This window comes from Hakea prostrata, unplaced genomic scaffold (genome assembly GCF_041222555.1).
Source record: "Hakea prostrata isolate BN-2017 unplaced genomic scaffold, UWA_Hpros_2 contig_12, whole genome shotgun sequence".
NCBI classification, from domain to species: Eukaryota; Viridiplantae; Streptophyta; class Magnoliopsida; order Proteales; family Proteaceae; genus Hakea; species Hakea prostrata.
In genome coordinates this window covers 466,486-610,664 of record NW_028291131.1, presented here as the reverse complement: position 1 = coordinate 610,664, position 144,179 = coordinate 466,486, and the positions used below count along the sequence as shown (strand labels likewise).

The following is a 144,179-nucleotide window of genomic DNA, read 5'->3' as shown; positions in this document are numbered from 1 at the left end:
GAATTACCTTCGAATCATCTTTGGAAGTGCATTAGGTACCATCAACTAAGCTCCCCTCCTCAAGGTGCAGTTTCTCACCAAACACTGACAATGCATCCAAGTATGGAGCACCATCAACAAAATCCATGGGTTTCGGGTCAAACACCATGTCTTCTACAGAGAGGACCCACAGAGACATCTTCCTTCACTTCATGACATTGGATCTACCCTAAGGAAAGGTCTGACATGACTTCCTTAAGGCTTTCAAAGATAGTAACACTAAAATCAAGGTCTAACATGAAACAAGTCCTTCTTCACTCAAAACAGATAGGGTGCCCTAGCTAGGTTTGGGCTGGATTTCACACTCTGGCAGTTGGAAAATTGAGCCAATATACTCATAATCCAAGTAAAGAGCACTGACTTGGAATTGAAAGGTTACTTTGGTATCTTAAGGATATGGGCTTCACTATAGTGGAAATTGCTCTGTTTTGGATGGACACTGTGATGCTAATTGGATCTCAGATTCAAGAAAACACTCGTTACAAGTGGATATGTGTTTATGCTAGGTGGAGGAGCAATCCCATAGAAGTCAATCAAACAATCATGTGAAACATCTTCCACAATGGAAACAAAATTCATAGCTTTTGAAAAGGCTAGAAGTGAAGCTAAATGGCTTAGAAACATGATTGCAGATATACCTCTATGGCCCAAACCAATGCCACCTATATCGCTTCATTGTGACAGTAAAGCAGCTATAAGAAGGGCCAAGAATCTGGTATATGATGGGAAAAGAAGACACCTACGTCTTCAACATAATCTTGTAAAGCAATATATTGATGAAGGAACAATTGCAATTGATTACGTGAAATCAGAGAAGAATTTAGCTGATATATTCACTAAAGTTATGCCTACAAGAGCTTTTAATTAAGCATCTATGGGAATGGGATTAAGACCTGTGACATAGGTCATGTGATGGATACCCAACCTATGTGAAGAGGTTAAATCCTAAATTAAGTTCAAAGGGTAAGTAATGAGCACATTTATGTGTGAAATCTTAGGGCATAAAGCATGCATTTTACACACTTAGAGTGAAGCTACCTTGGGTTTTATGTTGTTTTTGTAGATTTTAGGACTTTTCATATTTAAGCAAATATTTTGAGTTTTGGGTATGAATCATGCAAATTTTACACGTCAAGAGATCCATTCAAATTCTCAAATGCAAAAATGGGCCTGATCTAGAGCATGATGGGCTAGAGATGTGATTATGAGCCAACTCCGAAATATTTAAGAGATAAATAAGGCAAATTTGATCTACAGCTGAGATTATAAATTATCAGTCAAATCTACAGAGATATTATTGAGAGAGTCAAAATGGAGAAAGAGTCATACCTCAATATCATATTTCTTATTTGTGATTTGATTAAAGAAAGGAAAAGAGGAAAAAGAATTATATTCAAATAAGGAAGAAGGAAAAATCACGTTTTTGAATGTCTCTATTCAATTTTAATCAAGCCCTTCATCGAATGGTCATCTGACGTCCGATCGAGCTGCTTTTTTGAGGAGAGCTTCATGACTTCTTGATCCTCAAATCCAACGGTGGAATTGTGCATTTGATCTCTCTAAGTTGATTGAATGTTTAGGTTTAATTTTTCTATGTAATGCAATTCAAGTTTCAAGTTTCAAGTTCAAGTTTCAAGCTTTAAGATTCATTTTTCTCTGGGTCTAGCAATTGCATATTTAGATCAAGATCATTCTAGATCTAGATCTGGTTGTTAGGGTTGGTTGAGATTCGAATCGTTTGTTCAATTCGCAAGTAAGTAACCTTCTTCAATAATCTTCTCTCATCCCTCCATTCCCGCTTCTATCTACCCCTCCATATTCTTAATTTAGGATTTACTTTCAGCATTTATTTATTGTTCTCCCTTCCCCTGGGTCCTTGATCAGAGATGCCTACAGTCATGCCTCTCTTTGATTAAGGTTTCCTTTTCCATTTATTACTCTGTTATTTACTTTATGTTATTTACTTTTTGCAATTTACTTTCTGCATTTATTTATTGTTCTCCCTTCCCCTGGGTCCTTGATCAGAAATGCCTACAGTCATGCCTCCCTTTGGTTAAGGTTTCCCTTTCCTTTTATTGCTTTAATTATTTCTTTCTGCAATTTCTTTTTCTTTAATATCCACTCCCCCGATCGGTGAACTGTAAGCTACGGCAAAGGGTCCACGATCAAAGTCATTATAATTATACTCCCCTTCCCTAGATCCAGAGCTGACACTTGGATCACTTCCCTTTTATTTTTATTTATTTATTATTCGCATTTTTTTCTGCCTTTATTAATTATGCGTTGATTATGTTTGCTTTAATTTTCGTTTAAATTCAATAGCATTAGATGTATTGATTAGGACCGTTTGTTTAGTTTAATTAAGTAATTAACAAATTTTAATCCTTGCATTCTCGCATTATCATCAAAGAAGTTAATTCTAAAGTGGCATATCTCCTTGAGATCGACCCGTTAGCTACACAATACCGTGCGCTTGCGGTTACTTTTAATTTCACAAACAGTAAGCAACAAAATCACTAAATGACCTGTTTGTACTACTATACTCATTCTGAATAAATGTAGTAAAGTAGTACCACCATATCATTAATAGGGTGAGTGACTTACTCTTAATCAAGCATAGCTCATGAAATGTGTGGGGGTGTTAGATGTGGTGCACACTTATTGCTGACCTAAACAGATATAAAGGGTAACATTGCCTTCTGTTTGAAATCACACACAAGCAAATTTCCTTAAAGATCTGTGAGACCAAATTTAAAGACAAGGTCGATAAAATGTCTACTTTTATTTACAAAGGCCTTGTCAAGAAGATCAACCAGTTGGATATGAATGGTGGAGTAGCCAGCTACACGAAAGAGGATAGGTTCAAGAAGTCAAACTTCACCGGTACTCTGTAGCGTGCTTCATCAAGTTTAGTGTAGATTCATATCTGAAAGACATCTACAACGATGTGTCCTACTATGTCTAATGTGTTCATTGCTACTTGGGTCATTATTCTTTGTATTTGAAGTTTTAACCATTGTGGGGGATTGTTGAAAAAATGTTTAAATCGTATGTTCATTATTTTAATTCAAATATATATATTTATGTGGTTTTATCTTATGATTTCTATTAGTCCCACATTAGGTAGAAAGGAGCTAGTTATTGAGTTTATATATAGTAAGGACCTATATAATATATCTTTGGGGTTAAGGATCGCACTCAAGGTGCAAACCCATGTGTGACGTGAACCAAGCCAAAACCCTAGTGAAACCCAACCATGGTTATATAGAAATATATTAATTAATATTATTATTTCAATATGACTTGGGATGTGGGTCGTGGGCCCTTGATCTGAAAACTCCATTTTGTCATGGGTCCTAATTCAAAAAGCCCATTGCTGGGTGAAAGAGTGGAGATGCCATTGAAGAGGCACTTTCCCTTAAGGAGGTCAGCTGAATAGGTACCTTCCGTGGGTTTGAGCTGAATAGGTACCCTCACAAAGGGAGGTTGTCACATCGCCCCAGCCGGTGCCCTATCTGAAATATCCAGAGGTGTGATCCACAGCCCGAAGATCAAGTTTAGGGAGATCATATACCCACATAGCAAAATAATATAATCAAGAGCAAGAACAAATCATTGTATTAAAGTAAATTAAGAAACTATCAAGCATGGGTCTTAGAAGGGTCAGAAAAGAATATCAGAGTGAGGAATAAAACAAAATCAGAGTATATAGTATAGTGGAAATAAATTCTATAGTCAACGTGAAAGGTAGATTGAATTTATAACGTATTACAACTGAAAGAGAGTTAAAGAGGTCTATAAACTAAACATAATGAGTATCTATATCCATCAAACAATGTGTAGACTCAAATGAGTTCGACTCTAGCATGGGACACTCTAGCTCCAAGATCCGGCTAATCCTAGTCAACGCCATCATGAGTATACTTCACTATAATATTTGTAATCTCCAGTATTGAAAACCATACGAATCACATGCCGTGGCCTCGTAGTTTGGGATCTCGCAGTCATCAGTACCTACAACACAATCTAAAGAAAACATGTTCCCCGAAGGGTGAGCTCAAAAGAACTCAGCAAGTAGTTCGAACACAATTAGCAATTATACTAGTCACAATCTCAAGAGCAAGAACAAGGCATGAATGCAAATGATACGAAATAGTATGCAAGTATGCTTCTACTCTATATATGTTGGTCTCTATTGGCAAACACGCATTGGGATAAATTACAATGCTCATCTGGGTAGTCTCAGTCACTCCTCCCTCAACAATCTCTATCTCTTGGGTTCTCCATGGTAATTGGGTCAGGGCATCCCTCTCGAACTTTTCATGGTTGGGGTTTAGGTCATCACTCTCTCACTCCACCATTGGTCTGAGTATTGGCGCGTGTCAGGGTTAAACCTAGCCCAATGCAAGTCATCTATGAAGTCACATCTACTTAAGAGTCAGATGCTTCCATTCCTTGCCTCTCGCAATCCTTTCCAATATCCTTCCCCCTAGAGTCATTGTCTACCTCTCAGCTACATAGGCTCTTAACCCTATTGGTCAACCACATATAATAAATGGGAAGCTCTCGTGTCCCCTCATGCCTCTCGCATTCTTGGACATCCACGAGCCCAAGCTTATTGTGTGCGACCCTACCGATGAATGGCCCCCACAATGTGATTTGCATCCTCTCACGGGTTGGCCGCCATCTTGAGCACCCACAAATCCCCATTGCTGACACAGTCACTCGGCCTCAATACCCCTTCCGATAGGGTCAGATATGACAGGGTTTCCTAGCCAAACACTTATAGACCAAACCTAGGTATGTTAACTAGTAGTTACGAAAAGCACCAAGGGGCACCATAGGAATGCATCCCATACCACCTCCAGTGGTGTCCATTGACAAAAATGCCAAAAGGGCATTCCCCAATCCAAAACCACACTTAGGCAATCACATCACATCATGATTCCATAAATATCATAACAAAGTCCAACTCACAATCCCATCAATTCACATTCATAATAAATATGTAAATCACATCATGGATATCATACTACAGTTAACAGTAATGATTAAGTCTTAAACAGTAGTTAAATCATTCATACAAGTTCTATTAAAACAATGAATGTAATTATGTCAATTGTGCGTGAATGTACTCACCTTATATTCAATTCCTTATCCCCGAAGAAAGAGGTCAGAGGGTAAATCCAAAATCACCAAAGTTACTCTAAACAAACAAGTATAGAACATAAGGATCAAACCCTAATGATCGAGACGAAACAAAGGCAAAACAAGGCAAGGTTTCTGTCACAGACTCCATTGGTCGCTTGGGCGACCAAGGCAGGTGACCAAGCCTACTGTGTATGGACAACAAACTCCAATTTTAGTCGAAAACTCATCATTCGAGTTCAGAACACTCCGAAATTAATAGAAAAAATTCTAAAATAGTATTAAAAAACTATCTAGCATGATCTAAGAATCTAACATGATCATTGGAATAGAAATCTATCGGATCACATAATAGGCTTAATCAGAAATCGATCTATAGATTTCATGGATAGACTATGATGAATGGGGATTCATTCTAAAGATAAGAAAATAGTAGATAATGGTCAAAAATTCACTTAAGAATTGATCTAGCATAGGTTAGGAGTCAAACAACACAAGTAGAATTAAGATCATGAAGGTTATACTAGGTTTAATACCGAAATCACACCGTGTTGTCCACGGGAAGAATAGAGTGAATGGAAATTCACTCTAAGACTTCGAGGATTAGAGATTAGGTCATTAAAGTGGTATATGACCTTCCTCACAATTACAACAATGGGTTAGAACAGTAGAGAGTGTAGATCTGGAGAGAATAGATGTGAATACTAACAATGTAGAAGAAGATTCAATGGAGGAATCTCTCACGGATGCTTAGAATCAACCTTGGCCTTGAGGAAGACACTATGATGTTCTTCTCATGTTCTCCAATAGCTAAGAGGCAAAGTGGTACACATTAGATCAAAGTTTGAATATATAGGGCTCCAAAAACCTAATTTTTCCAAAAGTGACCAAGCAATGCCAAGAGGTAAAAATTAGATTTTTGGTATCCAAAGCCTCAAGCTTCACCTGGGTCCTTCACAAACTTAAGAAAGGGTCTTACCTAACTTTATAGGACCTTCCAAGGGTATCATCATTGTATTAATGGTTCATTCATCATTCAAGTCACATATTCTTCCAAGATTAGATGAGGTTTCCAAAAATGGGATCTTCACTAATGATTTTCAGATTAGGATTTTGCGGAATTTCACAGAGGTGACCTTACCCTTTCACCCACATCCTTTGGGGCTCTATATAAACCCATTTTCGAGCTCAAATTTAATATGTAAATTTTCCCTCCTCTCTCTAGTTTTCTTCCTGTAAGTAGTGATAACAACCTGAGTACACCTAAAGTAATCCTTCTAGGGTATAGCCTTAAAGATTTAGGTTGACTGATCTTGGGGGTGAAGACACATTTGGTACCCGTATTACACAAATCAACGTGTCTAAATACCTTAAAGAAAGTACCTTTGGTACGCTTCAGCTCTAACAAAGTATCGTAATTACAACAACCTTCCAAGTGTTCGTGCAGATTCTTCTACAAGTTTTTCAACACTCTGTGTTATCATTTGTGCTAGTATATCCCATGTGGTGTTTTTTCTATGTGAATTGCTTTGTGTTTGTAGGATGGGTTCCCAAGCTTCATCCAGTTCTACTTGTAGCTACTTTTCCCGTCCTTCCATGTCCAGTATTGCTGGCTCGTCATCTAGAGGCGGTCGTGCTTCTCATTGATCATGTAATAAGAGTAGATTTGATATGTCGATGGCTTCAAGGTCCTCAGTTGTTGCTATTGGCAAGCAAGACAGTTAAATTTCCTTTCTCAAGGTGGAAGGCAGAGAAATTGATGTATGGATACAAAATTTCCATGTTTGACCCATCCAAGCTTTGCTCCAAGCTATCTGTGTCACATCCACCTAGCCGGTACCCTACTTGGCATACTCGAGTGTGTGATCCACAGCCCCGGAGATCAAGTATCGAGGCAATCAACCTCCCACATAAACAATAACATAATCATGAACATAAATAATCAATGTACAAAGTATAATCCAAAAGATCCAAATAAGGAAGAATAAATCATATATCATCAGAGTATGAAAGACAATCAAAATGTCTAAATCAATAAGTAAAGTGAGGCGGAATCCTACTCTACAACCAGCGGAAAGTAGATCGCAAGTCAAAAGAAAGATTACATCTAGTTCTAAGATAAGAAAGAAAGATATAACAAACTAAACTAAAGTCTATTCTATCTTATAAAGAACGTCTTCATAAACACAGACTTCATCAATGACGCTCAGATGTTCCCACTCTACAATAGGGCTAATCCTGGTAACAAGCAAAACCACTTGAGGAATCCTCAATGTAATCTTTATGGTTGCCAGCACCTTGCGTGAAGTACACCTCTTCAGTTTGCGCTTCCTCATATTGACCTTTGTAGTCATCAATACCTGTAGAGTAATCTAACAAAAGATATTGTACAAAAAGGAGTGAGTTTCAATGAAACTCAGTAAGGCAGTTAATCCATAACAACATAAATAGCAGGATTTCAAAGCAAAGTAAAATGCTTATATGATATGAAACACATGATGCAATATGATTCTAACTCTATGTATGTTGGTCTCTATTGGCAATCATGCTTTAAGTCATAGCAACGTACTTCTTTAGGAAGGTCTCATCACACAACGCCTTTTGGTAGTGGGTCCAGCATCCCTCGGGACATTCCATGGTTGGGGGTTAAGTCACCACTCTCTCACATCACCATTGGTCTAAGTACTGGCGCATGTCAGGGTCAAAGCCTAGCCAAATGCAAGTCTCCTACTTAGTTACATCAAGTCAGATCCAGATACGTCCATTCCTCGCCCCTGGCGATCCTTTCCGGCATCCTTCACACTAGAGTCCTCATAATCCCTAACTACGGACTCATCAACCCTGTTGGTTATCCACATATGGTAAACGGGAAGCTCTCACGTCCCCTCACGGGTTGGTTACCGGTCTTGAGCGCCCCTGAGCCCAAGTCTATCCATATGCAACCCTACCAACAAATGGCCCCTACAATGTGATTCCTGTCCTCTCATGGGTTGGTTACCGGTCTTGAGCGCCCATGAATCCCCATTGCTACCACGGGTCGTTCGGTCTCAATACCCCTCCGATTAGGGTCTGACATAACAAGACATCCTAGCCAAACACTACTAGACAACCCTAAATATGTCATCCAACAGTTTAGGAAGGTGTCCAAAGGGCATCTCCAGAAACATCCCATAATATTCCCGTAGTTGTCCAAGGACAGAAGTGTCAAAAGGACACCTCTCCTTTCCAAACCATACTTAATCCTTCACAAACATAAATCCATGACATCACATATATGGTAACTTCTTATATGGAAGGAAATCAATAATAACATCCAACTTGCATATATTTGGTAAGTAAATCATACATGAATCAATTTAGTATAAACAAGTAATGCTACTGTAATCAAGATAGTGCATCAGTAGTATATCATTGTAAAAAATCTAATTAAGGAAATAAACCAAAGATTTAAATATAGAAACTAGAACATGCAATCTATGTAGTTAAGGAAATAACCATCCTTACCTTATATAACTCACAAAGGATCTTAGGGAATCAAGTAAGACCTTGACTAAACTTGGAAAGAAAGTCCTAAACAAGTGTATATAACATATTAGGAAAGATACTTAAAAGGAAAGATATCAAAACATCCAAAACAAACCAAATATGAGGTTGTTGTACTCATTGGTCGATTGAATTGGTCTACTGCCTCAATCGACCAATGAGTCGACCAACAGAGACAGTGGCCTTCAAAAATCAGAGTTTTTAGAATATAAAACCGAATTTGGTGGTTCAAAAGGGTACTAAACAAGGGGGAAACTACAATGGCAGTATACTAGTATATAGAGGACTTCAAAACACTAATCATAACAAGTCTTCAAGTTACAAATTAGGAAACAAAAAGTTACCATAATTAGATCAATCATGGTTCTTGAAGAATTCATAGTAAAAATCATGGACAAGAACAATAGGATGATGGATCGCTAATTGTGATAAAGAAATCATGAAAAGCATGCATAGATCTTCAAGAAAAATAGATCTAAGACTGAAGAACATCAATCTAAATAAGGAAAGTGAATGAATACATGTTTTCCTTCAAAAGCGAGTGATGATCTTGATGAAGATCATCCACCAAGCTTTAGATCCTTAGGAAAAGAGAGGGAAAGAGTATAGTGATGGTTGCAACAGAGATACAAGATCACTACTACTGTCCTCAATCAGAAAAGGAAAGAAAAGTAATGAAGAATCAAAGATGAAACATAGAAGAGGATGATCACATACCTTTTTGTGTAAAAGCACGAGATTTGACAAAGATCCGTCAAGAAAATCACCAAGGATGCAAGGGAGATGACTTGCAGAGGGCTCTGGTACGTTCCAAAGAGTTTGGAGGCAGAAAATACGAAGTAGACTCGAGATTGGAGTTAAATAGAGCAAGCAAAGACCTAATCAGCAAAATCAGATCTCATTGGTCGATTGATTGGTCGATTGCCCCGGTCGACCAATGAGTCGACCAATCAGGACAGCAAGTCCAAACAGGGAAATGAAGGCTCAGATCAAATCCAAACATAAAGGGGTTTTGCACATACATTAAGTGACTTACCTAGTAGGTAGAAATGCCTTCGAACCAAGCCAGAGAGTACTCCAAGTCTATCAACTAATTCCATCTTCATCAAGGTGCAGTTTCCATAAATGGAACAATGTCATCAACTCTCATGGATTCTAAGCCAGCCACCAAATCTTCCATTGAAATGGCCCATAATTGACTTCTTGCTTTACTTCGGGTTGTCGAACCTACAAACAACAAGGTTTCCGAGTCAAGGTTAGGGCTGGGTTTCACAATCTGCCTTGTGGGAGACAGTAGGAGCTACTCGATAACTTGATTTGACAAAGGCTCCTTCCAAGCAGAAATTTTATCTAATGATCACTGCAACAAAGTTTTGTCCATGTCTTCATGGTGGGCGGACTATTTTCTTGTCCACTTGATGTTGGAACCTATGAATGTGGGGTTTTACCCTTGAGATGATGTTCCTCCTCTCCCCTTTGGGTTCAAGTTCATAACTTACTTTATGATTGTGCACAGTCCATTTGACACATTTTTATTTCTTACGAATGGATTGCGAATATGAGCGACAAGATCTTTGGGATTGAGAACTAAATTTCCCTCTAAAACTTTCATGCTTTATCTCTGCAATTCCTTCATATCAGATTTCTCTCTAGATAGACCTTCCCTTCATTGGCATTGCTCTATTTTTATCATGACATGCTACTTTGTGTGGTGTGTGATGATGTGTTGTTTAATAGAAATCCTCCTAATCCTTGTAGGGTTTTATCTAATGTATCCAAAGGGATCAGCGATATGGGCCTCAAACCACCTGAGTCATTGGAGCTAGATCCTAGGCCCATAAGGCTTGTCCCTCTTCAACAATGTATTTGTGCTTCCATTTGTGATTTGACTGCTATTCCTTACCCTATTGTGATGTGTGTAGGCGCTTTCTTAATCCTAAGTTGACAAGAAATGGTTGGATATTTGACCTTTTCTTGGAAGACATTTTTTAGGTTATTAATATGGGAAGGAAAGGAAATGACAATTCTTGTAGAGGCTGTGATTTCCTGCATACGTTTTGGTTTAGCCCATGTGCAACTTACCTATTGCCAGATCCAAGAGATTTGGTGCAATAAGCAGATTTTCTCAGTCTTATACCTAAACCCTAGAACAAAGCTTGGCCTTTTGACCTAACCTATTTTTGTGTGGATATATATTGAATAGATGTGACAATATTAAGTTTTCAAGCTTTCTCGAACTCCTTTCTGTTAAAATGATTTTGAAATTTGGCTCTCAAAGCCTCGTATGGAAGAGCTAGAATTTCTTGGAAAAAAGTTTACATAACTGCTCTTTGTATGTGTGACTAGAGGTTACATAATTTCTCTTTCATTTTATTTAAAAAAAAAAAAAAAGAGTTGGTTGAGCTTTCAAAGATCCATGCTTCATAGTATGAGGGTAGGAGTTTGAATTTCCTTGGGATCAGGAATAAAACTTCATTGTATTTAAATAGATATAAAGTTACCTCCTGAAAATGTAGTCAATGTACACATAAACTAACCCAAACAAACCTCAATTCTAAAAAGAAAAAAACATTGAGAAACAATTACAGTGGCACCTCAACATGTAAAAAAATAAAAACATGTTCGCATACTTGTATAACTTAAAATAAAATATTGTTGGGGTAATTATATTACAAATTCTTCAAACATACAAAAATGAAATTGCAATACAATTGAGAGATGAAGATCATTAGTAGATCCGAAGAGCTTGAAGTTGCAACCAAATGAACCACCGATCGATGAGGTTGAGTCACGCCTTGATGCTGCCTTTAAGGTAATTGATGCACCCTACTACCAAGGGTTCTTCGCACCACCACCTCCAAGATAAAGCAACCTCCAACTAGAAGATGAGGTAGTTCTTCTAGTCCCTTCAAGGAGCCCAAAGCTAGAGCACAACACTTAGACAACTCAAGAAAGAAATGAACTTTGTAAAACAAACAATGTGAGTGAGGAGTGTCTCAATTGCACACCACAATTGCACACCACATGCAAGGAAATGTTGGGTTTATATAGGCCCAAACCTCACCTTACACCCCATAGGATTCTTAAGGCAATGAATTGGATTTAATCCATTCAATAACCTCAACCCCACTCATGGTAATGGCCATGAATGGTCATGAAGTTGAAATGAGAATTGATGGTCAAGAGTTAGAATTGAAGTAAATTCCACCCTTCAAGTAACCCCACCACACCACCATGATCAAGACCATTAAGACCCATGACCAATGTCATGAAGAGCCTCATAACCAAGGTCATGAAGGGCCTTCTTTACTCATGGTGCCTCATTACCACCCTTACCTCAAGGGTCCCACACACTACCAAAACAATTAAATTAAATAAATGCAAAATACTAATTTTGAAACTTAATATAGATTTTTAATAAAAAACCTAACAAATATAAAAATCCCATCCCATCTACACTTCATGGTTTTCATTTTTTCGGTTAAAACACCTACTTTTCCTTTCATGCTCTATGTTTTCTTATATTTATTTCCTTCCAATCACAAGATAAACAAACTTATTCTTCCACTGGTAGACAATTTTTCTTTTTTTTTTTTGGGTGTGGAATTGAGGTTTGCTAGGGGTGTGCAACTGAGATTCACTTAGGCCAGCTTATGGGCTTCTTGACTACATCCTCAAGGTGTAGCTGTTACATGTAATTTAGATATAAGGCCCCCAAGTCCTGAGAGGATTCAAACTCTTGAATCTTGACCTCCTACTTACAGGAGGTGAGTTTTACCAACTGAGCAACACCTCGAGGTTAGTAGATTATGTTTTGTTAACTCACTATTACATGATCCATCATTCTCAACCACTAAATGGAGCAACCATAGTGTGTATATCTATGGGTGGCCCTTAGACATACTTATTCTATGTTTAAGCATAAGAATTGTTGCTTAATGAGTTATGTCACACCCCACCCTATTGGATCCGTTCATACCCGAATGCCTACAAGATCAAGGTTCACGGCCAAATCCATGACACAACACTATATAGCATAATCAAAGAGCAAAGAAAGATTAAAGTGACAAGCATTAATCAAGTATTAAAACTGTTATCACAATTATCCATAATTTTAAGATTAAACCAATATCCCCAAGTTAGTCAAATCACATATCAGAGTTTAAGAAAGGATTGGTTAACAGCGGAAGTCTACTTTCTCGAGAGGCTCAAAAGATTAAGTAGTGCCATCATCTATCAATTGGATGAGAAAGATGTAACACAAAGATACAAGGGCGACTAATATGTCATAAGATATCTCCAATATCTCAAAATTGTTGGACTCTATAGGCACAATCAGAATAGGCACATGACTTGCAATGTAGTTTCTTGTCCTCTGTCGTGAGTCCCTCGTAGGACTCAAATGACTGCAAACTCTCTAGGAAAATGGGGTCCTCATAACCTGTAGTGAGATCTAAAAAGAACATACACAAAAAAGGAATGATTTCAACAAAACTCAATGAGGTTAACATAACCATATATCATGCATTCGTTACACATTTCCATAAACAATCGGTGTATAACACATATATAATGAGATGAGTGAGTGAATATGTATGTAATATGCTCCTAACTCTAATAATGGGGTCTCTATGGTAGACACGCATTAAGCTATACACCAAATTCCTTTGGATGGTCTCAGTCACTCTCCCTCACAACACTCAAGCACGTCTTTGGGTTCTCCGTTATAGTTGGGTTAAGTCACATCAACCAAGGCTAGGGATTAGGTCACCTCTCTCTCACATCACCATTGATCTGAGAACTGACATGTGTCAGGGATAACCCTAGGCTAGATGCAAAGTCATAAAGTCTCATACTACATGTGGTCCGGATATCTCCCATCATGCCTAGTGCCCTTTTGTTTTGGTATCTTTCTCCACATAGGAATGGTATCAATAGGAAGCACCTGTTGGATGTCATTCCTTAACCCTATGCCCATCCACATATGTTGGTGTGGATGCCCCTCATGTCTCTTCACGACACTGAATCTCATCTTTTGGACGTCCATGAGCCCAACCCTAATATATGCAACACTATCATCTCATGATGACAATGAGCCTGCTTGATGCACACAGGACCCAACCACTACCATCACGGGTCACCCGGCTTCATACCCCTGCCAAAAGGATAGTAGTACTCGAGGGTTCACTAGCCAACACCTTTAAACAGTTATTGATCGTGTTCCTAGGTCTAAGTGAAGATAAGGTCACTAAAGTAATGGACGAACCCACAACCTAGTCGATATACAAATATAGGTGGATATTGTCCTACCATTCAATCCATAAATACACATAATTTCTATATCATAACTCATGTAATTGGAATAAGAGATAAACATAATACCACATTACCTTCCATTCGCGCAAAGTCACATGCAATTCATAACAAACATAAGATATCAATGTAAATGAGGATTTAAACAACATTAATAAATACACAAGATATGGCAATGTGCTTTCCTCACTTGTTAAAAGATAATAACAATCTCTAAAGTCCAATGAAATTCACAAAAAGAGAGTGCAAGTGATCGAAAATAACCTTAAAAACATGAAAAATCAAATGAACGACAATCGCAGATTGACCGGGGATCAAAGGGGGAAAAACAAGCAATCGGACCAGGGGGCGGTTGATTGGGCCTCCCTGAGCTGGTCGACCGCCCCTGGTGAACTGCCTATCTTTGGGTTGTGACAAAGTTTGGTCGATTTTGACTCCATATCAAAATTAACTCGAAATGGGGCTTTGGGGTATTCAATCTAACAACATTAGGGTCCCCAAAACACCTTTCAAACATCCCAATTGATTCCCAAATGAAAACCCCCTATTTGGGCTCTCCATGTCTGCACGCAGGCGTCTCAAAGAGGTCCAAAACAATTTCAAATGCAAAGGATTGCATGAACTAATGTTCAATGGGGTTGGGAGACATTAATGGAGGTAGAAAGAACATTCAATGCTACCCAACATTGACAACTACCACAACATTGCAAGAATTCCAACATAAATACATCAAAAGAGAGGTTGCAAAGAGGGTTTTTAGAGTCCTCTTACCTTATCGTGCAATTCCCTTTGTATCTCGCACTTCGGCACCACCAAATAAGTGAAGAAACTTCAAAATCCCAAGTTCTTCCTCCCTCCCACATTCTCATCTCCCTCTAGCATAACCAATGTGTTTATGAGGTTGGAGAATCATAAAATAGGTTTTAAACCCATAATCCCAAATATGCCCTAAAACTAGGCAGGGGTGGCCGATCCAGGCTATCAACAGCCTCCGACCAACCAACCCTATTTCTCCTTCGTGTGAAGGCCAATTTTGACGAGCTTCGGAGGGTAGAAAGGTCTTTTCAAGCTTGATGAATGGTATAGTTTACCTCAAAATTTGAGTTCTCTAGCTTCGATTTTTGGGCATGCCAAAACCTCCTTTTTATGCCTTCTAGATTGACTTTCTTTCTCCTCTTAAACTCCATTAGAGTGAGGGTTTAGAGTCTTGACACCAATAGGTTAATGGGTTATTCTAGGGGATTTCACAAGTTAAGAATCTTTTGTTGAGCAAGATATACTAGATTTGCAAATGATGTATATACTCTCTAGAATTTATTTTATTACAAACATCCTTGTGCTTAATATCATTACTTTATCTAGAAAAAGATACATTTACCCTTGTTGAATCCATGGTACCAATGTCAGCGATATATCGCTATGTCGAAGTTAAGGGTGTCAATTGCGTACCTAAACCGTCTAATAGTACCGAACTATGCCTTCTAAAACCGCACCTGTATCGCACCGTACAAAATTTGGTACGGTATGTACCGAAACCAAATTTCTTGGTTACGGTTCCAGTTTCAAGTACTCGTACCGTTGGTATGTACCAAAACCGAACCGAATTGTTACCGTACCAAAGAGATATAGATGTAATTTTACAATTAAAACACTTTACTTTTAACCTATCTCTAATTCCCTATTTCAGTTTTTCATTTCATCCACTCATCTTCTCAAATTTACTTGCTTTGTCTCTAGTAATTAGATTTACTTACTTTTGTCTTTGTTAATATTAGATTCTATCGGGTTTTCGGTAAAATTGGTACCGCATGATTTCACACCCTTAGTCGGAGTTCCCCCCCTCCCCCCCCCCCCCCCCCCCCACATTTGCCAAATGTCGGTGATATCGGCGAGTGATCCATTTTTTTTTTTTTTTTTTTTTTTTTTTTTTTTTTTTTTTTTTTTTTTTTTTTTTTTTTTTTTTTATTATTATGGCACAAGACTACTACTACTATTATTCCATTATTATTATTATTATTATTATTATTATTATATCACTATTATTATTATTATTATTATTATCCTATTATTATTTTATCAATATTATTATTATTATTATTATTATTATTATTATTATTATTATTTTGTCAAACAAATTTTTCGACGATTTTTTGTCTTTTATATACGAAATTAGGGTGAAAGGTTAGGTTGATTGACCAAAACACATAAAGTAAGGTAAGGTTGATTGAAAATTTGAAATGCATAATTAGAAACCATAAAATTGATTGAAATTATAATTGGAAACAAACATGTATTGAAACTATAATAAGGTTGAATTTGTCCGGGTGAATTTGGGACCATGACATCCCAAATCTAGCTAGTGGTTGACATTGTTGCACCATATTGTTAAAGGGGCTCACTTCTGAAGCAGTGACGGGTAAACCACCAGTTTTCTCTCGCCAATGAAGGAAAGAATTAAAACCCAAGGGTTAGAAGATCGTGTGCTACTTAAGGCAACCAATTGATCCCAAACAATATGATGCAAGGATCTATCCGGATCTCCGTAAATGCAGCTTAAATGGAATGGTAAAACACCATAAATGGTAAGAGACACATCAAGATGCAATCAGTTAAAATAGAAGATTGTAGAGTGATATCATTCCTCCAAACACATCAACTGAATCAATCCCAATAACAACATCCATATGAAAACGACAAAGTAGATGTTGAAGCTTTCTCACAATACATTTTGTCTCCATTAGAAATATACAGTCCAAATGCTCAGAGCGTGAGAGATTTAGTAGTAATCCAGTCTCCCAATACCTTGACAATTTCAGCTTAGCATTTTCATTGTTGCCCGTGGGGCTATAAACTAGCGCTCATGGGTGAAAATTTAGAAGAAGAAGGACTTGCCATGTCAAAAGCATCTTGCAGACTGTCAGCCTCTAGCCTTGGACATATATTATTCTCAATAACAAGACAAATCCCGAGTAAGAGCCAAGGATTTACAATTTGCTTGGATGCACGGCTGCTAGTTGAGAGGAGCAAGATGGTGAGAACCATCTGGAACAAACATCGTATCCTTTGGATTGAGCATAGGTCGCACTTACGATTGTGTTGCTTGAGAACCAGGAAACACATAGCCATGTGATACGGGAAAATCATAATTGAACCGGGTTCATCCTCGATTCAATCCTTGACTCCGGTCTAGAGCAACCCGACCATGTTGGGTTCAAACGAGCCGAATTAAACGATAGCGTGATAAGGAAGGAACCTTGCACATCTAGAAGGAAAACACAAATCCGTGAAACTCGGGATAGATAACCCATCAAGAAGCGGTTGTTACCACCCGTAGAAGTGGGCAATCATGCAGAACATGGTAACTGCGAGGCACTAAGGGCAAGAGATCATGTGAATAAGGGAATTCACCCACTACTCCGCTAAGGAAGCTTAACTATAAAGATCTGACGGCTACCAAGAAAAGGCTCGAACAAATCTAACAGTCTGGATTGGAAGGTAAAAAACTATATAAATCTTAACCTACGTACAAAGAAGGTAACTGAATCGTATTTCCAATAATCATATTCAAATTAAAGCTTTGCAACTTGCCAGAGCTATGTGATCAGTTCATTAACTGACTTAGCCTTCGGAGGTGGCCTCCCGATCCCCAAGGTCGGGCCACGTCTAATGTTGTTTTGCAGGTCATTCATCAGTGATCTAAGGGCTGAGCAGATTTTGGACGCATCACCAATGTAGAGAGATGGGAAGGGTACGTGTGGAAGGCTGAAGGTGTGAGTTGTGTCATCACAAATGATTTGGAGTAGCAGGTGTCAGGGAGGAACAATGGGTGATACCTGACGTGTCTAATATAGGATGAGTTCTACCATGCAGTGGTTGTCTAACTGATGGTTGTTGATTAACCGTCAGAGGGTTAGTACTGGTCTTATCAGCCATATCAGCAGCACCTATAACGACTTTTGCCCTTGCTGGAGTTTTTGAAGAAGAACCTGCTGTTGCCGGATTGAGTGGAATATTCACAACAGATTCCAACATTTGTGGAGTAGGAATATGTGCACCGGAGATTGGAGAGAGAGAGTTGAGGTCTGGGAGACAACCTTAGCTCGTCCACAGTAGGCTTAGTGTTGCTTATAACGCTGACAATGAGAATAATATCGCATTCATGGAGTAGACTACCATAATAGTAACAATAAGGAGGCATGCGTTCATAGGAAACACAAACAACAAATTGCACACCTAACTTTCGTTGGATCGCAATAGACCCTTGGAGAGGCTGCTTTATATCCAAAGATATACGACAACGATAAAAGACAGACTGAGCACCATTAGGACCTCCAGTGAGTTGTTGAATTTCAGAAACCACTCCTAACATGCGCACCAAGGGAATTACTACTGACTCTTTACAACACGCCAGAGGGATATGATGAAAGTGAAGCCACATCTGAATACTATTAGAAGCATACTTCTCCATTGGGGGTTCCTTTTTTCAGAAGAGAATCGCAGTCCCATTTACACACCAAGGACCAGTAGAGAGAATATGATCCAAATTTATGGGGTGAGAGAAATGAAAACTAAATTGATCACTCTTAATAGGTTCAACAGAAGTTGGATGTTTGGTATTCCAAGCACAAAATAGGGCAGTAGTCACTCCTTGCTTACGATATGGGCGGATTACCAACACTTTACCAACAAGAACGAAATTAAACTCTGCCTGCATTTCTTCCTAATCTGATCATCCAAAACCAATGTAGCCATAGTTGGTAAGTCAATCAGAGAAGAATATTCATAATTTGTTGGGGGAATCACCCATGACAGAAATATTTGATGCAAATGGTGATGGAGGGAGATCAGAAATAGAAATGGAAGGATGATCATGAATAACAATTCTTGTTGAGGGGTCATTGGGAGGAAAATAGAACGAGCACAAAAAGAATGAGTGGAAACTAATTAGTAGGGGTGCAAGTTTGGCCCTGGCGGCCCTGACCCGCCATAAGCCCGCCCCTGAGCCCGAATAGGGCTTGGGCTAAAGATTTTGGCCCTAAGGGCGGGTTAGGGCCAAAATATTCTGGCCCTGAACTAGGGCCAAGGGCGGGCCTGGGATTACTCTCTGGCTCGCCCAGCCCATCCCGGCCCATCCCTGATTTTTGGCCCTGACCCAAGCCTTGATTTTGGCCCTAATCCTGGCCCTGATTTTGGCCCTGATCCTAGCCCTGATCTTGGCCCTGATTCTGGCTCTGATCTTGGGCCTGATCTTGGCCCTAATCCTGGCCCTGATTCTGGCCCTAATCTTGGCCTTGATCCTGGCCCTAATTTTGGCCCTGATTTTGGCCCTGATCCTGGCCTTGATCTTGGCCCTGATCCTGACCCTGATCCTGGCCCTGATTTGAGTCTAAAGACTCTGGACCCTCCACCCACATGGAGAGGAATTAATTGTAATACATATGGGTGGATACTTGACACGTGTCAAATTTTAGAAACATGATCATGTTTTGTAGAAAATTAATAAAAATAAATTATAACCTCATTACCAATGTAATATGCATCTATTTGATTTTGGCCCTGATCCTGACCCTAATTTTGGCTCTAATCTTAATATTAATTTGATGATGATCATGTACTACAGTACTAGATTTTTACCCTGATCTTCATACTAACATAACATTGATATGAGTCTTGATTTTGACATTTAGTCACTTTGATCATATTAGACTATAAATTCACTTTTTATATTATTTTTAAGGTAATTTTTATTTTTCCAACAAAGTCATTTTTAGTTCAAAAAATATTGATTTTTTTTTTTTTTTTTGACTAAGGCAAGATAATATAATAAAAACTATTACATAGAGAATTAATATCTAACAAATCTATACCCCAACTTCTCATCATGAATACTAACATCTTTCTTTTGCCTCTACTGTGATATTTCAAAAAAAATTTATTAAAGACATATAGCTATGTTTGTAACTAAAGCATCATTTGCTTTAACTATGAAAAAAATACTCTTTTTTTTTTTTTTTTTGTTGAATACTAAATTATCGTTGATTTACTTGTTAACAAGGTTTTGAATATGAATTTTTTTGTATTGAATAAATATATCAATTTATTGAACAGTTGTGAATGAAAACCTACCTACCTACGGCTTAAGTTCTTGACTTTGAAGACAAATTTTTCATTTTATCAGATCCCTTTTGGATTCTGAATCTCTGATGTTTCTAAGTTTATAAAAAGAGTTTGTGTGACATTCTCTATAATTGACTTGACTTTCAAATATGCCTAAATTTAATTACAATTCTTCTCTCTACTTATTCTATTTCATGAATAATTTAACTCTTTGCTGTTGGAGAAAAACCAAAGGAAAAAATAGAATAAGAGAGAGAGAGAGAGAGAGAGAGAGAGAGAGAGAGAGAGACTTGGGGGAAAGACAAATTGGAAATTTGGAATGAAGTTTGACCATTGTCTTAGAAGTTAGAAATTGAGAATTGAGATAAATCTTTTTCTTTTTCCCTTCGAGCTTACATATAATAACCATAATTTTCATCGAATAGCAAATTAGAAAACCCTAGAAATTTGGATTTCTCTATTTCTCTAAAATCTAAATGGGTATAAATAGTTAAATACATATTGAATATAAGTTTTGGATTATTTGTTGACATCTTTACTATTTTATTTTCCAAAAGAGTTTGGAATTTAAGAATTTAATTACTTTAATATGTATTTCAATATAAAATCCAAAAAAAAAAAAGATCAATTATCTCAAGCAAAAAAATTATTTAAAAAAATAAAATAAATAATTTAATTAAATAATAATCTGTCTGAAGAGTATTACCATATCCACATCGACACATCCTATTAGTAATCAAACGGATTTGGATACCCATAAACAGATGCCAACGAATATTCGAAAGCGGATTTCGGTTATTCGTTTTGTCATTTACACACTGAGCAACATTCTATATTTTTATTAATAAAATTTATGCAAATAAATATGAGTTATTTGTAATCAAAATTTTAATTCATTTAAATTATAATTTTTTTAGAATCAAACTTGTAAATAAATGGGGATACATTTTAAAGACCACAAGTCTTTTGTCTTTTGAAAAATATTATGTTGGTAGGGCCTAAAAGGGGTAATCCCGATACAAATTGTGATTGTCATTGAAACCGTTTTGAATCAAACCTATATTAGTAAGGCCGTTTTAATAATTAATGATAATAACTGATGCGTCCAAAATCTGCTCAGCCCTTGGATCTCTAAGTAGTGTCCTGCAAAACAAAAGCGTCAGATGTGGCCCGACCGCTGGGGTCGGGAGTCCACCTCCAAAGGCTAAGTCAGTTGATGAACTTAATCACAAACGGCTCTACTAGAAGCACAGAGCTAATGAATGAAGAAACGGGAAAGGTGATCTAGATAGCAGGACGCTGATAGTTGAGGTCTATCAGTATGTATCTGAACCTGAGTCTCAGATAGTATTCTCCTTGATCAATTGATCCGTCCCTCACCTTGTATAGTAGTGAGGTTTATATAGAGTGTACCTTCGAATCTCCTTCGTTGGATGCACTCGAGCCTTCTTCGGGTAGTCGTTGGATCTTATCAATAAGATCCGTTGAGCGATAGACTTCTACTAGTTTGGGCTAGTAGAGGACTCCTGAGATAACCGTTAGGTTATGCGATAGTTATCCCTTTGATGATGATTATCCGCAGCCGTCGGTTGAGTCTGCGTCATCGGGGTGACTACCTTAATCCATAAGTAAGATTAGGGCACGCTTGCGCGAATAATCTTTCTTCTTCGCAAGCCATCTTCTGGATCCGGTTCACTCGGGAGATTTCGGTTTTCTCCGTCTCGACCGGGGTCGAGGGTCGGACCAGGTATGAACCCGTTCTGATCATAAACTCTCCATATCACGAGCCCCCCAGACTAAGCGTTCAGTCGATCCCGAGGGCTTGGTTTTTAACTGGGTTCGTCGTCAAGTGATGATCTCTGCGTGCTTCATTAAATGTCATATCACATTTAATGCGGTGGTCACTTTTCCTCGAGCGTTGTGAGTGTAAGGCCACATGTCTCCGTTGCAGTTGATCTGTCGTGGCTCACGTCATCCAAGCGACGGTTTCCGAACGCCTATTTCGGATTCGTGAGTTCAAACTTTCAAAATGTCTTTGAATCTTGATCGTCCATTTTGCATCAATCTCGATCGTTCAGATTCCCGAACACTCGTGCGGGAGTTTTAAAAGCGGTTCGTTGTCTTCGTAGGTTTCATTCTTCCCGTCTGGAATTTGAACCTTTGTCGTCTGCCTTCGCCTTCCCCGCTCTCAAGCTTTCGTCTCACCTGAATCGGTAAGTTTATGGTCTTTTCTTTTTGTAGTTTACTTGAAACAAGTAATGGCGGACGATAGGGCTTCTTTAGTACCCCATGTTGGTGATAGCGTGATGCTTTTGCTTCTCCTGCCCCGAACGTCGGATAGTGATAACAAAACCCTAACCGTCCTCTGGCGGAGTTCGCTGAAGTTTCTCAAAAAGGTTTTGAAAGAAAAACCGAAACTTCTCCCGTCCTTGTCGAGTCCGGATCTTCCAAAATCGTTGATTCCTCTAGGCAACCTCAAACCTCGGGTCCAATAGTGGGCCTGCTCTTTCCCTCCATTTATAATGGAGAAACTCTTTTTCCGCTATCCAAGATTTTGACCTTCCTTCCTCATATCAGGTTAGGGCTCCCCACCCCGATGAGAGGGTTGATTCATCCCTTTCGGTGAATTTTCTCTGTACATAGATACACTGGAAAGCGGGTCGCTTTCCTTTTTAACTTTATTTTCGTTTGAATCAACATTTTAAATGCTCCTCCCCAATACCCCTCATCGTTGGTTTGTGTTTTGAGCTTGGCATCACGCCATCTCTTTCTTTTTGTACATTTTCATGTTCTTTCTATCTCCCATCCTCCGATTTTTCTTTCCAAACGCAATAGGGCTGAACTTGATTGGAGGGCAGCATCCTCGCCAAAGGAACTTGCCCTTCTAACCACAAAAGATGGCGCCAACGATATTTTTTCTGGAGCGCCTCCATCAGATCTTAACTTCCCGACCACTGAGGAGGTTTACTTCTTCGTCCAAGTAACCGGGCCTTCCTTATCCAAAGAAGACAGGCGGCCATCTTGAAGATCAAATCCATTCCGTGGTATCAAGAGATACATGGATATGAAATGGAGTATAACTCCATCCTTAAGATCGGGCTTGGCTCATTGTGAGCTTCTAACCATCATCCTTTGATTTGTAGTGAAATGTCTTGAATTCTGATTCTTGTCCTTCTTCTTTGCTGCCTCCCAACGAACCTTGAAAGCCTACTAAAGGCCGCTAAAGCCGTTGTGACACCGAACAACGATCGCCGGGTCTTGACTCAGATAAGAGGCTTCTCTTCCCTCTATCTTATTATTCGGGAAGAAACCAAGGTGAGAGGCACCCTTTGAGGGCCCATTGATGCTCCTCAAAAAACCAAGCGTGAAGTCTTCCTTCCAATGCCCTCACATCCACATGAGCCTTTTGCCATCTTTGATGACACCTCCTTGTGAGTCAATCTACAAGTAACCTCTTGCTTATTTATGTTTTCATAATTTCTTATGACTTCATAATTTCTTATGACTTCTTCGATATCTTCTGTCTTAAATGTTGTGTTGAGCTTTTATCAACACATGGAAGCTTGACCTGTTTCACCCTCCTTTCAAACTTAAGAATTGGAAGCCAACAATAGACCCCGCAGAGTGCGCAAAAAGTGACCTCCCTAGGAAGCTTGAAGCTTCAGAATTCTGTTCATACCCACTTTTTGTACCGCCTTGATTAAGAGTAGGGATCTCAAGAACATCTGGTTAATCCCTACAACTCACATATCAAACTTCGAAGGGTGCATCCAATACGACCTACCTTTCTATTGCTATTTCTACAACATTCAGGCTACCATCCACTTGGAGCAATCCTTAACGATCCCGACACCGCTCCTTTTCGTGGTATGCACCAGGTCTTAAAGTTGGTATGATCTCCCGCCGGCCCGGAAGTAGATGATCCTTTCCATGACCCTCAATATAGGCATATCTAGATGACGCCCACTTCGAGGGAAATCACAAAGTCTCGTTGTTCTAGAGGATTCAGCCATGTATTCTTAGGAAGGCTCTTCTCGATCTTGAGAAATATCACCTCTTAAGAAAAGCTTGTTTTCTTTTGTAAAGATGTACCTCATTTTAATGAATAGACATTTCTTTACTCATGTTGGTCTCAAAATTTCCCATCTCTGAAGTATTGCCTTGAATATCAAAGTATTAATGATAAAACTTATCACTTAACTCTTCATTCCTCGCTGAATAACGATCTTGTAGAAATATTGTGAAGATGCGTTATCTTCCACTACTTCATTTATTCAAAGTCCACTTCCTTCCGTTCAAACCTTCCTTGTGTACCATTCTCTTTCAATGAATCGAAATACCTCATTATTTTAATGGCACTTAGGTTTCTCACCGTCTGCTTCCACATGTTCCGTGGCATCCTTCATCGATCTTGTTACTTTTGAAGCTCATTTCATCTCTTGTCCTAGCCTTCAACCGTTATACCCAGGCTATTTAAGCCTTCTGTACTCTCCATCTATCCCGACTTCAGATAGATTTGCTAAAGTGCCAAAACAACCTTTCGTCCTTCCTCCTCCTATTCCTCTACTTCCCCTATCCATATCAACATGTTTTAGATTTCTCATCTCTTCCTCTTCCCTCTCTTTTTTTCTCTTTAGAAAACTATTTCCTTTTCTTCCTTTTTTTTTTATAGTGGCTCAGATCAACCACTTTCGCAAATCTCAAAATAGCTTCCGGGGTATTGTTCCTTGAATCCTCCAAGCGTAACCCTATCTTCAAGCGATTCCCTGCTCTCCTTTGCCGTGACCGTCTCTTTCCAAGATCTTGATACCCATGGTCCCCAATCCCGTGCTTTCCCAAGAGACTCCATCACACCCATAATGTGCCCCACTCCTCCTATTTCTAACTCTGTTTGTTTCATCCTCTCCTCTTGTACTTTCACTAATGACGTGATGCGCTCTCCTTCTCTTGATGTAGCTCATCCTTCTATCCTTCGTTGTTCAACTTTATGGTGTCCCTCATGACTTCAGAGCTCTTTCCAAACTTCATGAGTCTTCGAGTCCGTATGTATCTTTCTTCATTTTCCTTTGATTTTGAAAATTACCTCCCCCAACTGTTGTTTCGTCTTCTACTTCCACACTGCCTACTCGGTTTTTCGCCAATCTGCATTGATTCTATCAGCGTGAAGATTCATGATTGTCCTCGTTTGGATGATGCGAAGATCCCTCCTTCGCGATCAAACATTACCCAGGAAGCCTTCTTAACCTTCAACCGATGTTTCCTGCTTCTTTACACCCTTGTTGATATGTTGATGCTTACAACTCTTTCGTTATCTACTGAAAGATCCTCATTTTGATACACTCCCACGCTTTCCATCCTTTTTACCAACGTTTCTCCTCCCTGGACCAGATAAGATTATCTCTTGATTTGCATTCTAGTTCCCTTTTTCTCAGAGTCTTCTGTCTTTTGGACCTCTTCGCATTTTTTTCTTTGATATTTTTTAATCCCATTTCTTTTTTTTCTTGACTCCTCTAATGGTTCTCTATTTTTTCTAGCATCATCTTGTATAACTTACTCCATGACCTCTTCTTTGATCGGTTGTCTCCCTTGTAATTGTTTTGATCGCTCGGATCTTCAAGAAATAAGAAATTACTTTATCTTGAACTTGCTAGCACTTGAATCTCTTATTAGGTCTTGTTGTCCAAACAATCCTACACTTAGGATTTCGGAAATACAATAAGTAAAGGAACTCACTTTTTCCTTATACTTTTTAGAAATACAATAAGTCCGAGAAGGAACTCACTCGGGTTTTAAACCGATGCCTTATACTTAAGGATAATTCAAAAATTCAATAAGTCTCGAAGGAACTTACTCGGGTATTAAACCGACGCCTTGCAAAAGGAACTCACTCGGATTTTCATCCGATGCCCCGACTTAAGAAAGTTCGAAAGATTTTCCATAAGTGTTGAAGTGTTGAAGGACCCACACGAATTTTCATCCGATGCCTTATAGTTGGATCTTGTTCTTGAATGTGGTGTATGATGCCCCCCAATCAAAAGATAGTTTGTTGAAAACCAAAAATTGCATTGATTGAGTTGAAGCTAGGGTGTTTCTCAACACCAAATCTCCGGCTAAGTACCGACGATTCTTCACTCGAGTATTATAATAAGACGCTATCCTTCTTTGATAATGTTGATTTCGTGCTAATGCCTTTGCCCGAACTTCATCCAACAAATCAAGACTATCAAGCAGTCCTTGTTCATTTGCTTTTTCCTCGAACTCACGATCCCTTAACGTCCCTGCCATTATCTCCACTGGTGCCAATGCTTCGGATCCATATGCCAACCTGAATGGAGTTTCTCCTGTAGGTGTTCGAACCGTAGTTCTATAAGCCCACAGTACATTATATAGTTCTTCAACCCAAGAAGCTTTGTCAGCTTCGAGTCTTCTCTTTATTCCTTCCAGTAGCGTTCGGTTAGTAACCTCTACCTGGCCATTGCTTTGGGGGTATGCCACTGAGGACATACGATGCTTGATGATATATGTTCCACAGAATTGCTCAAATTGTGGACGGTCGAACTGAGTACCATGGTCGGTGACAATTATCTTTGGAATCCCAAAGCGATATATGATTGATTCAAGCACAAATTTCTCCACTTTTTCTCGATGATTGTCGCCGATTGCACGCTTCTACCCATTTTGTGAAGTAATCAATTGCTACTATCGGATATTCTCGTCCGCCCGATGCCTTGGTGAATTTGCCCATGATATCAATTCCCCACATTGCAAAGGGAATGGGATTTAGAATTGAAGTCATTATCTCCGCCGGCGCTTCGATCTTGTAGCATGAATTTGACTTACTACATCGACGAACGTAGTCCATAGCAGCTTCTTGGATCTTAGGCCAATATAACCCCAATCTTAGAATTTTGTGGGCGGGCTCTTGCCACCCATGTGAGCGCCACAAATTCCTTTATGAACCTCAGCTAAAGCTGAGTTTGCTCCTCGGGCCTATACATCTCATAAGGTGTCCAACATAAGATCTTTTATATAGTCTCCCATTCGAATGACAAATCTAGCTGATCGATCTTGATCAACCTTGCTTCTCTGGATCCTCGGTAATTTGTCATCCCTTAGATACTCGATTATTGGATCCATCCACACGTTCGCTTCAATATAAGAAATTTCTTTCTCATGATAACTTGGAAAAGTTACCTCTTCAATATAGACCGAAGGGTCTAGATTCTTTTCCTTGCATTGGCTGTTGGGATAGCTCATCTGCCACTGAATTTTCATTCCTCGAAATCTGAGATATCTTCAAATTCCGAAATTGGTTCCATGCCCCACTATCTCCCGATATTTTTGCAAGCGTGGTTCTTTAATGCCATACTCCCCGGACTTGGTTGACTATAGTGAGAGTCACTATAAATAGTAACATCTGTAATAGCTAATGCCTTTGACAACCGAAGTCCCGCTATTAGGGCCTCGTACTCTCTTCTTATTACTCGCATCAAATGCGAATCTCAAAGCATATCGAATAATGAATCTCCGACTTTTTAATAGAATTCCACCTCTCCATCTTTATTACTCGAACCATCGACATATACCTCCCAAGTGGTTGATATAATGGGATCTTCAATGGTGGGTTCCATTGGTCGTGTTTCTACTACAATCGCTAATGCTTGAGCCTTGATTTCCTGCTTAAAGCTCACTTGGAACTCACTTAGCTCAACCACCAGATACCATCCTTGCAAATCATTTGTTAAAAACTTTACTAAGAGGAAAAGTTGTAAATACCTCAATTGGATGAGCCTGAAAATATGGCCTTAGCTTCTGCGGCCATCATGAGAGCCGCCCTTCTCAATCTCGAATATCTCGTCTCCGCATCCACAACACGTCTTACATGTAAATCCCCTGTTTCTTATCTTTCTCCACAAGCCCACCCAGGGATTCGCTAGATATAGCTGTAATATTTCCCCTTCTCCCCTTTTTCTGCATCTTTTAATTCCTCAAAAGTTTCCACTCTTCACCACTTTGCTTCCTTCCCTTTCTCCTTAGCCATTTTTCTCCTTGGAGATAAATCGTTTAAGCCAACTCTCCCTGTCAAACATTGTACATCCCGACTTTTGGAGCCTCCATATCAATCGCTGTATTTTCTTTCCTCAATTCCCCTCTGATCCTGACCAAGAATTTACCCAGAAACTCCTTTTTCTTCACTTCATTTGATTTTCTCTCAACCTCCATCTTGTTTCTTTTGTAGCTTTTCACCCTTCTCAACTTCTTCACTTCTTTCCTATCACTTTTGAAATCTTGTTCCCCTCTATTTCTCCTTCTTCCCGCCCTTGTATAATAGTTTCACGATCAGTCATAAGCCATTTTCTATCTTCCCATTCATAAGGATCGTTATACCCGGTGGCATCCATGAACTTAAGTTTCATACCCGTGCATCTATCAGTCATCAGCTAACATCTTTTGGCCTTTTTTAATCCGTTCTCACTCCTCCACTTCCCATTCCTTTTTCACCATCACCACGTTCTTCACTCTTTTCTTGAAACCTTTTTAGTTTTTAAACTTCATTCCTTCATACTTTTCTAAAAATTTCTTCTTTTCTATATCAGGTTTCCCTTAGGGTCTATCCGAGTTTTCTCCTGCCATCGATCCCTGTCCTCCCCCATACATCTTTTTCTTGAGAAATAACTTCAACTCATCTTTAAACTCTTTCACTTTACCCAACATAAGTAATCTTTTGCATCCTTCCCTTTTCTCCTTCTCCCATTTTCATCTCCTCTTCGATCATCTCGAACTTCTATAGGCTAACCTTCTTACCCTCTTGCTTTTAAATAGGCATAAAAGTCTTTGGACTTGCCTTCCATATCTATTTTATCTTCTGTTTTTCAATACCCTATCTTAGATAAAGATGGTAGAATCATATTATAGGTTGGTGTTCTCAACCACCTTGTTTGCTTTTTCTTTAGGAAAACTTCCAATGGAAAGATCCAACTACATCCTTCTCTGCCCAAGCCTTGGTGTTTGATGAAGGTTTCATCAAATCTTGATCCACCTTCATTTTTGATACCCTGTTCCCCCTCATCATACTCTTGTACTTCCCTGCACTCTACCTTGATGACTATAGCACACATGGGTAACAACATCTCTTATCTTTTTGTTAGGTGATAGAATCTTCACCATTCCTTCTTCCTTCTCTCTCACTTTGTTTGGTTTTTAAACTCCGAATGATTCCCCCCAAGTGGTAGATCTGCCTGCCTTCATCACCTCCTTTTTTTGACTCTCCTTATCTCACTCTCTTTTAGGCCCTCTTTTTCCGATATCACTCTATATCTTTCTGTTATGACCATCTTTCCTACTTTTGTCTTTCTTTTGGTGCCACTTCTATTTTTCTTTTGAGATTTCTTCGGAGCTTCTGGTGTCATCTCGTTGATCTTCCAACCATCACGAACTTCTTCTTTCCTTCTTTGCTTATTTCCTATCTAATCTCCATGACCCCACTCTCCACCAAGATAAGTGGGGTGTCACCCCCAACCGTTCCCCTCCTGCCCCCCCCTTTCCCCCGGGCCCCCCCCGCCCCCCCGCCCCCCCCCCCCCCCCCCCCCCCCCCCTCCCTCCCCCCCCTTTTCCCTCCTCTTCCCCCCCCCCCCCCCCCCCCCCTTCCTCCCTCCTTCCCCCCTCCCCCTCTCTCCTTCCCCTCCCCCCCCCCCCCCCCCCCCCCCCCCCCCCCCCCCCTCCCCCCCCCCCCACCCCCCCCCCCCGCGCCTTCTTCTTTTCGACCCCCCCCCCCCCCCTCCTCCACTTTTCCCCACCAGGGGCCGGGCGCCCCCCACCCCCCCCCTCGTTTCCATGTGTTGATAAAAGCTCAACACACATTCCCGGGAAGATAGAAGATATCATAAGAAGTCATAAGAAATTATGAAGTCATAAGAAATTATGAAAACATAAATAAGCAAGAAGACCGTTACCTTGTAGATTGACTCACAAGGGAGGTGTCATCCAGGGCTTCAAACTCTTGGCGATCGGAAGGAGCAAGACCGAGAGAGCTCCACTCGCAGCTTTCTCAGGATCCCGAGTGACCCCGTCGGTCATCTTCGGGGTCCACTGGGGAAGGAAGACTTCCTCACCATCCGTCGAAGCTTTGGATTTTTGTTGGAGGGAGCATCAATTGTGTCATGCCTCCTCTTGGTTCGGACGGAGGAGGAGACGGTAGCCCTCTCCACCATTGGTTTCTTCCCTTTACCCGAAGCATCGGCTACAGCCCGATATTCCCGATACCCCCGTAAGAGGGGTCGGGAGAGGGAAGAGAAGCCTCTTGATCTGCAGTCAAGACCCCGGGCGATCGTTGTTCGGCTGTCACAACGCTTTAGCGGCCTTTACCCGCAGGCTTTCGGGGTTCGTTCGGTGGCCCGCAAAGAAGAAGGACAAGAATCGAATTCAAGACATTTCACTTCACCAAATCAAAGGATGATGGTTAGAAGCTCAAATGAGCCAAGCCCAAGATCGAAGGATGGAGTTATACTCCATTTCATATCCTTGTATCTCTTGATACCACGGAATGGATTTGATCTTCAAGATGGCCGCCTCGCCTTCTTTGGATAAGGGAAGGCCCCGGTTACTTTCGGACGAAGAAGTAAACCTCCTCCGGTGGTCGGGAAGTTAAGATCGATGGAGGCGCTCGACGAAAAAATATCGTTCGCGCCATCTTTTGTGGTTAGAAGGGCAAGTTCCTTTGGCGAGGATGCGCCCTCCAATCAAGTTCAGCCCTATTGCGTTTGGAAAGAAAAACCCATCCGGGAGGATGGGAGATAGAAAGAACATGAAAATGTACAAAAAGAGAAAAGATGGCGTGATGCCAAGCTCAAAACACAAACCCAAGAAGCCGACGATGAGCGCCGCTATTGGGGAGGAGCATTCCGGGACAAATGTTCCAGTGATTCAAAACTGCGGAAAATAAAGGATTAAAAAAGGGAAAGCGAACCCCGCTTCCCGGTGTATCTATGTACAGAGAAAATTCACCCGAAAGGGATGAATCAACCCTCTCATCGGGGTGAGGAGCCCTAACCCGATATGAGGAAGGAAGGTCAAAATCTTGGACAGCGGAAAGAAGAGTTTCTCCATTATAAATGGAGGGAACGAGCCAGGCCCACTATTGGACCCGGAGGTTTGAGGTTGCCTAGAGGAATCAACGATCTTGGAAGATCCGGACTCGACAAGGCAGGAGAAGTTTCGGTTTTCTTTCAAAACCTTTTTGAGAAACTTCAGCGAACTCCCCGCGAGGATGGTTAGGGTTTTGTTATCACTATCCGACTGTTCGGGGCGGAGAAGCAAAAGCATCACCGCTATCACCAACATGGGGTACTAAAGAAGCCCTATCGTCCGCCATTACTCGCTTCAGGAACTACAAAAAGAAAAGACCAAGAAACTTCCGATTCAGTGAGACGAAAGCTTGAGAGCAGGAAGGCGCGAAGCAAACGACAAAGGTTCAAATTCCCGACAAGAAGAATGAAACCTACGAAGACAACGAACCGCTTTAAAACTCCCGCACGAGTATTCGGGAATCGACGATCGAGATTGATGCAAAATTGACGATCAAGATTCAAAGACGTTTTGAAAGTTTGAACTCACGAATCCGAAATAGGCGTTCGGAAACCGTCGCTGGATGACGTGAGCACGACGATCAACGCAACGGAGACATGTGGCCTTACACTCACACGCCGAGGAAAAGTGACCACCGCATTAAATGTGATATGACATTTAATGAAGCACGCAGAGATCATCACTTGGCGCGAACCCGCTTAAAACCAAGCCCTCGGGATCGCCGAACGCTTGGTCCGGGGGCTCGTGATATGGAGAGTTTATGATCAGCCGGGTTCATACCTGGTCCGACCCTCGACCCCGGTCGAGACGGAGAAACCAATCGCTCCCGAGCGACCGGATCCGAAGATGGCTTGCGAAGAAGAAAGTTATTCTGCTCGCGTGCCCTAATCTTACTTATGGATTAGGTAGTCACCCCGATGACAAGAGACTCAAACCGCGGCTGCGATAATCATCATCAAAGGGATAACTATCGCATAACCTAACGGTTATCTCAGAGTCCTCTACTAGCCCAAACTAGTAGAAGTCTATCGCTCAACGGATCTTATTGATAAGATCCAACGACTACCCGAAGAAGGCTCGAGTGCATCCAACGAAGGAGATTCGAGGTACACTCTATATAAACCTCACTACTATACAAGGTGAGGGACGGATCAATTGATCAAGGAGAATACTATCTCGAGACTCAGGTTCGATACATCCGATAGACCTCAACTATCGCCGTCCCGCTATCTAGATCACCTTTCCGTTTCTTCATTCATTAGCCGCTTCTGCGAGCCGTTTGTGATTAAGTTCATCAACCGACTTAGCCTTCGGAGGTGGACTCCCGACCCAGCCGGTCGGGCCACATCCGCGCTTTTGTTTGCAGACACTACGTAGATCCAAGGGCCGGCGATTTTGGACGCATCATTTGGCGCCGAGGTTGAAAACCACTTTGTGCCGCTCCGGTTAGAGATGATCCAAAACCCGCATAAAATTTCATCGAATTACCTAAAACGCCATGGTCTGTTGGTAATAGCCAATGTGGCCGTTGGATCTCCGAGCCATCGAATGTTGAGAAGGTGGCACGGTTTGGGGAAACCGATATCCCGCGTTGGCTCCAAAGGAGTCTTCCGAATGACCGGTAAATATCCTCGCTATTCTTCCCTTAGCCAATTGCCCTAACTTCTCATTGATGTTGGCCAATTCTTGACCAATCTGGTCGGTGATCTTCACAATACGATCCGACCTCGATTAAACGATCATCACGTACTACTCGATCATCACGACAGCCGCCTTCACGACGTTTCTCTCGTCACGACGCTCGATCATCACGAACTATTCTTCGACGGTGTGAGTGAGTTCTTACCCGAGATCCAACCTTGTATTTGAATCGTTGTACTCTCTTGCGGTCTATCGAACCGATCGCCGCCTTGTTGATCATCAATCCTCCAAGTCCTCGATCTCCTTCACGAAAATTCTGATCAACATTCCGGTCTTCACCATTCTTTGGTCACGTGCAATGCCGCTCCCAATCGTGTTGATCGGGCTCTGTGGTAAAACCACCCGTCCGGTGAGCAAGCGAGTGCTTGGCTCACCTCCAAGAGTTGAATCTTTACCTGATCCAATTGATCTTGGATTGTATCGGGGAGGATTACGTCCTCCCTGGCCCTTATCCACTTCGATAGGATTTGGCTTCCGGGAATATCCGGATTATTCACCCCGGTGTCCCAACACCGGATTGCGTTGTGCGCTGCTGCGCTGCTGATCTAGTCACCATGGCTTTTTCAAGTCTTTCCCACGACGGCGCCCAAATGATGCGTCCAAAATCGCTCGCCCTTGGATCTCCACGTAGTGTCTGCAAAACAAAGCGCGGATGTGGCCCGACCCCGGGTCGGGTCCACCTCCAGGCTAAGTCGGTTGATGAACTTAATCACAACGCTCGCTAGAAGCCGGCTAATGAATGAAGAAACGAAAAGGTGATCTAGATAGCGCGCCGATAGTTGAGGTCTACGATGTATCGAACCGGTCTCGATAGTATTCTCCTTGATCAATTGATCCGTCCCTCACCTTGTATAGTAGTGAGGTTTATATGAGTGTACCTTCGAATCTCCTTCGTTGGATGCACTCGGCCTTCTTCGTAGCGTGGATCTTATCAATAAGACCGTTGGCGATGCTTCTACTAGTTTGGGCTAGTAGAGGACTCCGAGATAACCGTTAGGTTATGCATAGTTATCCCTTTGATGATGATTATCCGCGCCGTCGGTTGAGTCTCGCACGGGTGATTACCTTAATCCATAAGTAAGATTAGGGCACGCTTGCGCGGGAAATCTTTCTTCTTCAGCAAGCCATCTTCGGATCCGGTTCGCCGGCTCGTTTTCTCCGTCTCGCCGCGGGGTCGGACCAGTATGAACCCGGTCTGATCATAAACTCTCCATATCAATAACTAATAGTAATTGTGAGAAAAAAATGTTCGCTTTGGATAGAATTTCAAATCGACTTATCTCCCCTAACCTTTTTATTTAGGGTATAAAAGTGGATCCGTAGAAAACATTTGAAAATTAGTTTCGGTAGATAGAATCAACTAATTTTATCGGATATAATAAAAAAAAAATGGTACTTTTGATTCAAAGATTGTTGCTGTATCATTTGCACCATCAAACTTGCCTTTCGAGTACGAGCGCATGGGTTAGTGGTTATCAAGTATAACATCTACCGAAAAACCTCAAAAAGAGTCTTTCTAGCAGCAAAAAAATATATTTAACCCTCTTAGATCACTAGTTAGTACTTAGTATTTACATTATTTTTTCGTCCTATTTTTTTAATATTTTTGTTATTATATTTGAATTTTAAATGAGCCATGCACTATATTAAATTATTAGAAGATTTCTAAGGAAAAGAAGTTGATTTTAGCTAAGGAAAAAGTGAGAAAAAAAAGCCTCCCTATTTTAACATATGATCTTACCAAAGTATGATTTAGCCTCCCCTAGAATTTAATACGGTTTATGGTTTTGGCTGTAAGAGCCTAATATACTTAAAAAAGTGAATTATATATGAACAAATAGCCTGGGCGGTTAACCATTTATTCCCCACCTTAATTTATTAAAGAAATGATTAAGTTTTATGTTGTCCATTTTAAGAAATCATTATAATAATGTAGTTTAGAAAATTATCAATTGTTCCTCAAGGCTAGCTTTATTAACTCAAAGTATGATTGAAAAAAGATGATTTTTTATTTCTATAGTTCTGATCATATGATTCATTACCATCTCAAGTCATTATTTGAACTGAATGTTCTTTTTAAAATATTCAAATTTTAAAAAGACTAAAACTTTCTCTTACCTGCATTTAAGGAGGGAAAGACATAAAAAAATATTTAAAATATAGTCACCTATCAAAGTCAAATCAGATTGGAGGAGACCAAGACATAGAAAATTGGAATAAACACATAAGAAGTAAGAACTAAGGAAGTGTGTTTAACAAGTAACTAGTAAGGGTGACTTAGAACTGAGACAACGTCCTTACTCCTTACCAAACAAGATTTAAAAAAACCAAAAAAACTAAAAAGAAGCTCAAAAGTCACCAGCCCACTGCCCACCATCTTCTTCACCCGTATGGTGTATGCAAGTTCTATTTTTCAATTTTCATTTCTTCTGTTCTCCTTCTCAAACTCTAAACTCTCAACTCTCATCTCTCAACTCAAGTCTAAAATCCTCTTCAAAGGTTTGAAGCTTTCATTAATTCAAGATTTCAAGGCCTGCAGTTCAAGGTGTGTTCCCATTCACTGAATTTTTTTTCCCTTTTGTACGCTGTGTTTTTCATTTTTTTGATGGTGTACAATAGAAGCATACAAGGGACTAAAGTAACTGTTCTGCAAATACTAGTAAAATCTCTTCATTGAGCGACAACTATTAATACCTTATATTAAGTTTTTATGAAGTTCAGGTGGCGGGTGAGGCATGTTTCAGCTGTCATTGTGTCTAGCCTTTCAAAAAAGTTAAAGTTATTAGCAAAAGTAATCTTGTACTTCTGATTAATCTAAAGGATTCTCTTGATTGTTGAAATCATTCTTTCTATCCATCCTCTTATTCGACTATCTTGTTTCTTCTTCTCAAGCAACCTTCTGAAAATCTCTTGTGACCTACTGTCTCTCTCAGATGACTGAGAAGACATACAATAGTTCCACCAGCATCAACAATGTTGTTGAATGCATCACCTCTGACAGTCCTGCTATCTTATTAGCTTTGTTATCAATTTGGACAGGAAATCTAAATATGGTTGTCGTGCCAATTGCAAGGGGAAATTTGCAGCAACTCTGGATGCCTTGTGTATAATCAGTCGAGGATTACTTTGTCAGAAGAAATGCTCACACCTTAACTAGTGCACATCATTCATACTTCTTCAAAGAAATATAAATACAGGGAAAGCTTCTTAAGTTAATCGGGTTAACCAAGTTTGGCCAATGATTTAACTTTTCTACTAATGACTTCTGAACCATGCTTTGGTCAATTGGCTTATAGAAACTAGAATAACCCGGTTCAAAAGCTTGAATCATTTAGCAAAACACTTTAGGAGAATTAACAATTTTTTCTTAGTATGTATTTTTATGCAAATGTAAGATGTATTCTTATACAAATGAATTTTATATTTGCAAATATTAAAAATGCAAGGAAATACCAACTCAAGTGCAGGAAATAAGCCAAGCGGTTCTACCCATGAAAATGTTGCTTCAAGTGAAGTATCTTTTAGTACTAAAATAGTGGGATCAAGTAGTGTTTGGAATCATTTTACCAAAATTGTACCTCCTAGTGGTTCAAAAATCACAAAATGCAAATGCAACTATTGCAACGGAGAATTTTCATGTCTTAGTTCAAGTGGGACTAATGGATTAAAAAGAAATTTAGAAAGATGTTACAAATATCCTACTAGTCAAAAAGATAAGAAGCAAAAGTTGTTACATTTTTCAATGGAGGAGAGTGATGGTAAGAACGTTGCTAATTTGTCAAGTTGGAAATTTGACCAAGAAGTTTGTAGAAATGAGCTTGCCACTATGGTCATTATGGATGAGCTACCTTTTACATTTGTTGAACAGGAAGGTTTTAGAAGATTCCTTAAGGCATTACAACCTAGGTTTAATCTTTTGTCACGTACCACTATGACAAAAGATTGTTTTGAATTATACTTGGAAGAAAAAAGAAATTGAAGGACGTGTTCAAGAAAAATGGTTATCGGGTGTGTGTTACTACATATATGTGGACTTCAATCCAAAACCTTAGTTACATGTACGTAACAGCACATTATATTGATTTGGATTGGAATTTACAAAAAAGGATTATTAATTTTTCCATTGTCCCATCACCACACATCGGTGAAATGATTAGTAATGTTCTTGAGTCATGCTTATTGGATTGGGGTTTAGAGAAATTGTGTACCATTACTGTAAATAATGCATCTAACAATGATGTGGCTGTTCGAAATTTGCAAGGTCCTAACAATTCAAACTATGTTGTGAACAAGAAAAAATTCAATGTAAAAAGACTTTGTGTCTTGATGTTGCCACTCGTTGGAATTCTACATATCTCATGTTAAGAACAGTTTTAGAATTCCAAAAAGCTTTTGAATGCTTAGAAGATAGGAACTTGAGCTTTGCAATGGATTGTAAGGATATGGTCCCGAATGAACAGGATTGGGAAAAGGCAAAAATATTATATAATTTTAAGTGTTTCACAATGCCACAACAAGATTATCAAGATCACTTTAGGGCCTGTTTGGTTACGCGAATCCAGAGATTTCAAATCTCTGGATTCACAAATGGGAGATTTTTACCTGTTTGGTTGTGTGAATCTCTAGATTCATGAAATCTAGAGATTCACATTTTTACACTAAAAACGTGAATCTATAGATTTATGGGTATGAGGTGAAATCTAGAGATTTCACTCATACTATCAAAGCGCTAAAGATTTGAACCATAATTCAATAAATATTTTTTTGGGATAAATCTAGAAATTTCATTCCAAAAATTCAAACTAACCAGTTAATTTTACGAACCATGACTCTAGAGATTTGAAGTCCGTAGATTTGAAATTTCTAAAATTTTGAAATCTACAGACTCAAGTAACCAAACAAGCCCTTACATCACTTCAAATTCTTATTTTTCTGAAGTCTATGGAATTTAATCACTTTTGATAGAATGGTCAAGAAGTGAAGATCCTATATGTCATGATATGGCATTAGTAATGATGGACAATTAAGAAGTATTGGGATAGTGCAGAAAAGTTAATATGTTTTTTATTCTTGCTATGGTTCTTGATCCCCGTTTCAAATTAGCATTTGTGGAGGCTTGCTATTTGGAAAGGTATTCTCGATGTGATGTGGAAATGAAGATTGGAGAAATTAAGAATGTCATGAATCAGCTTTATAACTTCTACCAATCATTTGAATTACCTCTTAATGCAATTGAAGCTGCTTTAACTTCTAAATCTAGTGGTCTTCCAAAGAATTCTACAATGGATATTCAACACAGGATTCTTCAGAAAATGAAAAATAGGGTGAATTTGCAAGTGGGAAATGAGTTGGATCATTATTTATTGGAGACTATTGTAGATACTGGGGATAATGGAGATAATTTTGACATCTTGAACTGGTGGAAGATTAATAGTTCAAGATCTCTCATTCTTAGTAAAATGGTTTGAGACATTTAACCAATTCCTGTTAGCACTGTAGCTTCAAAATCAGCTTTTAGCACTGTCTAATTCTAGACCAATTCCGTAGCTCATTAACACCACGGCTTGTAGAAGCTTTGGTGTGCACACAAGATTGGTTACGGCAAACACCATTATCTTGCAATATTGAAGAAAACCTAGATGATCTTGAGAAGATTATATCAGGTAATGAATTTTTTTTATTTATTGAATTACTCTACTTATATGTACTATGCATTATAAATTGAATTACTTACTTATTAACATTTTTACATTGTTAATATCTTTAGAATTCAATGAAGACAATGTAGCTGCAAGTTTGAACTGAAGCATGATATTGCATAGTTTGCTATTTTTCATTGAAGGTAAGGATTATAGTAAGGATGCAATAAATTTTTTCTTCATTTTAATAGTAACACCAATATTTTTTAATGATTTCTTTTATTTATCGTTGACTAAAAATTTAAAACTTTGTGTAGGATTTTCAATTTTCATCACCAAAGCAATTGGAAACTTTCAGAGCTCAACATAGACTTTCAATTGGAGACTTTCAATGCAATTGGAGACTTTCAACTTTCAAGTTTACTTGTGATACTTTTATGTTTTTTTTTTTTTTTTTTTTTTTTTTATTTTATGAATTTACAATCTTGGGTTCATTTCTGTTAATTTCTTTGGGGTGGGAGGGGTGTTGTATGGCCCGGGGATAATAGTATTTGGACCTAATGATAGAATTTTGATTCAAGTGCAAATGAATACTTTTAGTAATGCCTCAAGCTTTGATTGAACGCATAACTGTGTCTTAACGGATGTTGTATCCAGTATCATGCTATATGCTCTGTTTAACTCAACATTTGCTTAGCAGGTATTTAGAATTTAATTTGTTGTTGTGTTGCTCTATCCCCAGTGATATGGAGAAAATATGATCGAACCGGGTTCATACTTGGTTTGATCCTCGACTCCGGTCGAGACAGAAGGAATCGACTCGCTCCCGAGCGAACCGGCTCTGTAAGATGGCTTGCTGAGGAAGAAAACTTATTCAGCTACAAGCACGCCCTAATCCAACTTATGGATTAGGTTAACTACCCTAATGATGGCAGACTCAAATTGACGGCTGCGGCTAATCATTATCAAAGGGATAATCATCGCATTACCTAAAGGTTATCTCAGAGTCCTCTACTAGTCCAAACTAGTAGAAGTCTATCGCTCAACGGATCTAATTGTTAAGATCCAACGACTACCCGAAGAAGGCTCAAGTGCATCCAACAAAGGAGATTCAAAGGTACACTCTATATAAACCTCACTGCCATACGAGGTGAGGGACTCAGATTCAAATACACACTGATAGACGTAAACTATCAGAGGCTTACAATCTAGATCACCTTTCCCAGTTCTTCATTCCTTAGCTCTGTGCTTCTAGCAGAGCCGTTTGTGATTAAGTTCATCAACTGACTTAGCCTTCGGAGGTGGACTCCCGAGCCCCGCGGTCGGGCCACATCTGACGTTTTCGTTTTGCAGGTCATCACGAGGAGATCTAAGGGCTGAGCAGATTTTGGACGCATCATTTGGCGCCATCTGTGGGAATGACTTGTAAAGCCATGGTGACTAGATCGGCAGCAGCCGCTGCACAGCGCGATTCCAGTGTTCAGATTCCTGGAGTGAACAATCCAGACGTTCCCCAGGGAAGCCAACATCCTATTGAAGTAGATGGTGGTCAGGGAGGACACAATCCTCCAGATACATTCCAAGATCAATTGAATCAGGTGAAGATTCAACTCTTGGAGGTGAGCCAAGCACTCCGCGTACTCACCAGACGAGTGGTTTTACCACAAGAACCTGATCATCGTGATTTAGGGAGGCATGCGCTACCACGTGATCAAAGATTGGCTAGGAGAATTGACGATCAACCTAGGCGAGACGATCGGTTAGACAGACCGCAGGAAAGTACAACCGATTCAAATACAAGGTTGGATACAGGGGTGAGAACTCACTCACCAACTGTCAGAAGGACCGTTCGTGATGATCGAGCAGTTCGCGATGAGCGGAATGTTCGTGATGGACGGGCCGTTCGTAATGATCGAATAGCTCGTGAAGATCGTGTTAATCGAGGTCGTGATCATATTGCTGAAGATCACCCAATCCAAATTGGTCAGGAGCTGGCCAACATCAATCAGAAGTTAGGGCAGTTGGCTAAGGGAAGGATAACTGAGGATATTTACTCAGTCATTCGGAAGACCCCCTTTGCTGAGCCAATTGCGGGATATTAGTTTCCCAATAACTTCCGTTTGCCTACATTCTCTACATTCGATGGCTCCGGATATCCAACGGCCCACATTGGCTATTATCAACAGACCATGGCAGTTTCAGGTAATCCTGATGAAATTTTATGCAGGGTTTTTGGTTCATCTTTAACCGGAGCGGCACAAAAGTGGTTTTCGAACCTCCCATCTGGAAGGATCGTAAACTTCGATGAGTTAGCGCGCAAATTCATAGGGCGATTCCAGAGTGGAATACAGGTTAAGAAAACGGAAGAAACCTTGTTCACTGTTAGACAAGGAAAAAGCGAATCGATCAGAGTTCTCCCGGTAAAAGTGAATATACTCCATTGAATGCTCCTCGAGCTGATATTCTAAATATCATCAAAAGGAAAAATATTTTGAAGTGGCCACCTAAAATTCTTTTGAAACCTGTAAAGCAGCAGGATCGAGAAAAGTATTGTCAATTCCACAAGGACTATGGTCATTATACAAATGACTGTCGTCATCTGAAAGCAGATATTGAGAGATTAATATCTCAGGGACACTTGTCCAATTTTGTTAGCAGAAGAAGAGAGGAGCCACGTGAGCCATGCGTGGCTGCCCCTAAAAGGGATCGTTCGGTTAGTTCAGAACGATCAAGGGAGGCTCCGAAATCTAAGAAGGGCAAGGAGGTGATTGAAGCTACTCGGTCACCGATCCTTACCATTTTCGGAGGACCAGAGCACGAATCACTCCGAAGTTTGAAAACAAAATCCAAATTTGTCGGAACCGGAGAGACGCAGAAGCGAAAGAAGCCGAATGGTGAAGATTCTATCACCTTTGGCGAGGAGGATGAAAGAGGCGTTTGTTTACCTCATGATGATGCCATAGTCGTCAAGGTAGAGATTGCACGCCGGGAAGTGCATAGAGTTTTGGTTGATACAGGGTCTGCAGCTGACCTAATTTCTTATGAAGTGTATCAAAAGCTGAAGGTGGATGAGGACTTGATGGAGCCTTCATCCATGCATCTATATGGTTTTGCAGGATCATCTGCGGTGGCGGAAGGATTTGTCCAACTGGACTTATCTATTGGAAGTTTTCCTAAGGAAACAACCGTCCGAATCAATTTTTTGGTGGTTCGGGAACTGCCAGCTTATAATGTTATCCTCGGGCGACCATCTTTATCCAAGATAGGTGCTATTGTTTCGACAAAACACCTGAAGATAAAATTCCCGACTGACATGGGAATCGGTCAAGTTTCCTCTAACCAGAGGATCTCTCGGGAATGTTACGTTGCCTATTTAAAAGACAAGGAGGGCCCGAGGAAGGTGACTGCCCTACCTATAGAAGTTTGAGACGATTGGGAAGAAGCAAAAATCCAAAGGCCCGAACCAGTGGAGAAGCTGGAGCAAATCCAACTGTGTACCGAGGATAAGAAGAAGATTACTTATATCGGGTCTGAACAGCTGGAGGAATTCAAAGATGAGTTGAAGTTATTTCTTCAACAGAATAATGACATATTTGCATGGTCTGCTGAAGACATTTCAGGAATCGATCGGGCTGTCGCAGAGCATAAACTCTGGATAGATCCGAAGGTGAAACCAGTGATACAAAAAAGGAGAAATTTCTCCATTGAAAAGTATGAGGCCATTCGAGGAGAAGTTGAAAAACTGAAGAATTCTGGTTTCATAGAACCAATTGAATGCCCAACTTGGTTAGCTAACGTGGTAATGGTAAAAAAGACGAATGGGAAGTGGAGGATGTGTACAGACTACACAGATCTCAACAAGGCTTGCCCTAAAGATTGCTATCCGTTGCCTCGGATTGACCTCTTGATAGATGCGACTGCAGGATATGAAACTCTAAGTTTCATGGATGCCTACTCAGGATATAATCAAATCCTTATGAATAAGGAAGATGAGAAGTCCACGGCTTTCATGACTGATCGTGAAAGCTACTATTATAAAGTCATGCCATTTGGCCTGAAGAAAGCAGGAGCTACATATCAGAGGGCCGTCAACAAGATTTTCAAAGACTTGATAGGGAAGAATGTCAAAGCTTATGTGGACGACATGCTTGTGAAGAGCTTTACAAAAGCAAATCATATTGCAGATTTGACTGAGGTATTCTCAGTGCTGCGAAAATATCAAATGAAGCTGAATCCAGAAAAGTGCGCCTTTGGAGTTTCTTCAGGCAAATTTTTGGGCTTCATGGTGTCACAGAGAGGTATTGAGGCTAATCCTGCCAAAATACAGGCTCTGGTTGACATGGAGACTCCCAAAACTGTTCGTGATGTGCAGTGTTTAACAGGGAGAGTTGCCGCTTTGAATCGTTTCATCTCCAAGTCTGGAGAAAAGTGTTTGCCATTCTTCAAGGCACTCAAAGATTTGAGGGGTAGCAAGGAAGCAAAATGGACCGAAGAATGCCAGAAAGCTTTCGAGGAATCAAAAGAAGCACTCGGACAACCGCCGATCTTGTCCCGACCAGAGAAGGGGGAAATATTACAGCTATATCTAGCGACGTCCCTTTCAGCGGTCAGTGCAGTACTTGTTCGTGAAAAAGATAAAAAACAGTGGCCGATTTACTATGTGAGCCACGTATTGCTAGATGCGGAGACACGAGATATTCGCAGATTGAGAAGCAGGCTTTGGCTCTCATGATGGCCGCCAGGAAGCTAAGGCCATACTTCCAGGCTCATCCAATTGAGGTATTTACAACTTTTCCTCTCAGTAAAGTTCTTAATAAACTTGATTTGTCTGGAAGGATGGTGGCCTGGTCGGTTGAACTCAGCGAGTTCCAAGTGAGCTTTAAGCCCAGAACCACAATCAAAGCTCAGGCACTAGCCGATTTTGTAGTAGAAACTACTGCACCAGTGGAGTCCACCATTGAAGATCCCATTATACCAACCACTTGGGAGGTATATGTGGATGGTTCGAGTAATAAAGATGGAGCAGGAGCTGGAATTCTACTAAATAGTCCAGCAGGATTTATTATTCGCTATGCTTTGAGATTTGCATTCGAAGCAAGTAATAATGAAGCAGAATATGAGGCTCTGATAGCTGGACTTCGGTTGTCAAAGGCATTGTTTATCACAGATGTTACTATTTATAGTGACTCTCAACTTATAGTCAACCAAGTCCAGGGGGAGTATGGTATTAAAGAACCACGCTTGCAGAAATATCAAGAGATAGTGCAGGCATTTCAAAACCAATTTTGGAATTTGAAGATATCTCAGAATGGGAGAGTATACAAAAGATCTTATTCTGGACCCCTTATGAGATGTATAGGTCCCGAAGGAGCAAAATCAGCCTTGGCTGAGGTTCATAAAGGAATTTGTGGAGCTCACATGGGTGCACGAGCCCTAGCCCACAAAATTCTAAGACTTGGGTTATATTGGCCTAAGATCCAAGAGGCTGCCATGGAGTATGTTCGTCGATGTGGCAACTGTTAAATTCATGCTACAGTATCGAAGCGCCCAGCGGAAACCATGACTTCAATTCTAGATCCCATTCCCTTTGCGATGTGGGGAATTGATATCATGGGCAAATTCACCAAAGCGTCAGACGGATAGGAATATCTGATAGTAGCAATTGATTACTTCACGAAATGGGTTGAAGCTAGCGCCCTGGCAACAATTACTGAGAAAAAAGTGGAGAAATTCTTGCTTGAGTCAATCATATATCGCTTTGGGATTCCAAAGATTATTGTCACTGACCATGGTACTCAGTTCGACTGTCCGCAATTTGAGCAATTTTACGGAACATATATGATCGAGCATCATATGTCCTCAGTGGCATACCCCCAGAGCAATGGACAAGTAGAGGTTACTAACCGAACGCTACTGGAGGGGATAAAGAGAAGACTCGAAGCTGACAAGGCTTCATGGGTTGAAGAACTTCATAATGTACTGTGGGCCTATAGAACTACGGTTCGAACACCCACAGGAGAAACTCCATTCAGGTTAGCATACGGGTCGAAGCATTGGCACCGGTGGAGATAATGGCGGGGACAATACGGGATCGAGACTTCGAGGAAAAAGCGAACGAGCAAGGACTGCTTGATAGTCTTGATCTATTGGACGAAGTTCGGGCAAAGGCAATAGCACGAACTAAACATTATCAAAGAAGGATAGCGTCTCATTATAATACTCGAGTAAAGAATCGTCGGTACTTAGCCGGAGATTTGGTGTTGAGAAACACCTTAGCTTCCGACCCACGTCACCAAAGAAAATTGGACCCTTCCTGGGAAGGACCTTATATGGTTGTAAAACCGGTCGGTTCAGGAGCTTACAAGCTGAAGAACATCAACACCTAGAAAGAGTTGGATCATTCGTGGAATGCCAGGCATCTCAAAAAATTTTTATCCTTGATGATGATTTCAATTTTGTTCGTGATGTAAACATTTTCAACTCAATCAATGCAATTATTGGCTTTCAACAAATTATCTTTTGATTGGGGGGCATCATACACCACATTCAAGAACAAGATCCAACTATAAGGCATCGGATGAAAATCCGTGTGGGTCCTTCAACACTTATGGAATTTTTTTGGAATTTCTTAAGTCAAGGCATCGGATGAAAATCCGAGTGAGTTCCTTCCGCAAGGTGTCGGTTTGAAACCCAAGTAAGTTCCTTCAAGACTTATTGAATTTTCGAATTATCCTTAAGTAAAGGCATCGGTTTATAACCCGAGTGAGTTCCTTCTCAGACTTATTGTATTTCTCCGGAAATCCTTAAGTAAAGGCATCGGTTTAAAACCCGAGTGAGTTCCTTCTCAGACTTATTGTATTTCTCCGGAAATCCTTAAGTAAAGGCATCGGTTTAAAACCCGAGTGAGTTCCTTCTTAGACTTATTGTATTTCTCCGGAAATCCTTAAGTAAAGGCATCGGTTTAAAACCCGAGTGAGTTCCTTCTCAGACTTATTGTATTTCTCCGGAAATCTTTAAGTAGAGGCATTGTTCCAAACAACTAAAACCTAATGCAACAGCGATTCAAATGACTAGCAAAGTTCAAGATGAAGTTAACTTCTTATTTCTTCAAAAGACCAAAAGAGGCCAATTTCAACATCAAACATGAGATTACAAGAGCTGGATACAATCTTCGGTCAAAAAAGAAAGTCATCATTGGTGATCATTAAGAAGTCATACAAGATCGGCACAACTTTGCTAGAACAAACACATGAGTCAATCATTGGAATGGATTCAAGGAAAAGAAGAGAAGAAATGAGGATTACAAAAAAAAAAAATTCAGTATGTATAAAATCCTTCGCAATTTCATATTCTTTGTCCAGCTTGTCCAGGAGAAGTAGGGTCCTCAACCAAACTTGCATTCAAGGCGAGCTCATCATAATTGAATCCTTCCAAGGGAGAATAAACAGGAGAATCTTCCAGATAATGCATAATATCTGGATCGGAAGGCGGAGGATCAATCTTATTTTTGGTCCAGTCAGGAGGAGAAAGGCCCAGGTTGGTAAATACTTCAGGATGGCAAACAGCACTGTAGGGAGTCGTATCAAAATGAGGATCCTTCCTTAATATTGATTCCCATACTTCGTTCTCACCATCCCGGTACGCTTGCAAGTTATAAGCATTCAGCATATCAACAAAGGGCTTACTGTGTAAATGCTTGAAGACGCAGGCTCTGCGAACATCAGTTGGAAGGGATTCGGGCAAAGGAACGACAGCTTGCCTTTGAGGTAACGCTTCAGATCCTTTGGCTCCTGACTTTCCAACTCCTCGCTCTAGTTGCTGGACCTTCTCCCTGGCATAATCCAAGTCTGACCGAAGACAATCGATCACTGAATTCTTTTCTCCTAAAACCTCCCAAGCTAGTTTCCTAAGGCGAGCAATCTCAGCATCTTTAGCTTCAGAGATTTCCCGAAGCCTGGAAACTTCATTGTTCAACCTATTAAGCCTAGAGACTGCTTCCACTTGGTTGTGGAAGTTACCAGTAAGACTCCTGCAAACAACTTCCGAGTTAAAAGGAGCAGAAGAGTTATATTCAGAATCAAAAGATAATGAAGAAAGACTTACATCATCATTGATTTCATAAAGACCTCATCTGGAAGTTTGGAAAGAATTGCGCTCTCAGAAGTCATTCGAGCAGCAGTGCACCATTCCAATGCTCTATCAAACTCGTTTAACACTAATTCGGGCGAAGGATGAGAAGGATGGGCTACATTAAGAGAAGGATGAGCTGCATCACTTGTCACCCGACGGCGCTTCCTGGTGGCAAAATCCTCCAACTCCAAAGGAGAGAAGGAGGATGCCAAACAAGCACTAGAATTGGAAATAGGAGCAGCACCTGCTAGGACCACACCTTCATCAGACACCAACATAGTTGCCTCAGATGCACGAAGAATCTCCTTCGGGGGTGCATGAACGGTCTCTACAGCAGGGGCGTCAACAGCGCCATCAACAGCGGAGTGATCAAGATCTTCCTAGGAAGAACGAGCGATCACTTCAGGCAGAAGAGGCGTAGGGGCGGCATCAATAGAAACTGTGAGAATCTGACTTGAAGATTCACCAATAGCATTAGCCTTACGCTTGGAGGATTCACTAGCTGAAACCCCCTCACTGGCCCCAACCACCGCCGACGGAACGATTTTCTTACAAGATTTCTCTCTGATAAAGTTCGGATCGATTCTGGGAGCCACTGTATACACAGAAAAAGCCGTATTAGTACAAAAGCCCAACAACAACAGCAACAAGGGAAAACCCTAGTTCTCTGTAAAATATGCAAACCCGATTAACTAAACCCCAAGTACTACTACTATGCAGTTCACTCAGGGGGAAAGGGGAAAGAGATGAGTAATCAAAAAACTCACTTGTCCAGAAGTTGATGTAGTTATTGTTGGAGTACGAGGAATAAGGAAGCAAGCAGGAGGACGGAATGTTGCTTTGGCAAATCTAACTTGCAGATGGCAGGATAGATGGAGAGTACCCACGAAGGCTTTAAATAGCCTCAGGTATTAAGAAGACGGTTGAGAGCTAAAGACAACCAATGGCCCAGATCGAAATGACGCTTCGAAATCCGCAACAAGCAAGATCAACAGTCAGAGGGAGGCCACATGGAAACATGTGGAGGCGAGCACCCGATGCAGGGATACCTCCAATCGTCGCACCGCCATTGTGATAATGGATGTATTACCAATTCATTGGAAATAGTGAATGGTATACTAAGGCAAGGAAACGTTTGGACTTAGCGGATACCAGAAGGGAAACGTGTGGACAGTGCAGTAAATGAAGGAGTGGGAAAGGTTAATGCATCTTTCCAAAACATATCTTCATAATATCTTTACAAGATTATTATTCGTCAAAGAATGTGAAGTTAAGTGATAAGTTTTATCATTTATATTTAAGACAAGATTTCGATAGGAGACGAGGAAATAGTAAGGCCAACATGAAAAAGAAGTGTCTATTCATTAGCAAGGAGGTCAATCTTTACAAAAAAAAAAAAAAAGATAACTCCCTAAGCCTCTTCTTCATTGTTGCCCGAGGAGCCCTGGGCAGGGGGACTTTTCTCAGGATCTTGAGAAGAGCCTTCCTCAAGATTGACATTCTCAGAGCCCTCTTCAGCAGCAGCTTGTGACTTTTCCTCTGGAAGTGCCGACTCGTCAACCAGATATGCCTCATATTGTGGGTCAGCTGGAAAAGGATCATCTTCTTCCTGAGCCCAGTCTAGGAGATCCATGCCTAATTTCCCGAAGACCTCTTTATGGCACACCTCACGAAAGGGAGCAGTATCCCAGGAAGGGATTGATGCAAGAATTCGCTCCCAAACGTCATTCTGCCCCAAGCAATAAGCTTGAATGTTGTATGCACCCAGCAATTGGGAGAAAGGTACGCTGTTCAGGTACTTCCGAACACAATCCTTCCAAAGCTCTGGCTTGATGTGCTCGGGCTTGCTAGGAATCGCCAACTTCAAGTATTCTTCGTTCTCTATACATTTAATTTCAAGTCTGTCACCAAACAACGTGGCAGCTTCTTTTTGCTTCTTGGCCTCGCGCTCGGCAGCAACAGCACGAGCCTTTGAAGAATTAAGGGCCTCCTTGAGGGAGTTCACTTCTTCCTCGTGCTTTCTTTGCAGCTCCTCGGCAGCTGCGGTAAGCCGGTCTATCTCAGAATTGGCTTTGGCCAAGTTCTCTTCACAGGTTTGCAGCAAGGAGTTGTTGCGACCAACATGGCTCAATGCTTCCATGTGTTGATAGAAGCTCAACACAGCATTCCTGGGAAGGCAGAAATTATCAGAAGAAGTCATAAGAAATTATGAAAAAATAAGTAAGCAAGAAAACCGATACCTTGTGGATTGACTAACAAGGGCAACGTCATCCAGGGTTTCAAATTCCTAGCGATCAGAAGGAATAAGAGTGAGGGAGCTCCACTCTGCAACTTTCTCAGGATCCTGTGTCACCCTGTCGGTCAACTTCAGGGTCCATTGGGGGGTGAAGACCTCCTCACAATCCACAGAATTTTTGGATTTTTTATGGGAGGAAGCATCAATTGTATCATGCCTCGTTTTGGTTCGGACGAAGGAGGAGACATTAGTCCTATCCACCATCGGCTTCTTCCCTTTACCTGAAACATCAGCCATGGACCTGATATTCCTGATACCCCTGTAAGAGGGGTCGGGAGAGGGAATAGAAGCCTCTTGATCAACAGTCAAGCCTCTAGGCGATCGTTGCTCGGCTGTCACAACGGCCCTAGCGGCCTTCACTCGCAGGTTCTCAAGGTTCATTCTTGGAGGCACTGCAAAGAAGAGCAAGAGTCAGAATTAAAGACATATCACTTCAATAAAATTAAAGGATGATGGTTAGAAGCTCACAATGAGCCAAGCCCCAGTACTGAAGAATGGAGTTATACTCCACCTCAAGTCCATGTATCTCTTGATACCATTGAATGGATTTGATCTTCCTGATGGCCGCCTCGTCTTCTTTGGATAAGGGAAGGCCTCGGTTATTCTCAGAAGAAGTACACCGCCTCCAGACGGTCGGGAAGTTAAAATCTAATGGAGGCGCTCGACAAAAAAAGTATCGTTCGCGCCATTTTTTGTGGTTAGAAGGGCAAGTTCCTTTGACAAGGATGTTGCCCCTCCAATCAAGTTCAGCTTTATTGCGTTTGGACAGAAAAACCCAGCCGGGAGGATGGGAGATAGAAAGAGCATGAAAATGCACAAAGAGAGAAAGAGATGGCGTAATGCCAAGTTCAAAACACAAACCCAAGAAGCCGACGATGAGACGCCAGCTATTGGGAAGGAGCATTCCAGGACAAATGTCCCAATGATTCAGAACGGTTGAGAACAAAGGATTAAAAAAGGGAAAGCGAACCCCGCTTTCCAGTGCATCTATATACAGAGAAAACTCACCCGAAAGGGTTGAATCAACCCTCTCATCAGGATGGGGAGCCCTAACCTGATAAGAGGAAGGAAAATCAAAATCTTGGATTGCTGAAAGAAGGGTTTCCTCCTTGAAAACGGAGGGAACAGAGCCAGGTCCGCCATCAGACCTGGAAGTTTGAGGCTGCCTAGAAGATTCGACAGTTACCCTATAAGTCTTGGAAGATCCAGACTCAGGAAGGACGGAAGAAGTTTCGGTTTTTCTCTCTAAACTTTTTTGAGAAACTTCAGCAAACTCGCGCCAGAGAACAGTTAGGGTTTTGTTATCACTATCCGACTGTTCGGAAGGAGGGGAAGCAAAAGCTTTATTACCACTACTATTACTAACACTGGGTACCAGAGAAACCCTATCTTCCGCCATTACTTGTTTCAATAAGGTACAAAAAGAAAAGACCAGTAAACTTACTAATTCAGTGAGGCAAAAGCTTGAGAGCAAGAAGGCGCGAAGCAGACGACAAAGGTTCAAATTCCAAACAAGAAGAATGAAACCTACGAAGACAACGAACCGCTTTTAAAGCACCCGCACGAGTGTTCAAGAATCTGAACGATCGAGATTGATTCAAAATCGACGATCAAGATTAGAAGCCATTTTGAAAGTTTGAACTCACGAATCCTAAACAGGCGTTCGGAAACCGTCAGCTTGGGTTACGTGAGCCACGACAGATCGACTGCAAGGAGACACGTGGCATTACCCTCACAACGCTCGAGGAAAAGTGACCACCGCATTAAATGTGATATGACATTTAATGGAACACGCAGAGACTATTGTCTAACGAAGAACCCAGTTAAAAACCAAGCCCTCAGGATCGACCGAACGCTTGGTCTGGGGGGCTCATGATATGGAGAAAATATGATCGAACCGGGTTCATACTTGGTTTGATCCTCGACTCCGGTCGAGACAGAAGGAATCGACTCGCTCCCGAGCGAACCGGCTTCGTAAGATGGCTTGCTGAGGAAGAAAACTTATTCAGCTACAAGCACGCCCTAATCCAACTTATGGATTAGGTTAACTACCCTAATGATGGCAGACTCAAATTGACGGCTGCGGCTAATCATTATCGAAGGGATAATCATCGCATTACCTAAAGGTTATCTCAGGAGTCCTCTACTAGTCCAAACTAGTAGAAGTCTATCGCTCAACGGATCTAACTGTTAAAATCCAACGACTACCCGAAGAAGGCTCAAGTGCATCCAACGAAGGAGATTCGAAGGTACACTCTATATAAACCTCACTGCCATACGAGGTGAGGGTCTTAGATTCAAATATACACTGATAGACATAAACTAGCAGAGGCTTACGATCTAGATCACCTTTCCCAGTTCTTCATTCCTTAGCTCTGTGCTTCTAGCAGAGCCGTTTGTGATTAAGTTCATCAATTGACTTAGCCTTAGGAGGTGGACTCCCGACCCCCGCGGTCGGGCCACATCTGACGTTTTCGTTTTGCAGGTCATCACGAGGAGATCTAAGGGCTGAGCAGATTTTGGACGCATCAGTGGGCATATGCAAAGCAAAGCTACAAAGTAACTTAGGTTTCTGGTGTTTGCTCCACCATGTCATTCAAGCCAACCGTAGTGGAGTAAAGTAGAGTTCACTACTCAAAAGAAAAAAGAGAGATAAATACAAGTGTCATCAATGCTTTGGTAAAATTGTTTGGTCAAAAATACTTCAAAACCTTAATCCTTGGTCCCCTTACTTTATGAGTGGTTTTGCTTAAAGGAGAGGTGTACTTGAAAGATATAAGGTGAGTCTTTGATTGAGATATATGCTTTGTCTCAAGAATCAATATGGGGTAATAAAGTTCAAGTGTGGGGGATCTTAAATCAATAATGAGAAAAATTGTCATAGCTATTGATCCTATATGAGTACTTACCAATTGTTAGAGTTGGAATTTGCAATGTTTTATTTTGAGCTAAAATTGGAATTTTGGATGTACATTCACTGCAAACATCCACGAGACAAAACTTGTTCTCTAGGGGTAACCTAGTGGTTTAAAGGCCTGTTGCACATGCTAAGTGTAACCGTGATTCCTACGAAAGTGAATTAGAATTTATTTTGTTGCACTAGTTTCTTACCTGCATTTGTATTTTTCTTTAATTTTTGCTTGAGGACAAGCTTATCTAAGTGTGGGGGAATCTGATGAGCACATTTATGTGTGAAATCTTAGGGCATAAATCATGCATTTTATATACTTAGAGTGGAGTTACCTTGGGTTTTATGTTGTTTTTGCAGATTTTAGGAATTTTCAAGATTAAAGGAAATATTTGGAGTTTGGGCCTGAATTATGCAATTTTACACGTCAAGAAGTCCATTCAAATTCTCAAATGCGAAAATGGACCTGATTTGGAGCATGATGGGCTAGAGATGTGTGATTATGGTCCAACTTCCACCCATTGAAGAGATAAAGAAGGCAAATTTGATCTACGGCTGAGATTATAAATTATCAAACAAATCTACAAAGATATTATTGAAAGAGTCCAAATGGAGAAAAGAGTCCTTACATACTTCAATATCTTATTTCCTATCTGGGATTTAATTAAAGAAAGAAAAAGAGGAAAAAGAATTATATTTAGAGAAGGAAGAGGCAAAAATCCCGTTTTTGAATGTCTCTGTCTAGTTTCGATCAAGCCATTCATCAAACGGTCATCCGATGTCCGATCGTGCTGATTTTTGGAGGAGAGCTTCATGACTACTTAAACCTCAAATCCAATGGCGGAATTATGCATATGATCTCTCTAAGTTAGCGCGATTAGTACGTCAAAACCCTAATTGGCTAAGTGATCATGTCGCTAACCAATCAAAAATAAAATCCTATACTAATCTAGCAAGCAGAAAGTACGAGGTCGAACTATGGGAAACTGAAAGGCTAAGTCACTAAGATTGAATTCAACAAAACTAAATTTAAACTAAATATACTAATTAATGCAAAAACGTTAACTATGAATATGTGAAAATCTTTGGGATTTCGAATCCCCAATGCTTTTCCCTAACCGATATAACTCTACACTTCAAAGTAAATTAGGGATGGTATTCCTAGATATGCCCTATTTTCGCAAAACTATCGTCCTTCGTGGAAGCTTGGCATGCTTAGTTCGCTGAGCTATAAAACATCTTTGGCCAAACTCAAACACAATCAACTAGAAGAGATAGAACAATCAAATTAATGAAATAAACATGGTTCATCTACATCCCAAAGAAAAGGAACTAGCTACTCATTATCACAAAGTTCATAAGAAAAATAAAGATAAAACATACGGGGAGAGAGAGAGAGAGATGTGGTCTTCTTCTTCAGCAATGAGAGAGATGAGGGCCGCATTCGCCGTCTTCTTTTCTGTGGTTGGCTTCTCTTTTATGTCTCCCGCACACAATGAATCCCCTCTCTTTACCCATCGATTTACCTTTATTCTTTTGGAATTTGGAGAAACTCAAAACTTGAAAGTTGTAGATATTTTCAATATCGTTTCATAGCATCTTGAATCATCGAAATCCAAGCTCATACGAGAGAGATATGCCCAAAATACTGAAGGTAGGTCTGTTTACCCGATTTTCAGATTTATTACCAATTTTGTTCCTTAGACCTCCACCTATTTCCAATTTGGCTAAGATCTCACTTTTCATGATCTCTTGAGCAGCAAGATTGAATGCCATGATTTAAAATCCACCAATATCTAATATATTTGCCAACCTTACTCCATATTATCTTTAATATCCAAAATCTCCTTATTCCTGAAAAATACACAAAAATACTCAATTAGCTCTCTTTAATTAAATAAGTATGGGGAATTAAATCAAATAAATAATGGTAAATGCATGCTTATCAAATACCCCCACACTTGAGTGTTTGCTAGTCCTCAAGCAAAACAAAAAAAATAAAACTAATACAGAAAATAAAGAAAGAAAAACCTAACTCACTTTCATAGGAATCACGGTTGCACTTAGCATGTGCAACAAGCCTTTAAACCCCTAGGTTACCCTAGTGGACGAGTTGTGTCTCGTGAGTGTTTGCAGAGAATATACACACAAAATTCTTAAGTGCTCTTCTAATTATTCTGGCAGTAGTAAGAGTAGAAAGATAGATTCCAAGACAAAGACACTCCACTAAAGATTAAAGGGAATATAGGCACCCCCACACTTAAGCTCTTTACGCCCTCTCTTGAGTCTAGCTCTAGGCAAACAATTCAATCGAGAAGTCTCTTCTTATCTTCAGTCTACCAGTTCACCCTCAGATAAGACTAAACTATGTACCAAATAATACCAAGAACTCAAGATCTAAGCAATATTGACCTTCTTAGACATTTCACCTTTATAAGCACATTAATTCACTTCTTTCTTTAATGGTCACAGTTCTAGTCCGTGCAATGTCTTGCCTCTTAAGCTTTCTAGATGGCCTATGTAACGAGTGTTGGGTCAGCAGCTCTCAAGCCAAATGGCCTTAAGGGACTAGGTGTAGAATACCCCTCGAACTTACTTACTCAAGCCAACTAGGCTACAGGCCAAGACTGGACCAAAGACACCCCAACTGTTTGACACGAGGCACGATGTTGGTGACACCAAGACCCGGTTACTAAGAAGGAGGTCTAACCTTTAAACTTCAGCATTTTTTTTTCTTTTTTCACATTATAATTCAATTTACTTCACATTTAAATAGTCTCAAATCGGTCTCAACTTGTCACCATAAGCACAAGGCAATACAAGATAACTAGATGGTCAAACCTTTTGGACTACCTGGAATTCCTATTTTCCGATTCAACCTCGGTCTCAAAATGTAAAACCCATTACTATTATCTCAAGAGGGTGTTCATTACATCATATGGGATTTCTAAAACACTTAAACTCTCATTTTGTATCTAAGCAAAGAATTAAAACATTTATCTTACCAAAGCCGAAAAAAAAATTGGGCACTTTTTATCTTTGTGACAATGCTCTACCAACTATCAACAAGTCTTACTCGAGTTGACACCCCCCCCCCCCAACACTTAAATTATGCAATGACCTCAGTGCATGCAAAAAAAAAAAAAAAGAAGCAAATAGAGGAAAGAGTGTACCCGATGTTTGAACTCATGATAGAGCACGCAACAGTAAAACCTAACAACAAACAAAGAAAATAAAGGAAAAAGAACAAGAAATAATATCTAAACATATGGGTTGCCTCCCATAAAGCGCTAAGTTTAGAGTCTTCAGCCAGACTCAATAAGAAGCAGCCAATGGAGGTGGAAGCTCAAATCTAAATGTGAATGGTGAATGCTCTAAAGAAGTGGAAGAGTCCAACGATGTGTTGACTTCCTCAATATTTAGGTTAGATTCCCCAAATGGCAAGTAATGTTGTAGGGGATCATCAATAAGCATGTTTGGAATATAATCAACCACTACCTCATCAATAAAGTGAATTGCAAAGCACTCTTCATCTCTATTTGGGCTTAAAGATACATTCTTTATAGAATCTGGAATTGAGGACTCAAGAGCTTCAAGGAAGGGGCTTTGGGAGTGTAAGATTTAGGAGTAGGACCCTCTACAATCGGAATGTGCAACCTATTACAAGGAATTTGATGGGGAATACTCACAGGTGATGTTTCTTTACTAGGCTTGTGTGCATCATTGTCAGTCTCATGGGTCAAATCAACCTCTTCTCGACTCTCAAGATCAATGGGCAATGGCTTAGGAGTAGGCAAAGGTGCATAATATTCCTTCCCACTGCATGTCACAACAGAGATTGCTTGGACTTGTTCTTTCCTAAACCCAATTTGATGATTAGGGTTACCTATTGGTTGACTAGGTAACTGGCCAACTTCCCTCCTACTGATGGCATCAACTAGTTGACCAAGTTGGGTTTCCAATTTGTTAATGGATTGAGAATGAGAATGTAACAATTGAGTGTTTTGCTCTAGTCCACTAAGCGCCTTTAGTACCTTATCCTCAAATGATGAATTATGTGAGGGTTGTGGAGATGATGGTTGCTTATTCCTATAGGCATTTTGTTGCATATCAAATGGAGGTGGCCTATAAGGTATTTGATTAGAGGGATTGGGCATTGAGTTTCGCCATGAAAAATTGGGGTGGTTTTGACATCCTGGTTTGTAGGTATTGGAATATGGATCATTACCCAATTTAGAGACTCCTTGGGCCAAATGTGCATGCTCCTTAACAAACTCAGGGTATTGTGTAGCCAAATAGCACTCACTGACATGATGGGATATGCTAGAACATAAAGCACATGCTTCAATCTGATTAGGTGGAGAGGAACTTGTAGGAAGTGGAGATGGGGTTTGTTGTCCTAATGACAAGAGATAATCTAATTTCTTAGATAGCAAGTCAACCTTAGCACTCATCTCAACGGTAAGATTGATCTCATAGAGACCGCTCCTCTTTGGTTGCCCAATGGATGGAATCTCAGTCCTAGCTGCTGAAGCATGGCGTTGGGAGTTTTCACTAAGGGTCTCAAAAAGTTCCCATGCCTCATTCTCATTCTTGTGCATGAAAGTCCCACCACAAGAAGAATCAACCATTTGCCTATGTCGGTCTCTAAGGCCATCATAAAAGCATTGAACCAATTGCCATTTAGGAATAGTATGGTGGGGGCACTTTCTAGGTAATTCTTTTAGTCTTTCCCAAGCCTCATGAAATTGTTCTCCTTCTTGTTGGGAGAAACTCGTTATGGCTCTTCTAATGCTATTGTTATGGCCAATGGGGAAGAACTTTTTAAGGAACTCTTGTTGCATTTCTACCCAAGTGGAAATTTTAACATTGTCCAAAAAATGAAGCCAATGCTTAGCTTTATCTTTAAGGGAGAATGGAAAAAGAAGTAACCTTAAAGCATCAACTGAGAGGTTTTGAATTTTAACTGTGGATGACACCTCTAAAAACTCATCTAAGTGCTTATAAGGCTCTTCATTGGCAAGTCCATAAAAAGATAGTAGCATTTGAATCACACTAGATTTGATCCCATATTGAGCCGCCTCTATGTTAGGCAACTTAATACAAGAAACCGGAGTATATATCGTAGGAATGAAATGCTCGCTCAAGGGCCTCATTGGAGGCTCATAGTTTGTCATGGTTCTTTGCCTTCTAAGGTTGGCCAAAGTCTCATCTAACTCTAAGTCAAGTGGAGTCAACTCAGGGTTTAGGGACCGATGACCATGCATACACACAGAAGAATAAAAAAAAAGAATAAGTTAAATAAGTAAAATTAAAAGACAATAACTATAGCAAAAGGGAGAGTTTAGGACATACCTGAAGCGCAATCCACTTGATCTTTCGAACAAAAGTTACACATGTGGGATCTGAGGGATGGGGATTTTTAAAAATTAACCTAAACAACCCAATCTAATGCAAATATTACAATTGAAAAGTCCTAAATACAATTATATCTAAGAAATAAAAGATAACAACCTAAACTAATTATCGAATCGCTACTCTTGCAGTTACCGAAGAAAAACAATAAACACTGAAATCTCAACAGCATGAACAACATGTTAATGCTAGATATATACACGTTGAAGGAAAAGGTGAACACGTTGAAGCAAGAAAAGCAAATTCATGACACGGGGAGAAATTGATGACACAAAGGGAGAAATTGATGACACAAAGGAGAACTCTTTTATTCTCCGAAAACTTCAACTCCCCGAATACAAGATACGAGAGCTCCTTATATAGTGAAGGAAACTCAAGATGAAATTAAAATTACAACGAAACTAAAATGAAATGTAAATGCAGGGATTTTTTTTTTTTTAAGTAAAAACCCAAAATACAATGCTAATGACACGTAGTACTAATTTGAGCTATAATAGTCACTGTCATCTGGAGGCTGGCTGTCAGGAAATTCGTGATAGAGATCCACTTGGTAATCTGCCCAAACCTGCTGAAGATTGCTAATATCAAGGTCATGGAGTTGGCTATTTAAAGCCCATGCATCTTCAGTAGTACCAATCAATTGGCGAGGAATAGTGGCTATGTCAATATGGTTCGCTTCACACATATCCAATTGAAATTGATGCCATTCATCAAACAGAACATCACGCCTTGAATTAAGGTCATAAGGATTGACAGTATAGATGGAAAAAGTAGGAGAATAAACGAAGAGATGAGAATTGTCAGAAGGTTGGGGATCAACAAACTGAGGGTGAAGATGGTCTAGTTCACGATGGAAAAGGATGATGGCCTCATTATCTTGGTTAGAACTGTAGTCGGAAAAGAACGCATACCAATGATGTAGGGACTGAAATTCACTGAGAAATGAGGCTACAGAGTTTTTGGGATATGGGTGATTAAGATAATGATATATATAGATTGAGGCTGCGTAACAATCAAAGGAGAGAGCTATCTTATAGGGAACTAAAAGGTTTTTGAAGAATACAGTGAATTCTTTAGGGAAATACCAAGTTTGTACTATGTGAAAAAGGGTAAGGTATGGGTAGGATGGGTGGCAACGGAACCATGAAGCCTGCATACCATATCTATGTATAAGTACTGAAAGGGTGTTTTTGTAGATAGATATACAACGGGCTATGATTGTTCTGATAGAAACATCTTGGTATATGGATGGAGGAAGATTGTTAAGATGTGGTTGGAGGTTATCATTATCATTAGGGTTGTTGGGAGGAGGGTTGATGGGAAAACAGAGAGGAAGGATGGCTTGTGACGGAGGTAAGGGGTGAAGAGGCCTGGAAAGGAAGTCTGCCAATACATTATGTTTGCCCTTGATATGTTTGACTGTGAAGGACCATCTGCTAAACCATTGTGCCCACCTGAGAAGCTGAGGATCAGGGAGTGTCTTGGGCTTCAATTGGATCATCTTTGGGAAGGACGACATATCCATTTCAATCTGAAAGTGATAGCCAACGAGATGAAATTGGAATTTTTCAATGCCACGTTTGACTGCCAGAATTTCTTTGAAGGTACTATGATAGCTTTGTTCTGCTGGAGTGAACGTGCCGCTTTTGTAACCGCAAACCTTTCTTACACCTTTAAGATCTTCAAGAAGAACTGCGGACCAGTATTGAGAACTAGCATCTGTTTGGAGAATGCGAATACCTGAGGAGGGGATCTGGAGGGGAGGAAGAGTTTGTGCAATCTGTTTCAACTGTTGAATTGCTTGAGTATGCTGAGATGTCCAGGTGGGAGCATTTTTCTTCAACTGTTAATACAAGATCGCAGATAAGTTGCCTTTTTTAGGGATGAATTCATGCATGTAGTTGACAATGCCAAGGAACTGTTGTAGCTGTTTTCCAGAAAGTTGGTCTGGAAAGTTCAGAAGAGATTGACCAATGTGGGGCTGCAGCGCATAGGATCCATTTTGAATAGTGACACCCAAAAAATCAACGACTGATGTTGCTAGAGTGCACTTTGTAGGAGAAAGCATAACACCAGCTGTTTGAGTAAGATCGAGGAACTATTTGAGGAGCTGTTCATGTTCTGCTCCTGTAGCCGAAAAATAGGAGAATATCATCAATGTAAATCAATGCTTGAGATTCAATGGGAGCATATATTTTCATCATTGCTTTCTGAAACAGAGAAGGAGCCGTCTTGAGTCCGAAAGGCATGACTGTCCACTGTAGATGGTGGCCTGGAATGCAGAAAGCTGTCTTGTGACGGTCTTCAGGGGAAATACCTAACTGCCAAAAACCTGCCTTGAGATCAAACTTGCTGAAAATTGTTGTTGAAGAAAGCTGAGCAAGAAGGGTTGGTCTTTGGGGTAAAGGAAACTTATCATCTGCCAAGAAAGCATTTAAGGGCTGATAATTGATCACCAAACGAAGTTTTTTCCTTATATGTTCTGTTCTTTTGTTGACATAGAAAGCTTCACATGCCCACTGTGAAGTGGTTGGTTCAATGAGATTTTGTGACAAAAGTTCAGAAATTTCGGCCCTTGCTAGTGCCAAATGCTCTGGATTCATACCAGAGTGACTAGCCTTTGTAGGATTGACATCCTCATTTCGCTTGAAGGGAAGTTTAATGAAAAACTCAGGATTGTGCCAAAGGGGATGAGGACACTTTTGTAGAAATTCAGTATGAGAAGAGGCACAACAGTGGAGGAGAAACTGTTGTTTTAGGGTGTCAATCTGGTTGACCATGAAGAGACGGGGAATTGAGGTCCAGGGTAGAGTTTGTTGCTTATAAGTTAGACCTTGAGAAGACCATTTCACAGAAGAAAGGGTACTAAGGAGATCAAAACCTATTAGGAGATCTTTCCCTGGAAGTGTGGACCCGAGAACTCTATGGTGAAGGGTAAGGGTTGGGAAGAGCCGGATTGAGATGGGATTTTTAGAGATCAAGTCTATGGTGAAAGATTCACCATTTGCTGCTAACAAAGGTTGATGGTAAGGTTTCCATGAGGGAGAGGGAAGAAGGGTAGGATTCATGATGGTAAATGCTGCTCCAGTATCGAAAAAGGCAATGACCATTTTGGGACGGGACCATGGTTCAGAAATTGAAACTTGGGCTAAAGGCATGGTGATTTGGTGAGAAGGTAGTTGAAGAGGTTTGGTTGGATGTAACACTGGGATTAAAGAAAGGGGAGGGACAGGGATGAGCTGAGCTTGGTAGGCTGGACAGGATTCTATATCATCAAGATCATCATCACTGGTGGGAGTGATCTCTTCATTATCTGGAAGATCAAGCATGAACAAAGTATCATCACCTGCTTCGTCACACAGACTGTAAAGAGATTCTATGTCTGCATCGGGGTCATCTGGAAAAGTCTCTGAAGAAAATTGTTGAATCATATGAAGAAGGTTTGCTTACTTTTGCCGAAGATCTTTCCGTGGACAAGACTTTGCAAAGTGACCTGTTTGTCCACAGACAAAACACTTATCAGATTTTTTGCTTCGGAATTTTTTTCTTCTTAAAAATTTCCAAGGACGCCGAGACTATTTTGGAGACCGTCTGGGAGGTGTAGAAGATGATTTATTCCACCGAGCTGGTTGTCTAGTTTTTTGGACTGCCCGAAATCTCTGAGTAGGTAATCTGGACTTAGAAGCACAGGTGCAACCCGAATCCTTACACTTGATTTGCAGGTGTGAGTTATCACATGAGGAACCAAGCTTGTGCTGCGTTTTATCCCACTCTTTAAAGAACTTCTGTTGTCGACAGAGTCTGTCTAAAGAGCTTAAGATTGCTTGGTAGAGCTGTCCAACTGTACACTGATCAATAGTAAGACCTGTGACAGAAAGTTCTTTAACTGCATCCGTTCCAAGTGGAGAAGGAAAAGAGTTGACAAAAACTTGTTTAAGGTTTCTGTCATCAATGCCGCCAATAGTAAAGAACTTGGAGAGCATCCGCTTATAATGTGTTTGTAGATCCCGGCGATCTAGAGAACAACATTTCATCTGCAAAAAGTCTTCGCGGGCTTTTATGGTTTTATCTTGGTCATTTCCCAAAAATAGAGAAGAGAACTGGGAGATGAACTGGGGAAGAGATAACTGAGTTATCTGGAGTTGTCTATATTCACAAAAATTCAAATACCAAACTCTGAGGGTACCAAGAGTCCTTGTGAGAAATTTGATGATCACCACCTGATCAGAAGATCCTTCATGTAATCTTTCAGTCGTGAGCCAAGCATGAAATTCTTGGAATTTATCGGGCCATTTATAAACTGGTACATCATCAAGTGTGAAGAACACCTTGGGGTCTTGATTTCGAAAAGGGGTATATGCCGGAAGAACTGGGATGGGTGCTGGAGGTACCGCTGTGGAAGAAGGATCAGGAGAGTCTTCATCAACTTCTTGGACAACAGGGGGAGAATCCGTAGGTGGATCAACGGAGAACAGATGCTGTAAATCTAGTTCGTCCAAATCATCAAAATCATCATCAGAGGACTCTTCTGATGAGATAGAGGGATGGGGAACTGTAGGATAAACAGTAGGAAGCAAAGGTTGGGAGTGAGTAAGACCGGTTAAGAACTGAGTAAAAGCATTAGGGGTTGTGGGAGGTTCTAAAGAGGAAGAAGGAGGAGGTGCCGAAGGTGGGGAAGCTGAAATTTTTGGCTTTTGTTTCTTATGTTGTTGCTTTTTCTGCTGTTCTTGTTCAAGGATTTCTAACATTTTTTCCATAGGAAAATCCCGAGAAGGAAGGCTAGCAGCAGGGGAAAGGGTTACATTTGCAGGGAAAAGGTCAAACGGAAAAGGCTGTGAAGAAATTGTAGAAGAAGTCACCTGAGGGGCTTGCTGAGTTTGAAAAACTGCAAGTTGTTGCTGTTTAAGTTGAAGCTGTGTTTCGTAGAACTTTTTCTCTTTCTCTTTTTCTGCCATGATATGGGATACTGCTAGAAAATTAGGATTTTTCATCAACGAGAGAAGTTCTGAATGCAGAAAATCAATTTTGCTCTTCAAGTACATGAGATCTTTGGTAACTTGTTGAAACTGCAAAGTAGCATGCTCTTGATAGGCTACAAGTTTCTGAAGATACTGATTCTGAACAAGAGCATTTTCTGCTTGCCAGTTTAAGGCTGCTTCAACTGAAGAATTAACTTGCTTTGTTCCATCAGAAAATACTGTATTTGGGGGAGAAACTTTCCAAGTATGTGACCTGCCTTGGGTGTCTACATGAGGAGATGTAGATGGAAAGTGCTTGCTGATGGATGAAGAACTGCCTGTGTTTTGCATCATGTAAGTTGGGGCTGGAGATTGTTGTGAAAGTTCTTGAGAGACCTGACAACACCCTAAAGAATAGGGTTTTGAAGTACCATACTGTACAATATACTGATATTTTCCAGGAGCATCTGAAAGAGGCCCAACATTAGGGCATCCTGTACGTATTCGTTTCCATAAGGGATCTTGTTTCTTTTTTGGGTTGGGTTGCCAGTCATCTTCATCTTCTTGGGAGATGCAGTCGAGACAATCACAAACATCAAAATATTTATGTCCTGTTGGTGACTGGAACTGATAAACAGGAGAGCCGTCTTGAGCAAAGGCTTTGATAGGAACTGAAGACAAATATTCCTGTTTTGGAGGAAGGAAAGGGAGTAAAAGAAAAAGAGATTAGTTAAATAAGCAAAGAAAAATTAAAAATTAAAAACACTAAAATTACTCTAAAAATTATGCCTAATTGACAAAAATCAATCCTAGCAACCGTGCTTTGGTTCCCCGGCAACGCCACCAAAATTTGATCGTGTCGCTAACCAATCAAAAATAAAATCCTATACTAATCTAGCAAGCAGAAAGTACGAGGTCGAACTATGGGAAACTGAAAGGCTAAGTCACTAAGATTGAATTCAACAAAACTAAATTTAAACTAAATCACTAATTAATGCAAAAGCGTTAACTATGAATATGTGAAGATCTTTGGGATTTCGAATCCCCAATGCTTTTTTCCCTAACCAATATAACTCTACACTTCAAAGTAAATTAGGGATGGTATTCCTAGATATGCCCTATTTTCGCAAAACTATCGTCCTTCGTGGAAACTTGGCACGCTTAGTTCGCTGAGCTATAAAACATCTTTGGCCAAACTCAAACACAATCAACTAGAAGAGATAGAACAATCAAATTAATGAAATAAACATGGTTCATCTACATCCCAAAGAAAAGGAACTAGCTACTCATTATCACAAAGTTCATAAGAAAAATAAAGATGAAACATATGGGGGAGAGAGAGAGATGTGGTCTTCTTCTTCAGCAATGAGAGAGATAAGAGCCGCATTCGCCATCTTCTTTTCTGTGGTTGGCTTCTCTTTTATGTCTCCCGCACACAATGAATCCCCTCTCTTTACCCATCGATTTTACCTTTATTCTTTTCGAATTTGGAAAAACTCAAAACTGGAAAGTTGTAGATATTTTCAATATCGTTCCGAAGCATCTTGAATCATCAAAATCCAAGCTCATACGAGAGAGATATGCCCAAAATACTGAAGGTAGGTCTGTTTATCCGATTTTCAGATTTATTACCATATTTGTTCCTTAGACCTCCACCTATTTCCAATTTGGCTAAGATCTCACTTTTCATGATTTCTTGAGCAGCAAGATTGAATGCCATGATTTAAAATCCACCAATATCTAATATATTTGCCAACTTTTCTCCATATTATCTCTAATATCCAAAATCTCCTTATTCCTGAAAAATACACAAAAATACTCAATTAGCTCTCTTTAATTAAATAAGTATGGGGAATTAAATCAAATAAATAATGGTAAATGCATGCTTATCAATGAGTCAGATAGGAACCCTGAGTTTTATTCAAATTCAGTCGTACCTCATATCTCATGTAAACTCTATAAAATGAGAGCATACTCCATCAAAGGAGAAGATGTTCTAGAGCTTAGTAGAAGCATTCTTTCTTCTCTCTTCAGTTTATTTAGGTTTTCTCTAGTTTTCTTTGCTTGCATTTGTGAGATTTAAATTTCTAGATTGAATGTTTATGTTTAATTTTTTTATGTAATGCAATTCAAGTTCAAGTTTCAATTTTTTTAGATTTGTTTTTCTTTGGGTCTAGCAATTGCAGATTTAGATAATTCTAGATCTAGATCTGGTTGTTAGGGTTGGTTGAGATTCGAATCGTTTGTTCAATTCGCAAGTAAGTAACATTCTTTATTAATCTTCTCTCCTCCCTCCATTCCCGCTTCTATCTACCCCTCCATATTCTTAATTTAGGATTTACTTTCAGCATTATTTATTGTTCTCTCTTCCCCTGGATCATTGATCAAAGATGCCTCCGGTAGTGCCTCTCTTTGGTTAAGGTTTCCATTTTACTTTCTGCATTTTATTTTTTGTCATTTTACTTTCTGCAATTTACTCTCTGTTATTTACTTTCTGCACTGTTTATTGTTCTCCCTTCCCCTGGATCCTTGATCAAAGATACCTACAGTCGTGCCTCTCTTTGGTTAAGGCTTCATTTTCCTTTTATTGCTTTGTTATTTACTTTCTGCACTATTTTTTTTTTCCCTTTAATATCCATTCCCTCGATCGGTGGACTGTAGCTACAAGGAAAGGGTCCACGGTCAAAGTCATTATTATTATACTCCCCTTCCCTCAATCCAGATCTGACACTCGGATCACTTACCTTTTCCTTTTTATTTTTATTGTTCGCATTTTTTTCCTGTCTTTTATTTATGCATTGATTGTGTTTAATTTATTTTTCGTTTCAATTCTATTGCATTAGATGTATAGATTAGGATCGTTTAGTTTAGTTAATTAGTTAACAAAAATTGAATCATTCCACTCTCGCATTACTATTAAGAAGTTGAATTATAGATGACATATATCCTTGAGATCGACCCGTTAGCTACACTATACCGTACCCTTGCGGTTACTTTTAAATTTCACAAACACCAATCAGGGCTAATCAGGGCCAATCAGGGCCAACCCATCCAGACCCGACCCAATTAGGGCCCAATTAGGGCCAATTAGGGCGAGAATGTACTTGGCTTGGTAGGGCTTAGGGCCAGGGACAATAATCATTGGCCCTGAACTAGGGCCATGGTAGGAATGGTTTCAAATTGTACCATATAGGGATGTGGATTGCAAAAGCCCGGCCCAACCCGGCCCAGTTACAGCCTTAGCGAAAGTTAAAGAAGAACAGACTACAGGCGGACCAGAAATTTCAGTCATTCTGTGGACCCAAAAAAAAAAACAAAAGGGACAATATCTATCTCTCGCACAAAATGGTTTGTATTGACCCAAATATTAGCTGTGGGACCCAGTCATGACCGGTGGGGTCGATTCCTTATATGTCGTCTGATCTTGCATGTAGGCTACCTACCCCAACGCTAGCGAAATCTAATTTCCAACGTGTTGTTAAACCCACCGATGATGGATGATGGACCTACCTATAAGTCAAGCCGGGGAATGAACGGCTCAGATTCATTTATCGTGAAGTAGCACTCGCAAGGAGTACCATCAACGGTAGAGTGCATTCGTATCTCCCATCCTCTTTGGCGGAGCATTCGATCCGTAGGCGGCGCCTTCCTCGAACACATCGACTGGATCTCTTCAAATTTTCGCATTTGCTCTGCACAAGATCATGACATTCCTGTTTGCTTCACGGCCAGTCTCTGCTATTCCCCATTGTTTCGGAACAAACCCACATTTTTAATTCACATTCCAAGTTAGTTTTTGCCTTGGCGAGAAGAGTAGGAAGGTAGTTCCACTCTGCAATCGAAATCAGATCTTTGATTGTTTTTTTTTTCTTTTTCTTTCCTAGAGTTTTTCTTCTTTCTGGTCTCTCTGGAGCCTGTTGTTTTGTCTGACTGGAATTGCTATCGTTCTTGGTCTCTGATTCAGGTTTTCCTTTTTAGTTCGAGATGGATGCTATGACTTTTTGCAAATCCGTCTACTCGCCACCTGTAAGTAAATATTTTTGTTGTCTAGTTTCATGATTGGGAATAGTTTGGGTTATGATTGAAATAGGAAAATGTATTATGTTTAATTTGGTTTTTATGGTGAAAAGATTCATTCTTGTATTGTATTTTGGTGTGATTGAAGTTGAGAAATGGTTGTTTATTAGTCTATCTTGTGAAAAGATGGATCTTGGTGTGAATAAAGTCGGGAAACGGTTATCTAGTGAGAAGATTCAGTTTGAATTCTAAAAAAAAATTCAAAGCCAAGTAATGAGCTGGTCTGAGCTGATGCGGGAATTGGATCTTTGTTTGAAGTTGGATAAGACGTGCTTTGGTTATTTACCTGAAACTATTTTGCTTCTGTTTGCATCTACCAAGAATGGGTTTGAATATTTAGAGGATTTATATCTTTCTTCATTTCTTGTTTTGGTTCTGGATACTAGCTGTGGTTTTCCGATGTTGATACTGTGATAAGATCTATAATTCTCATTTTTTAAAAGGAATTAATCAGTTGAACACAAAAACCAATCATACCATGGCTAGATCACTCTTTAATCTCCAATGGAGACAAAGCCAGCAGCAGCATGCAAAGTAATTTCAAAAATAAATCTCATGGTTGCCTCCCCCATGCATTTTCCTTTCTCTATATTATGACCTAGAGGCTTTACTCCCTGCCAGCGTTGGAGTTGTAGTACTTGGCTGATTAAACATGATACACCTCCCTTGGAAGGTCGTGGAAGGGTGGGAATTAAAATAAACACTTTAGATGAAACAATTTTCAATAAGTATTTATTTCTTTTGTTGATCTCTCTAATATTACCTCAAATCAGTCAAAATAATAGAGCATTTTTAAAGCACAAAAGGATCAACAGCCTCATATGGAAGCAGTTCTTGATCTTGACTGATGGCAGCAGGCTTGAGCTTAACTGAATGCCAAGTAAACTCATGGCTTTTTTTTTTTTTTTTGGGGTGACTAAATAATTAAAATAAGCAAGCAAAGAAAAACAAAAAGAAATACAGAAGAAATACATAGAAAAGGGGGGAGGAGAGGGGGGGGGAACAACTTCTAGTCAAGAGAAGACTGGAAAGAAGAGGTGAGACTTCAGGAGCTAACAATCAGCCTATTCCTCGGGGAGTCAACAACTGGGGAATGGGGGAAAGAGGGAAGCCTAGAGGAAACATCAAAATAGATGGCATTCCAAATCACGTCTCAGGATCGAGATTTGGAAGTCCATCTCCTAAGGTTGCGTTCCCACCACAAGTGGTGGACGGTGGCAACAAAAACTAGCTTACCAACCAAATAGTGGCACTAGAAAAGTTTCTCAGAATCCAATTCCAATCTCGGCAAAACCAAAAGAACGTCTCAACCTAGGCCAAATAGAAGCAAGGGCTAAAGTCCAAATTAAGCGGGAGAAAGGTCAAGAGAAGAAAAGGTGATCAAGGTCCTTTGAACCATTCCAACAAAGGATATAGTTGGGGTCATAGAACAAAATTCCATCGAAACTTGCGAAATTTCCACCGAAATTTCCCATTTTGGAAAATGCAAAACGAAACTCATGAGGACCGAAAAAAAGTCCTCAATTTCGATCGAAACTGTCGAAATTTCGTCGAAACTTGTCGAAACCTCGAAACCTGTCGAAACTTGATTCAACCTAGTTGGACCAGTTGGTTCATGAGGAAAAAATTCCCAAATTTCATGGGAATCTTGGGAAATTTTGTGGGAAACTTGGGAAATTTCGTGGAAACTTGGGAAATTTCGTGGAAACCTAGGAAATTTTGTGGAAACTTGGGAAATTTCGTGGAAACCTGGGAAATTTTGTGGAAACTTGTGACTTTTTCCTATAAATTTTGTAGTTTTCCCAAATTTTTAATTTTTTTTGTTTATTTCATGTTTTCCCAAATACCCCCTTCATCAGGACTTCCCTATCCAAAGTGCGTATTCCTTCAGGTTGTTTATCTTAAGCATATTGATGACCAGACTTATAAAGTTACAGTTGTCAATTAACTTGACAACCATAGGCATAAAATGTCATGGGATGTCTATGTTCGTTGGTTGGAGGAGAGGACGTTACATGCATAGTACTACTCAGCTCACAGGATGAATCCACTCTTGGCACCCCTCTTAACACTGAGTTGTATTTTCCTTTTATTGTCAACTATTTTGAAGTTAGAAATTATATATTGAATGTTATGTGCTTAAGTAGTTAAGTTTATAATGTACTTTTTGGATAACTCTACATTGATGTTATGTATATTGAATGACATATCTACATTGATTTTTTTAGCAAAATACAACAAATGTATTCTATATACTCTAATTAGCTTAAATACAGGATCCCACCCCAAAATACTCTCTAAAACCTGTCGAAACTTGTACGGAAAAGTCCTCGGTTTCCTCGAAATTTCCCAAGTTTCCACCTAAGTTTCCCATTTTCACCCGGTCGAAACTTGAGTTTCCCTCGAATTTTTTACCATGGTTGGGGTTGACCAGGATATGATAGCTAATGAGGAAGATTTGGGTGAGGAGGGCGACGTTGAGAACTCTCCAAAGGATGAGAGAGTGATGAGGGATTTGGCCTTTGAACCAAACGAGAGTGGCCCAAGGGACAAGGGGAGAGGGGGACCGAAGAAAGTTCCAGGTAGAGGAGGTGGTGAAGGATTTGGTATGGGAGGGAAACCAAATAGTGAGGTCAGAAGCAGAGTTCGAAAGAGGGGGGCAAGTAAAAGGTTTTTTTTTTTTTTATAACAATTTTAGATCCTTAATAGTAAAAATAGTGTCTCGTAACCAAAGAGAGAAGGGAAAAGAAGAGAACCATGAGAGACAAAGAAGAAAGAACAGAAGGAAGAAAAGAAAAATTGCAACCAATTGGGGAGAGTTGTATTAACCTCCAACCAGTAATAGTATCTTCTTTATTTATAATAAATGTATGTGGTAATTACAGTATTGCACATGCTACTGATGCCAATTAATCATTGTGCCAGTAGTATTTAGTTAGGCCTAGAATCAGCGCATATGTTATGGTTTTATGTGCTAAACCTAAGCCTAACACCACTCCATGTGTGAAAGGAAATTTGAGGAATGTTTCAAAGTCAATAAAAGGGCTTTAACTATGAAAATAAGATCGCAATGTGAAGCCCAGATGTCATTTTTTTGTTCTTATGGCCCTCTCACTTCCCTCATCCATTAACAAGTCTACTTTAGTGATTTATTTTCTGTTTTCAATTACTGATCAAATCTGTCCCTTCGATTGATATCAGAAATTCAGGGTACCTTTCTCATCTATATCTGGTAAACTTCTGGTCCTATTCGTACCTTCTGATCTATCCCTATTGTGAATTTACCCTCCTGCCCCTATTGTTATGATGTTTTTTCCAAAATTATCATTAAGCGATCAGTTTCAGTTCACTTCAGCTTACCATCTGATTTTGTGTTGCTAATAATCTTCCCAAAGCTAGAATCCATCATGTGAAAAGATCTTGATTGGCTACTGTTTTGATCATTCAAATAAAGTATTGCATTATTTGTTATAATGTAGTGGAATCAAAATTGATATCTTAATCATAATGTTACAAGAACATCATAACAATATGGCAGATTTGTAAATTCACAACAAAACTAGAACCGTAGGTCAGAATTAAAGTAGGTTTAAGTGAAGATTACTATTAGAGATGAGAAAAATAAGCTAAAAGTCTGGTGTCATGGATAGATCAAATTAGTAACTGAAAACAAAAAATTGAATCACTGAAGTAGACTTGTTAATAGATGAGGAAAGTGAGAGAACAATGAGAACAGCAAAAACCACCCTGGCTTCATATTGCATGGTGGATCAATTGTATTGAAAACGAACCTACTGTGATCAAACATAAGGGGATTCCATAGGAACAAGTTTACAAATAGCAAATTCAAATTTCATTAGGATTGAGGAATTCAACCCTCTTACATAAGTCCCTTTATATAGCCAATGTAAAGACATAGAATTAAATACATCAACCAACTATTGGACACCCACCAACAAGAGTGTTAACTCAAACCAAACATTAATCAATTACTACCCATTTCTTGACAAAGGAAAACTCCTTTGACAATGAAGTTTCTTATTTTTACACTACATCCCATTTTATTGACTTTGAGAGAGTTCTCAAATTTCCTTTCACACGTGGAGTTGTTCTGGGTTTTGACTTAACCCATAAAACCACAGAATATGGGTTGATTTTAGCCCTACATAATTACTACTGGCGCAATGATTAATCTGCATCCACTACTTAATGTACCCATTCGGATGATTTAATATGCAAGCTCCTGGTAAGTATATAATTGTGGTTTTAACACCTTAGCTGTTGACACTCTCTCTGGCAGGAGCAAAAATATCACCTATGCCCAGCTTAGAATATCCTTGAAGAACCACATTAAACAAGGCCTCAGTGAACTGGTTAACAACCTACTAAGAAAAACTAATAAGTGGAGTGCAGATTAACTTTGTTATCACAACATCATGAACAAAATGGCATTCAACTTTGAGGTGCGTAGTTGTTGCATTAAAAATCAGTTTAACAGCATCGTGGATGGAACCCTGATTATTCTGTTACACGAGAATAGGCTTGTTAGCTGAAAATCAGGCTTATGAAGACAGGATTAACACTACATAATTCACTTGCAGTACGAGCCATGACTGTATATTTATCTTAAACAGTGGAACTCCTTTAAGTGGCAAAGTTACCACTAACAAATGTACAGCAACTAATGGTGGACCACCTATCACCTTCAGCACCTGTCAAAAAGCATTAGATTCTGAAGAATGTGACAATGCTCGCAGTGGGCCTGCTTATGTGAGTCTATGAAGTGTCCTATAACACCAACTGAAAGATGTCTGGCCTTGTCAGAGTGGGATATATTAGCTTACCAACCAGTTATAGATACTGATGCTTGGCTTCCATTTCCTTGCCCCACCATAGGTCAGAAGCTTCAGATGAGGTTCCATCAACAAGCTTTAGAGGCTAACATACTTGTCTCAGACAAGAAGGCAGGAACATACTTCCACTGAGGATGATACTATAGTAGACTTTTTGCTTCAAATACACTCAATGCCCAGAACACATTAGAGAGCATATAATCCTTCATCCGAAAATACTGTGGCAAGTAAGCTTTGTTATCTTCAGTTCCAGAAAAGTCATTAACCAAAAATAATTATATCATCAACATAACCACCAAAATTATCACCTTGGTATCCTAAATAGGGAGTGATCAGAGTGGCACAGTGCAAAACCATAACCATAAATGAATATGCTACGTTGTCAAAACAAGCTCTTGGAAACTGTGTCAAACCATAGATTTCTTCATGAAGTGTACAATTTTCTTTTTGTCGTTCCCTGGACAGTGTACCCTGCAAGAAGCAAAAATTGAAAATTAATGACATATAAACAAAAGAAAAGAAGAAAAATTGAGAGAATCATGTGGGAAGAGAAAAATAAAATAAAAGGTAGCAATATTGGAGAAAATGGTGTTGAACTCTGATCTGTAGTAGCGTATTTGTTTATGTATAATAAATATTTACAGTAATTACATCACTGCTTTTACTATTTAATGTATCTACTTGTATGACCCAATAAGCTAAAGCATTACAAATATTTCTTACTATTTAATGTACCCACTTGTATGACCCAATAAGCTAAGGTATGACAAATATACCCTTGTACTATGACTTCTTAACTCTAATCATTTTTAGTTATGGGAAAACAGAGTTTGATGTCTTTGTTGATGAAATATGTATTTTGAACAACTATGAGGTATTGCTCTCAGTTCAAAATGACCAAAGAAGGAATGATGCTTTTGACTTTTCTTCTATGCACATAAACATGCATTCACATACATATATAAATAAAAAGGGCAAACCAGGTGGCGAAGGCTTCTGTGCAGGCAGAGTCCAAGGGGCAATAGTCCTATGCAGCCTTACCCTAATGATTTTTGCTAAGAGGCTGTTTCAATGCCTTGACCTCAAGCTACAACTATGGTCCACCGACCATTGTGCCCAGGCCCACTCCTTCATATATACATAAATACATATATAAAACTTCCCTCAGGAATAGGATCAGGAGACTTGTAAAAACTTGCCCAATTGGTGATCTATATCACAAAAATATCTGTATCTTTTATGATGAACCGATGTGTTTGACTTACTCCACAATGTGCTAGATGATCTATGGTTTCTTATATCCTGTTTGCTTAATTTCTTTATGCAAGGGCTTATTTGTTGGGCAAGCTCGAGGAATACAGAGTGCACAATGTAGCTTTATGGTGGGTAGCCCAGTTAGTTTTCCTAGGCAGAGAGTTCAAGCTGTTCGTGTGAGCAAGAAATCAGAGAAACGTGGAGGAGCACTATGTGTTACATGTCGCGACGATAAGATTCTTATAGCCAACAGAGGAGAAATTGCAGTGCGTGTGATTCGAACCGCTCATGAAATGGGGATACCCTGTGTTGCAGTCTACTCAACCATAGATAAGGATGCACTTCATGTGAAACTTGCTGATGAAGCAGTTTGCATTGGTGAAGCACCGAGTAATCAATCGTGAGTTGCCTATTTTTCCTCCTTGTATAGAACTGTTAAGATCAAGGTTTGAAGTATTGGTATCGAGTATCATATTGTTAAAGTGATTTTAAGAGACGTATCTTCTCTTGTCGAATATTATATCATACTGACCAATACATCTTGGTGCAATCTAATAGATGCCCTTTAAGAGAAAAATGAGACACATATTGATATGTTTTGTCTCGGCTGTATTCAATATGGATACGTGTTGGCTAGTATTGTACCATATCCTGGGACACTTAAACTATGGTTAAAAAATGTCCTTAACTTGTATATTGAGGTTTTATTTTCATAAAGCTCTCCTCCCTCCGTCAGGGTCCCCAATAGGAAAGCTCACTTCATGTGTCCTTGAATCCTGATGTTGATATCCATCTTGCCGTTCTTACAGATATTTGGTGATCCCAAATGTTCTTGCTGCTGCAACTAGCCGTGGCTGTACGATGTTGCATCCTGGATACGGCTTCCTATCTGAGAATGCAGTTTTTGTTGAAATGTGTCGAGAGCATGGAATCAACTTTATTGGGCCTAATGTGAGTATTTGACTGAAGGCATACGATAATTATAGTTTTACTTTCTTTTATTAAAGATTAGGTTGTTTGCGGAAAATTAAGCAATTTCTCCATTTATGCACTTGGAAATTGCCCCATTTACAATGAAGTGTTAATTACTTGTGGGTGCCTTCCCAGAAAGGAGGAAAATGGAAAGAAGAGTTAGTTTTGATGTTGAACTTGACATGAAGAGGAACTTAAGCTTTCTGAATTGATAGTCTAACAGTAACATGGCCTTCTACATAACGCATGGAGAGCTTCATTGATGGTGTTGCTCATCACTTGCATAATAACTTTTGCACTTAATGAAAAATAAACTTAGGGAACTGAATTTTAGAATGTATCTGTTAGTGTCATAAATTCATAATCAATTCATAAATATCCAATGTTCTTTCTGTTTATGAAAAAGACAGGACAGAGTTAATTCCATGAAAGATTTTTTAGTTTGTCAAGCTGACAACACAATCCAAGGTGAGCCAAGTGCTTAGGCAACAAAGGCATGCTTGCTCTGTATTATTGATGCCATAAAAAGTATATTCATTAGGAAAAACATATAAAGAAATAAAGCAAGAGAATAATAGCATACATATAATAAATAAACAAAAAAAGAATAATTTGTAATACATGGCCGTAAATAGTCAGAAAAACATCATTTAAATAAAACACTAAAAAATAATAACATTATCAGCCCAGCCAGCCATGTGTCTACCTAGGTTACAAGGTAGCCCAAGGCATCCAAGTTGATGCCCAGGCAACCAAGCTGGATGTCCTTTGTGCAACCATAAGTTGGCAGCATGCTTTCAGCATCTTCACTTCTTGACAGTCATGGTGTATCTATTTTGTCTGTACTATATAGGCAAACAGGAGTACTAGATATCATGTTCATGATTCGATAAGCCTTTCCTGCAGGGAATACTAATATTCACTAAATCAGCTTTACTCAATTAATTTTCATCCTAGTTATATGGGTTCATTTGCAGATGGTGGTTTGCCTTTCTATTATAAGTGGGAACCGTATCTTTTGTTAAATCTTAAGTTTTTGTGTCTCTTCTTTCTACAAACGGAGTCCAAATTGTTTTTGAGAACTCTCATCTTTTTAGTGCCCTAAATTTGTGCTAACCACTTTTTTTGGGTGATGTTTTGCTAGCATAGAGCAATTTGTCATTGCTGCAAATACCATTTCAGTCTTCTGTAAATTTCTTATTGGTGCAATCCTTAAGCTGTCAGATCCTATTTGTGTTGTTCTTTCTACTTCCCATCTTGACATCCACATCTTAGCTAAGCTCAATTTTCATAGTAGGAAGTAAAAACATATCATTGGTCTTATTGGCAGCAAAACCTAATCTGTGTCAATTCTTTTTTCTCCTAGTATCCTGATTCATATTGCAATGGTGGTAATGTTGACATCCTATAAATGTGCCTTTCGATTTTAAGTTGTATAGCAATTGAGAATATGATGCAGAATTCATCAAGAAAGAAGAACCTGCTATTTTGGTTTGGTTCAGCTTTCTAGGTCCAACCAACCCTATGATTCATGATTGTTTCTAATCAGACTTAATCCCAAGTCCTCTGTGGGTTATACAAGTTAGAAATTACAAATGTAAATAACACCAAGAACAGTGGAGAAGAGGAGGTGAGGAAAAAGGAGAAGAAGAAGAGAAAGAGTAGAGAAATGAAATGGTAGAACAATGTGTGGAGTGAAATATCTGATACACCCATGTTACTTCACTAATGAAAGGAAGAGATTACGTGCATTCCCTAGGGAAGTAAAAACAGTATGTACATAATAAAGCTACCAGTCAAAAGACTAGTTCCTAAACTACCCTTATACGCATAAACTGTAACAATATGGATCATGGGCTCAGTATTTTGTGGATTCTTTTATTGTAATGGGCCAAATCTATAAGCTCAAGTACGAACAATTTAAGTTCTATGCAGGATGTCAGGATTGGGCTTTAATTTCTTTTCTATAGTAGTACAAATCTTCAATAGACTTTCTAAATTGTGGTGGTAAAGGGTTCCTCCTTCCATACATTAGGGGTTTCCCATTTTTCTTATTAAATAAAGGTTATGAATAAGAGTAGCTACAACTTGAACAAACTTGTCAGCCCTATGCTTCCTGATTTTCTTTGAGAGTCAGAGTGCTATTAGAGAAGCCACAGCAACCATGGTGAGGAGCCAAGAGGACCTGGTGAAATGCAGGTGGAGTTCTAGGTTAGTGGCCTAGACGGCTAGATTGTACCTCTTTGTTTCTCTATTGTCTAGATTTCTTCTTCTTCATTCAAATCAAGGCCAGCCCTTATGTTTTCTCTCTATTCTGATGCAGGTTGGTTCTATGTTATTGTGTTGTTTGCTTTTAACCAGCTTCTGTTAGTCTTCTTCTCAGTATTCCAAATCAGGAACTAGTGTTGATACCGCCATTTTCCTCTCCATCAATCTACAATCTATTGGCAGCCTACGGGCAACTCTAGAGTTTTGTGGTAGCAATATACTTGTTTAGTGCTCTAATTTGTAGTCTATCGCCTATTTAACATAATTGTTTCCTTGGTTGCTAAGTTACTCTATTCTTCTGTTATGGTGTTTCGTTTTCTATTCCTTGATTTAGTAATTAAAAATTGTAGTTGATAGATCTCGGTTTCTTACATCAGCAACTATTTATTTTGGTAACCTTTTATTCTCCAAATCTGTCCAATGGGTTAACTCCAAACTTTGGATGTCTTTCTTTCCATACGGTTCTGGGCTTCTTTTGGAATCCTAAGCTGAACCCTAGAAGATCTAGGATTCCATTAGAATAAAGTACAGGTCATCTGTTTATTGTCTTATTGTGAAACCCTTTGATTGGCAAACCCACCTCTGTAGTTCTCACTTGTCACACAACCCTCTCTCTTATTTTGTCAGATCAGAATTATGCAGTTGGGAATAGCATATGTGATGGAAAATCATCCTTTATATTTCTAGTCAACTCATAGATACTAATACACGAAGATATGGCCCCCATGTTGACTGTTTAGTAATCCTAAATGAATTTGACCTGCTACCTTAACCATCTCTCTCCTGCCTGTGGTTCTGTTGTACCCTTGGAATTAGATCTGATACCTCACACAAGGGGAATGTTTTGGATCCATCACTTTTAACTACTTTTTGTCCAACAATATTATAGACTAGGGGAAGTAATGTAGATTCAGTTATTGATACCCCAGCCAGATAGAAATTGATTTTTTGTGACTTCGTTGGTATAGTTATACTATGGTACATTGTGAACTATGAACCATTTTAAAGTATTTATAGCTGTAGTCTCTCTCAGTTCTTGGAGGCTTCCTGTATTATTTCATGAGTAGGAACTTGCTATCTTTTATTTTTTTTCCTTCCTGTGTGTTTTGTGAAGTTTAAGAACTACACTTCACATCTTGCAGCCTGAGAGCATTCGGGTTATGGGGGACAAATCTACTGCCAGAGAGACAATGAAGAAAGCTGGGGTTCCAACTGTACCAGGAAGTGATGGATTGTTACAGGTATCATATTACATAAATCTTTGGAAATATTTCAAAGTAAAATTTCATCACCTCATCTGTCAGCATTTCTTTTTCTTAGCTATAAAGGAAAAGATAGGAGAGAGTTCTTGGACAATATTTTACTGTGAAGTTGATAAAAAAGGAGATCTACACAGACATATTGATACTACAGCAACAATTAGCTTTGTGTTCAGTTCATTCATGTTTAGTATCTTTTGCAATTTCAGAGTACAGAAGAAGGTGTGAAACTTGCCAATGAAATCGGTTATCCTGTGATGATTAAGGTATACAATTGGCTTCCATTTTTTTTTTTTTTTTTCTATTCCTTGTTATATGTGTATAACTGATTAGGGGCGGGTGCGCCGTTCAATGGTTAAGCACAATCGATTAGGGCTTGGATAATATTGCCATAGGTTCCTGTTTCTTCCTTGTGCCTTTTACCCGGTGGGCTAATGAGGTAGTCTGCTAAACAATGTTGCCATTATTTTTTCAAGCACAATTTTTCGTTAGTGAGCTTGAGTATAATATTGTTTCTCTTTTTAGAGTTCCTGTTACTTAAACCTTGTGAACAATTTAACTAGTTATGTAAGCCCTATGCTTTTTTGGTTCTGTAGATGACTTTAGAGGACATTAAATATGAGTTGTCTCTTATCTTTTCATTTGCCATAATCCTCTCCTAGCATTGTTCCAATTGCGACTGTCAAACAATCAATATTTCTGCCCATTTGTAAATTCCAAGATATGAAACCTTCTCAGTTGAGTTCCTTTTTGTGTTCTACTTATTTGAGTGACCGCTTCATCTAAGAAAATTTCTGGCTACGACTATCAAGTCAGTATTTCTCTATAATATGTGGATAATGACTCTACATATTATCATGTTAAGTTCAGATTTATTTAATTGATTGCTTTTTAACAAATGGAGGCTGCAAGCCTTAGTGGTACATTTGCCGCCAACCCTATATTTTTCTTCCTGCACTTTCTGTCCACAAGTTCTGCTTTATACTTTGACCGTAAGAATGTCAAATCTCATAGGATGTCCTACATTACCTGTCATCCAATGAGAGAGAGGGGGTGGGGTAGAGGGGCTGAGTATCGAAGATATAATTCAGGCCCAGAGCACCTGAATCTTTTTTTTAATGAACACAGGTATCAACATGTCCTTATTGCCTACTCACCTAGTGGCTTGTTCCCACTACCATTTGACTACTGGGGTGGGAGAGTGATACCAGAAAAATGTATCAACACATTTCTATATGATTGTTAGGAGGTATATTGCCACATTTGTAAATATTTGGACATAAAACAGTAATTTCTTGAGTTGCAGGAGTTTAGCTAAACTTATTTTGCTTCTTTTTTTTTTTTTTTTTTCTCAAGGCAACCGCTGGTGGTGGGGGACGTGGAATGCGTCTTGCTAGAGAACCTGATGAGTTTGTAAAGCTGTTGCAGGTATGCTTTATGCTAAAGTTTACTTCATAGTGATTTTATAGGTTTCTAGGTGTTAGTGTGTGCTTAAAGGTCTTTCTGTTAGAATTTCGTAAATAGGTTTTTCCCAAAGGTGAAACGATATGCATTTTCTTGTTATTTTGGTTACTATGTTGAATCTTGTAAGTTAAAGTCTTGTTTATTTGTGTGTTCCACATTACTCCTGTATCTTGAATTGTACATTTTTAGACCTGTTTATTTATTTAGTAGTATTTTCTAGTTGCTTCTACTCCAATTTTAATTCATATCTTTTCTGGGTGAATTTTAAGATATCTTTTTTATTTTTTATTTTTATTATATATTTATCATTTAGAGATTAATTCAGTTAAAGTCACACTGTTCTTTCCAATGTCTAAAAAGCAGAGCTACATCTCATTCCTCAGAAAGTGTGAAAGGATTTGAAGTTGCATGAAAAATGATTCGACTTGAAAATACATGAAAAATGATTCCAGTCTCTTCCATCATCAGATATGGACAAATAAGGGAATTCTCAAAAAATTAAAAGCCCATAGGGAGATTGATGCAGAATTGGCAACAGATACAAAAGAGAGAAAAGCCCAAAGCTCAAGCCCATCAAAGCCTAAGGACATGACCCAAAACAGCCCATGGCTTGCATGGGCTAGGACTATTGGAATGGGTTAAAATGAGCCCATGGTTTCATGGGCTTGGATCACTTTAGTGGAAGAAGAATACCAGCCCACTATTTTGAACTAAGCCCAAGTCTAGCTTTGAAAAGTCAACAAAAGGAGCTAGTAGGTGATGTTGGTTAGTGGTGGGGTATAGTTGGTGGATATTTCCATTATTGTTTTGACTAGTGGTGTTGGGTAGTAGTTGGATGTTTCCAATGTTGTTTTGACTAGTGGTGTTGGGTAGTAGTTGGATGTTTCCATTAATGTTTATAGTAGGTTGTGTTAGCTAGTGGTTGGATGTTACCATTAATGTTTTTGTCTCTTTAGAATGCTATATAAAGAGACTTATGTAAATGGTGAAAAGACAACTTGTGAAATGAAATCAAATTGCTTGCTAGCATTCCTCCTCTTGGAGAACCCTTGTGTTTGATCAAGGTAGATTAGTATTCAATCCAATCGATCCACCTTGCGGTGAGAAGCCCAGGTGTTAAGACTCCTTGTGTTTGATCAAGGAAGGTTGGTGTTTGATCCAATCGATCCACCTTGCGGTGAGAAGCCCGGATGTTACATGTTATATTGTTGTCCTTATTGTTCTCTTAATTCTCTTATATTGTTCCATCCATTTCTTCTTTATAGTCTACTGCTGTTTTGAAGACCTATTTAGTCCTTGTTCTTGAACCAATATTCTTGTTCTACCACTCCGGTTTTCAGCCCACCTTTATATCTGAAGTTTATTTATCTTAAGTCTATCAAATCTGAAGTGGATTCCCTGTGAAAGGTCCTATTTGGCTACTGTTTTGATCATTCAAATACAGTACTACATTAGAGATCTTTACCTTTGGCAGCTAATCTGTATGCAGTGGCAGTGTGGTTTTTGAACTACCCTTTCATGTACAGGCTCCAAATCGTAGAAGCAGGAACAGAAAACCAAAGTTTGTTTCCCTTACTGGACAATGTTTTGCACCTTCAGCTCTAAAGTAACCCATAGAAGGAAGAGGGCATATCCTCATTCATCCACATCCCTTCAAGTAAAGCACCCAAACTTCAAAAAGAGAAGGGATAATGGATTACAAAATACATACTGACTCAGCTGCACCCACGCAACGGTGCAGAGTTTGGAAGGAAGGAAAAATCCACCAGGAACCGGATCGTCGATTTTGAGTATTCTTTCCTCTTCAGCAATTTGTGAAAGAACTGTATTTTAGTGGTACTCCGCTGAAATCAGTTTAGGGGGAAAATCCAGCCTACCAGTGTGCACCATTGCATCATGTAGGAATTAGTGGAAAAGGGTTCCTGAGGTTTCTGAACTCCCCCATTCTGGTCCTGCAAGCCCTAGTGAACTATTTTATTCTAAAAGGACCTGCTGAAGTATCATCATCTGAGGCAGTTCCGAATAATTCAGGCTCCAGCATTAGGGGTTCCTCAAGCAGATTAGTCCATTTGGTTGAGCTTATCAGCAACAGTAGCTTGTTTATCTTGCATAATCACAAAAGTTTTGGGAGGGCAGTAACCCACCTAACATCAGTCCAACAAGAAGTGAACTTGCTATTCCCAACTGATACACAATACTTCACTTGAGGTAGTCATTTGAAGTTCATGACGTGCTATTTCAAAAGTTTCATCCATTAGTACCCTTACATACAAGGCATCCCTGTTTCTGTTGTTGCTTCCGTATTTATCACTAATAACTCCCTTGGGACATTATTGGTTAAAAATCTCGACGGCCACTTAGAGAGAATAACTTCATTAAGAATCTGACTCTTTTGGACCAAATCTACCTTTTTCTCTGGCCACACAGTGCTGACCTCCTTCTGATCAACCAGAAGGAGCTCATGATCCCCTTTCCAGTCATTCCGTACAAAGTACACTGTATTGTTTCCATTCCCTTAGCCACCAGAGTCATTACCATTAGGTGAAAGGAATTGAGTTGGGGAACTTGTAAGAATTGCTTTTATTCAAAGCATTTTTACCCCCTTTGGATAAATATGCACCCTTCTGTGGTGCCACTCCTAATATATTTGAGGCAACTACTGAGGCGGTTCAAAATCCTAGGTATAGGAAGGGAACTGAATGACATTGTAAATTGACTATTTAATCCTCTGAATGGCCTCAAAGCATCTCAAATGCACATGCCAAAAGTCTCAGCTGTGTGTGAGATGCACCAAAAAGTATCAGCGTAGCTTTAAGTTTCCAACCCAAGTTAACTGGTTTAGCCATTCAATTGAGGGACTTACAAGAGGAATAGAAATCAGATATGGATCTCATTGGTGCAAACCTCTACTGTGATTGTCTGAAAAGTAACATTCTAATTCAGGGTGTACTTTTGTAACAGGGAAAAGGTAGACGACGAATTTGGAAAGAAACAATTAGCAATTTGCTTTCTCCCTTTATGCAGTTTCATTACATTTAACATTAAATTATTTCTTACAGATACTAATACCTCCCTGAGTTTGCTGCACTCCTGTTCCAAGCCTGAATAAGAATGAATAACCTAATTTCGTGAGTTCCAAGCCACCATGTATCTTGGAATTTCCTTTTGTCCTTTCAAGCTAACGGTCAAATAGTGAAATAGGATTCCTGTAGTTAATCCCCAAGTAGTTGGTGCAAACTCAGCTGAGACAAGTTTGATGTTATCCCCTGCAAAATGGACAACCATTCAATGATGACTCAGCTGCCCTGCATATTTGTTATATGGCTAAAAATTAAGAAAATGTATAATGTATTTATGTTTTCTTTCCAGCTACTTTAGTAAATGATCTGGTTTCTTCACTTTACAGATTACCCCTTTTTTGCTTGCTTGGTTTTTCATATTTTTCTTATTAGAAGTATGTTACCTTCCTTGAAAGTACATCCTTAACCTGGAATTTCATTCTGAGGTATTTCTATTGGGAACTGCTGGGATTTTGTTCATCGATTAATCTTGGCTTTGGAATCTTTGGTTTGATAGCAAGCAAAAGCTGAGGCTGGTGCTGCTTTTGGAAATGATGGAGTTTATCTGGAAAAATTCGTTCAAAATCCTAGGCACATTGAGTTCCAGGTAATTTCATAGCGACCACCTATTGAGAAACTCATTGGACTGTGGTTACAATGCACCTGAGGGGTTTTTAATCCTTCTGTTTTCATTATTAATCATCGTATGAAAGTATGATAACAGAAACTTCTACTTTGATATGCCATTTTCTTGTCATTTACAGGTTCTTGCTGATATGTATGGTAATGTTGTTCACTTTGGAGAGCGTGACTGCAGCATTCAGGTACTGTGCTACCATCCCTTCACTCCCCCCCCCCCCGGGGGGCGCTTATTTTGGTATTTTGTCGTGTTAGCTGCAGTTCCAAATGACATGGTTGTTTCTGATGACTTAGCTGAAGCAATAACAGCATGGAAAAAGGAACCCTAATGCCAAAAGATTTGATTCCACAATTAATATAATGGAGGAGCCCATTAGGGAGAATCTCAGCATCCTTAAACAACATTAACATACATAAAAGAAGCCTTTAGTGGTGGTGGCACATAAATTATCTGGAATGGACTTCTTTGGTGCTCTCTCTTCTGTTTTATATGTTAGCTTAAAAAATCTTTAAATAGTCAATTAAATAGAAAATAAATGACTTTTTTTTCCCTTTCTTTTTTTGGTGAAAAATGACTCTTCTCTTCATAGTTACCTATTGAGACCATGCCCCAACACCTTAGATGTGATCCTGTAGTCCTTGTTGAACAACCAAACTGTGCAATTCCCCCACTTGGGTTACCCCACTTCAAGGGCACAATTTTAATCCCTGTGTATCTATTTTTCTGATATCTTAACTGACTCTGCCATTATTCCTTTACTTATCCTCCACTTTAACCAATTCTTGGGCTAGGCTGCTGGCCATCCTGGAAGAATCATTCTTGTCCTTGTCCTTCCTCCTTCCTAACTGCACGACTGCACCCTTTTACTCTGGGGATCATGGAATTGGTTCTTTATATAAAGGTAGGGTATTTACTTTGCTTCACAGTTTGCATCGCTTGCTTGAGGGGCCCCTGGCTTTTTGGACATCTATTTGAATCTCACAGGGTCATAAAAATCTTGATTACACTGTATGCTTTCACAAGAGATGGTGACTTGGAATAACCAATTTGTTGAGATATCGTGTATAATTCAACTCAGCTATGAAACTTGTTAAATGATAATTACCAGATATGCTTTTAAAACAGAAAAGTTGTCAAAACTAGGAACTATTAAATAAAACCTGTCTTGTTGGCTGAACAAAATGTACATGACATTCAACAGCGAAGGAACCAAAAGCTGCTTGAGGAAGCTCCTTCCCCTGCATTGACACCAGAATTACGGAAAGCCATGGGTGACGCAGCAGTCGCAGCTGCAGCATCCATAGGTTACATTGGTGTGGGAACTATTGAATTCCTTCTGGATGAGAGGGGTTCCTTCTACTTCATGGAAATGAACACTCGGATTCAGGTAAATGACTGAAGCTCAAATGTGGTTTTTTCATTCTGAAACTTTTGCTTTCTAATAATTAAGTTGTGTTATGTGAAAATCAAGGTGGAACATCCCATCACTGAGATGATTTCTTCAACGGATTTGATTGAAGAACAAATCCGTGTGGCCAGAGGAGAAAAACTCCGGATCAAACAGGTAATGTGAAAGAGTTGTTTCGTTACTGCTTCAATGACGATACTTTCTGCTACAATTTGATTGGTCACTAAGTGTTTTTTTTAATCTTGGTAACGAGATATTTAATATTGATTTTGATTCTCATGTTTCCAATCAACAGGAAGATATTGTTTTGAGAGGGCATTCAATTGAATGCCGTATTAATGCTGAAGATGCTTTCAAAGGATTCCGACCAGGACCTGGTATGGATTTGTGCTCCTCTCTGTATGAAAAGATAAATAAGAGATGGTAGATTATATGCATTTTTCAATTTGTGATTCTGTGAATGATACTCGAAGCTATAATGTTATAGAGAGTTTGGCTTTCGTTTTATGCCAAACTTTTTCTATTACTTTGTGGCTGAAAAAGTGGTTGATAAATTCAAATTTTAAGGTTGCGATGATGTTTAAATTATCAGTTTACATATAGCAATGAACATAAAAAGTACTTAGGACAAATTCAACTTGAATCAGCTCCATCACCGAATGAGCAGCATTGGAAGTGTAGAAAATTAAATGAAATTGAAGCTGTTTAACCCAAAATGGAAAAGAAAAAAAAAAGAGAAGAAGAAGAAGATAAAGGGATTTTTACCCCTTTGATTCATTACTTAACCCTGAATTAGATCCATATGGCATGAAATGAGAAGGGGAAATATAACAATTAGAATGTACGAGGGCATAAATCTGAATATGTAAGAGAAATGACGATTAGTTGCATAATTTGTGGACCAAAGAGTTGCTCCTGCTAATATGATCTTCCTTCTTCCACTACTATTTTGATGAATTCTTGAACTAAGTTTTAATATGTAATAATATCACATGCTTCAATTATAGTCATCAACTTCTCTAGAACTAACCTGCATTTTTATTCTGAATTACAGGTAGAGTAACAGCTTACTTGCCATCTGGAGGTCCATTTGTGAGAATGGATAGCCATCTTTATCCTGATTATGTAGTCCCCCCAAGCTATGATTCCCTACTTGGAAAGGTTCGTCAGTTCTCTGAGTTCATGCAATAGTAAACATTTAATTGTTTATGTGATTCCTATCTTGGAGTATAAACATTTATACGTGAAGAGTATGCAGTTAGATGCTATTCAAGGTTGACACTGGATTGATTGTGGTTTTTCAGCTTATTGTTTGGGCGCCAACACGAGAAAGAGCAATTGAGCGCATGAAAAGGGCTCTTGATGACACTGTAATTACAGGTTTGTAGAATTCCTTGCTTGCCAGCATATACCCCAAGCAAGAGCTTGTTCCCTTATTTTGATTTATGGGTTGCTCTATTTTGTTCTTTCCTCCCATCAATCTCATTTATGCCACCAATTTGTCTACCCTCAGATCTTGAATATTATATTTTTGCCCACTTCCATGGGTTCATCATCAATCTCATCTAACCTGGTTATCACTGTGGCAGGAGTTCCTACAACAATCGATTACCACAAACTCATCCTTGATGTTGAGGTTGGAACATGATTTTAGCTGTTAAAATCATGCAATCTTTAGCAGAGAAACCCAAAGTAATGGGTTTCCAAGATGTTGAATTTTCTCTGATCTGTATTATTGTTGTAACAGGACTTCAGAAATGGCAAGGTTGATACTGCATTTATCCCAAAGCACGAAGACGAGTTAGCTGCGGTAGCTTCTCTTCCCCTGGATAGTCATGAAATCTTCCTTATCTAAGAATTTTCCTCCTATATTTCTTAAGATATTTCTAACATCATCACCAATCTATTTCCTTACAGCCCCAGAAGATGGTCCTATCAACTCCTTCCCAAGAACTGGCTAAGACGGCTGCTTAAGTGGATCACGCGTTTATCAGAACATATCAAAATTCCAGAATGATTTTTTTGATAATGTTCAATGTGAGATGTGTTAATTTATCGAGTAGATTTTTCTTAACATTCTTCTTCTTTCTTTTCTTTTCCTTTTTTTTTTTTTTTGGTTGAATGTGCATTATTTTTAGAAAACAGATCTTTATCCTTTCTTCTGTAGATTATTGGAGAAATTTTTAGGATTTTGGAAGCATTTTTCTGAGGAGGATTCTTAAATTAATGGTACTGGAAATCTAATTTATCTAACTGTCAGAACCCTTCTCATAGAGCTGCAAATCAATTCTGCAAAACGGGAAAAACTCCAAAACTTAATTTAATGGATCTACTTTGGTGCAACTATCTTGCTTAACTTCAATCTCTCTAAGCTAGAGAATATACAAATCATTAAACACATGACAGAGAGAAGCTTCAAAATTTTCATAAGCAAGGAAGCCATTCCTCCCCTTTATACCCTCCGTCTCTCAGTTTGCATTCCCTCTAACCCCCTCTTTGTTGCATATCATGCAAACCGACTAAGAATGGAGGAAGGGCTTACCAATATACAATTGGCCCAACCTTATCAATGATCTCAAATGGCCTGATGTACCTGGGACTAAGCTTCCCCTAAATGTTGAATCTCATCACCCCCTTTATAGGAGACACTTCCTAAAAAGCTCACTTACCAACTTGGAAATCAATATCAGTCCTTCTCTTGTCAGCATAGGATTTATGCCTGGATTGAGTTGTCATGATCCTCTCTTTAATTAAATCAGCCATAACTTCAGTGGCTTCTATTAATTCTAGACTCAAAATCCATTGCACTCCAGCATCATCCTAATATAAGGGAGTCTTACACATCCGTTCATTCAATGCTTTGAATGGTGCCATACCAATAGTCGACTGACAGCTGTTGTTATAGGAAAACACCACCAACACTGGGTGTTCATCCCAATTTCCACCCCTATCAACCACAAAAGCTTTAAACATGTCTTCCAAAATCTGAATTGTCCACTTGGACTAACCATCTATATTTGAATGATGAGTTGTACTCAAATTCAACTGGGTTCCCAAAGCATTATGCATATTGCTCCAAAATCGAGAAGCAAATCTTGGATCTTAGTCCAACACAATACTAACTAGAGCACCATGTACTCTCAACACATCATCCACATATAATCTTGCCACCTTATGCATTGTATAAGTAATCTTCATCTATATGAAGTGATCCGATTTGGTCAATCTAGCCACAATTACCTACACAATATCCATTCCTCAACCGGATGAGGCAAGCCTGTGACAAAGTCGATCGTTATGTCTTCCCACTTCTAGCTGGGTACTAAAAGTGGTTGTAAAAGACCTAAGGATGGTTGTCTAACGGCCTTCACTCGCTTGCAAGTACCACAATTGACCACAAAATCTTCTACATCACTCTTCAGTCCAATCTACCAATAGTGATCCTTCAAATCCTTGTACATCTTAATGCTATTGGGATGCACAATGGACACTACATGATGTACTTCATCCAAAAATTCCTTCTTGAGTTCTTCTACAGTTGAAACACACAATCTTCCCCTATACAACAACGCACCATCAGAGGACATAGAGAAGTCTGGCACTTCCTAGATTTGCAAACATCTTCTCCATCTTCTCCTTCAAATTTTTTATCTGAAAATTGCAGGCAATAATCTTGTCTATTAAGGTCGGTCTAATTGTCAGGGCTGCAAGAATTACATTCAAACCCTCTGATACATTGTCCAACTCAAACTCCATGATGGCATTCAGTAGAGGCTTGTTGAAGTTTCTAAGTCTATTGTCTCATGGTTGCCCTTCCTACTCAAAGCATCTGCAATCACATTTGCCCTCCTAGGGTGATACTAAATATCACAGTCATAATTCTTCACCAATTCCAACCCCTTACACTGCCTCATATTCAACTCCTTCTAGGTGAAAAAGTACTTCAAGCTCTTTTAGTTGGTGTAGATGGCTATCCTGCAACCCCCCCCCCCCAAAAAAAAAAAAAAAAAAAGATACTGATACCAAATTCTCAAGGGAAATACTATTGTTGCCAACTCAAGGTCGTGAGTAGGCTAATTGTGCTCATAATCCTTGAGTTGCCTCAATGCTTAAGCTATCACCTACCCATGCTGTATATAAATACAACCAAGGCCAATCTTCGATGCATCGGTATACACAAAATCATTTTGGTACCATCAACACTAGGGCATTTGTCAGTCTCTTCTTTATCTTTTGAAAGCTCTTTTCACATGCATCATTCCACTCAAAATTGACCCCTTTCCTAGTCGACATCATTACAGGGGTAGATAGTCTAGAAAAAATCTCAGTGAATCTCCTATACTAGCTTACCATTCCTTAGAAGCTTTTGATTGTAGTGACTGTCTTGGGCCTATCTCATTCTATCACTACCTTGATCTTGTCAAGATCAACTCTAATTCCTTCAATAGATACGATATGACCCAAATATACCACCTTTGATAGCCAAAACTCGTACTTGCTAAATTTTGCATACAACTTCTTATCTCTCCATCTTTGCAAATGAAACCTAAGGTGCTCTATATGCTCTTATCATCTTTGAGTATACCAAGATGTCATCAATGAAGACTATCACGAACTTATCCAAAACATCTTGAAATATTATGTTCATCAAATCCATAAATGCGACAAGTGCATTCGTGAGTCTGAAATGTATCACCTTGAACTCGTAATGCCCATATCGAGTCCTAAAAGTTGTCTTGCACGTGTCGCTTGCCTTCACTCTCAACTGGTGATAATCAAATCTCAAATCTATCTTGAAGAACAACACTACTCCCTTCAACTAGTCAAACAATGATCAATTCTTGGCAAAGAATACTTGTTCATGATCGTTGACTTGTTCAATTCTCAGTAATGTATGCATAGTCGCATTCTACCATCCTTCTTCTTCACAAACAACACTGAGGCACCCCAAGGAGAATACTAGGCTAGATAAATCTTTTCCCTAGAAGCTCATTCAATTGACTTTGCAACTCCAACAACTCAATAGGTGCCATCCTATATGAAGCTTTTGATACAGGAGCCCTACGGGAATCAAATCTATAGCAAACTCTAACTCTCCTTTTGGAGGTAGACCAAGTAATTCTTCAAGAAAAACATCTATGAAGTTCTTCATTACTTCAATACTCTGGATGGGGTTTACTTCCTCTTTCGTAACTACCGAGGAGGCATAAAGCATGGCTTCGTCGACCATCTCGTTGACTTGTAGTGCTACTGCTAAGGTCTTTACACAAATTTTCCCTAAATCAGCTCGGAATTCAAATGCAAGGGAACGTTGCGAAATCCCCTATGATCCTAACCCAAAACTTGGATTGTTGGTCCAAGAACTTGGAAAGCAAATAGAAGACGGTTGTCAGCCATCCAAATAGAGACCAATTGATTGGAACCTAAACCAACGGAATTGGATGGTGGAGATGATGAATCTACAGTTTTCCTAAGTTTTGGAAGAAGAAATGATGCAAGCATTGACGGATTGGGAAAGTGGACTAGGAGTTCACAGTCAGTACTTTTGGAAGGTCCCCAAGATTAGGTAAGAACCTTCTGATGTGTGTGCTAAGTGTTGAAGCAATGTCATGGAGCAACTACCCATGAAACTCACTCTTGGAACAATTTCCAGGGGTAGGGTCAATTGGCTAGGACAACCCCAAGCAACTCACCTGGGCGACCCTACCTAGTGCCAACAAATAAAAAGGGGTATTTTTGAGATTTTGTGTTATGGACCCCTATTTAATGCTATTTTTGCCCCAACACATATTATTTTACCCTCACCCGTCAAAGAACTTCAATCCACGTCAAAGAAGTTGTTTCAGAGAAGGAGAAAGTTGTGGTCATATGAAGAGTGATCCGAGTGCTAACCGTGAAATTCAAGGTTAGTTAATTTCTCTTTTCTTCTAACTCATCTCTTCTGATCTTGTGTCGAGGAAAAACCCTATGAGAAGTTCAATTAAATCAGGGGAAACTAAACCCTATTTCGATCAAGCAATACGAGTGATTCTCCAGTCGCTCCATAATGCTGATTTTCTTCATGGATAGATTTTGAAAAGACCCAAATCTTGTTTTGTTTGATTTTGAGTTTTAGATCTGCTATTGTACTTTTTTTTAGAATTTTTGGGAAGCCCCAATCATTCTAGAAGTTGTTTGAAATCCAAAAACAAAGCTATCGGAAACTGTGTCGATTTTGGTGTCCACGCACCGATGGGGGTCACCCTAGGTAACCACAACAACCCAGTTCTATCTAGGCGACCCTACCTCTATTGTTTTGGGATTTGTTTATATATTTCAATTCTTGACTTTCTAAGTTAATTGTAACATGAACCAACTATTAATTAGGATAATTTGGGAAGTGTTAGGCCGTCTTTGGTTCACTTTGAAAAGCTTGACAGGTGAGGAAATTCAATTATGTATGTTTTAACATTGAAACCCAATATTATATTGGTCATGCATAATGACTTATATGGTTCTTTCATTCACTTTATATTCTGAAATTACTTAGATTCATATTATATTCCTTCTATACTGAATTATGAAATGACATGGTTGAGTTTGAGAATAACAACATCATTTATGGACTTGACTTGCAGTTATGGCATGACCATTGCCCAGGAACCTTAAAATGGACATGTAGTTTAGGTTGCACATCTAGGATGTCTAGCTATACATGGTTAGGCCACACCCATCATGTCGTTACCCTATCAGTGGGGGTATTGATGTTGAGTGACATGTGGCAGCAATGTTGGGTTGGTGGGCACCCAAGACTGATAACCAACCAATGAGGGGACATAGCTGCATTGTGGGGGGCCATTCATTGGGCACTCAAAACTGGTAACCAACTTATGAGAGGACATGAGATCCTTCCCCCCCCCCCCCCCCACCCCCAACCATATGTGGATGACCAATAGGGTTAAAAGGAAGCATAGTCCAAGTTGGTCAGTGCCATAGGATACATTGACTCTAAACAGAGAAGGATACTAAATCGAGTTGATTGGTGCCACAGAGGAGGTATCTGAACCTAGAACAATGTGATTAAGTAGATGACTTGCATTGAGCTAGATATTACCCTAACATGTGCCAGTACTCATGCCAATGGTCGTGGTGAGAGAGTGTGGCCCTAATCCCCAGCTATGGTCAATAAGAGGATTATTATCCTTTACCTTGGTCGGAGCCCTTGGGGTCTGTGTGAGACTACCCAGAGGAGGTTGGCGGCGTACCTTAATGCATGTCCACCTAGATAGAGACTTGCATTGGTTAGAATATAGGAGCATTACTATATTACATTACATTTACATATCATATCATCATACTTGTACCTTCTTACTCTTTTATTTTGTGGTTACATATATATTGTTGAATTACTCACTGAGTTCTTTGGAACTCATCCTGTGGAAATGTTGTTTTTAGATGGTTGCACATGTATCAAAGAGATCCCAAATTCGAAGGTATTTTCTTTTGAGGATTAGTTGAGGCAATGGTGGGAGCTGATTATGACTCGTGGTACGATTTGTGTGCCAGTCTAAATGACTCTTACGGCTCCGATCAACAATGACAAATCTTAGTTCGCCACTAGGATTATAAATTAGAGATAGATCCAATGATGAGAACTTTAAACATTTAGAAAAGTAATGTAAACCTTGGAAGAATTAAGCTCCTCTTTTAAGGGGGGGGGGAGAATGTGAAATCCAACCCTTTCCTAACCCTGACCCTGACCCTGATCCATTGGTGTTTGTAGGTCCGAAGACCCGGAGTAGTGGAAGAAGAGACTTGTGGGCCCTCTTAGACGAAGATTTGGTGTATGACTCAGAGCCTATGGATATTGACAGTGATGCCCCTTACTTGGATACACTGTCAATGTTCAGTGAGAAACTGCACTTAGAAGGGGGGAAGCATAGTTGAAGTACGTGATGCACTTCCGATCTCGTTCCGAAGGTATTTATCTATTATAGACTTGTTGATTGACTTGTAGGAGAAAACCCAACTCAATTTGGATCAGTCTGGCCTTCCATTTCCCTGACTGAAGTTGTTGTTCAGGCTTGGTTGACTGGCCGTCGACCAACCAGATTAATAAATTCGAAAATCACAAAATTCTCTATTATTTTAACCCTACTTTATGGGAACTCGTGAATAGAAGCCTAACCTAATCATTGGCACTCCAGAGCTCGAGGAGTGAGCTTCCCAAGGCCCTCTCTTGAAGTTGGTGAAGATTCTTGGTCTCAATCATTGCATTCCCTCTTCATTCACTTCCTCAAGGTATGATTTCTCTCTCTTATTCTCTAATCTACTCTTTCCTCCACTCTTTCTCACTATTGAGACTATGGCTGAAGTGTTGCAACCTTGCAAACACTTGGTCATGTGTTTCCCCTTTCATCTCCATTAATTCCTCTTCATTCTTGCTATGCTATGCATTCAATACAATCAATAGCATTGCATTTCTATGATTCTTGTCATTCCAACTTGCCTTGTTGATCTAAACTAATGTGTAGATGCATGCTAGGTCTGATTTACGATTGGTTAATGATTCTATTATAGTTCTTATCACTTCCTTAGCTGATTCCCCATCATTCCTTGTCATTGCAACAAATTCCATTTCAATTCTTGATGTTTAGCATATAGAACATAGGGTTTCAATTTGGGTATTCCTAATTGGACCATTGGATCATGATAATTTTCATTGTATAGTGTCCTTATATTGCTATGATCATTCCCTCCAAGTTTCAGATTGATCCGAGACCTGGAAGATCGGTTTCGGGCCCAATTTCCCTATGTTGCCCGTTACTGATCCTCTTGGTCGACTGGTCAGTCGACCAAAGGAAAACAGCAACTCAACACTTGATCATTTGATCTCCGATTTGACTGTTTCCTTCTTTAATGTTGCATATATGTTGTTTAGGGTTCAAGCACTAAGTTGGGGACTATTCTAAGTGGTATTTGCTATTATTCCCGATTCGATTAAGGTAAGGACAATTATACCCATATGACATGGACTATGTGTTTATTCATGATGATTGGCAACTTGATATGCTTTACTTATCAACTCTATTTAGACATCATATGACTACTGTAGTTGTCTTTTAACAGCAGTAACATGTTTAATTACTCTTGTATATATATATATATTTTTTTTTGGTAAAATTACTCTTGTATATCATGTCTATTTAATTATTGTTATTTACATTATACTTGAATTATGCGATGTTATGATATGACTTACAATATGACGATGTATCATGTATGTGTGATATGACGAATTGAGAATGTGATTGGATAAGGATAATTTGGGATTGAGGAATGTCCTACTAACATTTCTGTCCTTGGACATCGGAGGGAATAGTATGGGATGTTCTCCGAAGGTGTCCATCGACGCTTTTCCAAATTATTGGATGACATATATAAGACTTGTCTATGTGTATGGCTAGGATGTCCTTGTCATATCAAACCCGAATCGGAAGGGTATTGAGACCGAATGACCCGTGGTAGTAGTATGGTTTGATGGGCGCTCAAGACCGGTAACCAACCCGTGAGAGGACATAGATCATATTACGGATACCCAAAAGGGGCCATTGTTGGTAGGGTTGCAAATAGTCAGACTTGGGCTCAAGGGCGCTCGAAAATCAGTGAGTCATATCCGTGAGGGGACGTGAGAGCTTCCCGTCTACTATTTGTGGATAACCAATGGGGTTGATGAGTCCGGTGAGTAATATCCGTGACTCTAGTGTGAAGGATACCGGAAAGGATTGCCCGGGCAAGGAATGGACGTATCTGGATCTGACATGGTATGTGTGAAACCCAGCCCTAACCTTGACCCGGAAACCCTGTTGTTTGTAGGTCCGACAACCCGAAGTAAGGCAAGAAGCCAACTATGGGCCATCTCAGTGGAAGACTTGGTGGTTGGCTTAGAATCCATGAGTGTTGATGATAGTGTTCCATTTATGGAAACAGCACCTTGCTGAAGATGGAATTAGTTGATGGACTTGGAGTACTCTCTGACCTCGTTCGAAGGCATTTCTACATACTAGGTAAGTCACTTGGTGTGTGTGCAAAACCCCTTCAAGTTTGGATTTGATCTGAGTCTTCAATTGTGAAATCCAGCCCAAACCTAGCTAGGACACCCTATCTGTTTTGAGTAAAGAAAGGTTCGTTTAATGTTACACCTTGAAGTTGGACCTTAATTTCAGTGTTCTATCTCCTTCTTCTCTCTTTTCTTCTTCTTATTGTTCTATCTTGATGTTTTGATTGTGGAGAAGGTGTTACACTACTATAACTACCTATTCTCTAATCTCCTTATGTCTTAGAGTGAACCCCCAATCACTCTATGCATTCCTTGAAACCACATGGTGAATCTCCTCAATTCTTTATTGATTTTGATTGAATTTTGGATAGCATGACCATTCTACTGTAACTCTTTTCTAATTAATGTTTAACATGTTTGATCTTAGCCTTTACTGTTGTTCCAATGTATTTAATCTCCTTGAATCAATTCCCCTTTCTTTCTAGACATTATAGCCTTCTATGTTGACCATTGATATAAGCATTCTAGTAAGTTTCTATTTCTGATTCCTCTCATTCTAGGATTAGTATTCTTTTGATTTTCTATTTAGTTATTCTTGCCTCTGATATGTTCTTGATATTCCATTAGAGTGAAGCCTTGTTCTCTCCAATTCTTCCCTTGAATCCATGGTGAGGTTGCTATGAAAACCATGTTGTTCCCAATTTAGAAACTCATGTTCCCAAATTATAAAGTACTGATTTTTGGACCATGGATGATGCCCAATTCATGCTAGATAGTCTTATTATGTTTTTGTGAAGTTCCCTTTCGAATTTCAGATCAATCAGACTTCAAACGAAGAAGTTATGACCAAAACAATGCATTATGTACCTTGCTGTCTCCATTGGTCGACTGATTGGTCGATTGGAGCCAGTAGACCAATCAATCGACCAATGAGATCTTTTTTGCGAATTTAGGTCTTTTCTTGCTCTATTTAAGTCCAAATCTAGGGATTACTTCATCTCCTCTGCCTCCTAAGCCTCTAGAACGAGTCAGAGCTCCATTCCAATCAATTTCCTTGCATCCTTGGTTGATTTCTTGCAAGGACTCTTGTGTTTCTTCTCTTCTTGCATCGAAAGGTATGTTACGCTCTCTTCTTCTTCTCCATCTATGATTTTCTTTCCTTTTTGGGCTGAGATAGTAGAGAAGATGTTGCATTCTCTGTTGCAAGCATCCCTCTACTCGTATCTCATGATTTCCTAAGGATTAATGGCTAATGCAATGATCTTAATCATGATCATTGCAAGCTTTTGAAGGAATCATGATCTAAGTCATGATCTTGTCTTCGTTCATCTTTTGATTCAAATTCTGATCTTCTTAGATCTGTTTTATTGATCATATTAGTAGTCAATCGATGTGTTTTCTTTACAAGAGTTGTAACCTATCAATCTCTAGTTCTTTCTTCTTGATCATACCATGCTTTCTTCGAAAACCATGATTGATACATTTATGGTAAGTTTTGTTTCCTTATTTGTGTCTTTAGATTTTTGATCAATGATAGTGTTAGGATTGTTCCTTAGCACTAGAATACTATCATGATGATTCCTTGCTTGTTTGGTGGCGATTCGAATCACAAAATTCGGATTTCGGACCAGAAATCCCTGTTTTTGTCTCCATCATCGACTCGTTGGTCGACTGATTGGTCGACTGGGTCAGTAGACCAATCAATCGACCAATGAGGATAGTAACCTCATATTTGGTCTGTTTTGGATGATTTGATCTCTTACCTTCTAGGTTTCTTTCCTAATATGATATATATACTTGTTTAGGACCTTCTTACCAAGTTTGGGAAGATTCTCCTTGATCCTTGGAGATTCTCTTCAGGTTATATAAGGTAAGGATGGTTACTTCTATAATAGCATAGATTGTGTGATTTTAATTTCTATGTTAGAATCTTTCGGATTTGTTACCATAAATAGATTCTTTTATGGATATACTACTGTTGCACTTACTTTAATTACAGTAGCTATATTTACTTGTATTCTTTAGTTTATGAATGTCTTTATTTGTCAATTGTATATGAGATGGATCTTATTATGATATATTTTCTATATACTGTAAATGTACATGTTATGATTGATTTGTGATTGTGATTGATTAAGTATGGTTCGGGAAGGAGAGGTGTCCTTTTGACACTTCTGTCCTTGGATATCAGAGGGAGTAGTATGGGATGTTCTCCGAAGATGCCCATTGACACCTTCCTGAACTATTGATTTTCACACCTAGGACTATCTAGTAGTGTTTGGCTAGGAATACCCCGTTATATCAGACCCGATTCAGAAGGGTATTGAGACCGAACAACCCGTGATAACAATGGAGATTCATGGGCGCTCAAGACCGGTAACCAACCCGTGAGAGGACAGGAATCACATTGTGGGGGCCATTTATTGGTAGGGTTGCATATGGATAGACTTGGGCTCACGGGCGCTCAAGATCAATAATCAACCCGTGAGAGGACGTGAGAGCTTCCCGTTTACCATATGTGGATGACCTATAGGGTTGATGAGTCCGTAGTCAGGGACTATGAGGACTCTAGTGTGAAGGATACCGGAAAGGATCGCCAGGGGCGAAGAATGGACGTATCTGGATCTGACTTGATATAACTAAGTAAAAGACTTGCATTTGGCTAGGCTTTGACCCTGACATGCGCCAGTACTTAGACCAATGGTGATGTGAGAGAGTGGTGACATAAACCCCAGCCATGGAATGTCCCGAGGGATGCCAGACCCACTACCAAAAGGCATTGTATGATGAGACCTTCCTAAAGAAGTACGGTGCTATGACTTAAAGCATGTCTGCCAATAGAGACCAACATACATAGAGTTAGATTCATACATTCATTGTTTGTCTCATACCATATTGCATTTATGTTTGTTTTGAAATCCTGCCATTTATGTTATTATGGAGTTAATTGCCTTACTGGGTTTCTTTCGAAACTCACTCCTTTTGTACCATATCTTTTGTTAGACTTCTCTACAGGTTCGGATGACTATGACGATATGTATGAGGAAGCGCAAGGTGAAGAAGATGAAGAAGAGTCTACTGAAGATGTGAATTAGATTTCTCTTGTTTCTTCTAGACTTATCTTTTACTTTACTTGTATTAGCTTAGAGCTTTACTTAGATTTCGATTTACTTTCCACATACGTTGTGGAGTATATTTCCGCTATACTCTACACTTGTCTTTGTTTGGTATCTTGTTAATTTGCACTCTGATATTCTTTGTGATCCTTCTGAGATCTTTACTTGAATTTTATTATTAACTTATTAGAATACAATGATTTGTTCTTGCTTTTGATTATGTTATTGTGCTAAATGGATATGATCGTTCCTAAACTTGATCTTTTGGGCTGTGGATCACTTCCCCGGATAATCTCTGTTTTGGATTTGCTGTACTGCTTGGTCGACTGGGCCAGTCGACCAACCAATCGACCAAAGGATTCTGTTTTGTTAAATTAGGTCTTGGCTTCTCTATTTAAGTCCAAGTTCGAGTCTAACTCGTCTTTTGTGCCTCCAAACTCCTTGAAACGAACCAGAGCCCTCTTCAAGTCATCTCCTCTGCATACTTGGTGATTTTCTTGACGGATCTTCGTCAAATCTCTTGCATTTACACAAAAAGGTATGTGATCATCCTATTCTATGCTTCGTCTTTGATTCTCTATAACTTTTCTTTCCTTTTCTGTTGAGGACAGTAGAGATGATGTTGCATCTCTGTTGCAACCATCACTCTACTCATTCCCTCTCTTTTCCTAAGGATCTAAAGCTTGGTGGATGATCTTCATCAAGATCGTGACTCGCTTTTGAAGGAAAACATGTATCCATTTTCTTTCCTTTTTAGATTCAATGTTCTTTAGTCTTAGGTCTATTTTTCTAGAAGATCTATGCATGCTTTTCATGAATTCTTTATCAGATTAGTAATCCATCATCCTATAGTTTCTCGTCCATTATTTTGATATGATTTCTTCAAGAACCATGATCGATCTAATTATGGTAAGTTTTTGTTTCCTAATTTGTAACTTGAAGACTTGATATTATTAGGGTTTTGAAGTCCTCTATATACCAACATACTATCCTTGTATATTCCCTCTTGTTTGGTGCCCTTTTGAAGCACCAAATTCGGTTTTGTATTCAGAAATCTCTGATTTTGTAAGCCACTGTCTCAGTTGGTTGATTGCTTGGTTGACTGAGGCAAGAGACCAATCAATCTACCAATGAGGATAGCAACCTCATATTTGGTCTGTTTTGGATGATTTGATCTCTCTCCTTCTACGTATCTTTCCTAATATGACTTTCTTTCCAAGTTTAGACAAGATCTTACTTGATTTCCAAGATCCTTTGTGAAGTAATTAAGGTAAGGATAGTTATTTCCTTAATCACATATATTGCATGATTAGTTTCCATATTTGATTCTCTCGATTTATTTCCATAAATAGATTCTTATATTGACTTAATACTGATGCAACTACTTTGGTTACAGTAGCATTACTTGTTTATGCTAATTAATTCATGTATGATTTATTTACTAAATTTATACAAGTTGGATGTGTTATTGATTTTCTTCCATATAAGAAGTTACCATATATGTGATATGATGGGTTTATGGTTGTGAATGATTAAGTATGGTTTGGAAAGGGGAGGTGTCCTTTTGACACTTCTATCCTTGGACATTTACGGGAATATTATGGAATGTTTCCGGAGATGCCCTTTTGGACACCTTCCTAAACTGTTGGTTGACATATCTAGGGCTGTCTAGTAGTGTTTGGCTAGGATGTCCCGTTATGTCAGACCCTAATAGGAGGGGTATTGAGACCGAACGACCTGTGGTAGCAATGGGGATTCATGGACGCTCAAGACCGGTAACCAATCCGTGAGAGGATGTGAATCACATTGTGGATACTCGAAAGAGGCCATTCATTGGTAGGGTTGCATATGGATAGACTTGGGCTCACGGGCGCTCAAGACCGGTAATCAACCCGTGAGGGGACGTGAGAGCTTCCCGTTTACTATATGTGGATAACTAATAGGGTTGATGAGTCTGTAGTCAGGGACTATGAGGACTCTAGTGTGAAGGGTACCGGAAATGATCGCCAGGGGTGAGGAATGGACGTATCTGGATCTGAGATGATGTAACTAAGTAGATGACTTGCATTTGGCTAGGCTTTGACCCTGACATGCGCCAGTACTCAGACCAATGGTGATGTGAGAGAGCGGTGACCTAAACCCCAGCCATGGAATGTCCTGAGGGATGCCGGACCCACTACCAAAAGGCATTGTGTGATGAGACCTTCCTAAAGAAGTACGGTGCTATGACTTAAAGCATGTTTGCCAATAGAGACCAGCATACATAGAGTTAGAATCATATGCATCATATGTTTCATATCATATTGCATCTTACTTTGCTTTGAAATCCTGCTATTTATGTTGTTATGGATTAACTGCCTTACTGGGTTCCTTTGAAACTCATTCCTTTTGTGCTATGTACTGTTAGATTTCTCTACAGGTTCGGAGTATCATGATTGCTAGTATGAAGAAGCGCCAGAAGAAAAGACATATCTCCAGGAAGGTGATTGCAGTTATGACAATTAAACTGAAGATTCTGTGGGTGGTTATGCTGCGTACGATGCTTAGTCCGACCATAGAGTGGAAACGCCCTTGCGCTATTTTTGAGATTTATACTTGTAGAGATGTCGTCTATAAGATTGAGAACAATTTAGTTACTTATTGTACTTGCTACTGGGATTAGTTTTCATCCTTTTTCCTTTTCTTTTTGGAACTACTATTCCGCTGTTGGTAGAGTGAGATTTTCACCTCACTTTACTTTATGATTTTGACATTTTGATTGTCTTTCGTACTCTGATGATATATGATTTATTCCTTCCTTATTTGGATCTCTCATTTATACTTTGCACATTGATTATTTATGTTCATGATTATGTTATTGTCTATGTGGGAGGTTGATTACCTCGATACTTGATCTTTGAGGCTGTGGATCACACACTCGGGTATGCCAGGTAGGGCATTGGCTGGGTGGATGTGACATGTATGACTAAGTAGATGACTTGCATTGGGCTAGGCTTTACCGTGACATGCGCCAATACTTATACCAATGGTGATGTGAGAGAGTGGTGACCTAAACCCTAGCCATGGAATTGTTCGAGATGGATGTAGGACCCAATTCACACCGGAGAACCCAAGATACCTGATGGTTGAGGGAAGAGCGATTTGAGACCTACCCAAGGAAGTATGGTGCTATGACTTAAAGCATGTCTACCATAAAGACTAGCATATTTAGAGTTAGAATCATAATTGCATCATCTATCTCATATCATTTGCATCATGTTATGACTTGTATCATATGGTTTATGTATTATAGATTAACTGCCTTGCTGAGTTCCTTTGAACTCATTCCTTGTGCATTTGTTTTGTTAGACTATTCCACAGGTTTTGAAGAGTCCGATGGCTCGTCCTTCGAAACACCCTATGATGAGCCACACTACCCTCAGGGTAGTGGCTACTATGAAGATTATTGTGAGGGTACCGAAGAGGACTATGCTGCACACCAAGATTAGCCCGACATTGGTGTTGGAGTAGCTGTACTGGACTTCGGATATTTACACTTATGAGGATGTGTTTTATGTGACCGAAGAAACATTTGTTTAATGTTACATTTTGAATTCTTATTAAGACCAGATCTGTAATTTAATCTTCTTGATATACTCTTTAGAAGTTGGTTCTGTAACTTAACTAGATTTGCTACTTTCCTCTGCCGTATGAGGAAGTGACTTTTGATCACTCTCTCTCTTTTCTTTTTGGATTATATATATATATATATATATATATATATAATATATATATATCTTGGTATCACATTTATTTCGCACTTTGATTATCTGTTTTACCTTATTCATGATTCTTTATTACATGCTTAAATCGTAATTATTATCGTTCTTGATTGTGTTATCGCGTATGTGGGAGGCATGGTTACTCGATACTTGATCTTTGGGATTGTGGATCACATACCCGGGTATGCTCGATGGGGTACCGGCTGAGTGGATGTGACAGCTATCCTATGATTGGAGATAGGAGGGGGGGGTTTGCATACACTGGTATCATCTATTGAGGAGCACCAACTAGACAGGCTACACCACTGGTATTGCCATAACCATACCTCATACCCCTAGGTTGATGGTATGGAGTGGGGTAGGGTGCAAATCTACTAAACTTGCCATGATTCCTATTCACATATTGATTTCCCTTGTTGGCCAATGATCTTTGCAACTGGTAACTTTCTTTCTTAGCTTCTTCTACTTTCTTTGATGATTGGACCACCTGGCATAGCTCTCAATAGGTTGCATAGAGAGGTATGCTCTAATGGATGGTTGAAGTCCCTTGAAAAATTTCTTGGCCTTCTCGAGGTCCACCTTTACTGAACTAGGAGCAAAGAAGAAGAGCTCTTCAAACTTTTGTTGGTATTGAAGTATCAACATTGACCCTTGCTAAAGTGCCATAAACTCAAATTCCTTCACATCCTTTACTGTTTTCGGGAAATAGTTTTTGCAAAAGGCCTCTTTGGAAACTTCCCATGTAACTTCCGGATGTTGAGCTGTCAAGATTGGTTGGGTGGCATTCCACCACACATCCACTTCATGCTGAAATTTTTGCCCGGCACACAGAATCTTTTGAGATTCAGCACACTGCAAGTACTGGAATGCTTTTTCCATTTCTCTCAATCACTTACTTGATTGCAAAGAATCTTTGGCAACCCCTTAGTAAGCTTTGTGATGTCACCTAGTCTTGGGCCAACTCTGAACCGGTTTTCATTCTTGTTACTTTATTTGATCAGGCCTTGTGCTGAATTGGGTCACAAATAGGTTGATTTTTCAGGAACTAATAGCTTTATTGGTTTAGGTCTAGTCTTGATAACATGGAACCAAAACTGCCAAGGAACATGACTAGTAACCACCTATAATCAAATTAGTTGACATTAGAAGAACCAAAATTTTTGATTGCTACGTGTGAGTATCTCTTTGAGCACTTCTTCGATTGTAACACCGATTGTAACACGTGGCGTGTTCGAAATCTAATGATTATGATTAATGACAGCTCTTTTTGTGAAATCATGTTCCAAATCTTAGTCATTGGATCTTAAAAATGTGTCATGATCCGAGAATTACTTCAAGCAATTTATAGTGCATTGTTCGTTGGATTAGCATTTGTGAACGGGATTTCATAAAAGATCATGTCATCAACGGGCAATCACACATTTTCTCTCTTTAAACCCGGGTTATTCGAGCTTGGGTCACCTACCCTTTGTTCTCCACCGACACTTTTGAACTAGAATTCGGATCATCACCCCTGTCGGGGAGCACTCTGTGCTCCCCGACAGCTTTTCCACCACAAATTTGGTGGGGCCCACCTATAAAAAATAAAAAAATAAAAAAAAAAAAACCCTCCCATCACCCCACCCCTGGGCCCCCCTGTTTTTATGGTGGTAAAGCCGTCGGGGAGCTGATCCGGACTCTTTGAACTACACATTGGGAACAAGTAACAACCTGTAAGTATGAAAGAAAAAACAAAAAAGTAAAATTTACAGTGGGTCCCATATGAGCCCTAGCTTTATTGTGTACTTCAAAAAACATGTGGGGAGCACAATATTTTTTCTTGACAGGGAGCTGATCCGGACTTGAGGGCACTTTTTACATATGGGAATAAAGATAATATATATGCTATCAGCAAAATCGAACCTAGGCCTAAGAGTTGTTGGTCTTGGTCTTACCAATTGTGTAACCCACGCAGGAGTTGGGTTATTCTGCGGCTTCAAAGTGACACTCCACTCCAGCAACGCCACGTTTCGGTAATTCCAACTTTTTATTCACTTGCGATCTGGGATTTCCGCTGTAATTGTTTCGAGTTATTTGGAAATTGCAGTCATCGACCAGAGGAGAAAATATAATAGTGCGAGCCCTAATTTCTAGCGTTTTTAAAAGGTTTTTGTTTTGATTTTGAAGTCTTTCTGGTTTAATAACAATCATAGAAAGATCTCTTTATCGAGGATCTGTGAATTCTTTCAGTTTAGTTATTTTATTTTATTATTTTATTTTGCCCTTTTTTCGTTTTGGTTCGAGGGGTTTGGTAGAAACTGTTCGATTCATTGTTTGATCTGATTGGATTCGGAAATAGAGTGGAGTGGGTCGCAGCTTCTGGATCTTCTGCTCTTAGGTTTCCTATTCCTCTCCTCCTTGAGGTTTTCAAGCGGCTTGGTTGTAGTGGGAGAGGGGATTTTGGAAAATGCAGCAGAGATTGAAGCAACAGCAACAAGCCTTGATGCAGCAGGCGTTGCTTCAGCAGCAGCAGCTTTATCACCCAGGCGTAGGCGTAGTCGCCGCTGCTATGGCGCAGGTTTGGTCTTAAATTTCCTCATACGACCCTACTCCCTGTAAAACCTTTCCGTTTCCAGTGTTAAAAATAGAAAGAATCATCTGTTTTCCGGTACCTCTGCAGTAATAAGTTTTTCCGCTGTTGATATCTTTGTTAAAATTGTTTTTATTTTGTATAAATGTTGGATTCCAAACTACCATGGAAATAATGTATCGGCTAATGCTTATGTAAGATCTGGTCCAGGGGTCTCTTGATATTATCTATCTTTGGCTAAATGACAAGGGCGTTCACTGTCGATTTGTCAGCTTTTGGTTTTTAGATTGTTTCTCCTGGGTTGGGTTTGTATTGTCATATTTATCTTGTCACAGCATTTCGAATTGGTCTAGTGTTTTCTGCCTGGTATTGCATTGGGATTTATTTAACTTTGCTTTGAGCTGCTGCAGCTCATTTATTTTATCCTCTTTGTGTTTTTAGGGCATTGGAGCTTGGCCTGAATGTTTTAATGTCTATAGGACCTACTTTTCGTTTTTAGAAATTTATTTGGACTTTCTAGGACACCCTCTTTAGGTTTGTTAGGAATGTTTCTCTTTGGTTTCTTCTTTTTACTTTTATATTTTGCAGATGGATCCGGTTCCAAGTGGAAATCTGCCTCCTGGGTTTGATTCATCTTCATGCCGCAGTGTGTGAGTGCTATGTAACATTTTCTTCTTTCAGGGGGCGGCTCTTTGTGGGTTTTTTTTTATATTTAATTTTAATTTTATTATAATTAAATTAAAAAAGAACTTTCTTTGTCTCTTTGATATGATTCTGGGCCATGGGACTGGTTGTGAACACATTGCTTTAAGAGATTGCTCGGAAATTTTACTGTCATTTGTTTTCAAAACTTCTTGTTCAGCTTTCTAGGAATTAACTTTCTTTTCCATTTTTTTGTGGCTTCCTAAGCCATTGATTAATTAACATGAAGTTTTGGAAGTGCTAAATACTATGGAATACCTTCGATTTTCTCAGCTATGTGGTTGACATATTTCCTGCTGATTAGCTCTGATAGTTTTGGCTTTTCAGGTATGTAGGAAACATCCATCCCAATGTGACTGAAACCCTTCTTGCTGAGGTTTTCAGTAGTGCCGGCCCACTTGAAGGATGCAAACTCATTAGAAAAGAGAAGGTCTGATTTAGTAATTACTGAAGTGGATTTAGTAGCTGTTTTATTTTGTTTATAAAACTTCTATTTAATCTCAAGAAATATTGAAGCCAGTCACTTAATAGTTGCTTCTATGTGAATCTTTACTAACAAAATCTTTAATTTGCTGCACTTGGCTTATATCAAATTCCTATATTAAGAAAACATGGTCCTAATGACATTTATGACCTTTGAATAGAATGTCAAATTGCATATGACTGAGGGCTCCCACTTTGGGGTTCTACACCACTTCCTGAGTTGGTAAATTATAACTAATCTAATATACATGTATATATACATACATGAGAATGCATACAAGCAATGTGTGGATCTAATGTAACCAAGCCCACCCCATCCCCCCCCCCCCCCCCACAAAAAAAAAAAAAAAAAAAAAAAAACCCACAAAACCTTAGAGCTATACCCCCAATAGGTGCACCAAGGGCTGGCTGAATTCTGCCCAGGGGTATTTTTGGTCATTTTGACAAATTTTGGGTGTATTGGGTCTGGGTTGGTCCCACTGAGTTCAGTGTGTTGTTTGGACCTTAGATCTAATTTTATTTGATTTTTCTGATTATTATTTTTCAAGATATTTGGGAGTCCCTGTTTAGGTGAGAAGATTTCTAGTTAGGTTGGGATCCCATAATATGAGGCCACTTTAATCCTTAATTTTAGGATTCCATTTCTACTCTTAGAATTTGAATTGGAGTCCTCTAGATTTAGTTATATGGAGTTTTTTGAAGTCAAAGTAGTTGAGTAGTAGTTGAAGTTGAATTGAATACAAATCTGTGTCTGGAGGAAATCCAGTTCGCGGTCTTCTTGGGAGGGCCACAGAAAAATATGTCAGTTATCTTCTTCAAACGATAACAGTCATTCAACACAAACAGCAGCCTTCTTCCTTGTACAAGTAAGCACAGACATTCCCCAGGCCCTACCCATCCTTCCCTACCGTTACTAAAACCATGATGGCATGACCCTAATGCCTTTATCACCCTTTTTCTATTTTTCTGGGATTTTCGGACTTTTCATTAAACCTAAAATTGAAGGTAACCTAACTGTTAGATCTGTCTGAAACTTTAGGAACATCATTCCCCTAACCCTAGTGACCTTCCCTCTTAATTTCAGCCCAATCAGATCAAGCCCTAACCTTAACCAAGAGTCCTAAGACAAGTAGGAAACCTAGTTTGAACTTTTAACTGTTAGGGATTAATTCCGAAATTATATCCGAACCTTTTAATCATCCCATACTTAACCCTAGAAGCCTTAAAACATACAAACCCTAACTTGTTAGAATTCTGCAACTATGTCTCTGTTAAAACAATTACTTTTCATGAATTCCAGCCCCAGACCTAACCTGGCTAAACCCTAAAACCCCTTCCCAATTAACCCTAGACTACCCTAAACCTATCCCTAAGACTTGGGCTTCAAGTTAGCCTATCTATAAGGAGTTTGGTATAAAAAGCAGCTGCTGCCCTCTAAGATTTCAACCCAAACAGCAAGGTTTAAACTCAATTTGCTGCTGGTTTATTGGAGAAGATCCTGAAGACTGTCCCAGACCTGGTTTACATCAGGATCATTTTGGTTTCTTTTGAACCTCAGCAGTAGGAAGTGATCAATATAATGACTTTAATGTTTAAAGAGTCAGGCAGTGAGGGAGGCTTGTGCTTGCGCTGATGGGCTAGGTCACTCACATTGACTAAGATGCACATGAAACTGATTACATTAATGAAGGAGTGGATTCGAAGGCATAATGCCAGACTAGAAGAAGAGGGAACACATGATGTTCTTTGCTGCTAGATTTCTGAGTGACTCTGTAATGCAGCTTTATAATTGAAGAGGTTCAACTAGGGGCCAACTTCCTAGAATCTCAGATTGAAAAAAGTAAGGGTTTAGGGTTTAAAGATTTTGGGATATTTGATTGGGATGCATAAGAACATAAATTGTAGTGGTTGGATAGTTTTAGCAGAGATTAGAGTAATGGGGATGGATGGGGGCAGGTTTTGAGATATGGAATGAAAAGTTATTAGAATAGGGTGAAACTTGGAGAAAACTCAGGTAATGGTATATAGGGATGATTCCTAAAGTTTGGACTTCTTTTGAGGAGTAGGAAAATAGAAAAAAAATAAATTTTAGAAATTCAACTAACAACGAGAGGGATTTGCCTGAGAGATGGGGTGGGGGATGCATTACATATGTAACATGAACCTTCAAAAATTCCTAATTTGACTCATAAAAGTGTTCCTAGTCACTTTAGAAGACTCCATAAGGTAAATAAAATTAGAACAAAATTCTATCTAAGAACACAATCCCAAACTCAAACACTACATCAAATATTGAATTTAACACATGTTGCTACTAGTTCTGACATGATCGCCGAGTTACCTGCACACAAAATGGTCTGACCTTGGATAGGTTGGATGCCTCTGACGATCAAGTCAGTGCTTCACACAACAAAAGGAGACTGATGAACATCTCTGAATAGAAGCACGATAGTAGTGGAATAGATTAGTTACCTTTGCCTCATTTAGGTCTGGGATATTTATAGCCTTACCTCAGTATTTGATTACCGTTCGATCTGACAAGCGGCTGCGTATTATGAGCCGTTTGATTTCTCCCAAAGTTGTACTCCTACTCAGTTACCTTTGGTTGGGCACGACATGTGTGCGGGAGATTCCTTTGTTCTACTCAACTTGGGTTTTCCTCCGAGCTATCTGCTGAAAACTCCTCACCCAGGCTCCTCCTGAGTTGGTACCGGGTTTCCATGGTTTGGTGCTGGTCCGATCATGCTGAACCCGGTTGGCCATTCTAGGTATAACAACACCTATTCCCATTCCATGTACCATCATTACCCCCACTTTATGGGATTCCCTTTTGAACATTCTTTACTGCGACACTCTGTTCTTTTTGATATTCTGCTTTGAACAAAATGGGGGTTTGCTGGCTGATGAATTGGTTACAGTGGTGAAGGAATTTGTAATTTGAAGGAACAGTTGATGCAGGTTGGTCAATCTCAGGTTGGTTTGATAGCTGATGCAAGGTCATCATCACATCAATCCCTTCCTAGAGTTGTCCAATAATCAGTAAACACTAGTAATGATTGCAATGGCATCTAGCCCGCTAAAAATCTGATGAAGCAAATGGAATTGTTTTGTTAGTATAAAGCATACAAGTGCCACATATTAGTTTGAAAGAAGAATCAAGTATAGTTATCATGTACATTGCATCATTGTTATCTTGAGGGTAACCTACGGTAGCATATGGGTCACTTAATTTTGAAGGAACCTATTGATTCATTGTGATAGGAATCATATGATACCATTGGTAGCATGTATGACAGATGGGTTGGGTTGGGTAGGAGATGATGTCATCCAAAAAAATGATCCAATACGTCCCTTTGAGTGATAGTCATAATCAGTTACCAAAATTTCCTAAATTCCAAGTAAAATTTCTGAAAATTTGACCAAAATACTGAAATCCTAGGGTTCTGACCGAAAATACAATTTTTTTGGTCCAAATAATACCTTTCTTATTAAAAATTTCGATGTGGCACTTTCTGTTCGGCACCAAAATCCTTCGAAATATTGAAATTTTAATGGAATTGTGTGAGTTTTGAACTATGCCTATCACATAAGAAGCCCGTATGACCTAAGCCTCAAGATGTATACAATGCTATCATAGATTTGTTCTTAAGAAATGAAGCCCAACTTGGTGAGGAATCTGCATCAGCTTGAAACTTTCACCTTGCACTAGGCAATGCTTTGTTCACCCCAGTGTTTATTTGATGAATATAAATTGGGTAATGCTAATGGATGTGATTTAGTTGATGCAACAAGTCTCTAGTGCTTCCCTATGTGAGAGATTAGTTGCATTGGCATTCTATACTTATTAAGTTGTGGTGCACATGGCTAAAGCAGAAATTGAGACCTTTTCAGGTTAGATGACTTTTAGTTTCACATAGAGGTAAGTTCATTGAATGATCTACTTTTTTAGGTTGTGGTGCACGGTTCAAAAGCTGAGCTTGAGACCTTTTGAGTTCATTAGATGAATCTGCATCAGCTTGAGACTTTCATCTTGCTCTAGGCAATGATTTGTTCACCCCTATGTTTATTTGACGCATGTAAGTTGGGTAATCCTAATGGTTGTGATTTAGCTGATGCAATCAATTGCTAGTGCTTCTCTATGTGAGAGATTTGTTGCATTGACATTCTATATTTATTGAGTTGTGATGCACATGGGTAAAGCAGAAATTGTGACCTTTTCAGCTTTGATGACTTCTAGTTTCACATAGAGGTAGGTTCATTGGATGATCTATATTTTTAGGTCGTGGTGCATGGTTCAAAAGCAGAACTTGAGACATTTCGTGCTCATTAGATGAATTTTAGTTGAGCCTGATTGACAAAATTTTCAGCAAGAATGGCATATTGCATCTTAACATTTAACATGCTCTAGGGGCATCTGCACTGTGAGCAAGGTCTGTAGCACAAGGTGTACTCCATGTGACTCTTCACTAAGGCACATCATTTCGTACTCTTCAGTTGCCTTTATTTATTTACTAATTTTCTGTGTTCATCACATTTCTGGGAGTTTGCTTTTATGGTTGCACGATTTAACTCTAGAAAACGGTCCTAAGTGTGACCACTGAAACAATAAGGGCTTCCTGATATTGTTGTCGTTATCTATGAATTTTAAACTTCACCGTGCTTGCTTCTTTTCTTGTGACTCTTGGATCATTCCATCTTTTCCTTTTTTCTTTTGCAGTCATCTTTTGGCTTTGTGGATTACCATGATCGTAGGTGTGCAGCTTATGCAATAATGAATTTGCATGGACGTCAACTGTAAGATTATCTTGCTATAATATTATCCTCGACCATAAGTAGTGAGGGGCCCTAATTTAATGTTCTAGAAATTGTATAGCTTCATTTGAAGGAGCTGGTGCAAAATCTATTATAAATATGGTTCAGTGAGAATTACCTTCTGCATGTTATACTTATTCCTAATGAGTATTACAAGATGGCTGTATTTGCATCTTAGTGCTACAGTTTTGAGACTTCAGGATATTCAATTTGTTGTTCAAAAGAAAGTACCATGTGGTACTGCTGCAACCAGGGTTTTTTAATATATATTGTCATGGTGTTTAGTCATGCCCTTAGTTTGACTTACAATTATTTCATGTGCAGTTATGGTCAGGCAATTAAGGTTAACTGGGCATATGCCAGTGGACAGAGAGAGGATACTTCAGGTTTTGTTTGCTCTTTTACCTTTTTTTTCCTAATGTTTCATTGCTTGTTCGCTGCCCATTGCACCTGCTCTGCCTTATTGATCTGGCTTTTAATTGTTCTTCATTATCATCAGGGCACTTCAATGTTTTTATCGGTGATCTGAGTCCAGAGGTTACTGATGCAACTCTGTTTGCTTGCTTCTCTGTGTATCCGAGTTGTTCGTAAGTTCCTTTTATGTGTGTTTATGTGAACACACACTCAAGAATTATTGTTATTAGGCATTTTTATTTGTTGGAAAATGTGGTGTGGTGTTACTGCCCTAAGTTCTTCTTTGAACAAGTTACTTTGGATCCTCCAATTGCTTGGGAGATGTGTAGTGTGAAGGGTCACTAATCTATTTACTATGTGCAGAGATGCAAGGGTTATGTGGGATCATAAGACTGCACGGTCAAGAGGATTTGGCTTTGTGTCCTTCCGTAATCAGCAGGTGATATCTTATCTTTATCTGTTAAGCTTCAGGTTCCAAATTTCACCATTAGGGTGATTCCACCCATTTGACAAACTCAAAAAGTTGCCTTTATCAAAAAACTAGTCAAAATTTGGGTGTGTCTACATATTGACTATGGAACATTACGAGATGGTTATATAAGCATTGATAAACATTTAAGAGTGAGTATATACATGAAAATGATCAAAAGTGGTTTTTATCTTTAAATGTAAGTTAATGGTTTGTTGCGCCACTTTGACTAATAGATAGGATGGAGAAGTACAACCAAAGTGTGACATTTCGGTGAAATTTGCCAATTCACCCCTTGGTGAACCCAGTGAACCGGCAAATTTTGCCAAGAATTTCGCTGATATTTAAGGGTAGTTTCACTGATACATGCCCCAACCCCCAAGGTCCCTAATCACCACCAAGGTTGCAAAAGAGCATCGAGACGGGAGATAAGGAAAGCATCGAAGAGATCGAAATTCTTAGTTGCAGAAATCAAAATTAAAATTCAAATTCCCGATAATGAGAGAATGAGAAAGAAATGTGTCATTCCTAGAGTACCTTTAAGAGAGTTTTGTGGATAACCTAAGAGAGGCTATAGAGAGAGGTTTAGTTGTTTAGGTCGCCGCAACCACAACTAGGAAGATCCATCTCAACTGAGCCCTGTGAGTTACGACTTGCAACTAGGAAGATCTAGCTCAAAATTCTTGGGAACAGTTCAGACTTCAAAGGCTAGAGCAAGTTAAGACTTGCGAGTGGGCTTCAATGTTGCAGGGTGAACAAGGGTTGAAAGTCACAGCGGCGACGTTGCCGGCGAGGTGAAAGATGGGGCATTTGCTTGGGACGATGAGGGTAATGAAGTGTTGATACGAGGATTCGTACAAAAGAGAGAGATACCGGCAAGATTCTATGAAATTTCGGCGATTTTCCGGCAAGATTTGGTCAATATCTATTTTGCCGGTCTGTTTCATTCCTTATCGAACTCGGCAAAATTTGCCGATATGTTTTTCCGTGAGTACAACACAAACTTTTAAAACACATCAGAACCTCTATACATGATTTCGTTGTTATTATCTATTTTGGATTCAATCCCTTTGATTTTTTCTGATGATCCAAAGAAATAAGTTACAGTTAATAATCATAAATAAAAAGCTCATTTAATGTCAATAAAATTGTGTATGCATCATTATCATATGATTCTCGCCATAGGGTTTAATTATTAATATTATTGTCCAGAAAGTAGTGTTGATTATCTGTCCTTTTTAATGGATCTATATGTTAAAAAAAAAAAAAACATTTATGCTAATCGTTTCTTCATTGACTCCATCTCTTGTAGAATTTCTTGTTTGTTTGGGAAGAAGTGGACATTTTCTTAAAATTTTATTTATTCTTTGTACTGTTATTAGTTTTGTAAAGAAAGGAAAGCTGTTTGTAAGTTGTAACTGACCCTGTTGCAACATATCTTTTGTGGCCAGAATTATTTGTCCACCACACCCCACTCCCCACCTATCTAACCTATAAGTTGGGGTATTTTTTCCACCCCTCCTAACTTCTCCTCCCCTTCCACATTATTTATTCCTGCTCTCTTTTCCTCATCTCCGTTTCGTAAGAGTGTGTAACTTCCACCTTACTTTTTCTCATTTGTTCTCCACTTCTGCATCTCTGATTCTTGCTCCAAGCCCCACATCTTCTTGGCATTCACCTCAACCCCATTGCCAGCTGGATTTAGGTCTTGATGTAGGACAGCCCTGGGAACTAGGGTTTTCTACAAGGAACAGGTTCAAAGCTATTTGGGACAATAGGAGGGGTTAGGGGAGGAGGGGTTTGCACAGCACATACTTAGACTCGCAATAGAAGAAAAGTACAGAATATAGTTTCAGCAAAGAAAAATAGAAGTAACACCCAAAATAAAACTTAAAAGGCTTAGGGAAGAACAAATTTGTTTTATTCAATCAATCCACGTGACTAGACAAGGGGGAATAGAACATTGCATCTGAATAAATTAGAAAAAGCTTCGGCAACAGTTCATGGGCATGCATGAACAATGCTTAATCTCGAGACCCAAACCTAGATAACATCTAATCAAGCACCAAATATGAATTAATAACAGAGTGTAATTTATAACTGGCAGTCTCAAACAATAATCGAACACACAGCAAGGAAATTACTGTAAAGAATAGAAGCTGACGATAAATGGCAAGGGGAGAAACAGAAAACAATCAGCAGAAAATAGTACTGCCGCAAGGATTTAGATGGGGGCTGGATGGAAGAAGAGGAAGCAAAACAGAAGAAAAGGAGAAACAAAGAAGAAACAGCAAGGGCTGTCAGCAGGTAGAAAAAGAAAGAAAGATAAATAGATGATAGCAAGACTATTGCTAGGTGAACAGGATAGGAGAAGAAAGAAGCAGGAAAAATACTAAGGCAGAAACAGGGACTGCCATGAGGTGCGGGAGATGAAAGAAGAAAGGAAGCCTTGGAAAAAAGGGATGAGGCAAAGGAAAAGCCGAATTGGAGAGGGGATGTAGTGGGGGATCTTTCCAATCCACCAAGAAACTAGGAAGATGGCTATTGGTAGAAAAATACTATGCTGTAAGGTTTATGAGAGAAAAAAGAAAGAAGAAGCATAAGGGAGAAACAAGCAAGGAGGATTGCTAAAGTTAGGAGAAGAGAGAAGTCCGGATTTTTCAGATTCAAGAAGAATTCGAAGGGGATGGAAGAAGACTTGCGTATGAGAGATGGAAGAAGAGGTTCTGCCAAGAAGAGAGCTGCAATTGTGATTTCTTCTTTTTAATTAGTTTCGGTCCGTTTTTGGTGCTTGGGATGTTAGTTAAATAAAATATTCCCTTCCTAAAATAACTCTTAATGAATAAAAGGAAAGCTTCCTAAACTACCCTTACAATAAAATAAAACTTAAGATATGAACAAATGTAGCAGAACTTCTTAAACTATCCCTACAATAGAATAAAATTCGAGACATGACTAATGTGACCAAACAAGTTGTAGAGCACGGTCCTAAGGGTTTAGGTGACCCTCTACTAGTAAATCTCCTCTTACACCTTGTCGAACTAAGTCGAAAGGTTCTGAGGTGGTTGTCTACATCTCTTGTAGTAGTGAGTGATGGGTGGATGTATTATGCCCCCATTAGTCCTCCCCCCTTGCAGAGAATTCACCTCTAGTGGTACTCTAGGAAGTCGGGATGTAGTCACTGAAACTCTTTACTTGTAATCCAAGAGTCTTCGCTCACCGGTTGTCTGCGCCATCTGATTAGAAACTCATGCCGTCCTCCATGGGTGGTGGATATGACTCTCTCATCTAACACATCCTCAATCTCCCCAAGTAAGGTGGTAAATTGGGGTAACGGAGGGGAAGGTGTAATGTTGGCTGAAGGGTCCTGTTGGTTAATATAAAAAGGGGAATCTCCCATGTAGGTCGATGTGGTGAAGGGGTAGTGTGTTGGTCATGGTAAGGAGTGAGATCCTTAATATTGAAGATGTTGCTTATCCCCAAATCGGATGGCAAATAAATCATATATGCATTGTCGTCGATTCTTGTAATCACTTTGAGTGGGCCTGTCCCACGAGCATGAAGCTTGCTTGCTTTTCCTCATACAAATCTAGCTGGGTGGATCGGGTCCATAACCAAGTCATCTTTTTTTTTTTTTTATTAAACATCTGCCGAGACTTATATTGCTTATTGCCGGAAGAGATCTGCTGTTGTATCTCTACATGTAAGTCATGTACACACTGTGTAAAGTGTGTTTTTATGGGAGTACACGTTTGTGCTTAATCACAAGCCTGGAACGGAGAACAAAGCCGTTGATGCCCTTGATTGAGTGAATGCCTTGCTGCAGCTGCATAGTGCCTTGAGTTGCGTGTTGCACAGTCTGAGTGTGCAAGTTGTTGGGCTTAAGCAAATAAAGGGTCAGTATGATGCTTACTCTGATTTTGGAGGGATCTTCACTTCTGTTGGTAGTGACCCACCCAAGCAACACTTGATTATGCCCTGAGAGATGGGTTTTTGTTTTGAGGTCACAGATCATGCATTCTCAAGACTTCATTAAGAGATGGACTTGGAAGTTGCATATGGTGGAACCGCAAGTCACTTTGGTCGAGATAAGACCATCCTATTAGTAGAGGACCGATGTTATTGGCTTGGTTTGTAGAGAGATGTGGTGCGTAGCATTAGCCAATGTTGCGCCTGTCAAATTGCGAAACAATCTAAGCAGAACACAAGTCAGTATACTCCTCTACCTAATCCTTACTCTCTGTGGTAGGACCTTAGCATGGATCCAATGTTAGGCTTACCTAGGAGTCTATGACCTCGAGAAGCAATGATTCTATCTTTGTGGTAGTGGATCACTTCTCGAAGATGGTCCACTTCATCCCGTGCTGGAAGATGTGATGTTTCTGTGGTGGCAAAGTTATTCTTTCATGATGTCTTCAAGTACCATGGCCTTCCCCTCACCATAGTCTGATAGAGATGTCAAGTTCACTAGTCACTTCTGGCTCACTTCGTGGTGCATGTTAGGCAACAAACTCAGATTCTCTGCGGCGTTCCATCCTCAGACTGACGGTCAGACTGAAGTCGTTATTAGGAGTTTGGGTAACCTTTTTAGTGTTTTGTTGGTGAGTCAAGGTACCTGGGGTTGTGTTGTCCAATGTTGAGTGATGAACGCATTTATGTGTAAAAACTTAGAGCATAAATCATACATTTTTACACATTTTAAACAAGTTACCTTGAAGTATTTTATTGTTTTTGTATTTGCGAGGTAAATCTGTAAAACGGGCAAATGTAGACTAAAAGGTATGAAAAGGAATATTTTGGAGGATGCTTAAAGGCCAGGATCAATCTCTTCTTGTGGGTCCCAATTCGAAAGTTTGGATTATGAGATATGAACCCATTTTCAGTAGGACAAAATAGGGTTTTCAGTTTATTGTATTTTTTATTTTGTCTTTTCCCTTCCTTATGTATATCCCCTTTTTTACTTAGGAATATCATCTTTTATGTTTAGTCCCACATTGAAAATGTGAAGCAAAATTTTCCTTGATGTTCATCCTATAAAAAATCAGCCCCACTCCCCTCTAGACACACTGAAAATTATTAAAGTTTTTGTTCTTTGCTAGAATTCCCTAAGTTGGCTCTTTAAGAGAGTCGGCTAGCTTTAGTATAATTTTATTGTTCAAGTAAGTCTTTTTTTCCTTTCAATTTTTTTAAAAGTGGATAGACATTTTTTTTATGCATTGTATGTTTTCTTTCTATTGAATAAAAGAGAGTTGTTATTTTTATTATCATTCTTGTCTCTGTCTCTGTCTCTCTCTTGCGAAGTTTCCTTCTCTAAATATTCCAATCTAGTGACAAGGGTTGGAATAGTTAGATTGGGCTAATGTAGCAAAATTTTATTCATTCAAGAACAATTCACATCTTGCTTTAATTAAAGAAATGAGATCATATTCTCCCTCCCTGTGATTGACCCTTTGCTACATGATCCATGCGTTTGCGGTCAAAAACTTGTTTGTAAAATAAAAGTAAATACTGCAAACGCATGGATCATGCAACACACAAGTCGATCACAGGGAGGGAGAATATGATCTCATTCCTTCAATTGACGCAGATGTGAATTGCTTTTGAATGAATAAAATTCTGCTACGCTAGCCCGATCTAACTATTCCAACCCTTGCCACTAGAATTGGAATATCTAGAGAAGAAAGTTTTGCAAAAAGAGAGACGGAGATGAGAATGATAATAAAAATAACAACTCTATTTAATTCAATAGAAAGAAAAAATATACTATGCATAAAGAAAATGTGTATCTACTTGAAAAGGGAAAAAAAATTGAACTAAAAAAATTTGAAAGGAAAAGGAAGACTTACTTGCACAATAAAATTATACTAAAAATAACCGACTTTCTTAAAGAGCCAATTCAGGGAAAATTCTACCTAAGAAGAAAAGCTTGAATAATTTTCAATGTGTCTAGAGGGGAGTGGGTTGAGCTTTTTATAGGATGAATATCGAGGGAAAATGCTTCATATTTTCAATGTGGGACTAAACATAAAAGATAATATTTGTAAATAGAAAAGGGTATATACATGAGGAAGGGAATAGAAAAAAATACAATAAATTGAAAACCCTATTTTGTCCTTTTGAAAATGGGTTCATATCTTCTAATCCAGATTGTCGAATTGGGAACCCAAGAAGAGATTGATCTTGGCCTTTAAACATCCTCCAAAATATTCTTTTTCATACCTTTTAGTTCCACATTCACCCTTTTTATAGATTTACTCTGCAAATACAAAAACAATAAAATACTTTCAGGCAACTTGTTTAAAATGTGTAAAAATGTATGATTTATGCTCTTAAGATTTCACACATAAATGCGCTCATCAGATTCCCCCACACTAGAACTAAGCTTGTCCTCAAGAGAAAATAAAGAAACAAAGAATGTAAGAAAGAAACTAATGCAAGAAAATAAAATCCTGACGGACTTTCATAGAGCGGTTGCACTTAGCATGTGCAACAAGCTTTTAAACCACTAGGTTACCCCTAGAGGACGAGTTTTGTCTCGTAGGTGTTTGCAGTGATTATGTACCCTAAATTCCAATGCAGCTCAAAGTCAACAATGTAAGTTCTAATAATGACAATAGATAAACATACACAATCAATAGCTATGATAATATCCTCATATAAAGAAGAAGAGGAGGGGGGCTGCAAACGCACAATGCTAAAGCTTCAATTCATCTTTTCCCCCCCACCTCCAGAAGTCTTCTTTATTGCAGCGCAAGGGCCTATTTATAGCTTGGCTAAAGTTTATCTCCCAAGAATAAAATCTTTACACAATCTGATTTTGGGCCCCACAAATCCTCTCTCAAATATTCCCAATATTCCAAATAATGGGTTGTGACACTGTTCAGTGACATGATCAGTATTTTGTCCTCCATTTTTTGCCCCATTGTAGCTGTTGATTGGTCAAAATTGTGGAGCATGGGGACCTTCTAGTTGGACCAGCTGGCTGGTTTGAGAAGGCCCTCAATGTTGGTTCGAATTCGTGCCTACCTGGTTGTCCTGTATCAGGTCTATCATGGATTTGTCATGCACTGTTCCTTTCCATGGCCTTAGACATAGTAGATCACTCAAGGTCTTTACAGTGGAATCCTAATTCCTAATGTATGCCATTTTCTGGGAACACATGGAGTTGTGGACTGTTCAGAAGTATGTATCCCGAAATCAGCCCCATCAACTTCTTAGAAAGACCACCAGGTCAATGGTGAAGAAAATATTCATGCATCTCTATTCTTCTAGTTGGTAGTATAATTGCAATGTACAAGGTCAATCATGAAGAGGGAATGTCAAAATTTGCCTGGATTTGTCACTCATCTGGGTATCCTTGCCCCCAGGTCTCTCTTATCAATTGATGGATTTATTTGGCCCTTCATTCAGTTTGTTCTCGACAACATTGAGCCTGGAAGAGATTCTATTGGATCAACCATTTCAACTTTGAGTGTGGTTGCAAATGCAATTCAATTAAGAATTGTGTGTCTGTACTTCGATTCCAATTATCTAATTGCTTTTGATTCTTTTGAAACTGGAATGCAGTCTTCTTCCTAACAGACAGCTGCAACTCCCTTTATAGATCTGTGGTTGATGATGGTGGATGGAAGGTCCTCTTTATAGGTGATGGTGTCCACTTCAGCTTCGATTTGGATTTGCAGGTCGCAGCAATTAATTGTCTATCAATACATCCCTATCCTTGCTGTGGCTGTAAGGTTCTTTGATGCAGTAAAGAATGTCCTAAAGGGTTAATTGGGTTTTGAAATACTTAACTTTGGTCCATGAGTGGGTTCTATTGACATCAAGCTTTTCTTCTTCTTCTTCTTTTCTTTCTTTCTTTCTTTCTTTCTTTCTTTCTTTCTTTCTTTCTTTCTTTCTTTTTTTTTTTTTTTTTTTTTTTGGGTATTTAAGATTGATATAATAGGTCTAAGTTATAAGCCCATAAAGTGGAGATAATGATGGTATACGGGATTAGGTGTTAAATTCAGTATCTGATTTAATGTTTGTTTTAGATTAGGATACTTAGTTCATAGGTAAATTCTACTTTGGCTTTATTTAACCCATTGAGTCTTCTAGAGTGATTAGGCGATCTTTTTAAGAGTTGGATTAGGAATTTTAGAAGGTCTATATATATGTGAAGTATCCAGCACCAACTAGACAATGAGTTGACGAATTGAATTTTGAGTTTTGTTTATTGCTGCCAGTGGGGTATAATGACATTCCATTCCCCCCCCCCTCCCCCTTTTCGTGCAATTTCTTCTCCTCCATGTTACTTGAATTTCTAACAAGAACAAATCTTCTATCAGCAATTTAACCTACTGTTTCCTTCTAAAAGTATTAGTTGAATCATTCCTAACCCAATTGTCCTATACGTTTAAATACCCCAACCTAAGTTTCTTTTTCTTTTTTGCTCCCCCCATAAATCCAAAATTTCTAACTCAGATCTACACCAATTAGACCTTTTGAAATAGTCCCAAACTTTAGGGATCATTCCCCTATATCATTACCTAAGTTCTCACCAAGTTTCACCCCATTCTAGTAACTTTTCATCCCATATCTCACAAACTTGCCCTACCCACCCATTCACCCTGTGACCAAATCTCTTGAAAACTATCCTACCACCATAACTTATGTTCATGTCTCCCAATCGACTACCCAAAATCTTAATATCCTTAAACCCTTGCTTTTTGAGTTGAGATCCTGGAAAGATAAGTTTCTCTGGTTGCATGTTTAGCATGATTGATGCTACCTTTAGTGTGTGGTTGGAAACCTATAAACATAATATACTATCCACCAGAAATGGTTTGTGTTTGATTAGATTCCCACATTATAGTATATAGTGATGTTTAGTGCTCCATGATTGATGTGATAAGATAATGTCATGCAAATTGCAATCTTATTTGCCTCATTGTCAAATTTTAGCCCAAAGTGAATTAACAGAGTGAATGAAAAATTTAATCCAGCCTAAGTGTGAAGCTCCAACAAATTTATAGCAAAAATCTCACAAATGGCCAAAAATTAAACTTTTGTCCCCAATAGAAGTGTTCCATTTCTGTCGAGTTTCATTAGAAATATAACCAAAAAATTGGGATTTTTAAGTTATGGTTGATACCTGCCGATACACATAATCATACTCTGGAACTTTTCATTTTTCCCCCCCTTGGAATTCCTAATACATTTCTACATGTATTGGCTGATACATGTCTTCGATGCTGTACTTTATATTTTAAAACATGTTTTTCCCCCCCCAAAAAAATGCCCGTATCGCAATGTATCAACGACCGTATTGCAGTCTATCTATCACATTGCACCGTATCAGCTTATACAATGGGGTAAAAAAGATATGGTATGGAAATTTTAAATTAGACACATATCGGCATGCATTAATGGGTTGCGATACCGAGGCATTTCGGCCCGTCTCAAGGCTGATACTTTAAACAATGGCTGTCCCACTGAAACTTGGCTTCGGTTCAACCAAAAAGGTGCTTCAGCTTGGTGAGATCTCAGTCCAATTCTGGTTGTTTGCTGACCGTTTTGGGCTCTGAAACCAACTCAAACAATGGTTAGTTCAGGTTTGGAAGAAAAATTAATGAAAAACTCAATTCCTTGACATATTGTAGGTTGACCATTAATGCTAATATCATTATCTTGCAGACATGAAAAATAGTAAAAGTTCTGCTTCAGTGTGAAATATTAATGCCTTTGTCTTGGGGTTGTTTTGCAGGATGCTCAGAGGGCTATAAATGAAATGTCTGGTGAGCCATACATTTACACGAAAATTTATTTATTTTTTGTTTTTTTTTCCTTCCTGTTTTGACTTTTTTAGGGTGCATAGAATATTGCGACATGATAGGTTTGAACATCTTCCTTTCCATCAGGTAAATGGTTAGGGAACAGGCAAATAAGATGCAACTGGGCAACCAAAGGAGCTGGTCTTCCTGAAGAGCAGCAAAATAATGATAACCAAAATGCAGTTGTACTTACAAATGGATCTTCAGGTATTTACTGATATTGTGCTAGGAATAGCACCTCAAATGTTGCATACACATGGTTGAGGAATTGAGTGCTTGACCTTGAAACATTAGGGTTTCTTTTAAGGTGATGCTTCATTTAAATGCAGCTGTGTAAATCACTTTGAAGCAATAATTGCAACTTGGAGTGCTAGTATGTTTGTAATAGCTTTTATCTTGAAGAAGAAATCTTATGAGACAATTTGAGAAAACAGCAAGAAGGTGGGGACTTTGCATGACTGCAAAGGTTTTGCGTGGAGGAATTTTTTGTTGGGAGGCTCAATATGTCATATTTTGGTTTTCATAAATGCATTATCAAATTTGAGGGGGTTAAGAGGAAGCCCATGGAGAGGATTTTGTATCTTTTCTGTCAGGTTAACTTGTCTGTTGGAGAGGATTTTGAATCTTCTCTGTCAGGTTAACGTGTCTGCTTTTTCAAGCTAGACAGTTCATTCCAAATAAACACTCTGCATCTCATCCCTTGTTCCTGCAAAAAAATGTTTTAAACATTCAGGCTCCTCTATTTTTTCTTTCTGGTTGAAACATTCTGGCTCTTCTTTTATTTATTTGTTATTTTTTATCCTGGAAGATTCATACTTCTCTCAGACCCTGTAAACACAGGTGCCTTGCGCATTGGGTAAAGCTTTTCTATTCACGCTCCTCTTAGAATATGGATTTGTTGTAGTCAAGGTTCAAAAACGTGCTTTTATTTCTCTGTTTCAGTTGACATGGCAGAAATACTAGAATTTTGCTATAAATGTATATTTTTTCCTTATGGGTCACATGGTCATTTCATGGGGCAAATGGCTGAAATGACTGACATATCAAAGATGAAATGAGAGAAATTTCAGTGAAACAGGTGTTTATTCTTTTCACATCCTGTTCTGTCTTGATTGTATGGAAACTACAGGAATATTAGGAATCTCTCCAAAATTTTGGCGAGTCTTCAAACCATGGTTGTGGGAGATTTTTATGCAAGAACTTTGTCACGATTGAAAGATTTTTTTTTCCTCCCCTCATATTTGTTATTCAGACGTAACCTGGGCCAACACCTCCAGGCTGTTAGCTGTATACAATGTTAAAATGAGAACTAGAAAAAGCTTGCTAGATTCAGGTTGAATATATTCTTTTCTACTAGAATGAGGCAATACTGCAAGTTGCTGGCTGATTATTTTGTCTAATAATGGTAGATGGAGGTATGGAGAACACCAATGACGAGGCACCGGAAAACAATCCAGCGTTTACTACTGTCTATGTTGGCAACCTTGCCCATGAGGTATTTTTAGAGTTATAAAAAGCTGAAACGTGGCTGTTTTATGTGGTACTCGTATCTGTAGCACAATGTTTCTATTTTCATGACTGAATTGCTCCTGTTCTACTTCCTACTTTTCTTTTCTTTTTGCTAAAGAGTAACCACATCCTTTCCCAGGTGACTCAAACTGAACTTCATCGTCAGTTTCATAATCTTGGAGCTGGGGTTATTGAGGAAGTGAGAGTCCAAAGAGATAAAGGGTTTGGGTTTGTAAGGTTCCATATGCACGAGGAAGCAGCTTTGGCCATTCAAATGGCCAATGGGAAGATAGTCTGTGGAAAGTCAATGAAGGTACATAAGCCTCTACTTTAGGATGTTTCCTGTTACAGCATACTAATTCTTTTGGTGCAGGATATAAAATTTCTGCCTCTCAGATGAGGCCTGAAGGGCCAGTATACCTGTTAATGTTTAAGAATTTTGGTTCTTGTTCACTAGGAAGGCTTGAGTAACGAAATTCAAAGTTACATATGATAATTGAAGAAAGAGAATGCCATTTTGTGGCCAAGAAAGTCCTTAAGGTGCTAGGATGGATACAATGTATTTCTGCTGCATCAGATCTCCTTAGCAGAAACCCTGTGAATTTTTAGCCTATTGGAACCCTCTCCAAAGTATGAAATATCTCTGCCTCTATATTGTATTCCTATCAAAGTATGATGGCCATCTAACAGAATATAGAAGCCGATATTAATGTATTTTTATTTAGGGTTATGTGCTCCTTCAGACTAGAGCAAGAAAGTTAGGCATGGGGTTAGATTTAGATAGTGATAAGAGATGGTTGATATAAGGTATCAAAGAAGAGGGAACCATATATATATATATATATATATATATATATATATATATATATATATATTTTTTTTTTTTTTTTTTTTTTTTTTTTTTTTTTTGGGGGGGGGGGGGGTGTGAATAAAGACCTAAGAACGTTGTTAGGATCACCGGGAGCCTAATCCTTTGGAAACCTTTTTCCTAGTATGCAGTAATTATAAGACTGAAACCTTGTTCCTAGTATGAAGAAGGGTTGAGTTTGGTGGGGCTCTAGTCTTTTTGGTACCCTTGAACATTTACTGTTGGCAAGCATATTATGGATCGTGCCTACTGGGTTCAAATCAAGATCACAGGCTCACCTGATGCTGTACATTCTTTTATATATATATATTCCTAATTATTCTCCATTATAGAGTGGAGACGAATGTGTATATGTGTGTGTGTATATATATATATATATATATATATATATATATATATATATATATATACCCCTCTATGTATGTTGGTGGACAAATTTTCTTGGCTGACCTTTCTTTAGTTTTTGAAGTGTGTGTAGACTTAGATCATATCATGTTTTTGCAGAACTTTCATACGCGATTAAAAAAAATGTTTATGAATGCAGTGTTCATGGGGAAGCAAGCCGACTCCTCCAGGTACCGTATCAAACCCACTGCCACCTCCAGGACCTCCCTTCCAGATCCTGACTACTCCTGGAATTAACCAAGGTTACACACCAGCCGAGTTGTTGGCTTATCAGCGTCAGCTTACCTTGAGTCAGGTTGCTGGGTCTGCCATGTCAGGTCAGGCTCTTTTGCAGATGGCCGGGCAGCACAGTCTTGCTGGCACCCAAGCTTCCATGGGACTGAGCTCTGGTGGATCCCAGGCCATGTATGATGGTTATCCAAGCAATTCGTCAGCCCAGCAAGTCATGTATTACCACTGATCTCAGTTGTGAATGAGTTCAGTCTTCTGGGTGATTTTCAGCTTGCTGGCTTTGCCCGAATTTCCTTGTTTTCAACTTTAAAATATGTTTCAGAGAAAAATCTCCTTGGGGTTTTTGTACTCTTTGGACTTGGGAGTTAATCATGTAAATGTTGGGTACTGTAATATGTATTCTCAAGTCTCGACTGTTTCATGGTTGTTTTCCCTTTTCTGTTTTTGGGTTTAGTTGTTAACCATGTAAAGGTTTGGCTCTTTTTCTTAATTACTTCTATGATAAAATTTCTCCTTTTCATTTTGTTTACTCATGTCCTAGAGATAGCGCTGCCCCGTTGGAGAAGATTTTTGGTCTTGTACAATACTAAATATGAAGGTTTGAATTTTGAACCAAAATCATGTACTGATACTGAATCAAACCATTCAATTATCTTTATGCTTGTGATATTATTAATTGACCTCCAACAATACTTGTTTTTGTATATCCAACTCAACGGCTCATGAACTACTGTTGGCTGCTCTATTTTTAATGAGGAATCTTGCTAGGTCTACCTATAACGTGCCCTTGCAGTTTTGGGCTTCTTAAGTTAATATTATGTTTTGGGTGTTGGTATATAAGAACGAGACCAGCAACATGAATGCTACTTTAAAGCTCGAACTAGAAGACGCGTGGGGAAAAAACCTAGGGTTTTGGTTTTGCTCTAAATGAAGAACCTAGGGTTTCTTCTCTTCTGCTTCTGGTATCTGGTTTCGTTCCACGATCACTAAATCTACTAGTGTTTGAAGTTCTGGCATACACTATTCGCCTAATTGAGTTCGAATCTGTCCATTTCGACGCCCGATTGCTGCTATGGAGATCTCTCTAGCCTCTCAACATCTTTTTAAGAACTTCACAGCTTAGATTGGATCATCCACCCAATTTTGATCCTGCACCTGAGATAGTTTCTGACATCATCTGGCTTGAGAGATCTGGTTTGTCTCACTGCTACTCACCTATGAGACTGTCATTTAGTTTCCCCACTTCCCTTGATTCCCAGACCAAGGTATGATGAATCTCCTCGACTTCCATTTTGCTTCATTTGTTACACTGATGGTTATCATGCCTACATAGATCTCCCATTTTCTCATTTTCGTTTTTTCATCGTGTAGATAGATTGTTATTGCATGCATGTCTTGGAAAATATGAAGTTCATATATGCATCTCTACATTTCCACAAACACGGTGCTCTATATGATTTTTGGGTAGTTTAGTCTTGCATTTCTGCATCTTATTAGCATCATGAGACTACCTATCTCCCCCACTTTCATCATAACCTCTGATCCTGACGGCGCTGCACATATCTTCGTTTCATCTTCCGGCAATAATCACCAGCTCTTCCCTCCTTGGCACCATTTCCCGTCCACATACAAACCCCACACCTTCTCATCTCTACTTATTTATAGATGGTGGTGGATTTGTTATTCTTATCCCTTAGCATACCAACATTAAGCTTCCTACACCTTCTGTGTAACTGAAGACGTGGTCTGGTCCTTCGTGGAAAAGATTTTCATGGCAAATCCATCAACTTCTTCCTCTATCTCCAATCGTCACTCTGATTTTCTACATTTTCTTCCCAACGACCCATCTGCTGAGAGACTAGCTGCTGATTTTGCCACCAAGACTGATCTTCCTGTTCGCCCTATTAGCAAAGTCATTCTCACATCCCAGAAACTAGAAGAAGTGACACAAGACCTTAAGTATACTATCATAGGCTGGTCCTCTGATGTCTCTAATGCAGAAAATAAGAAGCAGAAATACAATCATTCTGAATCTGAGGTGCTGATGGCAAGCCGGATATTGCCATCAAAGGGGCCATGATTGCATACTGCTTCAATTGTCGAGGTCTTGGCCAAATCTTGACTCTTGGCCAGACCATTGCCAACATTAGATTTAGGCCCATCTTGGGTTTTTTACCAGACGTTCCAGACACTGTTTTGGCTCCGGGTCTTGACCCTAATCCGCCCATTCCCCATCTTGGCCCGTTTTGGCCCCGTCCCCGTTTTATGCCTCCGTCCTCCGATTTGCCTGTCTTGACCCCGATCCTGTCTTTGAGTCTAGCTCGAACCTCCACCCCTGGAGGGTTTTGTAATACATATGGGTGGATACTTGACCGTGTCTTTTAGAACATGATCATGTTTTGTAGAATTATAAATAAATTATAACCTCATTACCATGTAATAAGCATCTTTTGATTTTGGCCGATCCGACCCTATTTTGGCTCTAATCTTAATATTATTTGCGATGATCTGTCTACGTCCTAGATTTTTAACTGATCTTCATACTAACATTGATTGGTCTTGTTTTGACATTTAGTCACTTTGATCATATTAGACTATAATTTTATATTATTTTTAAGGTAATTTTTACTTTTTCAACAAATTCATTTTTAGTTCAATATATTGTTTTGTTTTTTGCTTAGGGAGATAATATATTATAAATAATAACTATTACATAGATTAATATCTAACAAATCTATCCCCACTTCTCATCATGATATCTAACAAATCTCTGTGATATTTCAAAATTTATTAAAAACATATAACTATGTTTGTAACTAAACATCATTTTCTTTAACTCGTACTTTTTTTTGTTGAATACTAAATTATCGTCGATTTACTTGTTAACAGGTTTTGAATATGAATTTTTTGTATTGAATAAGATATCAATTTATTGAGCGGTTGTAATGAACATACCTACCTACGGCTTGTTCTTGCTTAGAGATAATTTTTATTTATCGATTCCTTTTGTTCGAATATCCGTGTTTCTAGTTTACAAAGGTTTGTGTGACATTCTCTATAATTGACTTGACTTTAAAATATGCCTAAATTTAATTACAATTCTTCTCTCTACTTATTCTATTTCATGAATAATTTTAACTCTTTCTTGTTGGAGAAAACCAAGAGAGGCGAGAGAGAGAGAGAGAGGAGAGACTTGGGGAAAGACAATTGGATTTGGAATGAGTTTGACCATTGTCTTAGGTTAGACATTAATTGAGATTGAGATAAATCTTTTCTTTTTCCCTTCGAGCTTACATATAATAGCCATAATTTTCATCGAATAGCAAATTAGAAACCCTAGAAATTTGAATTTATCTATTTCTCTAAAATCTAAATGGGTATAAATAGTTAAATACATATTGAATATAAGTTTTGGATTATTTATTGACATCTTTACTATTTTATTTTCTAGGCGAGTTTGGAATTTAATAATTTAATTACTTTAATATGTATTTTAATTACTATTTGTCTTACATTTGATATTTACGACCAAAGATATGGCCAATTAAAGCTAGGGACAAGGCCAATTAGGGCCAACCCATCCCGACCATGCCCAATTAGGGCCAATTAGGGCGGGTGGGCTTGGCCCCTGTGGGCTTAGGGCCGGGGACTTCTTGGCCCGCTGGGCCGGGCGGGAATGGGCTCATTATCCATTGGGCTGGGCTTGGGATTGCGCCCGGCCCGCCCGGCCGTTGCGCCCTACTTAAGTATACTATCATAGGCTGGTCCTCTGATGTCTCTAATGCGGAAAATAAGAAGCAGAAATACAATCATTCTGAATCTGAGGTGCTGATGGCAAGCCGGATATTGCCATCAAAGGGGCCATGATTGCATATTGCCTCAATTGTCGAGGTCTTGGCCAAATCTCGACTCAGAGAAATCATTGCAAACATTAAGAAATTCAAGCCATCTTTTGTTTTTTTATCAGAAGTTAAAAGTAATTCCATTTGTTTTAAGTCTTTCTCTAGAGGGTTAGGTTTTCATTCCTACACCACCTCCCCCACCCACCCCCTTCACAATAGTGGAGTCCTCTTTTTATGTTGGTCATCATCGGTTAACCTCACTGTGTTATGGTCCTCTGAGTGGTGTTTTCATACGGTTGTATCTTTTAATTCACTTCAATGGACTACGACATTTCTTTATTTGAGCCCTTATCATAATATTAGGAAATATCAGTGGCTTACACTTCAAAATTTAGCTCATTTTGTTGATGATGCATGGATTCTTGGTGGGGATTGGAACTCTTATCTTTCAAATCATGATAAATTAGGAGGTCTTCCTCTTAGGCAACATCAAATTTCAGATTTTCAAAATTTTACATTTGCTGCAAACCTATGTCCTCTTCAAGCCCATGGCATGAAATATACTTGGTGTAATAAGCAAAGGGGAAAGAGAAGGGTTGAAGGAATCCTTGACAGATTCTTAGCTAATTTCACTTGGCATAATACCTTCCCTGAAGCATGTACAACATTTCACAGTTACAAAATCTGATCATTGTGCTCTCATCCTACACATTGACCCCCCCAACCAAAAAGTTTAAAAAACCTTTCAGATTTGAAAATTTTTGGACCCTTAGAACCTTCATTCCTTGATGTCACATATGTTAGATGGAACTCTGGTGCTAAAGGATCCCCATCTCACATACTATCTGCTAAACTTCAACATCTCCAACAGCATCTAAAACATTGGAATTGGTCCCACATTGGTGACCTACATAAAAAAGAATCTCTTATTAGATCGGACATTGATAGTCTCATGAAATGCCCATCTAACCTTAGAGATTTAAATTGGGAAGTGACAAAAAACAAACTCTTGGCATCTCTCCGATTGACCCTCAATCAGACTGACACTAAGTGGCATCAGAAATCAAGACTTCAGTGGTATCTTCATGGTGATAGAAACACCAAATTTTTGCATATGACAACCCTGAAAAGAAGAGCAAGGAATAGAATCCGATTCATCAATTTCAATGGAACCAATTGTGATGATCCTTCACTTATTGAATCAGCCTTTCCCTCACATTTTAAAACAGTTTTCTCATCTACAAACCCTTCTTTTGATGAATCCTTCCTTGATCCCATTAGATGAAGAATCATGGCCAAACACATTGACATTCTTAATACTCCAGTGACTGATGAGGAAATACACTCTACCATTCTTAGCATCCCATGTCATAAAGCTCCTAGGCCGGATGGTTTCTCCAGTGGTTTTTACCACTCAGCTTGGGAGATTTGTAGAAAGGAAGTTATTAACCATGTTAAAACTTTCTTTAGAACATCTGCCTTTACTTCAGCTATCAATCATACCTTCATTTCACTCATCCCCAAAGTTGATATCCCCTCTTCAGTCAATGATTATCGACCTATAAGCATATGTAATGTCTCTTATAAGATCATTACTAAAATTATGGTTAATAGAATCAAACAAATCTTGCATGATCTCATATCCTTCAATCAAAATGGCTTCATCAAAGGTAGACACATCCAGGATAATATCCTCATTGGCCATGAAAGTAATGCATAAGATCAATCAAAGGAAAAAAGGGAAAAGAGGTATTATGGTTATTAAGCTAGACATGAGCAAAGCCTATGATAGGCTTGAGTGGAATTTCATTGAGAAAGTTCTCCTTGCCTATGGCTTCCCCCCAACTTGGATTTCATGGATTATGTTTTGCATTACCACCCCACAGCTTTCCATCCTCATCAATGGTAACCCAACCAAATATTTCAAACCTGAAAGAGGCCTTAGACGAGGTGATCCCCTCTCTTCCTACATCTTTATTCTCTGTGCTGAAGTCCTATCTAGGCACATTGAAGTTGACTGAATCAAAGGGGAAAATCAAAGGTATCAAGCTATCTCAAGGTGGTGAAAGTCTCTCCCACCTTGCCTTTGCTGATGACGTTATCCTGTTTGGCCAAGCAAATCATAAAGAAGCTGCTAGATTTCATAAGATTATTGATCTTTACTGTCATGCTTCTTGTCAAGCCCTCAACACTCAAAAAACCAGAGTCCATTACAACAAAAGTACCCCCAACCAAATCAAAAAACACCTCACTGAACACTTCAACATGATCCATACTTCTGAATTAGACATCTACCTTGGAATACCACTCTTTAGTGGCAAAATCAAGCATAAGCTTTGTGAGGGCCTCATCGAAAGAGTCAATAACAAATTACAAGGTTGGAAAGCTAAATTGCTTAGCTTTGCTGGTAAATCAGTACTCATTCAATCAGTTTCTCAGACCATGCCAAGTCATTATATGTCCTGTTTTTTGCTTCCTAAAAAAACCCTTCATATTTTAGACCAAGCAAATAGGAAATTCTTATGGTCAAATGGTGATAAGAATCACATTCACACCATCAAATGGAGCTCTATATGTAAACCAAAAAGAGAGGGTGGTCTGAACATTAAAAATCTTGAAGCTTTCAATTTTTCCCTCATTGCAATAAAGTATGGGAGCTCATTATTGAAAAGGACTCTATGTGGTTCAGAGTCATCAAAAACAAATACTTCAGAAATTGTTCATTTCTCCAAGCTACTGCTTCTCATAATGCATCCTGGGGATGGAAATCTCTTATCAAAGTTCATGAAATGCTTCTCTATAATATCTTTTATCAAGTTGGAAATGGAGACAACATTAATCCATGGTGTTCTAGGTGGATCAGTCCACATATGAAACAACAGGTTCTATATCCCTTACAACAGGATGCTCCAACAGCTGTCTCTTATTTTATTGATCAATCAACTTCCACTTGGAGAAGTGATCTTGTACATCAATGGTGGGATTTTGATGTTGCACAAATCATCTTGAACATTCCTCTGCCATCTAATCCTAAGAAGGACAACATCATTTGGGATCAAACAAGCACTGGCCACTTCACTGTTGCATCCGCATACAGATTATTCACTATTGGGGTTCCTTGCCATGAGCCATTACCTTGGCTGAAATTATGGCATCTTCCTCTGAACCCGAGAGTGCTTCACTTCACCTGGAAGCTGCTCCATCGATCTCTCCCTTCCCCTCATCTTCTATCTAATAGAGGATGCAACTTATCGGATACATGTTGTCTATGCTCTTCAAACTCTGCAGATATTAATCACATTTTCCTCAAGTGTGACTTTGCAAAACAGGTATGGAGCAGATTTAGAATATGTTGGTGGAATATCAACCTTGACATTGAAAATCAAGTCTCTCATTGGATCAACATCTCTAAAAGGAACTCACACGATGAGAAAGCTTTGACACTTCACCTTACAACACTATGGATCATATAGACTTCATGTAACAAAGCTGCTCATCAACAACCATACAAAACTCCTCGTCAGATTTGGTGGCTTGCTCACTCTCTGAATACATAATCCATCAAATTTCTGAAACCTGGATGCAAGAGACTTTAGAAAAAAATCAGTATCAGTTGGTCTCCTCCTCCTATGAGCTGGATCAAATTTAACACTGATGGATCCTCAAGAAGGAGCTCAAATGGTCATTACAATGCTGGTGTGGGTGGTATAGCCCGTGATCATCTTGGCCATGTTCTCATGTGCTTTGCCATTTCCAAAACCAATATGTCTGCACTTCAAGCTGAAGCAGAAGCCCTCAGAATTGCTCTCCACCTTGCCATCAAAGAAAACTTCAAGAAAGTCATGTTTGAAGGAGACAATGAAGCAATCGTCAACCTCTTGAACCACCAGAATGATCATGATACATGGATAATCAAAAATATCCTTGAGGAGATTCGATTCCTAATGCATCATTTTGAATCCATCTCCTTCATTCACACACTTAGAGAAGAAAATCATGTAGTAGATAAGCTTGCTTCACTTGCAAACTCACACTCTTCTTTATCCTTTATTTCTGTTATCCCCCTCTCCCCTACTAAATTGGAACTTGTACTTTGATGCCTCTGGATGCCCTTTCCCTAGAGGTTTTCATTACAAATAAATTTCCCAGTTTACCAAAAAAAAAAAAAAAAAAGTGTTGGTATATAAATTTTTTGGGTGTATGGACCAAGTGTTAATTACCTTAATGATAGTTGTATTAAATCATTAGTCAGTTGTAAGCTGGGTTCTTTAAGTGTCTGTTATTGTTATCTTAATGTTGCTTGGCTTTATATTTTATTCTGATTTAGGTAATTTAAAATTTGTTCTTTCTTTCCTTTGGTTCTCTTGGTTGGTTTTGTTTAATTGAACGGGTTTATTTGGCTTCAAACTATGTTGGTTTTGGTTCATGGATTCAAAGCTGGTCAGTAATATTTTGATTTGGCTTTGAGCTTTGTTTTGAGCTCTGCAGAGCAATTTTCTGCTATGTTTTCCCCCCCTTCATTTTTCAATTTTGATATAGAGTAGTGATACGGAGAAATTATAATCGAACCGGGTCCGACCTTGGTTCGACCCTCGACCCCGGTTGGGAAGAAAGGAACCGACTCGCTTCCGAGCGGGCCGAGTTCAAAAGATAGCTTGCTGAAGAAGTAAACTGACTCAGTCAACAAGCACGCCCGAATCCGTGATAATCAGAGTGGACGAATCGTCAAGGAGACGGTTAACAACACTTGTGGGAGATACTGATCGTGATTATATGGATAACTACCCTACAACGATCATATTAACAAAGGAGTTATTTATTAGCCCAACCATAAACGGATCTATCATTAACGGATCTATTTGTTAAGATTTGACGGCTACCCGAAGAAGGCTCAAATACATCCAACGAAGGAGATTCGAAGGTATACACTATATAAGACATCACCTACTCACAAGGTAAAGGGAGGAAGAAAGGACAGTACACATACAATCTGAATCGTATTCTCAATATTCGTATTCATTCCTTTGCTCTATACTCAAGCAGAGCCTTTTTATGATCAGTTCATCAACTAACTTAGCCTTCGGAGGTGGATTCTCGACCCCAGCGGTTGGGCCACATTTGACGTTCGTTTTTGCAGGTCATCCACAGGAGATCTAAGGGTTGAGCAGATTTTGGACGCATCATTTGGTGCCGTCTGTGGGAATCGCTTCAGAAAGCCATGGTTACTAGATCATCGGTAGCAGCAGCTACAGCGGCCCAGCGAGAAGTTGGCGCTCAACTCCCAGGAGGAAATAACCCAGAGGATATCCCTGAGGGAAGTTGACCTCATGAAGTACGAGAAGATGGTGGTCAGGGAGGTAATAATCCTCTTGATCCACTCCAGTACCAGCTAGGTCAACTGAAGCTCCAGCTATTGGAGATGAATCAGACGCTTTGTACGTTGACCAGACAAGTGGTGGCACCGCAAGCACCTGATCAACGCGAAGCGGGAAGGCGCATAATACAGAGGGAGAAAATATTGAATTCACTACCACCAGGACGTTCTCCGCAAAGGGAGCAAAGACTGATAGATGACCAGAATGTCGGTCAGAATTTCCGGGAAGACGCTCGGAGACAAGAAAGAGAACCTACGAGAACGGGAGAACTCCTTAGAAGAGAAGAGCGATTGAATAGACCACAAGAAAGTTCAACTCGTTCGACGACAAGGTTGGTCGCAGGAGTGCGAACTCACTCACCAACCCCCAGGTTCGCGGTTCGGGATAATGCTCGTATCATCGGTGATCGATCAGCGCATATTGACCAAGAATTGGCCAATATCAATCAAAGACTCGGACAATTGGCAAGAGGGAGAATACCGATGATATTTATTCGGTTATTCGAAAGACTCCGTTCGCCGAGGCCATAGCCGGATATCAATTTCCTCATAATTTCCGGTTACCAACCTTTTCTTCGTTTGATGGTTCGGGAGATCCCATCACTCACATCAGTTACTACCAGCAGACTATGGCTGTTGCAGGTAATTCAGATGAAATCCTTTGCAGGATTTTCGGTTCATCTTTGACTGGAGTAGCACATAAATGGTTTTCAAATCTCCCATCAGGAAATATCGTGGACTTTGAGGAGTTGGCGCGAAAATTCATCGGACGATTCCAAAGTGGAATTCAGATCAAGAAGACCGAGGAGACCTTGTTTACTATCAGACAAGGGAAAAGTGAATCGATTCAGGAATACCTGAAAAGATTCAACAGGGTTAGAGATTGAAAATCTAGATGAACAGGTAGCTAAAACTGCTTTGTTCACTGGACTCACCAACCGGTGACTCTTGGAGTTACTACTTCAAGACATGCCCACCACCTATGCTGAACTGGTGCAAAGATGTCAAGAGCAGGTGGAGATAACGGAGATCCTGGATGCACGTCAGGGAGACAACAAGGCCTCTACAAAAGAACAGAAGGCCCCCGAGAAAAAGCAGAAGCCGAAGCCAAATGTTTGTGATCGAGTTGGAAAGCCTTGTACGGCGTGGCGGCAAAGGTCTCCCGACCAAAGTGAGTATACTCCATCTAATACTCCTCAAGCTGATATCTTGAACATTATCAAGAGGCAGAATATCCTGAAGTGGCCACCAAAGCTTCCCACCAAGCCTGGGGAGCAAAATAGGGAAAGGTATTGCTGTTTCCACAAGGATTACGGTCATTATACCAATGATTGCAGACACTTAAAAGCCGATATTGAGAGATTGATATTGCAAGGTCACTTGTCCAGTTTCATCAAGGGGAGAAGAATGGAACCATGAGACACAGGTAACAAGAGGGAATGTTCAAGTAAGTCCGAACGGCCAACCGAAGCTCCTAGATCTAAGAAAGGTAAGGAAGTGATCGATGCCACTCGGTCACCCACACTGACAATATTTGGAGGTCCCGAACCTGAATTGTTTCAGAAACTAAAGGCCAAATCCAAGTTTGTTGGAACTGGAGAAATGCATAAGCGAGAAAGGCCGAATGGTGAGGATTCGATCACCTTCGGTGAAGAAGATGAAAGAGGCGTCTGTTTACCTCATGATTATGCCATAGTCATCAAAGTAGAGATTGCACGCCGAGAGGTACACAGAGTGTTAGTTGACATAGGGTCTGCTGCAGACCTTTTATCTTATGCAGCTTATCAAAAGCTTAAAGTGGATAAGGATTTAATGGAGCCATCATCTATGCACCTGTATGGCTTTTCCAGATCATCCGCGATAGCTGAAGGATCTGTACAGCTGGATTTATCAATTGGAAGCTTCCCCTAAGAGGCTACTGTTTGGGTAAACTTCTTGGTGGTTCAGGAACTTCCGGCTTACAACGTCATTCTCGGAAGGCCATCCCTATCAAAGTTAGGTGCTATAGTTTCGACAAAGCACCTGAAGATAAAATTCCCAATCGAAATGGGAATTGGTTAGGTTTCCTCTAACCAGAGAATCTCTAGACAGTGCTATGTAGCGTATTTGAAAGATAAGGAGGGCCCGAGGAAGATAACATCGTTACCAATAGAAATACGAGATGATCGGGACGAGGCAAACATGCAAAGACCCCAGCCAGTCGAGAAGTTGGAACGAATCCAGCTGTATCCTGATAATGAAAAAAAAAACTACCCATATCGGATCTAAGCAGCTAGAGGAATTCAAGAAGGAACTAAAGTTTTTTCTTCAACAAAACACTGATGTATTTGCGTGGTCTGCGGAGGATATGCCTGGAATTGATCGGTAGGTTGCAGAGCATAAACTTTGGATAGATCCAAAAGTAAAACCAGTTATTCAGAAGAGGAGAAATTTCACCATAGAAAAGCACGAAGCCATCAGAGGCGAAGTTGACAAATTGAAGAACTCTGGGTTCATTGAACCCATTGAATGCCCAGTCTGGTTGGCCAACGTGGTAATGGTCAAGAAGGCAAATGGAAAGTGGAGAATGTGTACAGATTACACAAATCTCAACAAGGCTTGCCCGAAAGACTGTTATCCGTTGCCCATGATAGATCTTTTAATAGATGCCATTGCAGGATATGAAACATTAAGTTTCATGGATGCATACTCGGGATACAACCAGATCCTCATGAATAAAGAGGATGAAAAGTTTACTGCTTTCATGATTGATCGTGAAAGCTTCTATTACAAAGTCATGCCATTCGGCCTGAAAAATACAGGGGTTACTTATCAGAGGGCAGTCAACAAAATATTCAAACACCTGATCGGGAGAAACGTGGAAGCATATGTTGATGATATGCTGGTAAAGAGCACTGCAAGATCAAAACATTTCAAAGATTTAGTAGAGGTATTTTTAGTACTCTGGAAATACCTGATGAAGTTGAACACGGAAAAGTGCGCCTTCGGTGTATCATCGGGCAAGTTCCTAGGTTTTATGGTGTCTCAAAGAGGTATTGAGGCTAATCCAACCAAAATACAGGCTTTGATAGACATGGAAGCACCCAAGACTGTTCGAGATGTGCAAATGCCTAATAGGGAGAGTAGCTGCGTTGAACCGGTTCATCTCACAGTCAGGAGAAAAGTGCCTACCTTTCTTCAAAGCACTCAAAGATTTGAGAGGTAGTAAGGAGGCAAAATGGTCAGAAGAATGTCAAAAGGCGTTCGAAGATCTGAAGGAAACATTGGGAAGACCACCACTCCTGTCTCGGCCGGAGAAGGGAGAAATTTTGCAACTATATTTAGCAACATCCCCCTCGGTGGTAAGTGCAGTACTCGTTCGGGAGAAAGACAAGAAACAATGGCCAATCTATTATGTCAGCCACGTACTACTCGACGCGGAAACACGATATTCCCAGATCGAAAAGCAGGCTTTGGCTCTTATGGTAGCAGCCAGAAAACTACGGCCATACTTTCAGGCGCATCCAATCAAGGTATTTACTACTTTTCCTCTTAGTAAAGTTCTTCGTAAACCTGATTTGTCTGGAAGAATGGTGGCATGGTCGGTCGAGCTAAGCGAATTCCAAGTAAGTTTTAAGCCTCGAACGACAATTAAGGCCCAAGCATTGGCCGACTTTGTAGGAGAAACTACTGCACTGATAGAAGAGATTGTTGTGCCTAGTATTCCGACCATGTGGGAGGTATACATGGACGGCTCGAGCAATAAACAAGGGGCTGGGGCTGGGATTCTCTTGAAAAGCCCAACAGGTTTTATTATTCGTTATGCGTTAAGGTTCGCATTCGAAGCAAGCAACAACGAAGCGGAGTATGAGGTTCTAATAGCTGGACTTCGCTTGTCAAAAGCATTGGCAATAGCAGAGGTAACTATCTTTAGTGACTCACAGCTTATTGTCAATTAAATGCAAGGTGAGTATGGCATCAAAGAACCTCGACTACAAAAGTATCAAGAAATTGTGCAAGCGTTGCAGAAAGAATTCAAGAATCTGAAAGTATGTCAGATCCAAAGAAAAGAAAATATAATGGCAGATGAGCTATCAATACTAGCTAATGCCAAGGAAAAGAATTTAGACCCTTCGGTCTATATTGAGGAAGTAACATTCCCAAGGAATCAGGAGAAGGAGATATCCTATATTGAAGCCGAACGATGCTGGATGGACCCGATCTTGGAATATCTCAGAGATGATAAGCTACCGGAAGATCCAAAGGAAGCAAGGTTAATCAAGGTACGGGCAGCGCGATTTATAATGCAAAATGGAAGGCTGTACCGAAGGTCCTATGCTGGACCCCTCTTGAGATGCTTGGGTCCTGAAGGATCGGAAATAGCTCTAGCAGAGGTTCATGAAGGAATTTGTGGGGCTCATATGGGCGGTCGAGCTCTGGCCCACAAAATTTTGAGGCTCGGCTTGTATTGGCCGAATCTCCAACAAGCTGCGATGGAATACGTTTGTCGCTATAGCAATTGCCAGATCCATGCTACAGTATCAAAAAGGTCAGCCGAAACCTTGACATCAATTCTAGACCCCATCCCTTTCGCGATGTGGGGAATCGATATCATGGGAAAATTCACCAAGGCTGCTAGCGGAAGAGAATATCTCATAGTAGCAATTGATTACTTCACCAAATGGGTAGACGCTAGTGCTCTGGCAACCATCACTGAAAGAAGGGTGAGAAGTTCGTGTTAGAGTCTATCATTTATTGGTTCGGGATGCCAAAAATTCTGTAACTGATCATGGCACACAATTTGACAATCCACAATTCGAACAATTTTGCAAAACATATCTGATCGAGCATCGTATGTCATCACTAGCATATCCCCAAAGCAACGGCCAAGTGGAGGTCACAAACCGAATACTACTTGACGGGATAAAAAAGAGACTCGAAGTTGATAAAGCTTTATGGGTCGAAGAATTGCACAACGTTCAGTGGGCCTATCGAACTACGGCTCGAACTCCCACAGGAGAAACTCCTTTTAAACTGGCTTATGGGTCTGAAGCATTGGCACCTGTCGAAGTAATGGTTGGAACACTACTGGAAAGAAAGTTCAAGGAAAAAGCAAATGAACAATGATTGCTAGATAGCCTTGAATTATTAGATGAAGTTTGCGCAAAAGCAATAGCACGAACTCAGCATTACCAACGAAGGATAGCGTCACATTACAATTCCCAAGTGAAGAGTCGTTGATACCGAGCGGGGGACTTGGTATTAAGGAATACCATAGCTTCAGACCCACGCCACCAGAAGAAATTGGACCCTTCATGGGAAGGCCCATATATGGTAACTAAACCGGTCGGTTTAGGAGCATATAAGCTGAAGAACATGACAACAAACAAAGAGCTGGATCGTTTGTGGAATGCTAGACACCTGAAGAAATATTATCCCTAAGTAGATCATCATTTTCGTTTATGATGTAACAGCATTCAACTCAATCAATACAATTCTCAGTTTTCGACACAATATATTTTGATTGGGGGCAACACACAATACTCAGATCAGATCCAGTGACAAAATCAAAAGGCATCGGTTTAAAACCCGAGTGGGACCTTCTACAAGGCATCGGTTTAAAACCCAAGTGAGACCTTCTCAAACTTATTGTATTTCTACGGAAATCCTTAAGTAAAGGCATCGGTTTAAAACCCGAGTGGGACCTTCTACAAGGCATCGGCTTAAAACCCGAGTGAGACCTTCTCAGACTTATTGAATTTCTATGAAAATCCTTAAGTAAAGGCATTGTTCTAAAACAACTAAGACCTATTACAGCAGAAACTCTAGTGACTGACAAAGCTCAAAGATAAAGTTAATTCTTTATTCCTTTAAACAACCAGAAGGGGTCAACCTTTATATCAAATATACATATGAGATAACAAATGTTGAGATACAATCCTCGTTCAGTCAAGAAGGAAAATCATCATCGGTGATTGCGAAGAACTCCAAAAACAGGATCGAAGCAACTTTGTCAAAAGCAACACAGAGTCAAGAGAACAGAGTCGGGAAGACATATGATGACTGCTGGCTGTGGAGACATAGGTCCTCTCATCATTTGGTTCTCCTCCTCGGTGATTGCGAAGAATTCCGTAAACTTCCACCTACAAAATCATCTGCAATTCCATACTCTTTATCCAGCTTTTTCTGAAGAGGCCTGGCCTTTGGTCAGACCTGCATTTGAGGCAAGCTCTTCATAGCTGAATCCTCTGAGAGGGGACAAAGGAGGAGAGTCATCAAGATAATGCATTATATCCGGATTTGGAATGGGCAGGTCCACCACGTCCTTGGCCCAAGCAGGAAGAGGAAGTCGCAGCTTTTCAAACACTTCGGGATGACAATTTGGGCGGTGGGGAGCCGTGTTGAAATAAGGATTTCTCCTTAGTATCGATTCCCATACCTCGTTCTCACAGTCCCAATATGCCTGCAAATTATAAATGTTCAACATATCAACAAATGGCTTACTTTGCAAATATTTGAAGATGCAAGCCCTGCAAACATCAGTCAGAAGGGACTCGGGTAGAAGGGTAACAGCTTGCCTTTGAGGCGTAGGTGCAACTTCAGACCCTTTCGCCCCTGCCGAAAACTTCTCAACTTCTCGCTCCAGCTTTCGGATTCTCTCCCTAGCACCATCCAAATCCGAACGAAGTTGCTTGTTTTCATAATTCTTCACTCGGGCAACCTCCCAAGCCTTGTCTCCAAGACGAGCAATCTCAACATCCTTGGCTCTGGATTCTTCCCGAAGCCTAGAAAGATCATTACTCAGTCTACTGAGTCTAAAAGCTGCTTCCACCTGATTGTGGAAGTTACCAGCAAGGCTCCTGCAACATTTCAAGAGTTAGTCAAGAGCAGAAAATCTTCAGAACGAAAAGCAATGAAGAGAAACTTACATTACCAGGGACTTTACAAAATCCCTATTCGGAACCGCAAAGAGGGCTCTGCTCTCGGCGGGCATCTGAACAGAAGTGAACCATTCTATTGCCTTGTCAAAATTGCCCGTCACCAAGTCAGACCTCCTTAGCGACCAGGAAGGCATGTACACCTCATCATCAAACCGAGGACACTTTCTAGAAGCAGCACCCTCGGCCTCATCAAGAACCCCCACAACTGTTGGAGGGTTGGAGGAAGATGCCAATGAGGCCCTGGATGTAGCTTCGGGAGCCTAAGCGATGACCGAAGGAACCACATCTTCCTTAGAAGACCGAAAGGTCTCCATCATGGAAGAAGATGCCAACGAAGCACCAGCAGGGGTTTCGGCAGTGCGAACAGCTACAGAAGGGGCCACATCCTCCTTAGGAGGCCGAACGGTCTCCATCATGGAGGGAGACACGAGAGAAGCACCAACGGAGGTTGTAGGAATCTGAAGAAGATTCACCTACAACAATCTCCTCGCGTGGAACAACCTTCGTTAGCATTGGAGCAGTCTTCTTGAAAGATTTCACCTTAACATTATCCAAGTTAACTCTTGGAGGCACTACAAAGGAAAAGTAAACATCGTCAATACGAGAGATCAACCAAAAATAAAGAAGAAAAGGGAAAACCCTAGATTTCAGAAATACAGATGAAGCGAAGGATATCCAGCAGAGAACTTCCGGAATAAGTAAACCCCAAGTATACTACTTTGGAGATTACTCAGGGAGAAGAAGTTCATGTTAAAACTGAATAACAGAGAAGAAACTCACTTGTTCAGGTTCTGATCGAGGTATCGTCAAAGGATAAGAGTACAGAGGCAGCAAAGGCAAAACACTACTTTGCAAATGGTGAAGACAGGAACGACATGCAAATAGCGAAGACAAAGATGAAGCACGCCTGAGGGACTTACATAGCCTTAGGGAGTGACATGACGGTTGAAAACCCAAGCAGATCAAGGGTTAAAACAGAAGGGACATTTCGAATTTCAAAAAAATGCAAGATCAACGATCAGGAGATAACGATGCTTCAAATTCTAAACTTAAAAGTTGAGCTCGTCCCAAGTTTCCATGTGGAGCATCGTGCACCTGATACGAGGATACTGCCAAATACCAACCGTCACACCAGTATTAAATAAAGAGAGTATTTCCAATTTCTTGGGAAGGACAATTTGTACACGAATACGAGGAAACATTTGGGCGTCGTCATAAAGAGGGAGCAGTCGGGAAAGAAATGCGCCAAGCGTCATAAAGGGTTCGGTGTGAACCGAATCAACTCAAAGATTGGGATGTATTCCAACGCTCCCGAGCGTATCCCTTTGATGTCCCGAGTGTCATCTTCAACTAAGGTATGAGGTTATTTCAAAAAAAGCTTAGTTCATTCCCGGACATTATTAAAAGAAGTAAATTCTCTAAGTACGCTATGAGGAATTACTACTAGACCATTCGCGACAAAGTTCGAGAAAAGGGAAGCAAACATTCATTCCATTGTGAAAAGACCGTGGGGGGCCAAGCCTTACAAAATCTTAAAAAAATTATAATAAAAAAAAAGGGAGATAGCTTCCTATTGTTCTTGAACAGGTTTGGCCGAATGATCCTTGTCTGAGGCAGGCTTCTGAGGCTCTTCGGGAAGAGGCGGCGAATCATTAAGATACTCCTGAATATTTGGATCCGCCGGATAGGGTCCTCTTCTTCCAGAGCACAGTCAGGCAAAGGCAGCTCAATCTTCTTGAAGACTTCTTTATGACAAACACTCTGGAAGGGAGTCGTGTCAAGAAGGTTTCGCCTCAAGGATAGCCTTCCAGACGTCATTCTGCCCCGCCCGGTAAGCTTGAAGGTTGAACGGAGTCATTAGATCGCTGAAGGGGACGTTGTTCAGATACTTCCGAATGCAGTCCCTCCGAAGATCTTGAGAAAGATGTTCGGGTTTGCTGGGAACTACCATCTTCTTCAGACGTTCATTCTCGTCGGCCTGAAACGCTAGTCTGTCAATACTCTCTGTAGCAAGCATTTTCTGCTTCTTAGCCTCACGATTCGCAGCGGCAGCACGACTGATTGACAAGTCAAAATCTTTTTTCAAAGATCTGACCTTGTTATTCTCCTCCTTCAACACTTCAGCTTCTTTCTTCAGCCGGTCCACCTCAGAATTGGCCGTCGCCAACTGCTCTTCACAAGCCTGTAGCAAGGAGCCGCCACGACCAACTCGGCTTAAAGCCTCCATGTGTTGGTAGAAGCTCAGCACGGCATTCCTAAGAAAGTAGAAAAATTATCAAAAATCCCAAGAGGGATAACAAGGCAAGTGGCAAAAGGCAAAGAAAAATAGTACCTTGTGGAGAGACGAACAAGAGAGTCGTCATGCAGGGTTTCAAAGGCTTGACGATCCGCCGGCATCAAGCCGAGAGAGCTCCACTTGGCAGCCTTCTTATGGTCCTGCGTGACCCAATCCGATACCACCAGCAACCATTGTGGAACGAAGACCTCCTCAAAATCTTTGTTCTTTTTGGATTTCTTCGGGGTAGAAGCATCGTCCGAGTCATGCTTCCTTTTGGTTCGGGTGGGGGAAGGAACTTCGACCTCTTCCCCCATCGGTCTCTTTCCTCTCCCCAAGGCCTCAACTATTGGTGTCACACCCCACCCGTCGGTCTCGGTTACCCGCTGGGCAACCCGTGGGTGCGATCCGTCACAAGATCCAAGGTTTTAGTCTATCAACAATATTTAAGACAAATAAAGATAATCAAGAGCAAAGACTATTCAATAACTAAATTAAATGAATTACAGGAGTCCAAAATACTCCAATGTCAATAGATAAAGGAAAGAAATAATGAATAAAATGGATAAAGGTTTCAGCGGAAGTAAACAAAAAGGTTATATCAATTTCTTCCCAGTTTCCTTTTCTAAATCTAAAAATTGTTTTTCATGGATCTCAAGGTAAGGTGTTCTCCAATTCAACTCTATTCGCTCAACTCTATTCGCTGAGCAAACTTTCTGACCACCCTCCGCCTTTGATCATCACTAGGTGCGATAAGCGCACTCCATGCAGCTACAAGAGCTCCCGCACATGCTATTTCCATCTCCCACTGACAGTGCCACATCTTCTTCATACGGGATGGTTCCTTCATAGGAAACCAGTCCATCTTCCTGTAAAGTTCCTTCTTCTGTGCAGGCTAATAAACAATACAAAATAAATACATGAGTTCTAGAGAACTCAGTAAGAAGCAATCACAATCCCATCAATTATCCAACAAATGTCAAGATACATAAATAATATGAATGAATGCAACATATGAATGATACTATGATTTCTAACTATGCAGGTCTCTAATAGTTGACATGCTTTAAGTTATACACCAGCCCTCCTCTGGGTAAGTCTCATCACTCTGATCCGGCAAGGACTGGTTACCTCTGTAGGGATCCTGGGAAAAAGGGGAAAGTCCACACCTGGCTCTCAATTCCATGGCTGGGGGTTAAGTCAACACTCTCTTACCACGACCATTGGTAATGAGTACTGGCGCATGTCGGGGTTTCTAATCCAATGCAAGGTCATATTGGTTACATGTCTACATGAAGTCCAGATACATCCCCTATGGCACCAACCAAGTCGGTTCAGTATCCTTCGCAACCTAGGAGAGAGAATCCTCACGGACTGGCTACCTCTGTTGGACTCCACTCCTTAACCCTATGGTCATCCACATATTATTGGGGCGGATGCTCTCATGATTCCTCACGACACCCGGTCCGATCCTTGGACATCCATGAGCCCTACCCTAACATATGCAACCCTACCATTTACATGACTAATAGTGGACCACAATGTCACCTCACTGTCATCACGGGTCACTCGGTTTCAATCCCCCTACTGAAAGGGTAGTAGCATGTGGGGTACCTAACCATGCAAATCTAGACTCTACCTAAACAATGCCATCAAATAGTAAAGACAGTGCTAGAGACATCAGCAGGCATGTGTCCCATTCCACAGCCTTCTAATATCCCTAGCTAAGATATCCCAAAATAGATACCTCATCCATCAGAACCATATACCAACTACCATCAATACATAACATCCATCATCAACACAATATGTATATAATTAAGACAAACAGCAGTAAAGTAATATGATTTCTATATAAAACATATAAACAACAGCATATATAAAGAAATATGATTTCAAATATACACTAGGTTAACATATTATCAGTCTATTTAAGAGATAGGATGAATTGTCCTTACCTGCATATAATAAGATTGTCTCGTAAAATGAAATCCGATAACAATTATATGACTTTTCTTTCAAACAATGGTTACCTATATACAGGGTTACAGTAACATATAAGTTAAATGAATCAATTTGAATCAGAACCAAAAACCATTTGGTCTCTGTTTACTAGCCGGTCGCTTGGGCCAGTCGCTTAGGTTGAGCGACCGCCACTAGTGACCGCCCCAAAAAAGGTGAGTTTCAATCCGAAACTCAGGCCTCTGATTACTCATTTTCAATCCGGATTTCGAGTAATCTTGACCTAAGTCTCGAATCTAATACTCCCTAAGCCAAAAGGGTGAGGGAAAACTAACCATTACCATCAATAAATTACCCATAACTCTCCCCTTGACTGGATTAACCTTCTCACGAAAACATGGTTTCGTTTACGGTTAATTCATCTTAAGTAGATTAAAAAGAGAGTTAAAAATATCCAAGGGGGTAATCACAAAGACGAGGAGATGGGTTGAATACTAATTTAACGGACAAAGAGAGTAAAGAACGAAGGATTAATTCAATACCTCACGCCAAAGAGTCATAGAAGGAAAAGACTGATCTCCAAGTCACTGCCAACACTCCAAAGTCTCTTTCGGATCTTCCCCGCAGCCGTCTAACCTCCCAAATAATCAACCACGAATAAAGTATTCGTTAATTAGACTAGGGTTGCCTTTTATAGAAGTCAGGGGGCAAAATAGGGCAAAATCCCCGAAAACAGACCGGGCGGTCGCTTGGTTTGATCGACCGCCCCCATGTAATTTGTCATATAAGGGTGCTTTTGCTAGGGGGTTGATACCCAAGGCCAACCTAGCCCTAAAGAAGAGATGGGGGAGATCTTACCTTCATTCCGGACATCTCCGAACAACACTTGACTTCCAGAAATCCAAGATTCAAGCAAGGCAGGCTCTTTAGATAAAGGATCCAGATCCATGGGTCCAGGGTATGGATCATGGGCTTCAATCCGGACACTCCACAAGTTCACCCGACTAGACCTTCGGGTTCTCGGACCTGAAATACGGATCTCGGGTTAGAAATATGGGGGCTGTTACAAT

General features: G+C 39.6%; 2 protein-coding genes and 1 non-coding gene across 6 annotated transcripts; all 3 read left to right on the top strand.

Annotated features, from left to right (window-relative positions):
- Positions 1 to 56,608: 56,608 nt before the first annotated feature.
- Positions 56,609 to 56,715, top strand: LOC148999381 (small nucleolar RNA R71). The gene has a single exon (XR_016170962.1). It is a non-coding gene; the product is annotated as a small nucleolar RNA R71 (small nucleolar RNA).
- A 9,180-nt stretch (positions 56,716 to 65,895) lies between these two features.
- Positions 65,896 to 85,773, top strand: CAC2 (acetyl Co-enzyme a carboxylase biotin carboxylase subunit). The gene is made up of 17 exons (XM_089141209.1): positions 65,896 to 66,113; positions 66,257 to 66,318; positions 72,551 to 72,876; positions 73,286 to 73,427; positions 76,859 to 76,957; positions 77,185 to 77,241; positions 78,332 to 78,403; positions 82,016 to 82,105; positions 82,263 to 82,322; positions 83,340 to 83,525; positions 83,610 to 83,702; positions 83,842 to 83,923; positions 84,601 to 84,707; positions 84,851 to 84,926; positions 85,136 to 85,182; positions 85,294 to 85,356; positions 85,464 to 85,773. The coding sequence occupies exons 2-17, from the start codon at positions 66,277 to 66,279 to the stop codon at positions 85,518 to 85,520; spliced, it is 1,599 nt and encodes a 532-aa protein (XP_088997335.1). The 5' UTR covers positions 65,896 to 66,113; positions 66,257 to 66,276; the 3' UTR covers positions 85,521 to 85,773.
- Positions 85,774 to 102,383: 16,610 nt separating this feature from the next.
- LOC148999379 (RNA-binding protein 208-like) lies at positions 102,384 to 123,265 on the top strand. Of its 4 annotated transcripts, none has more exons than XM_089141212.1 (13): positions 102,384 to 102,474; positions 102,801 to 103,019; positions 103,620 to 103,681; positions 104,061 to 104,163; positions 108,934 to 109,010; positions 109,353 to 109,414; positions 109,528 to 109,615; positions 109,806 to 109,881; positions 119,657 to 119,687; positions 119,811 to 119,930; positions 121,133 to 121,218; positions 121,372 to 121,545; positions 122,645 to 123,265. In XM_089141212.1, the coding sequence occupies exons 2-13, from the start codon at positions 102,909 to 102,911 to the stop codon at positions 122,963 to 122,965; spliced, it is 1,311 nt and encodes a 436-aa protein (XP_088997338.1). In that variant the 5' UTR covers positions 102,384 to 102,474; positions 102,801 to 102,908; the 3' UTR covers positions 122,966 to 123,265. The 4 variants fall into 4 exon arrangements, with proteins under 4 accessions (XP_088997338.1, XP_088997339.1, XP_088997337.1 ...); XM_089141213.1 differs by lacking the exon at positions 102,384 to 102,474 and adding an exon at positions 102,483 to 102,607; XM_089141211.1 differs by lacking the exon at positions 102,384 to 102,474 and adding an exon at positions 102,483 to 102,607 and having other exon boundaries at positions 102,757 to 103,019.
- Positions 123,266 to 144,179: the final 20,914 nt, after the last annotated feature.

What these genes read in the sequence shown, in the direction of transcription:
- CAC2 (XM_089141209.1), top strand. Translation starts at nt 66,277, where the DNA reads ATGGATGCTATGACTTTTTGCAAATCCGTCTACTCGCCACCT. An exon ending in TCAACTTTATTGGGCCTAAT is followed by an intron (nt 73,428 to 76,858) that starts GTGAGTATTTGA and finishes CACATCTTGCAG; the next exon opens with CCTGAGAGCATTCGGGTTAT. An exon ending in AAAAACTCCGGATCAAACAG is followed by an intron (nt 83,703 to 83,841) that starts GTAATGTGAAAG and finishes TCCAATCAACAG; the next exon opens with GAAGATATTGTTTTGAGAGG.
- LOC148999379 (XM_089141212.1), top strand. Translation starts at nt 102,909, where the DNA reads ATGCAGCAGAGATTGAAGCAACAGCAACAAGCCTTGATGCAGCAGGCG. An exon ending in ACAGAGAGAGGATACTTCAG is followed by an intron (nt 109,415 to 109,527) that starts GTTTTGTTTGCT and finishes CATTATCATCAG; the next exon opens with GGCACTTCAATGTTTTTATC. An exon ending in ACTTACAAATGGATCTTCAG is followed by an intron (nt 119,931 to 121,132) that starts GTATTTACTGAT and finishes TAATAATGGTAG; the next exon opens with ATGGAGGTATGGAGAACACC.